Source organism: Lissotriton vulgaris, chromosome 5 (assembly GCF_964263255.1).
Source record: "Lissotriton vulgaris chromosome 5, aLisVul1.2, whole genome shotgun sequence".
Lineage (NCBI taxonomy): Eukaryota > Metazoa > Chordata > Amphibia > Caudata > Salamandridae > Lissotriton > Lissotriton vulgaris.
The window spans coordinates 1,280,299,122-1,280,443,300 of NC_141693.1; positions in this window are offsets into that span (position 1 = coordinate 1,280,299,122).

A 144,179-nucleotide genomic window follows, 5' to 3' on the forward strand; every position below is an offset into this window, starting at 1 on the left:
CAATAGACCAAACATATAGGATTCCCTGAGCACAAAAGTACACGTATCTGTGAGTTTTACAGATAATATCTATTCAAAAAAATCATTGTACATATCTGTGCATCCAAATTATGAAAAGTCCTTATTTTTATTTTCTCAGTCCAGATGATCACGAAGACTTGTGGATACAGCAGTACAGTCTTGGTACAGTACACAACAGCCAAACGCCAACACGTGTTTCGTCAAGGGACATCACCCAATGACTTCCTCAGGGCCTAAAACTGTTATCACTTTCAGTTCAAAACAGTCAGGTTGGTATCAAGGACCTTTGTTATGTAATTCACCTTCAAATGATCTTTCAACTATTTCAATAATTACTGTCTTCCTTAGTATAGTATTCTCGGTATGTAAGAACAGGCAATATCAGCCTTCGTTCTCTGGAACCATCAAGAGTATCTCGGGTTCCCGCAGCAAAACGTGTGTCAGATCCTATTGAAAACTATACTAAGGAAGACAGTAATTATTGAAATAGTTGAAAGATCATTTGAAGGTGAATTACATAACAAAGGTCCTTGATATCAACCTGACTGTTTTGATACTGAAAGTGATAACAGTTTTAGGCCCTGAGGAAGTCATTGGGTGATGTCCCTTGACGAAACACATGTTGGCGTTTGGCTGTTGTGTACTGTACCAAGACTGTACTGCTGTATCCACAAGTCTTCGTGATCATCTGGACTGAGAAAATAAAAATAAGGACTTTTCAAAATTTGGATGCACAGATATGGACAATGATTTTTTTGAATAGATATTATCTGTAAAACTCACAGATACGTGTACTTTTGTGCTCAGGGAATCCTATATGTTTGTTCTATTGCCATATTAAGAGTTATGTCCAACGAGCCACTACAAAACTGGTTACAAAAAAAACAACATTTGCAGGCACATAGAGAGATGGAAGTAGCAAAACAAAGGGGTGAAGTTATCAAGGACATTCTGTCGAATGATCTTCATCCAATAAACACATCATTTAAAGAAGATGCTGCAACCAAACCAGTGAAGCACAAACTTGTAGAAGAGCTCAAAAAAACCTTTCACCTGAAGAATTTCAATTTAAAAAGGTGTCCACATTGAAAACTGCTGTTGTTGTGGACTATATGTCACAATTGCTAATGGTCAAGACTTCATCCACGCAAAACTTTGGGGAGGTCGTTCAGACTGTTCTACACATATAAAAGTCAGTGTGCACCTTGCAAGATCTGAACATTATCTTTGACAGTTATCTTGAACTATCTGTCAAAGAATGTGAGAGAATCAGACAAACATATACACGTGGAAAAATTGACCTTGACTGCATCAAAAATTCAAAACCTAAACCTGTGCATATTGATAAATTCTGGTCATCAGCATCGGACAAGATGAACTTTGAGATATTAACTCACCAAAACATTTCTGATGCTTCAATGAACACTGAATTTCCAATTATTGCCAATGAATAGTTGGTGCCTGCAGAGATATATTCCAAAGGTATGGGCTATATTGTTCAAGAACTTAACAGTAAACTGGAGGAAGCTGACCTTTGTGTTGTGTCACATGTTGAGTGGGCTGTTCAAAATGTTTTTCCAATCGAGTCACTGTACATCAAATGACACAGATGTTATAATTGTGCTACTAAGATTTGTTGCAATGTTTATAAGTCAAGGATTGTCAGCGTTATGGATATGTTATGGAATAGGCGGGAAAAGCTACTTACTCCTTCTTCATATTCTGTACAAGAAACTTGACATGGGGCTGCCCAATGTTCTATCAAGGTACATATTCATACAATGATGACACAATGAGCAAAATTGGAACAAAGCTTGAAGCTTTAACTGCTGAACCTGTGACGTTTCTAAAAGTATTCCCTGAGACAGAAGAAGAATGTGACTTTAAAGACATAGAAAAATACCTTGTGCATGTGTGTAAAACGAGTGCTGACTGTCACACATTTGACGATCTTTGGTACTGTTGGTTCAAGAGGTCAATCACGCTGTGACCTTCCACCGAAGTCATATTCTGTGCATGGACACATTAAAAGTGAGTTCTACTTGCTCAGAAGATGTGTAAATATTTTGGATCATGTATTTGCATTGAAAGATCCATGTGAATTTGATTGGGAAGATATTGATGACGTGCTAAAACCTGCAAATTTCTAAAGCCTCAACCCACAGAGCTTACACCTACATGTACTTGCAAATTCTGTGCTACAAAAATATGTCCCTGTCTATATGCTCTTCTACAATGTTCAACATTCTGCAAATGTACCAAGAGCGATTGCCGAAACACATAAATAACACAAACTATGAAGATGTGTCTAAAACAGGTGTAAACATACTTTTTCTTCATATTTTGATCATAAACATTGTTGCATACATAAAAATAATAAAAACCATTATTATTTGTTTCATTTGTATATATGTCTACTCTTCCTATATTATAGTCACCATTTTGGAAAACGGCAGAAGGGTTTATCTGAGGAGTTATTTTCTGTCGCAATAAGACTACTTGACCCCCAAAACCCATGTTTTGACACAAAAATGAAGTATATAGGTCTCATGGTTCCTGAAATGTTACATCATCACTACAATACACTGCCAGATTTAAAAATGTCATTAAAAAATGTGGCCTGGATCACCAATGTCTACACAAGCGGAATTACTTCTCTAAGGATCCAAAAACACAAATCAAAAACGAAGATCTCTGGATAAGATTTTTTTTTACAGAGGTATATATCAGGTGCCCGGGATTATGTTGTTCAAGTGCGATAAGAGTGGGTGCTTAAGTTGGCACAAAGAGACTCCAAGCCCCAAAATGCGACCATCCTATGACATGTGTATTTTATAAAATTATGTGTAGGTAGCTGTAAGAAATGTATGACTGACAGGGAAATTAACTGTGCCTTGTGCAGAAATAAAGTAGTTGATTGATCCCTCTCTGCTTCTTTTCTATAACACATCCTTGATGTTCTATGCCCAGGTAGAGGAGGATTATTTGGGCATACCCCCCTTTTTTGTAGCATGAAATAAAAAAGTCTGTTAACATGTATATTAAAATGTTCCCCTCTCTTTCCCACAAGTATGAGGAATAGTTTCACGGTGGACCATCAATTTTGAATTTGTTAACTCTCTCAAAAGATTGCAAATATTAAGGACTTCATTGTGAGCTAGCTGCCACTGAGCCACATATTCACTTTTACATGTCTGACCAACAAATCCTTTAGAGATTTTCTGTGATCTCTGAATCGTCTGTTTCAGTTTCCCATCTAGACCCACAGCATTGAACCTTCACTCTCTGCCTTTTACCACAAAATGTCTTTGGATGAATTTTCTGTGGAGGTATGGTTTTCCACCTACCTCTTGCTTCTTCAATATTTACAAATACCAGGACCCATATCCCAGGTAGTTTATACAATTGAATTTGTGAAACACAGTAATCAGTGACTCCACATGGGCAGCTCACAATCACCTTCCCGATCAGGAAATGCCAAGTTTTTCACTAGAGCTATCATGTGTAAAACATTTCCCCAGTACTTGCAAAGTTCTGATTTGTCTTCACATTCATTGACAAACTCTACAAACTAGGGGGCATATTATTAAGGTGGGCGATATGAAATTTATTGCCGCTTTTGCGGCCGTTTTTGGCCGCAAAGCGGCGATAATTTTATTGCCCTATTAGCAAGCTGTCGCTAACAGCAGTTAGCGACAGCTTTAAGGCGATAGCGAGCGGTTTGGGGCCCGCTTTGCATGTCAGCGATATTTAGTGCTAATGACATGCAAAGTGGGCTTACCCAACCTGCTAGCGACTGAAAGCAGTCACTAACATCCCTATCGCCTATTATCAACGCAGGCCTAGCTACACGAAAATTCGCGCTAAGCGCGAATATCGCTGAAAACTAACGCCTGCTCAGACCAGTTCTTAGCCTGTATATCCAATGGGAGGTGGATATTCAGGCTAAGTCCCTATTAGCAATAATGCCTGAATATCACTGGATTTCCAGCGATATTCACGCATTTCACAGCTATCACCGGATATTTTATCACTTTGGAGATAAACGTTGCTAATAGCACATTATCTCTGCAATAAAATCCGGCGATGCGCGGCGATAAAAAAAAGTCTCTAAGCTTATTTAGCGATAAATATCGCTAGGTGTTGATAAAATGCCCCCAGGTTTTCTGATTTTGAACTAAGTGTATTGAACATTACCTAGCTTTGCATTATGTCTTTTAAATGAAGTGCACTTTGTGCCTTGTTCACTTCTGAGATAAGATATGCAAAACCTAATTTGTCATTCTTGTTCCAGTAAGCATTCCAACACAATGTTTTAATAGCCTCAGATAGGATGAGCATTCCTTCTAAGGAATGAACATAATGAGTTCTGCTCAATACAGACATGCCACATCCACTGAGATTACTTCCTGCACCCTATAGCTATACTATAGAAAACACCTTCATCTCAGAAAGTCGGCAGGATAGGTTGGTCTTTAGGCAGAGCACATACATTTTAAAATTTCTTTAGAGCTGTGCATACTGTTGTGTAGTTGGTGACTGGAGTTGGTACTACTAGTAATAGCCCAACCTTCTCCAGTGGGACAGTATTCTGGGAGATCAGAGCATGAATTCCAGCCCATGGAGGAACTGGCTTTTCTTCATCCTTCAGTCTGCACCAAATAAGCAATATGATAAATTGGGTTAAATCAGCTTTGCTGACTGCAGCATCAGGTAGAAGATCCATGGCCTCAGCCACTTTAAAATGTTCTGGTAGACTGTGATATGTTGATGGCTTGTAGTGATTTTGCACGCTTTGGCAAGGCTATTGGGTTATACATTTGCAGCTTTGTTTATGCCCACAGCCGACGCAGCTTGTTTTCCAGCAACTACTTTATTGGTACAGTCTTGAAAAAGCATCATGGCAGTATCATGTGTTCTCAATGTTCCAGACAAAGAAGAGCTGTCTTCAAAACCAACATGATCAAGAGCAGCTATTGCAAATCCTTTCCTGATAAAGTGACTTTGAAGTGGTGCACTTTTGGATTCACAAGGTTTTACAGCATGAGCTGCTATCAAGTTCATGCTCCGTACTGGGTCCTAACTTGTTCATACACCAATCCTAGTCATTGTCAAGTACTTTTGCACTTGACATAGATTGAGTGGGCAGTCATGTGTAGCAGAGTTTTCTTTTTGCATTGATGTAATTTGTAAAACATGATTTGTAAAAGACTATATATTAGCATTGCATAAGCCTGCCGGTTCATGGGATTGTCTTCCACTTCTTCGCTTGTTTCTTCAAAGCCATCAACAATGTTGTCAGCTTCTGTTCCAAAATCAAGAACTTGAGTTTGTAACAGTTTTGCTTTGCTGATATTAAACAATGATCTGAAAAATAGTAAGACAACATCAGGCATTCAAATCTAAATCTTTAAGAACATTTCTTAAAATGGTTCCTGCTGATTTTGCTGCATCCTGTGATCTTATTTTGTCAGCAAGAACTTCAGGAGTCAAATCAGCTGAGAATGCCATAAGTGCCTCATTATTTTTGTTAGACTGACAAAAACAAGTTCTGTCATTGCGCATTCTCATCAGAAAAATCTTAATTTGATTATTATGGATCAATACAGTTTCATCAATTTTGACCATTATTTCTCTGGTCTCGCTGGTTGTAAACCCATAGCCAGCACTTGAGAGTGGCTTTTAAAACTTGATTTGCTTTTTGAAATAGTGCAACTTAACTGAAGACTGGTAGTTACATTTGTGCTTGGAGCCTATTGTACATTCATATTTTCGAATGTATGCACGCATGCAGGTTGGATGGGCATACAAATCAGCTGCAAATACATTCATTTTCGCCGTTTAGATCAGCTACTTTGCTGAAAAGCTCATCTTGGGAAAAAAGCTGCAGATAAAAACATGTTCGCCCTTTGAGATTCACATACTTTGTACTGTGTTATTTTGCTATTGATATTCTAAGTAGATAGGTATTGTGTTTGGTTGCCGTTGCTTTCTTAGAATACTAGGATTCTTGTTATTAGTCACTGGTTTCTGCTGTTTTTTGGCAGTTTTTTCCAAGCTTTTTTCCATTGTATACGACTTGTAGCACTTGTTACATTGATAACATATTACCCATCTGTTTAAATCTTTTGTGAACTTCGTCTTGCCTTATTTCTGCTGCAGTATCTCACACTCTATTCTGCCTATTGTAGTTGATGGTAGCTTCTCTTTCAGATTAATTTGGCACATGACATCTTTATCTTTGTTGAAAGAGTCCTTCGATTTTGTAATTAGCAACATTCTGTCAGGAGATAAAGTTCCTCTGCTACCATCTACTTCGCTCATGTTTACAAATTTGAAGCAACAGAAAACTTGAAACAAAAACAATATTAAAATAAATTACAAATATGATGGCTAAAACACAACATTATATAGCCGCCATTTTGGAAACTGGCAGAAGGGTTGCTCTGAGGAGTTATTACTGTAATACCGTCCCTGATGTTATTACATGTGATGCAATATTATGTCCTATTAAACCAGATGTTTTTGCCTAGCATACTTTATGGCTGAATTCATTTGTGGTGCTTTCTATATGGTCGCTGAAGAAAAGTGAGGGACTGGGCAGCAAATAGTGTATGTAATCCATCTCACACTATGAACATAAAACGTTTCTAAACAAAAGTGCAATGTTAGATTTTAAAAAAAGCATGATACTTTGTATGTTACTATTGCTGACTTCCCCTGACTTAACTAGCACAGACCAATTTCAAGAGTGGCTCAGCATCTCAATGAAGGCAATTATATAGCAAAAGAAAGCGGAGCTAAAATATACCACAGAAAGGTATTTCAGTTACAGGTCGTCACAAGACACATGTGAAGAGCAGCTGGCATCAGGAGGTATCCATTGGAATGTTCTTTTAGATACATCAGGAAACAGATTTTTATATATTTGCTCAGCTGTCCTGTGTTTACCAGTTTTGGTATTTCAAAAACTGCACTAGGGAGTTAACGGGCAGTCATCTGGGGCAAGGGCCGCTCTTCAGCAGGATATCCAGTCTAAGCTCAAGCCCTGCTTGGCAGGTCCACCTCCAAGAGACTGCCGGCCAAGCGGAGATGCAGATTTTCACAGTAGCTCCAGGGTCAGGAGCTTTGTAACATTGTCTTTATGAGGCACTAAAGCACCAATTAAAACCGTTGGAATGATGGGGTTGAAGCGCCCAAATGCCCGCATGGGTGAACCACCATTTGGTATTTCCCAGGGTCTGAAACAGTTTGTTCCAGATAGCATTGTGACGCTCAACTGCACGAGCATCTCGAGGCAGCAGTGATTTCTTTTTGGCAGTTACTTTCACAAGCCCCTAGCTGAACTAATTTTCGTTATGTTTGCATAAAAATATAAAGTGTTCAGAAGGGGGCTTTATTATAAATACAAGCTCATTAACGAACGAGACTGATTACCAAATTGAGCGGGAAGGAAGACAGAGAATGCTTCGATTTAATATGCTGCAAATTATTCATGAAGTGTTGTGCAGAAACACAGCGGTAAACTGTGGCATCTGCGTAGTGCAACACAGCACCACAAATCGAGAGCCCCCCGTCCACCATAGTACAAATGTGTTATAGCGTATAGCATTTGAATACAGCAGACATGGTATCGGTCACATTTGTCACAGAGTATCCCATTCACCAAACTCTTGGTCAGGCCCTTAATTAATTTATCTCTGCAGTGACAGCCTCATATACTTCTTTAGGACTGGTGTATTTAATAACATGTGGTATGTTAGATGATTTCCTGCCTTCGGAGTTACCACTGGATATGTTCCTGTCAATTAAGTGGTTTTGTTATTTGGATAACTGTATAAGTTCCTTCCTCTCCTGTATAGATCGACAACAATGTTTGCCAAATATAATTGAATTCCCAATCATTAATACTTCTTTCACAGGAGGTCATTGTCACTGGGTTCCATTGTTTGTGGCAATCTGTGACATAGTGTCTCAGACATTTATGAAAACATGCATTATAATTTACCTCAGATACACACAGCATAATAAGATAGTTTAAAGCACACTCATTCTGTATACCTATACAAAGAGACACCATCAAAGTCTGCTAGTTTTCAAACTCTATTGGTAAGAAACATAGCTCTTTTTCCCACTTCAGACCTAACTAAGACGCTGCCTCCAGAGGCTAACTTCCTAAACACAGTCTTTGGCCAGAGAGAGCATGCAGAATGCATTCAGTGTCACAACAAACACCCTTGCATGGAGACAGTATTATGACAGAATAGCATAGAACAAGGAACTAACAAAAAAACCAAAAAAAAACACATTCACATATACTCACACTTACACGAACACTCATAAGTATAGATATCTACACAAAAACAGACTTACATTCCTAAACATACAAACACACATTTTCTTTATTGTACGTGCACCTTTTTATCCCACACTTCACGGATAATTCAACACCACCAAACTCTTCCTCTGACAAAAATGTAGTATTAGGCTGCAGATTGATAATACTAGGCCTGCACATACTCTGATACCAATCCTTCTGTGCAGCATGCCATAATAGTCATATGTCAAAACCCGGTATCTGTAAACCGTGCCAACATTCTAAACTTAATCAGAATAAAGATGACACCATACCTTCTTCTTTCATCAAAACTTTTTCCAGATAATGTCTTGCATCCCTAATCACTATTGTCGAAGCCTTCCTTACTAAAGGCATATTCCCCAGAGCTCTCAAGACAAACCAGATCCTCCCTCTCATGACAAAACCAACAGTAGACCCATATGGCTTCACCAACTACTGATGCTCAGTTACATATACCCTTCTTCAATACCATCATCGAAAAAGCTGAATAAGACCTACTTAAAGATCAGCTCAGCCTCAACTAACTCATGAACGACTGTCAATATGTCTTCAGCTCATGCTGTAGCATGGGGAAAGAATACACCATAGATGATGTCCTGCTGACCACAGATAAAAATGATTCTTCCATCTGAATATCGCTGTATTCCCAACTGCCTTGAATACTGCCAATCATCCTACCATCATCAACATACTCAAGTCCCAAATTGCAGTGGCAATGTACGTCACTGGTGGTTGCATGATGGACAAACGCATGCGATTATTTTGCATGCCTTAATAAGGTGGTCATAACCAAGACTGCGTCTTTACCAACCATGCTTTTACTATGCATGCCTTTACAGCAAATTTCATTGCAAATGCATTATTGGTAAAGGTAAATTATCCCAGCCTGAGCCCTAAAAAGCCCCAGCCTTTAAAACTACCCAAACCAAGCCCTTAAAATGTAAATGTATGTGTCTTGTAAAGCGCACTGCTGCCCTGAGGCGTCGTGGCGCTGTAGACCGATGGGGAACCGGTCCTGGCTATCCCAGTGAGATGGTCCCTACTGGGTATCTCCAAGGTGAAACCAGGCATCTCCGGCGAATGTAGGGGGCCGTTGTAGAGATGAGGCAAGCTAATGCCCAGAGTTGCCGAGTGTGATCCCTGGTTAGAGTAGGCACCGAGGTGAGAATTGTCGAGTCCGCTGACCCTGGTCCACGACCTTGCCGCATCGGGAATTGAACCCTGGTCCCGGGCCGTTCTCTGCTTCCGGGTCTGCCGCCTCTAACCAGTGAGCCACACCACTCCAACACCCCAAGACCCCCACCCAGAGCCCTACAACTGTCCCCCAGCCCTAAAAACAACCCACCCGTGCCCAAAAAACACAACAGCCCCCCAACCTGAGCCTTAAAAATGCCCCCAGGCCTAAAAACTATTTTGACTCTTGCCCTGAGCCCTAATTCCTAGCCCAAGCCCTAAAAGTTACCCTGATCCCATCCCTATAAACGACTCCAACCTCCTGTCCAGAGATTAAAACCCAGCCCCCAGCCCTGAAAAATGCCCCGACCTCAAGCCCTGAGCTCAAAAACCCATCCCCAGCCTGTAAAATATCCTGACCACAGTCCAACCTAAAAATCCTAAAAACTACTCCCCAAGCTGCCGTTCCTTCCATTTTTGCCAGCAGGAAGTCTCCAACACCTCCCACCCCCTCCCACTAGTTCCTATGCTAGAATGCTGACTGTCTTTACTACGTAGATGCATTCATAGCATTTACAATGGAAATGTTTGTAAAGGAATATGCATGGTAAAGGCATATGCATGGTAAAAGCATGTAGTTGGTAAAGGCAAGCATGGTAACACTTGCACTGAAACGGCACGTGTGGTTTATCTTGCGTTGTTAATGCAAGATAAACCACTTCACTGGTTATTCTCTTGCCAGTTGAATCAACATCAGTTCATTTATCAGGGCACCTCCAGATCCCACATGCACAGTTGTATCTTGTCTCACATCATCCTCAACTTGTATTTGGAGCCTCTTGGGCCTTGGGTTATCAGAATTCACCAAAACATTGATGACTCACAGTTCTACTTGAAAGACTGCTCCTCTCTGGACACCCCACTCCTCAATAACTGATTGCATCTCATTCAGACCTGCATTCCAAGAACCTATGTGAAGCTCTATCCCACTAAAAAAGAATTTGTGCTCCTGACCAAGAACGAAAATAAACAAGTCCAAAGCTGGCCAACAACATGAATTTGGAAAGATTTGAACCCGAACTTTTATCCAATGCTATTTCCATTGACTAATGACATCATCTGCAAGAAACAACATCACAAAGAAAACTAAGATGTTCTTGTACCAACTCTCTCCACTAAAATAAGTTAAACGGTTCCTCCCAGAAAGTGACTTTAGAACTGCTGTTCCATTTCTTGTGCTCTTGAATCGGGATTGTGGTTACACCATGCTCCAGGGACTCTTCTACTCCACACTATCCCCTCTTTAAGACACCAGGCAAGTTGCAGGATGCCTCACAAGGACGTGAAAAAATATGACCACATAACCTCCACCCTGATGAAACTCCACTGGCTCCCCTTGCCACCCTGCACCATCTTGAATATTAGCTAACTCACCAATAAATAAATCACAAGTAAATATGCTTATCTGGATGACCGGCATACCACATCTGGTGGCTCTTGACACATTCTCTGTCAGGACACCATCCGAATGCAGATGAAATGGTGTAAAATGTAAATATAGGGCAACATACCTCCTTCATCAATGCACACAGGATCTACAATTAGATCAGTATATCAAATTGGACTGCCCCAATTATGTACTATTTAAATAAAGACCTGAAGACATACCACTGTCAGAACCCAGCTTCCACTCCAATAGCTAGTTAGCTCTATTTTGCTATTGCCTTTGACTCTGTATAGTACTCAGCTGCCTTCAGACTAAGTTTGCATTATGCAAATACCACATACCAACATATGTATTCACACATACTCATGAACCTAGTCATACATTTACAAATGTACAGACCCTCACACAATCCTGCAAACACACTCTATCTCATACACACACAAAAAACACACAAATTAGATTGTCAAAACAAGACACACGCTTTGAAGCACACTTACATGCCTGCTCTTCAGAGGATACTTGGAGCTAGTGAAGAAACAACAATAACTTTTTTGCCACTGCCTACTCCTGTTCATCAAGAAGGGTGAGCAAACAGAAAGAACGTGTAGTAACAGAAGAGGGATGGTAGCACACTGAATCACATCACAGCACAGTTCAGCCCCTTAGCATTATGGTAAATGCAGTACAATGTTTGCTCTAACTTGAATATTAGCTGTAGTTTTTCACCAGAGTTGGTGCAGATAGTGCTGTAAATCTCTAGACACGTGTTTCTGGATTTTATCCCTCATCAGTAGAGATAAAAACATGAATTACATCAGGGGCTGCTGAGAATGCTGCCACAGCCCTCTCAGTACCTCTCACTGGTGCACAGGTGCATCACCAAAAGCTTGTAGGATCACTGGCTCAAGGGTAAATGTATTAATGAAGGACAAAAAGTGAATAGGAGAATAGGTTTATCAAGTTAAGTAATGCAGCACCTTAAGTATGACTGGCCCACTTGCAAGTTTCACTAACTGAACCATGGAATGTTCACTCTACAAAGTTCTAAAGGAGCATGCAAAGGAGGAGAAGAGGACTGGAGAACTACAGAGATGGAGAAGAATGCAAAAGGGCATCAAATAACAACTACACAATATGCTGTAATGAATATAACATACAGCAGCAGCCTGTTGTTAAGGGTTGAGGAACCTTGCCCCTTTACCTTTTTCCCAACACATGACGAATGCCTGTCAGGCTGAGCGAAGGTCATCCTGACAGACACTCTTTATCTTCGGGGCAGACATTCAGGCGCTGTACATGCCCTAAAGGAGCAGGGTCCTGGATACCTGCGCTAAAATTTGCCGGCTAATGATTTCATGAATCATGATGAGGGGGAGCATTACTGATAGACTTGGCCTGTGTGCTTCAGTTTTAAGCCCCGAAGTGCCGAGAGCCGAGTGCCCATCAGTGATGCTCACCAAAGAGTAGGGTAGGGTCAGCAACTCTTACTGATCATATCCCACTTTGTGACGAGTAAGGGGCCACTGGCATTGGCTGAAGGTCAGTCGATGAGATGAAGCAGCAGTTCCAATCTTCAAGGAACCACTGAGGTTTCCCTCCTACAAACCAAGATGCAGCCTCTTAAGTTTATTTTTTTTGTAATGTTGGGTGCATGCGTTTGTGTATGTATGAATGTTTGTGTTTATGTGCGTGGATGCTTTGAATGGATGTGTATGTGCTGCATATAATTATGTCGGTGAACAAGAGTGTACATGTATGTGTGTGTTGATAGAACTCTGGTTTAACACAGCCCCTAAACTATAGGCAATTCCACCTACAGTGAAAACACATGCTTTGCCACAGTTGTATGGCTTAAGGGTAAGAGTACTGGCAACTGCAACATTTAATGAATCAAAGTATTTTAGTTGTTGCTCTCCCTGTGTAAACTTGTGGCCCTTATACAGAAACTGTGCCAGAAGTGGCATAAATTCTGTAAAAATAAGCTTTTCGTTGGAATCGGGGGGTAGGGGGATGCACTCTTTAAGACTCATACAACATCTATCTTGGTTATAAGTCCCTCATTAAAGATCAAGGCCCAGATGTACGATGCCCAAAATAGCACCTCACAAATTGCGACTCTTTTGCGACTTGCAATTTGCGAGGCGCTATTTTGGATGTACAACAGTGTGTAACACACTGTTAGCGATTCCTCTCGCAATTTGCGACCCCATTGGGAATGGCAGGCCCTCCCAGGAATGGTGGCCTGCTGGGCTCAGCAGACCACCATGATTGGGACTGCTTTTAAACAAAGCAGTTTTTTTTGCAGCCCATTTTCTTTAAAGGAAAACGGGATGCATTTTCTTTTGAAAAATGAAACGTTTTTGATTAATTTTTGAAGGGCTGGTAGTGGTCCCTGGGACCGCTGCCTACCCTTAACAAATATTTTCCCCTGACGATTTGCAACCCCAAATCGGCATTACCACCAGCTTGAAAAGGGTGGTAATTTGTCAGTGTTTTACGACCGCAATTGTAGTCGCAAAGCATTTGTACATGGGGTTGCGCTCGCTATTATGAAGGGAAGGCCGCTTCCTAATAGCGACTCGCAATTCCAAAATAGTGAGTCACAAATAAATTGCGACTTACTATTTTGGTATGGTACATATATGGGTTCCCAAACCCTTTTGGGCATGCAAAAATCATCGTACATCTGGCCCTAATTGCCCTAAATATTTTGCTTTACTTTTGAACAAGAAACACTTGTCGACACTCAAATCCAAACCCTTACTTTGCAGTCTGAAGCATAGATCTTTAGGGACATCAAGATCTTCTTTGTTTTTAGAAAAGATCAGCATATCATCTTGAACAATCTTGAATACTAATCTTTAGAATTCTAGAACATTACCCTCTGAAAATGAACAGCGAAAGCCAGGTCAAAAGGCATCCCTCTCAAGCAGAAAAAGGCCAAAGTATGTTATGAGTAAAAGATGTTATGAGTAACTTTAGAAAAGTTCTCTTTTTTGACATGGTCACCCCCACTTTTTACCAGTATTTGATGCAATTTTGACTGGAAGTGCACTGGGCTCATGGTAACTAGGTCCCCAGTGCCAGATATCTTTACCAAAAATGTACAATTGTTTTCCCAAATGGCAATACCTTTAGCGTTCCCTGTAAGTCCCTAGTAAATGGTATCTGTGGTACCTAGGGCAAGGAAGCTAAAGAGGGTCCTTAATGGCTTCAGCATGAATTGTTCCATCCTAAGGGACCCCTCACCAAACTCATGAAAACTGCCATCGCAGGCTGGGTGTCCTGGTGCAGAGAAAAGTGATAACACAACATGGCACATCTCCTGTGTGTCATGCCAGGAGACACTGCATGCAGTATAGCTATGTCACCCCTACAGCAGGCCTTACAGCCCTAAGGCAGGGTGCACTATAATGCATGTGTGGACATATCTGCATAAGCAGATATCTCCTTGTGCTGGTCAATACAATTGCTGCCAGGACAAGTGATCAGGGAAGCCACTTTAAGTACATGTGCTGGGCACTGGTCAAACATGAGTTTCAAAGCTACCTGATAGCTTCAACGAAACCAAAGATGTTTGGTATAAAACACTGGGTAGTAATAAGCCCACACTGATTCCATGATGGATTTAATAATACATGCACCCAGAGGGCACCTTAGAGGTGCCCCCTGAAGACCTACCACCTTCTTGTGTGCTGCCTGACTTGTCCTAACCAGCCTGCCACCGCAGACATGTTTCTGACCCCCAAGAGTGAGGGCCTTTGCTTTCAGGACATCAGAAACAAAAATCTGCTCGAGCAGAGGGTGTTTCCACCCCCTTCCACAGAATGACCTGTGAATTAGCATTCCAAGGCAGGGGGCTTCAAAGAGCTTACCGCCTTTGGTATGCAAATCCGGCAACCCTCACAGGAGAGGATGCTTACCCTCCTGTTCAGGTCCCATTTGACACCTGGACAGGTGGGAACATTAAATTAGTAGTCAGAAAGGCATTTTCTCCTTCGGGATCACTCCACACCTAAGGTGGGCTACCTGAAGATAAATCTGAAATTTCAGATTCTGCCATTTTTGTGATGGGAAACTTTGGAGCTCTGTGGCAGGGTTATGCCCACTTCCCACAGGAAGCGGTCATATAGGAGGTGTAATGATCCCAGAGATAAGTAGCCCATTAGCTACTACCCTACACTCCCCTAATGCCCCTAGATCTGCATTTAGGGGAGCCTCTGGTGCCAGGAAATCAGATCCTGCCGACCCAAAAGAAGAAAAAGGAGGACTAAAGAGCAGAGAAAAGCACAAATTGAGAAAGAAGCAACTGACTTGGTGCTAATCCTGCTGGCCTGTTCGCCTAGTCTCAACAATTGCACCAACATCGACTTGCCTTGAAAGCTACTCTGCCTTCAAGAGCCTGGGAGGACTGCCAGCACATCTACAAAGACCCAGTAACTCCTGTAGAGCAGCACCAAGAAAAGAATTGTGAGGTATCCAGGACTGCGTAAACCTGACACAGGCCAGTAATACTGCATCAAGAATGAGTTGAAGTGGGCCAGCAGTGCCAGCGTGGTCTGCTAGCTCTCCAGAGAAGAAGCCCACCTGGGGTTTGCAGGAGGAAACTCCTTGACGCTGCCTGCAGCCCCCCGACCATGAGTGTCTAGAGTGCCGAAAATCATCAGACGCTGAAAAGCACCTCTGCACCCAGCCGCCTAGTGCCGTCCAAGGTGACTGGTTGGTGCTGCCTTGGTCTTTGACCCATAATTACCTGAAGTCCAGGAGATTGGTCCCATAAGTTTCTGTGAACTGCCTGTATGAAGTATGTCTTTCCTCCCTAGGATAACATTACCACTTCAGAAAATTGCACTGTGTCCATTTTTAAAAACTGTAACAATGCATTAATCATAACGTGCTGATTTTGATGATCTTGGTTCTGAAAGTTATATAAAGATATATTGGGGTGGATCTCCTTATTGAGTCATGTGCATCGTTTATTGACTGTGTGTGTATTGCATATGTCAAACATTCCTCTCTGATAACCTAAGGCGGCTCAACCACACTACCCCCTAAGGGAGCACCTTGGGATTGCTAGAGCAAGCCCCTGTCCACTCATGAGGGAATACCCGGACTCTTTGCACAGTATACCTATTTTTGGTATACTATTTAAAAATCGCAACAAATGCAAGGAGATGATGGATGGAGTGCTGAAACTTTTAAGACACTCACCCCCAGTCACAGATCTGGGTTGAAGCCATCATCGTTCTTTAGCACACTTCACCACCCCAGTTCATACCCAGACATACACAAATCAGTCTTGACCCTATTCCTTATGGGAACAGTCCAGCCTGAACTGCCAAGCCAGGTCTACCCTGGACCGGAAACAAACATCCTAGGGCCGATTTCAAGGTAACCCCATATCAGCCAGGCTAGCTTGAATCCAGAGGCAAAGTCAGCAAGGGACCTACGTCTGGGCATACCCTGCCAACTTAGGGCGAACAAAGCAAACACAAGGAGATGGGATGTCCAGCACACAGACGTGTGAAGGGGCATACTTATGAGGAGAAAAGGATGGGGAAATAAGAAAGACGGAGGCAGAGGATAACACAATACATATAATGAATAACAGCACACATTTGATTCTCATTCAAGGCTCGAATGTTGATGTCATGACAGCAAGGACACCAGTATTCCATGATGTTAGATGTTATCATCTTTACGACTACATGCAAATATTAGTGGAACTGACTAACAGAATAACATCTTTTTAGGTCTCGCTCTCGAGACCTATTGTCGTGGAGATGCCTCTCAAGACAGACCGGGGCACGCGCAGCGATTCTGGTCTGTGGACGCGCACGTCCAGCCCGCATCTCTGTCCCACATTCACATCGTCAGCCTCTCGCCTCTCTCAATCATGCGCGCACACACACAGCCACACTCACAAATGCACACACACACACACACGCATGCACACACATGCAGGCACACACACCCCTCCCCCCCAAGTACTTACCTGACGATACTTAGATCTTACCTATTCAGGACTGCAATGGAAGTCCAGAGTGCAATCCCTGAATGTAGCTTGTCGTTTTTTGTAGCCCCCTGTATCCAGAGTAGACTCCCTCTAGTCTCCTAGGGAACTCCGGGGTGAAATTTGGAGCTGCTTATTGGTTTAGGTCGAGCTAGCGTTGCAGCGCAAAGCGCTGCTAGCTGGCGATTCCTGTTGGGGTGGGGTGTAAAAAAGGCGACAGGAGCTGGCCGCGCGCCGACAAGCGCTGTGAGCGCGTACGGCGCCGGCGTCAGCTTCTCTCACGTTAGCACAGGACCTGTGCACTAGCCAGCAGACAAGCGCTGTGAACGCATGCGGCGGTGTGCGCTTGTTTAGAATTAAGTCAGACCCAGAAACTACATACAAATCTGTCAAAAACTCCACTAGGGGACTCTGGGTGTTGTTTAACCCTAGATCTGACACGGAGGTAAAGGTCAACCCCGTTTCGTTTTCGAGCAGGTATGGTGTGGTATCTTTTGTGTTTTGGGAGAGTGAAACATTCCTTTGGCAGCTCTACAATGGCTTGTCCATGTGATGGGTATTTCGGGCAATCTTTGTTGCATTTTAAGTTGTTTTGCAGTTATTTTCGATTGTTTTTTACCTTGTTGCTTTCTCCTGTTTAGTACGTCCTCCGCCTCTGTGTACGTTAAAGGGAAAAGTCAGGACCCAGTTTCTTTTTTCTAGACTTTCCTTTAATCTGTTTCCTAATGTTGGCTTTGTTTGATAGCTGTCTAGGAGTCCTTTGATGGCGGGCCAAGGTTATAAAGCTCTTGTGTAGTAGATGTCCTTTTGATGTGATTAACTGAGGAGACCTAGAATGATATATATAATTTATTTATAAAAATATAGTCCCGGGTGGAATTTAAATTAAGCCACCATCATTTTGGTAATTTTGTGTTACACTAACTGCGGGAATATCCCAAAATTACATAATTGCGAATTTTTTTATAAATAAGCGTTATTTGTGATAAAATTTACCCTGAACAAAAGAAATCGAGTGATTGTTTTCTGCTGTGCTTTTGCGGAGTGTGTCTTCATGCCAAAAATTGCCGCGAGGACGCATTTTGCATTCAAATATAGCGCAAAAGAAAGATTTGCATATCACATGTATTTTTTTTTTGTAAAACATGTATGTAATTACAACAAAGCGAATTATGAATATTTCGCTGACCCCTAACTGAGTGTAACATGAATGAATCATTTATAATGCTCCCTGAGCGAAGTCCCGAAGCGCTGCGTTATTTCTACCCGACTCAGGTGGGCGGGGTTTTCACCACGTGCTAGCGCTCGTGCACGCGCTTCGGGGACTTTATTGCCTTTTGTGAATAGCGCTCTTTCAGCACAGTTTCTGTTTTTCTATAGGGTCAAATGCAAAAACCACAGGTGATGGACAGAATGCAGAACAATGTCATACATTCACCCCAGTACAGAGATCTGGGCCTAAATCCATCGTTTTTTTGCACTACACACCACCCCAGTTCAGACATTCCCATGAGGCACAGGGTCAGACTAATTTGCATATGGCCATGTCTGAACTGGGGTGGCTGAGTGAGCTAAAGAATGGTGATGGATTAAACCCAGATCTGTTGACTGGGGGTGTGTGTTTGATTTGCTCAACCGCTCCGTCCATCATTTCCTTTTGTATTGCTTTCTGTAGGGTCAGGCTCTTTGTGTGAATTGGAAAAGCGCGTGAAGCTGGGCCTTTGTGCGCGCTGTCCTTTAGAAACTACAGTCGAAAACAAGAAAGAGAGTAAATAATCATTTGCCTTTCAGTGCATTATTATAAAACGTACGTCTTTTTTTTCCTTTTTCTAATCTTCCCCCAAAACAAGATTTCAGAGTGAAGACTCCACAGGCACAAATTCCCACAGCCACGCTAGTTTGGCCAGTCCAGGCTAGCGCTCAGAAGCCACTTCAGGGGTTGTTCTCTTGGGAAGGTGTCTTCCTCCTTTAAGCAACCTGCACACGAAGGTCACAGCTCCAGTTTACCTTACTCGGGGGTCTTCAAACTTGGGGCTGGTCCTCAAGTGATGGAGAGGAGGGGGGGCAGGGGGCTGAGACGGGGGGGGGAGTGCCAGGGTCTAGCCAAAATAAGCATTATGCTGATAGCGCTTTGTTTTCAGCTGAATAAAATGAGCAGAAGAAAGACGCTCTGTAATGGTCCATCACTAACATCTTTTATCATTTATTACCCGGAAAACGGTATCAAAAGGGAAAGGACTCCAAATATTCTTCAAAACACCCCACCCCCATTTCTATTGATCACACTGTGGATACTAGTACAGGTTAGTAAGGCCTGCATAACCAGAATACTATGTTTGGCAATCATGCATTTGTCTGCAGTTTTAAAATAGGTCTAGGCATATTAAAACATTGCCCGTTTAATCAAATGATTGTGATTTTTTTTTTAAGGGGAGCCCAAGATATATATATATTTTGGGCTCCCCTTCAAAAAGTGATGTCACTGACCATGTCATGAATGATGTAATATGTGACATCATCAGCAGTGGATTGCGGGTGCGCGAAATATAGTTAGTACAACTAACTATATAGGAGCAATTTCAATGGTTTTTAAAATGCTAATTCCTAACTATATAAGGCCTGAAACCTATGTTTTTTTCAGTGAATTTCAAAGGTTTTTTAAATGCTAACTCCTAACTATATATGACCTTAAACCTATGTTTTTTTAAGTGAATTTGCAAGGTTTTTTTAAATGCTAATTCTATTAGCGGATAACGTTTAAATATGTTAATATCCTTCTGGGACCACTTTTTAAATGCTAATTCCTAACTATATCAGGGGTGAAACCTATAGTTTTTTCAATAAATTTCAAAGGTTTTCTAAATGCTAATTCTATTAGCGGATAACGTTTAAATATGTAAATATCCTTCTGGGACCACCTGAGCAGCCCTAGGGGGTCAGGGTGTTTCTACCCTGCCCCCTTTTTGTGTTCTACACGTTTGTTTTTCTGCTTCTTTTGTGCCTCGGTCTACCTAGCACAAGATGAATGCCAACACTTCCTGGTTAGAAGTGTTGACAGCCAATGAGCATGCTGCTTTCCTGTGAAAGGCATGTTGATTGGCTGCCACTGCCTGTCAACACTCCAAACCAGGAAGTGTTGGCAGCCATCTTGTGACTCGGTAGAACCAAGGCACAAGAAAGCAGTGAAACAAAGGTGCAAAACACGCAAAGGGGGCAGGATAGAAGCACCATGACCCCCTAGGCCTGCTCAGGAGGTCCCACAAGGACCCCCCAGTCCCTCCCCCAAAAAATTTCCCTTCCATTTTGCCAAATCTGGTGTAATTCCGTTCAGCCGTTCGAGCTGTAGCCTTGTCAGAATGTCCCTATGGAAATTAACATGGGTAAAACACGTTTTGGAACCCCCCTTTTTTCTCGGCCCCCGCTTGGCGAATCCCCCCGAAACTTTCAGAGAAGGAGCGGAGCGCAGCAAGGCAAATTTAAGGATAATTACAGGCAGATCCCTCAATTGGTGCCAAAGTTATTCCCAATAGAATGTTCGGCATTTCCTATGGTAACTAGGTCCTAACTATATATACCTACTGGCTATCGCCATTAGGTAATATATATATATATATATATATATATATATATATATTTTTTTTTTTTTAAATTTGCACTAGAAGTGGCGCAGCATTAAAATAATTGAAGACCATTGCCTTGCTCTGAAGTAATCTGGATTCCGCTCCAAAGCTAATTTCGGAGCCTTCAGTAGAGATGCATTTTACCATTATATTGTAATCTTGTTTCTCCGTGCTTAGCCCACAGTAACTGGAATTCTAATTAAAAAAAAGTTTACAAGTTTTGGTACATTCCATCATGTGTTATTGGTGCATGCATGCCCATGCAAAGATCAGAGAAATTTGTTGTGTTTTTGACATTTCTAAAACAAGCGCTTTGTACAGCAAGGGCCAACCCTGAACCCGGAAGTGCTTTACTGAAGGCGGGTTATTCCCAAGCGCCCCAAAGCCTTTATTATTATTTTTCATAAATTTGAGATGATTTGCGGGTTAACATCTGTACTGAGCACGGCACCCTGCCCAAACCCCCTCAAAGGAGTTTAGTACAACGGATTTGCTGCGAATTTCACAAAAATTTCCCTTTGTACGAAATATTTCACAGACCTGTAGTTTCGGTCTGTTTCATGAATAATTTTGCTTTTCGTGGTTGTAGTTTGCATGGATTACCAATCACCATGCCATTTACGAAATTTCTTTTTTTACGACGTTACACTTTGCAACTTTTTAGGTCGAGCCTGGGCAGCGCATTCTCTGCGAGGCATGCTGTATTGAGGTTGGGACTTGAAGCTCCGCCCACTCGCCGCACACATTTTTCATTGGCTTGTGTCACTGTGCACTCTAAACTGTGGCTGTTCATTGGTCAAAAGGCTTAGTAGTTGCTCCTTGTCTCATTTTGTAACCTCCCATGGTGACACCCCATGTCACATGTATTGTTGTTCGGAAGGCTTTAATGACATCCCCAGAGCACTATTTTCTCTAATAGCGTTGTCCTGCCTGCTATTGTAGGCAGGACACCTCTCTTCTAACACTTTATTTCATTTCTATAGCACACTTTTGCAATGCAATAGGTATCGCATTTGCGAGAGTTTAAGCTATTGGCATTGTAAAGACTGATTTGCATATAGCTGGGACTGAACTGAGGTGGCGAAGTGAGCTAGAGAACAATGATGGATTCAACACAGATCTTTGACTGGGGGTGAATGTCTGAAAAGTTTTGGCGCTCCGTCCATCATCTCCTTGTGTTTGCATTATAAATGACAATGTTTTTTATTTATTTGTTAACGACACATAAATAGAAGGTATTGCCATTTACAATGCCAATAGCTCAAACTCTCATAAATGCGGGACCTATTGCATTGTAAATGCTTGTTTACATACTGGTGTGATCCAAAATGGGTGTGTAGTGTGTAAAATTGAAGGAAATAAGACACCACTAAAACTTCCTGAATAAGCAGTAGTAACTGCATGAATATATCTTGGGGGCTCATTGGCTGGGGTCCATTTAAAGGGTCTCTCAGGCCAGAGTGACCAATTGTCAAATCTCGAATATGGAATAGCACTATTATTATGTGAATAGAAGCACACGCATGTAATACACAATATAAGCTTCAGCATCTTTACACACAGCACGGAATATTAAATATACACTTGACATGGAGCAGACTATAGATATGCAAAGGATACATCATGGGGACTTCAAGGTTATGGATACATCTGCCTCTTCACAGATGCTCCTGTGCTGCCCATGATCTTGTGAGTAGCTAAAGATATCTAATGTTACACAGTAATATAATTCTATAAAGGTCATTAAATAGAGTTATTGTTACGGGGAGTGCTGACAAAAAAAAGAAGAGACTGAATGAGGCATCAAAGTCAAAAGGGCGGCAGCCTGGAGAAAGTAGGCATGCACCACATGAGAATAGGACCATGACCTGAAGAGGCATCAGCAGTTTCAGCTTTAAAAATACTACATAAAATTGATTAGGCAGCAGGTCATGTGAACTAAAACCTTCCAGTCTCACGGCCCTGTAGTTACAGCCTAGTTTCAGGTCTGCACAGCTCCACATAATTACATTACACCAGATTCAGAACTCCTTCTTTATAGAGCATATTTTCAGATAGTTTATAAAATGCATTTTCCTCATTTCTGAGTTGCTCCTACGATCACTCTCTTTATTACATCTGTCATGTAGACAGGTTTGACGAGTCCATCACTCACACGAAGAAACATCTTTGTGTGCTGTTGCTTAACAACAATCTTGCCTGTCAGGGCACTTGCTTATTTGCAAAGTTATGACGTCATTGGTTTGAGGGAGAAGATAAAGTAAAACATTTGAACAAAGGCTACATCTGTGCTGGGATCTGGAGCCAGATGTTCTGGAACAAGGCCACAGATAATAGGACACACTGTGGAGCACATTTGAATTCTCTTGCGATTCTTATGATTGAAGGTATGCATAAGATGCTGAGTCTTCATCAATATACAAGCATATGTTCAGTCTGGTTAGCGATGGAGTAACAGGAGCCGTCGGTGAGGCCCTAATTCATTCATAGTGATATATGCAAACAGGATCAAAGAATCCATGGAGATACGGATATTAAGCGCTAGATTCACTTAACGCTCTCTGTGTGTAAGTCAAGCGTATACCTTGAAAGAGTGTGATACTAGAGAATCACAAAACCAGTATTGTATCAGGAGGAGTCACAAACTATGCAGATGTGTCTGCATGCATAAGTGTTCCATCAATAAGGAATAGCGGACCCTCCCTAAGAAGTGATCAACACAACCTTTGCGTATTCACCAACATTCTCAATTAGTTTCTCACTCTATCCACACCTTTAAACATACACGTACATTTCACAGATTTTGTAATGCATAAATTATGTAGCAACTACATTAAAATAAAAAAAATTCAGGGGTTGCCTTTGAAAGGCAGGAGTTAGCAAGGAAGCATTCTTTCCATGTATTTAAATGAGACAAAATACCCAACGCTACACATGCAAATCATTTGCAATTCAGTGACTTTGCACAGGCAAAGCTGAAGGAAAAATACAGGTACTCTGATATTTACATCTGTTGCATGTTTCTTCATGTTAACAATTTGCTAGTTTTAATATTAAAAAATGTCTTCAATGGACAGGTCTACTGCTATACATCTAACAATCAATAACTGTCAGTCATCACACCCACCTGGACACACAGATCCTGATTCACAAGGGTAAATACATTTTTAGGATTGAAAATGGCCGGATTTTTGCCAGAAAGTAATTCAGAGATGGTGATGTTTAAGTCTTAGATCCATTTACTGTCACAGTTAAGGGTGGGCAGAGATCTCTGCTCCGCCAGCGGAGTGTGCGGAGATTTGCCCACTCGTCGCTCCCCTGAGAACGCAGAGTATAGGGCAAAACTCTGACTCCGCAGCGGAGCGGAGTTAGCCAGCCCCCCCTGCTAAATAGGCTCCCGCCTCCACCCCCTAATAAAAAATATTTAACAAATAATTTAAAAAGAAATAAATACCCTTCCCTGTACTGCGGTGTCCCCGGGCTGCCCTCCTCCTCGCCGTCTCTCTCTTTCAAGCCCCCTAAGTCGGACAAACATCTTGCGAGAACTGCGCATGCGCACACGCATGCACATTTCGTTTTGTGAGTAAAATATTTTTTATTAGGGGGGTGGAGGCGGGTGGGGGAGCGGAGCGGAGTTCCACAGAGTTTTTTCCCAACTCGGTGGACCTCCACGGAGTGGCACTACGCCAGCTCTGCCCGGGGTTAGTCATAGTATACTCCATTTATTACTCCACCATTTGGGTGTGGGGCAAAGCTAAACAAGCGAGAAATCAAACAGTCCCTATTACTAACTCAAAAAGAGTTATCCTATCTATAGTGTACCACCATAACTCAAGAGATCCTTACATGTAAAACCACATTCTAAAAATATGTGCACAATGATAAAACAATTTTTTATAAAATATGAACAATTTATTTCATACAATATACAGTATCAAATATTAATTACAGTGCCACAATGTGAAATAGTTAAAAAGAGTGTAAGCACACTTCCATTGGTTCAGTGGTGCAAATGTTTTAAACACACAAGAACAGAATTAAAAAGCAGATGGCTGTTAAAAACAAGTTGTCGACGCAGCGTTTCGGTTTTTATGATGACACCTTCATCAGGACAGGGTTCTATACGGTAAAGAAACATAATATTAAAAAACATTTTCTTTAATAAAGAACAACATTCTCATCACTCTTTTGTGTCTATTTAGCATTATTCCCATTGCTCTTTATATATATATTCAACATACTAAGTTCCTTCTCAGGTAGAACAAGGAAAAACATTTTTTAGGAATACATGCTATGCTGGGGCACAGTGGGCAGTGGTTTCTGGATTTCTTGAGTTATGTTAGGTCTCTCTAGAAGGTAGTTACTGATAGGAGCTTGAGATATATTAAATCTCAAATGGCAATTAGCATATAGAAACACCCAAAGACTATTCCTACAGGGGTGTCTGTATGAAATTGTGGATTTATATTACTTACTTTAAAAAGAACTCTCATTACATTAGAGATGTATTCCTCTGTAGTCAATTCGAGGAAAAATTCCATCAATCGTCACGAAACACCATTTGGTGATATTGGTGTAAAAGGTCCACACAAGTCTTTTTGTCTGAAATCAAAAAGCCTAGCTTGAAACTCATATATTTAAATATCTAGAGTCTGTATATATAGTAATACTCTAAGGGTACTTCAATTACCTTCACTTTTTCGTGGAGTTCTCTTTATTAGAAGGAAAAAGGAGCCACCGTTATAAGGGACTTTTTGGAGTCATCTATATAAGAAATCATAGGATGTTACAATTTTACTCCTCTTCAATAGTATATGTCAAGTTGTAAATGATTACATTTCTACATCATCATCGCACACTTACCCTTGACTGGATGGTGTCAAACTATTTTTTTGCGTGCTGCCTTTTTGCGTAGTCTATTCGGGTGGTCTGTATTCAATTTACCGCCCTGAAAGAAACATATATTTATATGGATTTATATATTCCATCTATTTCCCATTCTATTCAATTTGGGACGTATGTAATTTAAGAAGAACGTACTGTGTTCGTGTTTAAAAGCATAGTATATCTTTTAGACTGGTGATTCTTCGTGCATCAAGACACCTATTTCTAAGCGTCAGTTTATTAATCCAAAAATGGTGATTAATTTGGACATGGGATGTTGTTTATACATATCATGTATTACTATACATGTTCGGCAGTTATCGTTCTGCATTTAAGATCTCGAATCTTGTATTATCCTCATTACAAACAGGTAGAGATCAAATCCTATTTTAATACCCCACAGGGACCTACACATTTAATTGCCATTTACCTAGGAGTAGGGGACAAACAATACCATTACTAACAACATAACGCGGTATCAATTCGCGGTTGTACGGCACACTCAAAAAGGATGCCCTAAGCCCGGCCGTTCCACATTAATTAAACAAGAGCGACTCAGGCAGTTTAATTAATGTGGAACGGCCGGGCTTAGGGCATCCTTTTCGAGTGTGCCATACAACCGCGAATTAATACCGCGTTATGTTGTTAGTAATGGTATTGTTTGTCCCCTACTCCTAGGTAAACGGCAATTAAATGTGTAGGTCCCTGTGGGGTATTAAAATAGGATTTGATCTCTACCTGTTTGTAATGAGGATAATACAAGATTCGAGATCTTAAATGCAGAACGATAACTGCCGAACATGTATAGTAATACATGATATGTATAAACAACATCCCATGTCCAAATTAATCACCATGTTTGGATTAATAAACTGACGCTTAGAAATAGGTGTCTTGATGCACGAAGAATCACCAGTCTAAAAGATATACTATGCTTTTAAACACGAACACAGTACTTTCTTCTTAAATTACATACGTCCCAAATTGAATAGAATGGGAAATAGATGGAATATATAAATCCATATAAATATATGTTTCTTTCAGGGCGGTAAATTGAATACAGACCACCCGAATAGACTACGCAAAAAGGCAGCACGCAAAAAAATAGTTTGACACCATCCAGTCAAGGGTAAGTGTGCGATGATGATGTAGAAATGTAATCATTTACGACTTGACATATACTATTGAAGAGGAGTAAAATTGTAACATCCTATGATTTCTTATATAGATGACTCCAAAAAGTCCCTTATAACGGTGGCTCCTTTTTCCTTCTAATAAAGAGAACTCCACGAAAAAGTGAAGGTAATTGAAGTACCCTTAGAGTATTACTATATATACAGACTCTAGATATTTAAATATATGAGTTTCAAGCTAGGCTTTTTGATTTCAGACAAAAAGACTTGTGTGGACCTTTTACACCAATATCACCAAATGGTGTTTCGTGACGATTGATGGAATTTTTCCTCGAATTGACTACAGAGGAATACATCTCTAATGTAATGAGAGTTCTTTTTAAAGTAAGTAATATAAATCCACAATTTCATACAGACACCCCTGTAGGAATAGTCTTTGGGTGTTTCTATATGCTAATTGCTATTCGAGATTTAATATATCTCAAGCTCCTATCAGTAACTACCTTCTAGAGAGACCTAACATAACTCAAGAAATCCAGAAACCACTGCCCACTGTGCCCCAGCATAGCATGTATTCCTAAAAAATGTTTTTCCTTGTTCTACCTGAGAAGGAACTTAGTATGTTGAATATATATATAAAGAGCAATGGGAATAATGCTAAATAGACACAAAAGAGTGATGAGAATGTTGTTCTTTATTAAAGAAAATGTTTTTTAATATTATGTTTCTTTACCGTATAGAACCCTGTCCTGATGAAGGTGTCATCATAAAAACCGAAACGCTGCGTCGACAACTTGTTTTTAACAGCCATCTGCTTTTTAATTCTGTTCTTGTGTGTTTAAAACATTTGCACCACTGAACCAATGGAAGTGTGCTTACACTCTTTTTAACTATTTCACATTGTGGCACTGTAATTAATATTTGATACTGTATATTGTATGAAATAAATTGTTCAAATTTTATAAAAAATTGTTTTATCATTGTGCACATATTTTTAGAATGTGGTTTTACATGTAAGGATCTCTTGAGTTATGGTGGTACACTATAGATAGGATAACTCTTTTTGAGTTAGTAATAGGGACTGTTTGATTTCTCGCTTGTCTTTCACTCCTCGTCCCGTCACTGGAATCGTGAGGAGACCTCCCTTCCCTTTTTTTTTATTGCAAAGCTAAACAAAACATTATTGGAGTCCATTACCCAAACATTGTACTTTGTTGCCCAAAGCTTCCTCTGAAATGGACTCAATCAGACAAATCGCAGCAAACTCACGTCAGAGGTTCAGATAAGTATGCATGGTCATAGATTTAAATAAAGGGGGTTTCTTAGAGGATCCAAAAGGACTAACTGATCACTCTACCAGCAAGTTAGAGTTTGCCCTCCACTCATAATTGCAGAAAGGGGTTCAATGGGTATTATTCCCTATACACTATGCTCCAAAGATAAAAATAGATACCTTTGTGTGTGTTCCATGATTTTTGGAAAATATTTGTACAATCTTAAATTCATAACTGAGCAGTATCATAAGTATAGCATAATCTTGGAAATCCATTTTTTTTTAAAATAATCTTATTTGTGCGGGGGGGTTTACTGCAAATATTCAGTTTTACATCCGAGTCTTTCTAATGCAATTGTGAGATTTACCATAAAAGTGTAATCCTTCTTTGATGCTGCAAATCTTTCGCGCTTTCGTATTTCTCTCATAGCACCATTAGGTGTATGGATTAGGCTGTAGGCCCATCAATCTATTTTTGGCAGAGGCTGAGCCAAAGAGCTAGCCAAACCACATTCCAAGCACAATGCCTGTAGAAGGTCTCCTGAGCTGGCTGTAGATCATTTTCAAAGAATCCTCCCTTCATATAGATTTAGAAATTACTATTTCTCAAAAGGGATATACTCAAGAGCGTAGGTGAGGGTGGGAGAAATTTTTACTTCATAAATTTCCAATAAATACTTTAAATGTCTCCTCCCCAAAGAGCTGCACGATGTATTTAGTGTAGTTGCATACGCTAAAGTCTAATTCCCTAGATGCAAACCATTTGGTTTGTTATCAAGATTCTGCGAGAACACTCTGCCTAGAAAAGTGTATGCCTTAGCCAGTTCTAGTCTAACTCTACCAAGATTCCAAGTAAGTAGACAACAGTGTTTTCTGGTCTTAAAGGCAACCACCTTGGCATTGGAGATGTTAATTTTCAGGAAATTATTTTCAGCATACTCATTCAGTGCATTTAAGTTGTGTTGCAAACCAATCAGACTAAGATCAAAAATATATATTAACCTATATAATATCATATGTAGACTATTCTTTCAGATCACCTACAAAAAAAGTTATTCATAACTATCTATAGAACCCCCTCTATAGTGTCAAGGACAATTAATTCAATTCCTGGATAGGAAAAGGACCTGAACTAATCATATCTAATATTCCATAATTCCCCCCGCTCCCATAATTAAGATGTTGAAGGGTAGGGCCTAGCCTTATTTCACAGGTGTATGAGCTCCTCGTATCTTAGTGATTATAGCAATGAAAGAAGTGTGAATATATACAATATGTATTGTAAATGCTTGTTTACATACTGGTGTGATCCAAAATGGGTGTGTAGTGTGTAAAATTGAAGGAAATAAGACACCACTAAAACTTCCTGAATAAGCAGTAGTAACTGCATGAATATATCTTGGGGGCTCATTGGCTGGGGTCCATTTAAAGGGTCTCTCAGGCCAGAGTGACCAATTGTCAAATCTCGAATATGGAATAGCACTATTATTATGTGAATAGAAGCACACGCATGTAATACACAATATAAGCTTCAGCATCTTTACACACAGCACGGAATATTAAATATACACTTGACATGGAGCAGACTATAGATATGCAAAGGATACATCATGGGGACTTCAAGGTTATGGATACATCTGCCTCTTCACAGATGCTCCTGTGCTGCCCATGATCTTGTGAGTAGCTAAAGATATCTAATGTTACACAGTAATATAATTCTATAAAGGTCATTAAATAGAGTTATTGTTACGGGGAGTGCTGACAAAAAAAAGAAGAGACTGAATGAGGCATCAAAGTCAAAAGGGCGGCAGCCTGGAGAAAGTAGGCATGCACCACATGAGAATAGGACCATGACCTGAAGAGGCATCAGCAGTTTCAGCTTTAAAAATACTACAAAAAATTGATTAGGCAGCAGGTCATGTGAACTAAAACCTTCCAGTCTCACGGCCCTGTAGTTACAGCCTAGTTTCAGGTCTGCACAGCTCCACATAATTACATTACACCAGATTCAGAACTCCTTCTTTATAGAGCATATTTTCAGATAGTTTATAAAATGCATTTTCCTCATTTCTGAGTTGCTCCTACGATCACTCTCTTTATTACATCTGTCATGTAGACAGGTTTGACGAGTCCATCACTCACACGAAGAAACATCTTTGTGTGCTGTTGCTTAACAACAATCTTGCCTGTCAGGGCACTTGCTTATTTGCAAAGTTATGACGTCATTGGTTTGAGGGAGAAGATAAAGTAAAACATTTGAACAAAGGCTACATCTGTGCTGGGATCTGGAGCCAGATGTTCTGGAACAAGGCCACAGATAATAGGACACACTGTGGAGCACATTTGAATTCTCTTGCGATTCTTATGATTGAAGGTATGCATAAGATGCTGAGTCTTCATCAATATACAAGCATATGTTCAGTCTGGTTAGCGATGGAGTAACAGGAGCCGTCGGTGAGGCCCTAATTCATTCATAGTGATATATGCAAACAGGATCAAAGAATCCATGGAGATACGGATATTAAGCGCTAGATTCACTTAACGCTCTCTGTGTGTAAGTCAAGCGTATACCTTGAAAGAGTGTGATACTAGAGAATCACAAAACCAGTATTGTATCAGGAGGAGTCACAAACTATGCAGATGTGTCTGCATGCATAAGTGTTCCATCAATAAGGAATAGCGGACCCTCCCTAAGAAGTGATCAACACAACCTTTGCGTATTCACCAACATTCTCAATTAGTTTCTCACTCTATCCACACCTTTAAACATACACGTACATTTCACAGATTTTGTAATGCATAAATTATGTAGCAACTACATTAAAATAAAAAAAATTCAGGGGTTGCCTTTGAAAGGCAGGAGTTAGCAAGGAAGCATTCTTTCCATGTATTTAAATGAGACAAAATACCCAACGCTACACATGCAAATCATTTGCAATTCAGTGACTTTGCACAGGCAAAGCTGAAGGAAAAATACAGGTACTCTGATATTTACATCTGTTGCATGTTTCTTCATGTTAACAATTTGCTAGTTTTAATATTAAAAAATGTCTTCAATGGACAGGTCTACTGCTATACATCTAACAATCAATAACTGTCAGTCATCACACCCACCTGGACACACAGATCCTGATTCACAAGGGTAAATACATTTTTAGGATTGAAAATGGCCGGATTTTTGCCAGAAAGTAATTCAGAGATGGTGACGTTTATGTCTTAGATCCATTTACTGTCACAGTTAAGGGTGGGCAGAGATCTCTGCTCCGCCAGCGGAGTGTGCGGAGATTTGCCCACTCGTCGCTCCCCTGAGAACGCAGATGTAGTAAATAAAGAGGAAATCCAAGAGTATTAAGATAAATCCAGGATTTAATGAGCTGCAGCACAGTACTTCCAACCTTCAAGTTGACAATCCCAGTATATCATTTCAGATCATAACAATTCTAAATGGAATGACATGGACAGTGTGCATGTGCACCTAAGAACAAAGATTCTATTAAAAGGGAAATATGTACAGGGATAGATTAAAAGGGAAATACCTAGTAAGTCAGAATATAACACATTTCCCCCCTTAAAGAAAAGAAAAGGACATTTAACTTAAATGCTGTATATGCAAACATCAGAATGCGTATATATGAAACAACTATGGTACACATTTCGAAACTCTTCTAACATTCCATCTTTTCCCATCTTGAGTAACAACACTATTATGATAAACTCGCATAACCTTCATTGGCTTACCAAATTTGTTTTCTCCTTTAGCAATGTACCCTGGTTTGCGAATCCTAACAACATCTCCAACCATGAATGCTGGTTGCTTAACATTCATCCTAGAATCATAATTGCATTTATATTTATTTTGTTTGAGTTCCACTTTTCCAGCCACATCCTTAATATTCACATCTGTAACTTGTTGACTACAACATTTCTTAAACCACCAAGGACATAAACCCGAAGCAGGATCTCTACCTTTTAGTAAACGGAAAGGAGAGACCTCAGTAGTGGCATGAGGTGTAATACGGTATAACCATAACTTTTCTCTCAATTTATCTTTCCACAAACCTCCAGATTTGCGAGCCCAAATTAAGTTTTCCTTGAGGACTCTATTATATCTCTCCACTAGTCCATTACCTTGTGGTTCATACAGAGCTGTGGTACAATGCTTAATTCCATACGTACTCAAAAATTCTGACATAAGTGAGGACTTGAACTGTACCCCATTATCTGATACAATACATTCAGGAGAACCTTCTCTGGAAAAGATCTCTTTTAAAAACAGAATAACACTTTCAGTATTTGGATGAGGTACTAGTTTGACCTCAGGCCACTTTGAGTGATAGTCCACAGCAACAATGGCAAATCTACATTCTTGTGGTAAGAAATTGAACGGACCAGCGATATCAATCCCTAACTTTTGCCATGGATGATCTGGCCACTTCACAGGAACTAAAGGTGCCGGATCACACTTACACGACTTATCACTCTCAATGCATTCAGGACACTCCCTGACAAACTTATCCACTACTCTGTCAACCCCTGGCCACCAGAAACTAGACCTAATCAGTCTTTTCATAGAAGACATTCCCATATGACATTCATGACTCATTTGTAGAATAACATCCCTTACAGCCAACGGTGGAATACATTTCCCAGCTCTGAACAAAAGATCTCCCTCAATGGCCAATTCATCAGCAACGTTGTAGAATGGTGTAATCTCAGCGGGAATATGTTCTTTGGAAGGCCATCCCAACCTTACATAGTCTCTGACCTTACACAGCAAATCATCCTCATTCATACCTTTCATCCACATGTCCTCTGATATAACTTTGTATTTTTCTGAAAACATTTCAGAAATACTGGTTACCACCTCTGTATCCTCTTCAACCCCAGGACTTGTACATGGCAATCTAGACAAACAGTCTGCAGTAACATTTAGCTTCCCAGGTACGTATTCAATGTCAAAACTATATTCTTGCAAACGTGACATCAATCTTGCAATGCGAGCTGTGGCATTTAACCCTCCACCAGGTGAGAGAATGCCCACCAATGGTTTGTGATCAGTGCGTATTAGAAATCTTGCACCCCAAATGTAATTCCGGAAATGCTCAACGCCCCATACACATCCTAACAATTCCTTTTCTATAACAGCATACCGTCTTTCAGTTTGATTCAAAGATCTGGATGCAAACGCAACGTTCCAATCTTCCTTTCCAGAACGTTGTGAAAGTACACAACCTAAACCATAAAGGCTGGCATCTACTGTCAAAATGCAAAGTTTATTTAAACAAAACGGCCTTAAAGTAGGTGTTGACACCATATCGAGTTTAACACTTTCGAAAGCATCCTGCTGTTTAGATCCCCACACAAACTCTACCTCCTTCCTTGTCAACTCCCTTAACGGCTCCATCTTGGTCGCAAAGTTTGCAATAAACTTACTGTAATATTCGCACAGTCCTAGGAACGACAACAACTTGTCCTTACAATCCGGTGCGGGAGCCTTTAAGATAGCATCTACCAAAGATCTTTTTGGAGCAACACCATTACCAGAGATTGTGTGTCCCAAATATTCTATAGTTTTTTGAAATAACTTACACTTCTTACTCTTAATAGTAAGTCCAAACTTATCTAACATCTTGCACACATTCCTCAAATGCTCCATGTGTGTTTCATCATTTTTGGAGAAAACCAAGATATCGTCCTGGAAACACTTCACGTACTCACTCATATCCTTAAATATATGGTACATAGATCTCTGAAAAACAGAGGCTGCTGACGCCAAACCGAACGGCATCCGTTTAAACTGGAACAAACCTTGGGGTGTGATAAAAGCAGTGAGATGGCGTGACTCTTCTGCTAACACAACCTGATGATACGCCGATCTCAAGTCCAGCGTGGAAAATATCATACCACCTCCCAGCATACTCACGACTTCGTTGATATTGGGCAGGGGATGACAGTCTACCACTATGTTTGCATTGAGTGCTCTCAAATCTATGCACAACCTCAAAGATTTGTCAGGTTTGCGTGCCAAAACCATTGGCGAAACCCATTCGGATGACTCTATTTCTTCTATGACATCATTTTTTAACATGTCATTTAGTGCGTCACTTAATTCTTCTCTAACATTTAGTGGTACTGGCCTAAGTTTTTGTACAACCGGCATAGCTCGTTGTTTAAGCTTAATGACATGAGTAAAACCACTTAATTTACCTAATTTGTCTGAAAACACACTAGGAAACTCATCCGACAGAGTCTTCCAAACGTTACTCTCTTCTACTGATCTGATACTATCTTCCGCCATATCACAATCATATGACACCATGACAGGATCTTTGTTGCGTGGATTCAACGTAATGTGAAGTCTGAATTGATCCCGCCACCCCAAAACATTCACTCCTTTCACAACCACATACAGTTTGATATATGCAGATTGATCTTTAAAATAAATCATGGAGGCAATATATCCTATAAAATCAATACTAGAACCATTAAAACCTTTTGCCATGACATCGGGGGGACACAAATCACTTTTAGAAATTATGTTCTTATACATTTCATCAAAATACCTTTCAGTTATGATGGTCCAAGGAGACCCAGAGTCAGCCATCAACTCTAACTCTACTCCTTTAAACCTAACAATACATTTTGGGGACTCCAAATAATCCTCCTCAAGCAGACTTATACTTATAATAGACACAATCATCCCACTTACTCTGTTAGGTTCATCAGACACAACATGTTCGTATCTAACTAAACTTGAATCATAGTCTGTTTCATCTCTCACACAAGAAACTTCCTTTTTCTTGAAATAACTTCCTTTATCCCCACTTTTCTTTTTGTCTTCTCTACATGAGTTGGAAAAATGACCCACCTTTCCACACTTGTTGCACTCCTTGCCTAAAGCAGGACAAAATTTAAACGTAGCAACATGATTGTAACTCCCACATCTAAAACACACGATGCGGTTACGTGGTCCAAACTTATGACTTTGGGGACCTCTTGCAACATTGTTCATTGCACATACTTCTTCAGTCAACTTATCACTCTTACTACCCTTATTGCTTGTTTCCTCTATGGTTTTCATCCATTTGTTAGACTGTTCAAAAGCCTTAGCAGTAGAGATACACTCCAACAAAGTTGGGTTGCCTACAATCCACAACTGTTCTTGTGTTTTCTTGCATTTAACATTCACAATAATGTTATCTCTAAGCATCTCATCTGTCATGTTACCAAAATTGCATGGCATAACTAAAGCTCTTAAACCTGTTAAAAAATCATCAAATGATTCACTTTCCTTTTGTGTTCTGGTATAGAACTTGTAACGATTTAAAGCTAGACTAGTGGTGGGTTTAAAACGCGTTTCCACACGAAGCATAGCTTCATCAAAAACCCCATTATCACCAGGAACTGATGGTAAATTTCTGAAAATAGCTTGCCCTTCGGAACCCAGACAATGTAAAAAAATATTTTTCTTCCTTTCATTTCCCATCCTTTCCCCATCAATAGCTTTTAAATAAGTCATAAACTCCTCCTTCCATCTGTTCCACGGAATGGGAGGGTCACCTTTGCTTTGCAGAAATTTTGAAGGAGGATCAAACTGCATAGTACCCAGTGAACACAAATGTACCAGCAATGAACAAAATAAATGAAATGTAAAAGAAATAAAATAAATACAATATGCAATAAAATGAAATACCATACACCAAAACGCTATAAATAAATGAAATTTAAGTTAATGAGTACACTAGTTGTGTACATCAGCGAAAATTCCAGTGAAGACGGCACAGGATTCCAAGTAAATCTTCTTGATTAAACCGATGTCTTGAAAAACCTTTTCAAACCTTTTAGTATAAAAGTACCTTCAATTCGTTTCCGTTGTTTAAATGTTAAGTTCCGTTGTCTTAAATGTTGATACACGCGACACACACAGTTTCACCGAGACGCGCAATGCTCGGCGGCAGCGCTGGTATGCTTCCAAAAGTAAACAAATATGGCCGCCGGTTACGCGTTACGCATTACGTCATGCGTTGCGTGTGGCTTCATTTGTTGCCATGACTACAGCTTGCTCTAACACGGCGGCGCAAGGAAGCTGAAACTGAAGACTTCGTTCGCGTGCTGTTTTCAAAGGTAAACACCGATGAAAACGATGAATTTGTTGAAAATTGCAGGTTTTCGAAGGAAAGTTTTAAAACGATCGTAATTTCCACAGAATGCAAATATTTAAAACGATCGTAATTTCCACAGACAGACAGCAAAGACTCACAGCAGTTGTAGCAGTTGTAGTTTCAGTGTAGTCCAGCAGAATATACAAGTATAACCGGAGGTAAAATGAGATTGTAACCTCCAATCCAGGTCACACTCCACAATCCAATAGTTTCTGGAAGAAAATCCTTAGTGAGACTTTGAAAATTTAAAACAGTAAAATATTCCAAAAGTTCTTGAAAATAGTAGTACCACGCCTGTGCTGCTGATGTAGAAGTAGTAGGTACTGGTCACCCTCGTCGCCAATTTTGTAGTAAATAAAGAGGAAATCCAAGAGTATTAAGATAAATCCAGGATTTAATGAGCTGCAGCACAGTACTTCCAACCTTCAAGTTGACAATCCCAGTATATCATTTCAGATCATAACAATTCTAAATGGAATGACATGGACAGTGTGCATGTGCACCTAAGAACAAAGATTCTATTAAAAGGGAAATATGTACAGGGATAGATTAAAAGGGAAATACCTAGTAAGTCAGAATATAACAGCAGAGTATAGGGCAAAACTCTGACTCCGCAGCGGAGCGGAGTTAGCCAGCCCCCCCTGCTAAATAGGCTCCCGCCTCCACCCCCTAATAAAAAATATTTAACAAATAATTTAAAAAGAAATAAATACCCTTCCCTGTACTGCGGTGTCCCCGGGCTGCCCTCCTCCTCGCCGTCTCTCTCTTTCAAGCCCCCTAAGTCGGACAAACATCTTGCGAGAACTGCGCATGCGCACACGCATGCACATTTCGTTTTGTGAGTAAAATATTTTTTATTAGGGGGGTGGAGGCGGGTGGGGGAGCGGAGCGGAGTTCCACAGAGTTTTTTCCCAACTCGGTGGACCTCCACGGAGTGGCACTACGCCAGCTCTGCCCGGGGTTAGTCATAGTATACTCCATTTATTACTCCCATGTCCAAATTAATCACCATTTTTGGATTAATAAACCGACGCTTAGAAATAGGTGTCTTGATGCACGAAGAATCACCAGTCTAAAAGATATACTATGCTTTTAAACACAAACACAGTACGTTCTTCTTAAATTACATACGTCCCAAATTGAATAGAATGGGAAATAGATGGAATAGATAAATCCATATAAATATATGTTTCTTTCAGGGTGGTAAATTGAATACAGACCACCCGAATAGACTACGCAAAAAGGCAGCACGCAAAAAAATAGTTTGACACCATCCAGTCACGTGCTACACCTTAGGCTGATCCCCTGTACTCAAGGGTAAGTGTGCGATGATGATGTAGAAATGTAATCATTTACGACTTGACATATACTATTGAAGAGGAGTAAAATTGTAACATCCTATGATTTCTTATATAGATGACTCCAAAAAGTCCCTTATAACGGTGGCTCCTTTTTCCTTCTAATAAAGAGAACTCCACGAAAAAGTGAAGGTAATTGAAGTACCCTTAGAGTATTACTATATATACAGACTCTAGATATTTAAATATATGAGTTTCAAGCTAGGCTTTTTGATTTCAGACAAAAAGACTTGTGTGGACCTTTTACACCAATATCACCAAATGGTGTTTCGTGACGATTGATGGAATTTTTCCTCGAATTGACTACAGAGGAATACATCTCTAATGTAATGAGAGTTCTTTTTAAAGTAAGTAATATAAATCCACAATTTCATACAGACACCCCTGTAGGAATAGTCTTTGGGTGTTTCTATATGCTAATTGCTATTCGAGATTTAATATATCTCAAGCTCCTATCAGTAACTACCTTCTAGAGAGACCTAACATAACTCAAGAAATCCAGAAACCACTGCCCACTGTGCCCCAGCATAGCATGTATTCCTAAAAAATGTTTTTCCTTGTTCTACCTGAGAAGGAACTTAGTATGTTGAATATATATATAAAGAGCAATGGGAATAATGCTAAATAGACACAAAAGAGTGATGAGAATGTTGTTCTTTATTAAAGAAAATGTTTTTTAATATTATGTTTCTTTACCGTATAGAACCCTGTCCTGATGAAGGTGTCATCATAAAAACCGAAACGCTGCGTCGACAACTTGTTTTTAACAGCCATCTGCTTTTTAATTCTGTTCTTGTGTGTTTAAAACATTTGCACCACTGAACCAATGGAAGTGTGCTTACACTCTTTTTAACTATTTCACATTGTGGCACTGTAATTAATATTTGATACTGTATATTGTATGAAATAAATTGTTCAAATTTTATAAAAAATTGTTTTATCATTGTGCACATATTTTTAGAATGTGGTTTTACATGTAAGGATCTCTTGAGTTATGGTGGTACACTATAGATAGGATAACTCTTTTTGAGTTAGTAATAGGGACTGTTTGATTTCTCGCTTGTCTTTCACTCCTCATCCCGTCACTGGAATCGTGAGGAGACCTCCCTTCCCTTTTTTTTTATTGCAAAGCTAAACAAAACATTATTGGAGTCCATTACCCAAACATTGTACTTTGTTGCACAAAGCTTCCTCTGAAATGGACTCAATCAGACAAATCGCAGCAAACTCACGTCAGAGGTTCAGATAAGTATGCATGGTCATAGATTTAAATAAAGGGGGTTTCTTAGAGGATCCAAAAGGACTAACTGATCACTCTACCAGCAAGTTAGAGTTTGCCCTCCACACATAATTGCAGAAAGGGGTTCAATGGGTATTATTCCCTATACACTATGCTCCAAAGATAAAAATAGATACCTTTGTGTGTGTTCCATGATTTTTGGAAAATATTTGTACAATCTTAAATTCATAACTGAGCAGTATCATAAGTATAGCATAATCTTGGAAATCCATTTTTTTTAAAATAATCTTATTTGTGCGGGGGGGTTTACTGCAAATATTCAGTTTTACATCCGAGTCTTTCTAATGCAATTGTGAGATTTACCATAAAAGTGTAATCCTTCTTTGATGCTGCAAATCTTTCGCGCTTTCGTATTTCTCTCATAGCACCATTAGGTGTATGGATTAGGCTGTAGGCCCATCAATCTATTTTTGGCAGAGGCTGAGCCAAAGAGCTAGCCAAACCACATTCCAAGCACAATGCCTGTAGAAGGTCTCCTGAGCTGGCTGTAGATAATTTTCAAAGAATCCTCCCTTCATATAGATTTAGAAATTACTATTTCTCAAAAGGGATATACTCAAGAGCGTAGGTGAGGGTGGGAGAAATTTTTACTTCATAAATTTCCAATAAATACTTTAAATGTCTCCTCCCCAAAGAGCTGCACGATGTATTTAGTGTAGTTGCATACGCTAAAGTCTAATTCCCTAGATGCAAACCATTTGGTTTGTTATCAAGATTCTGCGAGAACACTCTGCCTAGAAAAGTGTATGCCTTAGCCAGTTCTAGTCTAACTCTACCAAGATTCCAAGTAAGTAGACAACAGCGTTTTCTGCTCTTAAAGGCAACCACCTTGGCATTGGAGATGTTAATTTTCAGGAAATTATTTTCAGCATACTCATTCAGTGCATTTAAGTTGTGTTGCAAACCAATCAGACTAAGATCAAAAATATATATTAACCTATATAATATCATATGTAGACTATTCTTTCAGATCACCTACAAAAAAAGTTATTCATAACTATCTATAGAACCCCCTCTATAGTGTCAAGGACAATTAATTCAATTCCTGGATAGGAAAAGGACCTGAACTAATCATATCTAATATTCCATAATTCCCCCCGCTCCCATAATTAAGATGTTGAAGGGTAGGGCCTAGCCTTATTTCACAGGTGTATGAGCTCCTCATATCTTAGTGATTATAGCAATGAAAGAAGTGTGAATATATACAATATGTGGGCAGAATATTCCGTTCTGTACATGGAATTGGCCGAATCATGCCAACACCGCATTTCAAATGTAATGCAGCGTTGCCAAGATTCTGCCAATCCCGGGCAAATACTGCCAAATTCACCACGTGGCAGATTTTTTTCTCACACGTGGCTCCAGAATATTAAGCTGGAGAGTGACATTTAGCACCTTGTAGCATGATTTTCAGTTGCGAGAAGGACACCAGGCAAGATTGTTCTAACGCGGGCAGTCGCAGGGCTGCCGCTCGAGTAGAAACTCTACTAGAGCGGCGCAAAATCAACTTGAGTAGCTGCGCCCTCTGGCACACCATGTGGTGATGTTTGCACTGATTTTTCAGTGTGGAATACACTACCGGCACTAAATCACAGCACAAGGAATTTTTTATGTAACTCCATGGAATTCCACTGAGTCAAATTCATCGAGTTCCACCCACTCCTAATATATACCATAGTATCTACAAAATCAATGATCTAATTATAAATTTCATGACGAAATGAAAAGAACAGATCAAAACTATCTTGACAGAATTCTAGTGAAAAGCTATCCAAACCCTGAGACTTGCCTGCCTTCCGCCGCCATATTTGTGGTTTACCTAATTTTGACAATCACTAAGAAGACCATACTGTTATTTTCACTAGGTCTGCCATAGGTGTTTCTACATTAAAATAGTAGTTAAAACATTCTTGACATGCTTTGACCTATCCTTTTATATGGCAAGTTGTATTTATCGACTTCTGCGTCACTTCCTGCACTACTGCTAACAATTTGCCCCAACCCTTGTATCAGATTATGGTTTAATATAATGGATACCCTCTTATTCTAAAAAATACTGTACTGTAGCTAAAATTGTATTTTATTAAAATGTAGCCATTACAAGTGTCTAAAAAATGACGTGCATCTTGGAGTGATAATACACCTGAATCCACTTAAATGGATAGGGTATATGCTTTTTCCTTTCACAGGGGCTATTTTAGTCCCTTTGTATTTCAACTAGTAACACTGAGGATTATTCATTGAGATGGTGACAATACCTTTTATCATGAAATTTCAGAGTAACACTGTAATATTGTGATGCAGTCTAGTAGTTGGGAGTGGGCGGAGCTAAGGGGCCAGAGGAAGAGGAGGAGCGGAGACAGGAAAGGGGCGGTTAGAGTAGGGACAGGGACGAGATAGGAAGCCGATAATAAAGCTCCTTGATGAATATATATATTGTGTTTGTCGTTATTGGGATAAGGACACGACAACTGGCGACGAGGGTGGGATGGTGCAGTTTGCCACCCACAGAACCCCTGAAGAAGCATCCCGTCCCCTGCAGCGTGAAAAGAGAAAAACGCTGGTGAGACACGAGGCCGCCGCCCAGATCAAGAGGCCAGCGGTAGTTGCCCCTGCTCAGTGACCCGTTAGTCGCGTAGAGCACAGAGGAAGAAAACGCCATTGAGCGCTGGGGCATTTTGAAGCAGTGCGCCGGTTCGCGCCAAAACGCGGCTCACCCCTGATGCGTGCAAGTCGGCACGCACTTCATGAGGAGAAGTCGGGAGCCCACCCCGATTCTGCCTACTGCTCCGGTGACCAAGGAGCGTCTGCGGTGCTGCCCAGGACTCGTGGAAGTGTCCTAAACGACGAGCGCCGTCGAGCGCCAAAGATGACTGACTTCGAGCGCTACTCGGCGCCAAAATTGGGATCTCACCCGGATGCATGAGATTTGGCACGCGGCGGCCATGATAGACCGCGACTGAAGAAAGTAAGTCGGGAGCTCACCCTGATCTTACCTGGATGCTGCAGCAACGCAGGAAAGTGAAGAAGCCTCACAGCCTCTAAGACCGGCTGCCGGTGAGTCCTGGGGAAAGAATCAGCTTCAAGAGAATGAATGGAGATAAAGTCTCGTGTGAGCTGAGAGTTCAGTAACGGCGGCCATCTTGAAGTCAGGCAGCTATCAGGACATCCCCTATCTGTGGATTGCAAGCGGCCATTTTGAGGTCAGGCAGTGTCCGACATTAAGAAAAACACATTGGTACATGTAAAACAAGCATTGATACATGCAAAACAAGCACTGGCAAATGCAATCAGCATGCAAACAAGCATTGGTAAATGCACCACAAGCAGTGGTGAAGACCAAACAAGCATTGGCGAAGACCAAACAAGCATTGGTGAAGACAGGAGACAAGCAAACAAGCATTGGTAAATGCAAAACAAGCATTGGCAAAGACCAAGCAAGCATTGGCTAAGACAAGAGGCAAGCAAACAAGCATTGGTAAAGGCAAAACAAGCATTGGCGAAGACCAAACAAGCATTGGCGAAGATAGAAGACAAGCAAACAGGCATTGGTAGATGCAAACCAAGCATTGGCAAAAACAAGAAGCAAGCGAACAAGCATTGGCAAGGACCAAACAAGCATTGGTGAAGGAAAGAGACAAGCAATCAAGCATTGGTAAATGCAGGGCAAGCATTGGCAAAAGCAAGAAACAAACAAACAAGCATTGGCAACAACAAGAAATAAGCAAACAAGCAGTAGCAAAGACAAAACAAGTATCAAGCAAGCAAGCCTTGGTAAAGGAAGCAAAACAAGCATTAGCAAGGGAAATGAAACAAGCATTGGTACCTGAAATAAAACAAGCATTGATAACTGCAAGTGAACAATAAGGAACCAGCCTTGTCAAGTTTAGAGGAACGAGCATTGGCAAATGTAAATGAAAAAATGTTAGCAAACGTGAAGGAGCAAGCATTGATAAACGCAAGCGAACAAGCAGTGGAAACGTAATGAAAGAAAACGCATCAGCCAAATGAAATAAGCACAAGCAAATGCCAGAGACAGATAAAGACAACTTTGAGCACAAACTGAAGAGTGCAGAATAACAGAGGACTTGAAGAGGACAGTCCTGCAGAAGACCCCGAAGAGGGCAGAACTGCAGAAGACCCAGAAGAGGGCAGTCCTGCAGAAGACCCCGACGAGGCAGAACTGCAGAAGGCCGTACCAGAAACAAGTGAGGATCGCACTGAATGTAAACGAACATGAATACAAGCAACATGAAGTGAAAGGAACAAAGGGCCAATGAACACAAGCAAAGGCAAGTGCCAAAGTAAACGTTCAGCACTATGTGAAGACAAACAATTCAAAAGTAACAGAGGTTAATAAAATAAATGATCCAGAAGCATGAGCAGATGAATGTCGAGGAAGCTTTCTCTCATCAACGAAGCGATTGGAGGACCTGCACTAGTCCAGAAGAGACGCATGAATGAACAAGATGTCAATGTGCCAGTCATCATCGCTGAAGAGCCATTCAACCACCTGCAGCTAGCATGCGACCCTAAGGAAAGGGAGCCACGAGTTACGCATAGTGTAGCTGAGTGGTGGCCATTCTGAAATCAAGAAATCCAAGTTTCACTCACTGGCGCATACCGAGATAGTTGCAAAGCTTACCAACCTCAAAGCAAACGACCAGACCAAGGATCTCGGCTGAAGAGAGTCAGCAAAGAAGACGGGAAACAAAGTGAACAGTCCTGTGCCTGTAACAGATCAGAATCTTCCTCTCTCATGGCGGTGGGAGAAGTAACCCAACGGTCCAATCCCTGCATTGAAGTGCCGCCCCCAGTGACACAGACTGACACTCGGAACCGGTGGCTGGAATCACTGGATGACTTTCTTGAAGCAACTGGTGAGCGAAGAGATAGAAAATGTCTGATACTACTCCTCCAGCTGGAAGGTCATGAGGGCCGACGCTTAGTCAGAACATTTCCTGAAAAGGACACAGAGACCTATAAAAGACTCCAAAAGAAACTACGTGCCCATTTCCACACACAGGCAGACGTGGATCATGATCGCATCGCTTTCATCACAGCACGGCAGGAACCAGGAGAACCATTGCCAAAATTCATCACCCAGTTGCAAAGTCTGGTACAATGCTGCAAGTTCAACACATTTACAAATGAGGAAGCAGTTCGGCTCCGGATAATCGAAGGCTGTTCAAATTGAAACACGAAGCGCAAGATCCTTCGAGGGCATTGGTCGCTAAAGGAAATCATCAGAAAGGCCGAAGTTGGAATGCGGGTCAAAGCAGGAGACACATCAAGAGAGTTGCACCCGAATGTGAGACACCAAGATATCAGGAAAGAGATATCCCTCATGTCTGGGAACAAAACCCAAGAAACAAACAAAACCAGAAAGAGGGAGGGTGAAGGCAGACCAGAGATAAGACAGAGGGAGAGACAAAGTGACATGGAATACTCAGAGTCAACTATACAAAAGACCAGGACAATCCAGGATTGTGACAGTCTCACTGACACAACCTCAAGGAATTATTCAACCTCAAGGAATCATTCAAAGTACGGCACAAACTATTCTGAAGAGGATGAAGCGTCAAGTGTGACAGATCGCACCCATGGACAAAGTAGCAGCCTGCCCAACGAGCGGGCAAGAAGAACAAACTATAGAAGATGGGACCAATCATGTCAACACTGGAAGACGGCACACAAATACCCCAGAGCATTCCGCTATTCGTCAAATTCTGTAGATGCGTCCGAGGAAGCATCAAGCAGTAGAACACCCATAGCACAGCTGTCAGTGCACAAAGCAAGCAGGAAGAAGAAGAAGCCAACCGCATAAGATGGACTGATTCACTCAGACACCGGAAAGGGGAAGACAAACACATCAATGACATCCGAGAGAACGAGGAAACTGAGAGGAGGTCATTACCATCATGTGAGAGAAGCAAATATAAATCACCATGGGAACAAACACAAGACATAAACATGTGGCTATCAAACAACCTCTCCAGTGAGATGACACCAAAGCCATTTCGAGAAAGGTACCGGGAGAAATGTCCCAAAAAAACTTCCGACTCTAGGAGCAGCCCGTCACGGCTTACCTATTTCAGAAATGTACCATTCAGGACACACTCAAAGGAACGTTCTCAAAGGAAAACAACCAAAGACTCTTCCGATTCAGAAAGCACGTCTGCTCGATCCCTCGAGTCGACCGAGTCATGGTCCCGACAACGGCCATGGCGTCAACCACCCGAACACACCAGAGAACCAAGGGACATCCTTCCCATCAAGAGCAACATGTCTCACACCAATGTCTCTGAATACTCAATCACTTCACAAGACAACCTGTCATGTCAGTCACAGGTATATCAAGACATAAATAATGCACCGTCACCCCTGATGGGGTCAGCGAGGCTGACTCAAAGGGCCTACAAAAGGAAAACAGATATAGTGGACATTACTCACTGGATGGAAAAGGACCAGCCAGTCAATCTGCAAGGAAAGCCAGACGTGTCAATAGAGACAGATCATCGTTGGATGAGAGAGAAACATACATATGCCCAGATGGTCCAAGGGTTCACCAGTCCCAAACGCGAGCTGGAGTGGATGAGACAACCAGAGGCAGCAATTGAGTCCCCAAACCAAACCAAGACGATCTCTTCAGATAGCGCCTTACCGTCTGGCCGACATGACTCTGAACAGGAGGGCAGTGTCAGGATCAGCACTCTGCAGGATTCGTTCGCAGCAATAAGCTCCACTTCCGGACCTCCCAAACACCCTGACTGTACATACACAGGGTATTTGAACGATACGGTGAGGGGAAAACCCCAAATGGGGAAAACCCAGGGAAGGAAAGGAGGGGACAGCAGGGAAAGGAAGCTGCAAAACAAAATGAAACAGATTAGTACACTTCCTATGTCTACTCTCAGTAAGGTCTCACTAAAACAGATTATCACCTGTATTAAGTATGAATCAGTCTCCGAACGACGGCACTCTTCCCTTTTCCTCCTATCCCTATACAACACAATAAGCACAGTTAGCATACATGGCTATGGCAACACCCTGCACTACATATATGTGATTCATAGCCTAAACATACCCCCAGAGTGAGATCACTCAAAGTAATGTAAACCATACTGCCAATTGAATCTTGCACAGTATTCTGCTTCCAGTACACAGCGGGTAAGGATAGTGCAAAAACAAAGCATAACGTGCAGGGGCTTATTCCAATTCCATTTACATAAATTGCTTCATTGATATCCATGAATTTCACATAAACCTCCACAGTCAATAACAACCAAATACGGAGAGGTGTAGCGCCAATGCCACTGCCACCCGCCTTGGTACTTGTAATCCACACCGATTAACAACTACTCGTCATTTGTTCATGATGGTAATGTGGAGGTTACCCCCTTCATTCCGCCACTTGCAGTTCATGCCCCTTCTAACCGGAGCCAACAAAACCACCAGTCCTTCCCTAGCCAGAGAAGGCATGAGAACAAACAAAGATCCGGAAATGAGTCAAGACCGACTCGAGCTGTTCCAAAACACGAGCGTGCAGCGCTCCTTTAAACAGAATGCAAAGGCAAAGTTAAATGTTTTCAAGTTACGATACCAAGGCTGAATCTCTAGCGCGGCAGCGATCCACAAAGCGCCCTTCTCCTTGGAAGAAGCAAGAGATCCGAGAGCAGCCGCTCCCACGGGAATCACTAAGAATCACTAGCGCCGAGTATCCAGCACACCTGCGCTAAATCCTGTCGAGAGCAAGGGCTCATGGGACTTGTAGTTCCCGGCCCATGTTACTTGTACATGTACATTATTCCATGGCTCCTAAGAATCATCCTCAATTGAATAACCTTTCCAAGAGATCAAATACCATAACACACCCCTGCGCATCTTGGAATCACGAATGGACCGAACTTCATACTCAGGTCCACCCTCTCGTTCCACAGTGACGTGAGAGCCTTCTTTAGCAACTGGACATGAAACACCGGATGAATTCTCAAAGTGCAAGGCAACCGCAGTTTGTAGGCCACAGGGTTGATTTGTTTCACCATCTGATAGAGACCAATAAAGCGGGGATGGAATACGCTTCTCAACTTAAAACAAATGTACTTAGTGGAGAGCCACACCTTGTCCCCCACCTTAAACTGAGGACCGGTAATCGTGTGCTTATCCTCCCATTGTTTGTACACCTCTTTGGCCTTCAACAAATGTTTCTGCGCTTCCTTATGCACTCTCCTCAATGTACGCATGCGAGCCAACACAGTGGGCTGATCGCCTACTTCAGAGGGGAAGGTAATAGGTAAGGTATAGGCATCATAACCGTAATTGGCCTTGAAAGGAGACATGCCAGTAGAGCTATGCCATGCGTTATTGTATGCCAATTCAGCCATCCATAACAAGTCCACCCATGATTCATGTGCTTCCTTGGAATAACACCGTAGGTATTTTTTCAGGGTTTGATTCAGCCTCTCCGTCTGCCCATCGGTCTGAGGGTGATAGCTTGTTGAGAGAGCTGAATCAATACCCAAAGCCTTACACGACATTCTCCAGAAACGAGCAACAAATTGAGGTCCCCTATCAGACACAATCACCCTGGGTAGGCCATGTAACCGTATGACCTGGGAAGCCAGTAACTGGGCTGTTTGCCCTGCTGTGGGGAGATTCTTACATGGTATAAAATGACCCATCTTAGTCAAATTATCGATTACTACCAGGATAGCTGAACACCCCTGATCACAGGGCAAACCCGTAATAAAATCCAGGCTTATGTTCTGCCACGGGCGAGCAGGTGTGGGCATGGGCATCAGTTGACCTTTCTTTCTCGTGTTTTCCCCTTTTGCTCTTGCCCACTCTTCTCAGCACTTTACCCAAGATGTAGCATCCTTAACCAATGAATCCCACCACAAATACCTTCGAAGGAGACTCAATGTTTTAGCAATGCCTGGGTGCCCAGCCATGGGTGCTATATGACACCATTCAAAAGCCTTCTTCTGTATCTCAACTGTGGGTAGGTACAAACAGTCACCCTGGAAAGGCAGACCTTTTCTTACAGTTCTCCCCGGTTTTTTACTAGCCCAAGTTTCCCAGGCCTGTAAAGACCGTGAGTTCTGAACCTCGTCCAGGAAACTCTCCACACGAACCACACACAATACCTTGGCTGCAGGGATAATGGCATGTTGGATCTCTTCCTGCTGTACATCTGGCATAACTTGTCCGGACAAAGCGTCTGCCTTCCTATTGTCTATGCCAGGTCTAAAGGTCACTACAAAGTTGTACTCAGCAAAGAAAAGCATCCAACGCATTTGTCTTTGTGTCAAATGACTGGCCGAAGTCATGTACTGGAGGTTTCTATGGTCTGTGTATACGGTCATAGCATGACAGGCCCCCCACAGATATTGCCTCCACTCTTGGAAAGCACGCTTTATGGCCAACTGTTCTTTTTCTGCAATAGTTTAATTATACTCAGCAGGGCTCAATTTCTTCGACAAGTATGCTACGGGATGGAGCTGGCCTGTGAGTGAATTTCTCTGAGACAACAATGCCCCACTCGCTTCCTCTGAAGCGTCAGCTTCCACCACAAAGGGATGTTCCAGTACAGGGTGTGCCAACACAGGAGCCGTAATGAACGCCTTCTTTAGTGTCTGGAAGGCCTCGTCAGTTCCTTTAGTCCATGCAAACTGCACCCCTTTTCTCAACAACCTGGTAATTGGGACAGCCTTTTGCGAGAACTGGCCAATAAAACGGCGATAGTAATTGGCAAAACCCAAAAAACTTTGCACCTCCCGCACGTTCTTAGGGATTGGCCATTCCTGCACCGCCTGGACTTTTCGATCTGACATCTGTAATCCTTGAGAGCTGAGGTTCACTCCCAAAAACTCCACCTCGTGAACCCCAAACTCGCACTTACTCAATTTCACATACAGGCAGTGTTCCCTCAACTTCTCCAAAACTGCTCCCGCTTGTTCGGCATGACAGGATTCCTCCTGAGAGTATATCAGTATATCATCGATATACACTACCACAAAGTGATCCAAATAGTCCTTCAGCACATCGTTAATGAAAAATTGGAAAGCCGCTGGGGCATTACAAAGCCCAAAGGGCATCACCAGATACTCATAGAGTCCAAATCGCGTCTTGAACGCTGTCTTCCATTCATCTCCCTCGCGTACCCTGACAAGATGATAAGCCCCCCGTAAGTCCAAATGGGTATAGATTTTTGCTTCCCTCACCTGGCCAAGCACGACAGAAATGAGGGGGAGAGGATAACGGTTACGGACGGTGTTTTTATTCAAGACGCGATAGCCCACACAAGCCCTTAGGTCCCCGTTGGCTTTCGCAATGAAGAACAGAGGAGAGGCTGCAGGGGAGCGGGAAGGCCGAATGAACCCCAAGCGGAGGTAGTGGTCAATGTATTCCTTCAAGTGGGCAGTCTCAGGGACTGACAAAGCATATACCCTGCAAGTAGGAATAGAAGCCCCTTCAACTAGGTCAATGCGACAATCGTACTCCCTGTGTAGAGGAAGGGTTTCTGCTTTAACGTCACTGAACACATCTCTATAGGGACGACATACTTCAGGGAGCTGTACGTCTTTTTCCGCTGCCGTAGCTGCCAAATAAGGTGTGGATAGAACAGCCACATGAGCAGAAGGTCCAGACACCATATGATCCTGACAAAACTCAGGCAAGAACTCAAATGTCTTGTTTTTCCAATTAACAACAGGATTATGCCGACATAACCAGGGCATTCCTAAAATTACCTCATACTGAGGAGCTGCAATGATATTCAGAGTTAGAAGCTTGGAGTGAATGTTTCCTCGCAGAACAACAGACAGCCCTACTTCACTAATTTAGTAAAATGACCTGATTTTAACGGCTTACCATCTACCGCTAGAACCTCCTCCGGATTCTCTCTCTGGATACGTGGTAAGGCTAGACGAGACACCAGGCCATCATCAATGAAATTACATGTTGCCCCAGAGTCCAACATAACCAACACTTGATGACACTTATGCTCACATTCTAGCGTCATTCCTATGACCAAATGGGACTCGGTTTCCCCTACCCCAACAGTCGATAGCGAGGTTAATTTCCATTCTGTTCCCCCTTCTGACCCTGGTTTAGTGGGTTCCCCCTGTTCTTCTCCAGGTACAGTGGCAGAAACCGCCACTCTCTTAAATCTACTGTTACTATATGACTTGGGTTTGGATGGACAGTCGCTCACATAATGCCCCTTCTTCCCACAGTACATACACAGGCCCTGTGTTCTCCTGGCTTCCCTCTCTGCCTTTGACAACAGGGCTCTGAGTGCTCCAATCTCCATAGGTTCGGCACTACTTTCTGTCCCTCCAGATGATTTTTGAGTGGGGGGATCAAAATGGAACATTTCTCTATCCCATCTTCGCCTATTCCCCCCTCTTTCTGTCATGCGACCATCTAACCTTAATGCTAGATTAATCATGTCCACACATGTTTTGGGTTGAGGGTCAACTTGAGCCACAAAGTCTTTCAAATCCTCTTTTAACCCTTGATAAAAGAGGGACATTCTTTTTTCCTCAGGCAATTCAGCCTCAGCCACTAATCTATTGAACGTGGTCAAATAAGTGATCAACTCATTTTTACCTTGCTTCAACTCCAAGAGTTCTTTATCCGCACTAAAAGTAGTAGGCCTGCGATCATACACTTTCTGAAATTCGGCTCTAAAGGCGGCCCAATCTGACAAAATGGGATCATTGTTTTTAACTAGCGGGACCGCCAATTGACTGCATCCCCCACTAGATAGGAGATGGAGAAAGCCACCCTAGAATGTTTATTAGGGAACGAAGCGGGTTTACATGAGAAGTGGAGCAATACCTGGGTTAGAAAGACCTGAGTTTTACGTGGGTCTCCTGAGTACCCTTCAGGCATGGCCAAAGGAATGGGAGAGGGCACTGTCACCTGCACTGAAGATGCAAGAGAGGAGGCATTGAAGGGATTCCTAGACAACTGCTCGACCTTATCTCGTAAGGCGGTTGTCTCTGCCTTTGACGAGGCCAGCTCCTGCTGGACCAACACCAAAGCATGCAACACATCCTCAATGGTGGCCATTATTACTACAAACGAACCGGGCAGAGTGTAATTCTTGGGCTAGTGATTCTGTCAGGATCAGCACTCTGCAGGATTCGTTCGCAGCAATAAGCTCCACCTCCGGACCTCCCAAACACCCTGACTGTATATACACAGGGTATTCGAGCGATATGGTGAGGGAAAAACCCCAAATGGGGAAAACCCAGGGAAGGAAAGGAGGGGACAGCAGGGAAAGGAAGCTGCAAAACAAAATGAAACAGATTAGTATACTTCCTATGTCTACTCTCAGTAAGGTCTCACTAAAACAGATTATCACCTGTATTAAGTGTGAATCAGTCTCCGAACGACGGCACTCTTCCCTTTTCCTCCTATCCCTATACAACACAATAACCACAGTTAGCATACATGGCTATGGCAACACCCTGTACTACATATATGTGCATCATAGCCTAAACATACCCCCAGAGTGAGATCACTCAATGTAATGTAAACCATACTGCCAATTAAATCTTGCACAGTATTCTGCTTCCAGTAAACAGCGGGTAAGGATAGTGCAAAAACAAAGCAAAACGTGCAGCGGCTTATTCCAATTCCATTGACATAAATTGCTTCATTGATATCCATGAATTTCACATAAACCTCCACGGTCAATAACAACTAAATACGGAGAGGTGTAGCGCCAATGCCAACTGCCACCCGCCAAGGTACTTGTAATCCACACCGATTAACAACTACTCGTCATTTGTTCATGACGGTAATGTGGAGGTTACCCCATTCATTCCGCCACTTGCAGTTCATGACCCTTCTAACCGGAGCCAACAAAACCACCAGTCCTTCCCTAGCCAGGGAAGGCATGAGAACAAACAAAGATCCAGAAATGAGTCAAGACCGACTCGAGCTGTTCCAAAACACGAGCGCGCGGCGCTCCTTTAAACAGAATGCAAAGGCAAAGTTAAATGTTTTCAAGTTACGATACCAAGGCTGAATCTCCAGCGCGGCAGCGATCCACAAAGCGCCCTTCTCCTTGGAAGAAGCAGGAATCACCAAGAGTCACTAGCGCCGAGTATCCAGCACACCTGCGCTAAATCCTGTCGAGAGCAAGGGCTCATGGGACTTGTAGTTCCCGGCCCATGTTACTTGGAAACTGTAGCCTTTGGCAGGCGCAAGGGCTAATTCCTGACAGGCAGTGTTGCCCTTAACCGGACAAGACAAAAAGAAGTAAAAGTACATGCGGGTGTTCAGAAAAGAACGAGAACAACATCCCCTCAGAAAGGAGACCGAGCATCAATCGAACATGAGTCACAAAGGAAGACAGAGTGCCGATATCAGGCTGAGCCCTTCACAGTCACCTCAGACCCTGACGGTGAGTGGATCACCCAGAAGCTGATTGAAGATCACCACAAATCTGAGCATACGCAGATCACGCGAGACGTCGTGCAATTGCAAAGATGCACTCTTGTAGTAAAGGATGCTCTCATCAAGGCGACAGAAAGCCACAAAACGGAAACGGAGATGCGTCTCCATAGCTCAAACGAACGGCCCGCGAACTCGTGTGGCTGATCGAGGAACTTTAAATATGTTGGACGCTAAGGAACTACAACTATGTTGAACGCTGAGTTCATTTCGTTAACAAGGGGGGAGATGTAATATTGTGATGGAGTCTAGTAGTTGTGAGCGGGCGGAGCTAAGGGGCCATTGGAAGAGAAGGAGCGGAGACAGGAAAGGGGCGGTTAGAGTAGGGACAGGGACGAGATAGGAAGCCGATAATAAAGCTCCTTGATGAATATATATATCGTGTTTGTCGTTATTGGAATAAGGACACGACAAACACCAGGGTTCACTAATAAATAACTATTAAGAAAAGTATATACACATTGTGAAAAACCTGATATACATACGTATATACCACATACAATGTTCGCAAAAACAATAGCACATGTCAAAGAAGAGATATCAACACAACAAGACCAACTACTCGTACTCAATATAAATATCAATAATATATGCACTACAAAGCACACAAATTAACTAGAATGTTACCTGGCAGTAGATGCTAACTTCTCCATGTAAGACCCTACACAATAACCAATGTAATCAAAGCTAACCCTAAGGTCCTACCGACTAAGAAACAGTATACTCTGCCTTCGGTTGAAGGAATGAAGGAAGAAAAGAATGGAAAGCATAATTTAAGAAAGGCATGGAATGCATAAATTAAAAATCTATATCATTATTGAGTAGCTAAGCAGAATTAACATTGTTGAATAGTCACAACCTAAGGGGATACAAATGTCAGTTACTAACATAGCAGCTTTAGTAATGGAAAAACTTTATAAATACCAATAAAAATACGACTCACTACAAATATTAAGCCAATGTACGATATGCAAAACTTAAAGGACTCCAGAAAGGATAAAAGTAATTCAAGAAAACTCACATGTTCCGTGGTCATGGAATTACAAATATGGAATCTCACCTGAACATTAATGAAGGTTTCCCCTTAATAATAAATATACCTGCCACTTCTCTGACAAATACCTGTGCTCTTAGATTTTTATGTTGTGAATATCAGAAATCTAATGCAGAACTTTGTCGAAATACCAAAATATGAGGGTGGAGAGGGTTTCAAGCTCCAGGCTGCTGATGGAACAAAAGTTGCAACTTTTCACCCTATGATTTGGACTCCAGCTCCTCCTTTCCACTTCCTGAGTCGCCATGTCAGTGCTGCCTTCCTCTACATACTTCTCTTTCGGCACATCTAATTACAAACTGGCTGCATTCAGGAACAGATCCAACTCAGGCAGCCAATGGATGTTATCCCGAGGTCGGAGTTCGAGCACCAACCTGGATCTTACAACGTCCCCCCAAGTTCTAGTGGTAATGTTTAGTAAAACAATTAAAACAAGCATTTGCAATGCAATAGGTCTCGCAGCATTAAAGTTTGAGTTATTGGCATTGTGTATGACAATGCGTTGCATACATTTTTTAGCATACTTTGAATTGGTGAGCAGTTTGAGTGTGTGCAAGAGTGCTGTTGCTCACAGCTGTTATTGTTCACGCAGCTCTAATGATGCACCTCACGCACGGGGCTGACGCAGTTATTATTCACAAAGCTCTGATGATGCACATCATGCACGGGCTCACAGCTGTTATTATTCACGCAGCTGTAATGATGCACCTCACCACGGGGCTGACGCAGTTATTATGCACCTCACCACGGTGCTGACGCAGTTATTATTCACAAAGCTCTGATGATGCACCTCAGGCACGGGCTTACAGCTGTTATTATTCACACAGCTCACAAAAAAGTGTCACTCCAAGTGTCACACGTGAGGCATTGAAATGTCATACATAAACACAATGCAAATATGGGAATGTCACACATACATACACAAACCAAAAACTTGGTAGCTATGCATAAGCAAACTGACAATTTGGCAGCTATGTGCAGCCTGCCCTCTGCTGAGAACTGCAGTCAGGCAGTCTGTCTCCAGTTAGTGCCCTTCCATTTCAGGTATTTTGCAGCAGTGTTGAGATCTTCTTAGAGTTGTTCCTTGCTCAAATGGGTGTAATGTCTGAGGTTTATGTTTGGCTTGATTTTGCTCGGGAGAAAGTGGTACTCATAGTTATAATCGTTGAAATGTCACTCATAATTACAATGAAATTATGAAAATGTAACGCATAGCATTCTGAAACTTTGGCCACTATGAACACAGTATTGAACGCACTTGTAGGCCCTCGAGAGAACGCCCTAGGACCCCCTGTATCACGTGCTCCCGTTCAGAATTATTCTTTTTTTTTTTTTTTTTTTTTGGAGATTAAAATCTGAAGGGTCCTTTATTAGACATATTATTCGAAAAGGATGATTTGTGATCAAATACTTCTAATGCAAAAAAAATAATTTGAGCGTTTAGACAAAATACAAAATATTTTTTTTTTTAATGAATTCTGTGCATGACTAATTAAGGTTCACCATTAATGAGATTACTTCAAAGCTTGAATTTATGTCTGCACGTAAAAAGAATAGCAATGCAGTTAACATGTTTTGCAGGACCACACCTTTTCAAGGCGATGAATAACATTGCATACATATATCTAGAAAAAACCCCACAAAGAACGTTATATAGATAGATGTTCGATGCTAGTAATGGCTACCCCATTTAAAGTGTAAATTGATATCCACCTACAAAATCTAACAGCACAAAAAATTATCATGATGGATATAATGAACAAGATGTATTACTTATGGCTAATAATACTAAAAGTCAGCACACACCATCAAGTTTTAAGCTCCAGTTTTTGCATCTCGGAAATCTAACCAGTTACTCAAGGTATGGCAGGATTATATAAATAGTTTTATTATTTGACTTTACAAAATCCTCTAACTTTGCAGTCCGAGAAATAAAAGTAAACACCAGTCTACAAAGTTAACAGAATAAGCAGCAATTCACCATAAGACATAGCCTGGCATTTTTCCTCGTCTTTGAACACATAGCACAAGATGTGACAAAATTCAAAGAAGTCTTATTGCTCACTCACCATCGGACCTCCAACATGTTATATCACTGCTGCAGCCCCCTAACTTCCCTTCCCCCGCGCGCACCCATACTTCCAGCGCCCATGCATCGCTTCACTGGCCTGAACAGTGCGCCCTCGTGGTTCAGTAGAGAGAAGTACACCACGAGCCCAAACATGGCGCCGGTGGACAGTGAGTTGCACACGCTGGAGGGGTAGATGGAAGGGACAGGCACAGTAGCATGGAGCAGACACTACTGGGGACTTTCAATAGGTGGCACTAGTGAGCAATGTAGCTCACATTGGTGAATTGTGCGAGGAGCTAGCAGTTGAGGTAGTGTGAGGTGAGGACAGTGGTTGTCAGTGCAAGAAGCTCACATTAGCGGGCTGTGTACGGAGCGGGCAGTAGGGGGCAGGGTGAGGAGTTGGCCTTGGTGGGCGTTGCCAGGAGCTGGCTCTGTTCTACGCAGGAGTCGCTGCCACTTGCAGACACCACCATTGTACTACACAATATGATTGGTGGCAAGAAACGCATCTCCCCATTTTACCACACTATCTGCGTTCGCGCGCACGTGGCCTGCGCCGATCGCCTTTTGCGAGATGCGCGCGGCCAGGTGCTGTCTCCTGGGAAGCAGAGTCAGTAACAAAAGATCTCTGGCGAGACACAGCGCTTACGCGCTGTTTTCGCTTCGAGACCTAAAAACACAAGAAGAACACTTTGCAATGCAGACTTCAGGTCCAGGTTTCCAGAAGAGAATTGTGCTTCTCAGATAGGATTGCCAGCCACAAAATCACATTCCGCCCCCTGACTATCTCAGCAGTCCTCAGAAACATCTAAACCATGCAACAGCTGTACCAGGAAGGGATGCGTCCACTTCATCCTATACTGAAAACATATCTTTACAACCAAATAAAAACGGATTAAGCAAAATGTCCTAAACATGTTTTAGGTGCACCATCATCTCAAGGCATTGATCTGGTAACCTTTACCACCTGGGATCCGACACCAAGTGAGCCAAAAACTGATTTGCCTTACAAGGATTAGTAAAACTAAAGTATTCCTGCTATTCATGATTATAAGCACTGCACTAGCTTTTCCTTTAACCAGAATGAACTGTTTTCATTTAACCATTACATTTTTACGTAGCTCACAATGACGCGTGACGTTGGCCCTCAATAGAAGGGACCCAGGAATATTGACTGAAAAGCAAACACGGTTGCGCCGAATACAGCACTACTACAAATTGTGGGAAATTAAACCATATCAAAAGAAAACATGTCAGAAACAGGCAAAATCTGCAGTAACGGCATGCACAAACTCCGATACCACAGGCCATACCTCATTCACTGCTCAATCACTTGGAAACGTGCAGTGATATGACACAGGAACAAAACAAAACCTGTGACACTGGTGTTTCCAGGTTGGTTTTAATGCACGAGACCACCAGGGCATAGGTGTGAGGGACCTTTATGGCTTTACAAGGAGAGATCTTTAAAACCGCTCGCACTATTTAAGATAATTTCCCAAACTGTCAACCCTAAATGTAGGACAACAAATTGTCGATCGACTATGACACAAAGCATATGCGGGCTCTCTTACTCCTGAAACTGTTTAAAGTAACAGCTGATCCAAATGTACTAAATTCTTTCACCTTTCAGTACAAATATTATTCCTTGAAGAGCTATTTTATTGTACAGATCTTTTTTATTCTAGATTGCTCCAGTTGCTGTGAAGTAGTTCCATTACTTTGCCTATAAAATGCAGAAGTTGCCCCTTGGAGACTCTATTCTCCAATAGCAGTAACCCCCCAGATGACCCTGTCTGGCCTTCTGATATATCGCCCCCCTGGAAACACCAACTCATGGACGACCTCCTTTTCTGACGTCATTGCCCTCTTCTGTTAAAGGCTGCTAATTTTACCATCCTTCGTGACCTTAATTTGTATTTAGATGACCCGCAGTGTAACATTAGTAAAACTTTTCTATCTGACTTAGAGGCCCTTAATATTCTTTTGTGCAACTCAGGACCTACCCACACTGCAGGGCACCTATTGGACCCTATTCTTTCTAATCTCCCATTTAATTGTGAACCCTCTGCTCGCCCCTTGGAGTGGTCTGACCATTTTGCAGTCCAATTTCTTTTGACATCTCCTGAGATTGTTGTCAATGGCGGTGGAGACACGGATGATAGCTTTCGACGCTGGGGCAAACTTGACATCAAAGATCTTAATACGCTACCGTCTAAAAATCTGCCGGACGCTCGTCTTCCTCTACCTATGCTTGACTCAGCTGTCTCTGAATGGCTGAATGTCGCTGTTGACAAACTTCTCCCTTTGGTGCCTAAACACTCTTTGCCTCACCATTCCCCTGCGTCGTGGTTTTCAGAAAACTTAAAGGTTATGAAGTCTCAATGTAAGGCACTTGAGAGAAAATGGAGGCGCTCTTATTCGCCGTCCTGTAAATTGGGCTACAAAGAGGCCCTTAGAGAATACCATAAACAGTGTAAATTGGCAAGAGCCACCTATATTGCCAATACTGTGATACATGCTCAAAACTGCTCCCGCACGCTTTTTTCAGTAGTGAAGAAGCTGACAGGCTCCGATACGGTCCCTGCTCCTCCTGTTTTAGATGAGGAACAATACAACTCAATCGCGGAATTCTGTATAGCAAAAGTTGAGCTTATATATGATTCCTTAGGCCCCCCAGCGCCCATTGGAGAATCTATTTTGATTCCAGTACCTGTTCATAATAGCATGCCTTGCCCGGTAACCAAACTTGCTGCTTGGCTACCTTTTGATGATACTTCCTTTGCTCACTGTCTGGAAAGCATTAAATCAGGCTCTCCACGTGACCCTTTACCTGTTAAGATCTTGAAACAACTCGACCTGGATTCCCGCTGTGTTTTGAAGGAGCTTCTTAACTCCTCATTGAAAGAGTCCCATGTCCCACAGGAGTGGAAACATGCAATGATTGTTCCTCTCTTAAAGAAAGCCGGAGCTGATCCCTCTAATCTATCTAACTTCAGGCCGATCTCGCTGTTGCCTATCTTCTCTAAGATCTTAGAAAGGCATATTAATACACAGCTTACTCATTTTGTGGAAAGCTCTGGCTTTTTGCATCCATCCCAATCAGGCTTCAGGTCGAATCACTCCACTGAAACAACACTTTTAGGAGTTACCGAGAGGCTGCGTCACTGTATCGATCGCGGAGAAACATCTGCACTCATTCTTCTTGATTTGAGTGCGGCCTTCGATACGGTGTCGCATTCCATCCTTCTCGCATCTCTTCGGTCTCTAGGAGTTAAGGGTCCTGCTCTCGCTTGGATGGCCTCCTTTTTAAGTAGCCGCACTTTCCAGGTCTTTTCTGCAAAAGCCTCTTCCAAAATTTGCACTTCGGCGTACGGCGTTCCTCAGGGGTCTATCCTGAGCCCTTTATTGTTCAATATCTACGTTAGACCCCTGGCCACCATAGTGGAGGAAGCTGGTCTCACTTTATTCTCTTACCCCGACGACACGCAAATTATCTTTTCTCTCCCTAATGTGGAAGGTGGCAAAATCTCTGTTCTGAAACACGGATTGACTCGGGTCTCTGAGTGGATGCGGAGTAACTTCCTTAAACTTAACGGAGATAAGACCGAGGTTGTTATCCTAGGCAAGGGGAGAGATTCATGGGGTCCTCAACATTGGCCCAATGAAATGGGCCTTACTCCTCAACCTGTTGCCCAGGTCCGCAACCTTGGATTCCTCATCGATGAAAAGCTCACGATGCGCCAGCAGGTAGTAAAGGTGGCTTCCATCTGTTTCGTCACTCTAAGATGGCTCCAAAAAATCCTCTGGATGCTTCCTATCCCCACACAGAGGACTGTAGTCCAGGCATTGGTTGTTTCCCGCCTGCACTATGGAAATGTCCTTTACCTTGGAGCTGATCTAGCAACGTTAAACAAACTTCAAGATGTACAGAATGCTGCTGCACGGCTTTTACACCATGTCCCTCGGAGAGCCTCCGTCTCCGAAGCACTCTATGATCTTCACTGGCTTAGGATTGCCAGTCGAATTAAGTTCAAGGCTCTTTGTTACATTTTTAAGATTAAACAAGGCTCAGCCCCTGCGTATTTACAAGACCTCATCCAAGGCTATCATCCCAGTCGCTCCTTGAGATCCTCTGGGAAAGGTGATTTTGTGATTCCGAGATTTAGGCTGGTAAAGATGGGCGGCCGCTCTTTTTCCCACCTGGGTCCGAAATGTTGGAATGCTTTGCCCGCTGTCTTAAAAACAGAAACCAATCTTTTTCGTTTCCGTAGGCCTAGAGGCCCATAGGAATGAATGGGAAGACATTCTCAATTTGCGATTAGCAAATAGAGAATCGCAAATTGAGAATGCAATTTCAAGGTTGAAAGGGTGTAAAAAGAACACCCTGTTGCACCCGTGAAATAAGCATGGGTGCACATGTGGCGCACATACATGCCCTAAGAGCATGTGTGTGCGCCACATTGCACTTTGAAAAATGAAAAAAAAAATGCATTTTTCAAAGAAATTGCAAATTACCACCAACTTGAAGTTGTTGATAATTTGCGATTTCTTAAGGCCAAATTACACTTTTTCGGTGCTTCTTACATTGCATTTAAGGAATCGCAATTTGCGATTCCATAAATGCAATTGCAAAATAGGGAATCACAAATTTTGCGCTTCCTTATTTTGTGAGGCAGTTTTTCATTCATAGATACCACTGAGCCCAATTGCGATCGTAAATGCCGAAATTCGCAGAATTTCGGTGTTTGCGATCGCAATTTGGAATGATACATATGGCCCCATATCTTCCATCTATGCGGCCAGGGTGGGCACAGTTGTGTTAGACCTAGCATCGTTGGTGTCTCTGGAATCACAATTTAAAATCCAAACTTATGGCAAAGTCGGATTTTAATTGCAACCATGAAAATGCCACTTTTTGTAAAGTTTGCATTTTCTTGGCATTATCAATTTGGTGCCTGTAGCTTATCACATGACTGGGTTTAGCTGGCAGTTGGGCTTTGTGTATTCCTTCTAGACAGCCACACACAATGGGAGCGTAGGTGTGTCTTAATGGCCCATTTCTGAAATGATGGCAGGGAGGAGCTGGGCACAGCCTTACTTACGCATGAATAGGCTGTGTCCTGCCTACCCACAAAGGACTTCATAGCCCCCTGATGTGGAGCCAGGGCAGGAAGGGAGAACATCTGTGCCCTTCAAAGGCATGTCTTTGTAGTCTTCCCTACTCCAAAGGAAACACAGGGTATACGTTCTGTACTCAGACACCACCACTTCAGTACACCTGTGGATACTCTGCCAGGAAGATGATTGCTGTGCTGTTGAAAGGACTCTCACTCTGCTGGACAGCTACTCTGCTGGACTCTTGCTTTGCTGTGTTGACCTGCTCCGCTCTTGCTGAGAGGAGAAGGACTGGACCGGAGAAGGACTGGACCTGATTCTGTTAAACCCAGAACCCACAGGGACTCCATGGGCTAGTTGACTGGCCTCCTGGTCTGAAGCTTCAGGGACATAACAGGCTTCCAACCACCCTGCACCTGCACCTAGACTCTTCCATCTGTGAGTCTACCCTACCAAGTTGTGCCACTTCCCGACAAGGACCCTTGGAAGTGGGCCTAAGGTGCTTACCAGCGGAAGCGATGCATCTTCGCTGCTGAGTGGTGCATCCCGATCAGAAGCAATGCATCTCCTGAGCTCAGCTGCACATCCTCAAGCAGATTCAATGCATTGTCATTACTGCATGGATTGGACCCGACACAGAAGGGTTGCATCACCCTTGCAGTCCTCTGAACAGATGCTTTGCCGCTGGTGCGGTACATCTCTGGTCCAGGTCCTTGCATCTCTTGTGGATGGCAGACTTGATGACAACGCCAGACTTCATACTGCTATATAGATAAACAGTGGTCCAAGAATATTTCTTTTCTGGAAACCTGATTCAATTTATTTATTTATTTATTTTTAACATTTCTCAAGCGCGAACAAATGCCCGCAGGCGTCTCGGCGCTGTACTATTGAGAACTCTCCTATGCTTGGCGTCAGGCTCTTAGAGGTTGAACAACCATGTTTTCAGTTTCTTTCTGAATGACAGGAGATTTGGACTGGATCTAATGGATTGAGGAAGTGTGTTCCATAGTTTTGGGGCGGCAACCAGGAATCGTCTGTCTCCCCAGTTGACTAACTTAGTCCGTGGAACAATCAGATCGTTCAGCTTAGCTGAACGTAGTGGCCGAGAAGGAATATATGGAACCAGGTGGTCTCTCAGGAATTGAGGTGCTTGTTGGTGTAACGATTTGTAAACAATACACAGTGTTTTAAATTTGATTCTGTTCCTGATAGGGAGCCAGTGAAAGCTTCTCAAGGTCTCGGTTATAGGTTTGAATTTGGGGATGTCTGAGAGAAGTCTCGCTGCTGCGTTCTGAACTGTCTGCATTTTCTTGATGACTCTAATTTGGGCATTGGCGAACAGGCCATTGCAATAATCTAATGCTGACAGGACAAGGGCGCTAACTAATGTCTTGCCTACATTTTTGGGGAGAAAAGGAAGGATTTTCTTAACCAAGCGTAGTTTGTAAAACGCTGTGGCGGCCGTTTGGTTGGCATGAGCCATAAAGTTCAGATTGTCGTCAAACATGACGCCCAAGTTTCTCACCTTCATGGTTGGTTTAGGCAAGGTTCCAAAGGATGGCGGCCACCATGCCAGGGACCAGTTAGGGCTGAGGTGGCCAAAGGTTACTATCTCGGTTTTATCGGAGTTCAGTTTTAAACAGTTTGCTGACATCCACTGTCCGATAGCCAACATACCTGCTTTAAAATTCTCCGCTACTGTTTCCCCATCATCTCTGACGGCCAGAATCAACTGGGTGTCATCCGCATATGAGGTAAGGTTCATCCCATGTGCTTTGATTGTTTTAGCAAGGTCCGACACATAGATGTTAAATAGTGTCGGACTAAGGGATGAACCTTGAGGTACCCCACAGGGCAAGGACAATTCGGCTGATTCGAATTGTCCTAAGGTGACTGCCTGGGATCTTTCCGTCAGAAACGATGCCAGTAGTTTTTTAGCCAGGCCTTGCACGCCCATTTTTTCAACACGGTTGACCAAGATCTTGTGGTCAACCGTGTCGAAGGCGGCCGATAGATCTAGGAGCACCAACAGTGCTGCACCTCCTTGGTCCCGGATTAATCGGATGTCATCCGCCGCTTTGATGAGCGCCGTTTCTGTTCCATGAAACTTGCGGAATCCAAATTGGGTTTCATCGAGCAGGTGGTGTTGCTCGATAAATTCCGCAAGTTGAGTGTTCATGGCTTTCTCAGCTATTTCAGCCAGAAGCGGGAGGTTGGCTATAGGCCTGTAGTTTTTCAACTCCGTTTTATCTAATCCAGGTTTTTTCAGAAGAGGCTTCTTCAGTAAGGTCTTTTTTAAAGGGCTGGGGAAAATTCCTGTGCGAAACATTAGATTACAGATTTGCGATGACAGGAATCACAGTGTCCATTAATGGACGGAGAGTTTGCAGGGGACAAGGATCCAATGCTGAGCCAGATTTAATGGATTTGATAATGTCCTGGGTTTGATTATCTGTAATTTCCGCAAACTGGGGAAAAATCTTGTCAGTAAGTGGCATTGTTATATCCTCGGTGCTTTGATTATCAGCGGAATTAAATGCTGAGAAGATGTCATTCACTTTAGTGAAAAAGAAGGATGCTAGTGAGTCACAGAAGTTTTGTGAACAAGGAGGGTTCAAGTCGGGGACATCTCCTGCAAGCTGTTTAGTTATGTCAAAGAGCTTTTTAGAGTTTTTTGCACTTTCGATTTGCTCGCTGTAATACTTTTTTAGCCTCTATGATCAGGAGTTTATATTGAGTCTGAAGCTCCTTATACGTATTTGTACTTTCATCGTCATAGTTTTTCCTCCAGTGTCTTTCTTTATTTCTACATATCTGTTTATGTTTTCTGAGTTCTTCTGTATACCAGGGTGCTGATGGGGAACTTCTATTCCTGGACATTCTTTTAACTGGTACTAATTTATTAGTGGCCTGGTTCAGCCAGGTTTGGTATTGTTTTGTGGCTGTTTCTGGGTCATTAGACAAGGTGGGTTTGGAAATGTCTAGTGCTGCCTTAAGGTTGGGAATATTGATGTCTTTCCACACCTTAAAAGATTCCTGCTTGGGGGTAGGTGTTTTAACAGTGGGGGTTTCGCTAATTTTTATCGTACCTAGTACCAAGTAATGGTCAGTCCAAGTCATTGGCAGGACGTCAGTAACTAGCAGATTATCTAGATTAGTAAATATTCCGTCTAGTGTATGTCCTGCATTGTGGGTGGGACCCATCACCAGCTGTGATAGACCGAAGACCTCCATTTCTGACTGTAGAGACATGGTGTCTTTATCTTGGTTACATTCCAGATGGAAATTGAAGTCTCCTAACAATGTTATGGACTTCTCAGTTGCGAATGCTTCTAAGATAGTGGCGATTTCTGTAAGAAATCCCGACCGAATTTCAGGTCGTCTATATAATAGTACGCCTCTAAAGTTATAAGAAGGAGACAAGTAGATATCAAATTGGAACGCCTCACATGCTGTGGAGGGTATTGCCTTAGTGCGGATTTTAAGAGTGTCGCGGGCGATTATAGCTATCCCGCCTCCTCTTTTGCCTGTTCTGTCCAGCCTGTAGGCTTTGAATCCTTTTGGCACGGCTATCACAAGATCTGGATCTGATGCTTTATCCATCCAGGTCTCTGTCAGGAACATTATATCGATGTTCCTGTCTATAAGTAGATCGGCGATTTCTTGCCTGTGTTTAGCCAGGGAACGGACATTAATGAGAGCCGTGATACATTTTTGTGTTGTCTGATTTTGATTATTGCTTCCCACAGATTTGTTTAATAGAGGGATGGCGGCCTAACAGTGCTTACATTTTAAAATAGTGGTAGAAGATATGGAGTCCGGACTATATCTAGTACACCCTTCCCTAGATTGTGGACGTAGATCAGTAAGCATGGAGTGAGAGTAAGATGGGAGGCGGGTGCAATCTGTAGAGCCAGGGGTGGTGGCCCTAGGCCCGTGTCCGGCACGGACGGGCGCAGACGGGCTTGCCTTTGGCGCGCCCGCTGCGCCCGCCCGCTGCGCCCGCCCGCTGCGCGGACGAAATGGCCTCATCATTTGATACTCTGCAGAGGAGGGTGGGAGGCGTCCTGCCACTGGACCGCCAACCCTTTCTCCCTCCAAGATGGCGCCTTTACCCCGCGTCGTCAGCCCCTAATCGGCCACGCCGGGAAGGAAAGGTGAGAGTAGCGTGCCTCGGTGCAAAGCAATTCTTGCACTCGAGAAGCGCGGTTATGCAGTGAGGTTAAAAGCGCAACAATTAAAATATTTACACGTTTTTAAAAGTTACCGCAATTACACCGCAAAAGGGATAGAAAGTAGAGCCCCCGGCTTCCGCCTCAGGGGAGAGTAAACAAGTACATAGAGTGATGGGCAGTCCTGTTTAAATATCCGGGAGGGCGGGAGGCGACCTGCCACTGGACCGCCAACCCTTTCTCCCTCCAAGATGGCGCCTTTACCCCGCGTCGTCAGCCCCTAATCGGCCACGCCGGGAAGGAAAGGTGAGAGTAGCGTGCCTCGGTGCAAAGCAATTCTTGCACTCGAGAAGCGCGGTTATGCAGTGAGGTTGAGTTCAATCAGTATAGAGTCATTAATTCATATACCATTTTTGGAGCATGTCCCTTAGATCTGCTAAAAGCAATAAATGTACTATGTTTTCAAGAGAATAAACTGCAACAGCATCAATACAAGAACAGATAACAATTTTAATTAATTGTCTCTAGATTACATATAAACCAATCCACAACTGTACATTGCTTAAGAGTCTATGGGTTTTCCCAAGAAGGCGTGCAAAAAGAAGTGATAGAAAGTTAAGGCTGGGCCATGCGAGTCTTCATCAGGACTAAAGAAACAGGGCAATCAAGGGTAGTAGATGACCATACAAAAAAGGGGGGGGGGAAAGGTAATTGTTTAGGATGTTGCAGTATTTTATGGTTTAGAATTAATCACCCAAAGGGGCAGTCAGCTTACCCTAGGGCAGAGAAAACGCAGGGTATATATCCTCAATTTTCCGAGTGTATTATTCACTCCTAAAAAACACAATCACAGCATGGTCTCATCAACTTACTTGCACCTCTGCTTTCCTTATGGGTGGAGGAAGCTGGCTCTCTGTACTGGGGTGAATGTATGACATTGTTCTGCATTCTGTCCATCAATTGTTCTTTTTGCTTTTCTCACCCCAAGTGGGACGGGTATGCCCAGACTTGAGTCGCGTGCTCTCCATGCCACTGAAGTGAAACTTTCCTGGCTGATGAGGGGTGAAACCCCGAAACGAGTTCTAGGATGCCTGTTTCCAGTCTAGGGAGGACCTGGCCTGGCAGTTCGGGTGGACTGCTCCCATTTGGAGAAAGGTGAAGAATGATTTGCATACGGCGGGGTCCAAACTGGAATGGCATTGTGAGCAGAAAATGATGGATTTAGGCCCAGATCTCTGTACTGGGGTGAATGTATGAATTGTTCTCATTCTGTCCATCAATTGTTCTTTTTGCATCCGTCACCCTAGTGGGACGGGTATGCCCAGACATGGGTCCCGTGCTCTTCATGCCACTGGAGTCAAGCTATCCTTGCAGATGAGGGGTGAAACCCCGAAACCGGTCCTAGGATGCCTGCTTCCAGTCCAGGCACGACCTGGCCTGGCAGTTTGGGCTGGACTGTTACCATTGGGAGCAGGCTCAAGACTGATTTGCATATGGCTGGGTCCAAATTAGAATGGCATGTGAGCAAAAAAAATGATGGATTTAGGCCCAGATCTCTTTACTGGGGTGAATGTATGACATTGTTCTGTATTCTGTCCATCAATTGTTCTTTTTGCATTTGTCACCACGAGTGGGACGGGTATGCCCAGACGTGGGTCCCGTGCTCTCCATGCCACTGGAGTTAAGCTATCCTGGCTGATGAGGGGTGAAACCCCAAAACCAGTCCTAGGATGCCTGTTTCCAGTCCAGGGAGGACCTCACCTTGCAGTTCGGGCTGGATCCAAACTGGAATGGCATGGTGAGCACAAAAACGATGGATTTAGGCCTAGATCTCTATATTTATTTATTTATTTATTTTTAACACTTATAGAGCGCGCTGTTACCAGTCGGCGTCCTGGCGCTGAAGTGATAATTCCCGAGTAATGGAAGATATGGGTACTTAATGGGAGAAGAGCCATGTTTTTAGATCTTTCCTGAATGTCATAAGATTCTTATTATGTTTGAGGGAGAGAGGGAGGGAATTCCACGCCATCGCAGCTCCCCTAACAAAACTCCTTCCACCCCAGCGTGCCTTCTTGATCCGAGCAGTTTTAACAAGCCCTAGACTGGCCGACCTCAATTGTCTGCCTGGTCTGTACCATTGAAAAAGATCCTGAAGGAACACTGGACCAAGACCATGTAGTGCCTTAAAGACAATACAGAGGGCCTTGAACATACTGGGGTGAATGTATGACATTGTTCCTCATTCTGTTCATCAATTGTTCTTTTTGCATTTGTCAGCCTGAGCGGGACGCTTATGCTCTCTATATAGTGCACTAAAATGAATTACACTGTGGAGAGAGTTCAAAATTACCCAGATTGGCATACAGAAGCAAAAGTAGATATTAATAACGCTCTATTTGTGGTAGTGTGGGAGAGCAATTACTATTATCGGAGGGTAGTGCTAAGTATTTGTTGTACTCACAGAGGCAATAAATGATACACACACTCAAGAATAAATCCGAGACCACTTTGCAAAAAGAACACAGAATTTGATACTATTTTTCAGACCAAGTACTTCATTCTATTGTAAGTTTTTTCAAGATAAGATTTTTCAAGTTTGCTAAATAAATTACTCTTGTACACAATTACCTTTGAAGTCAATGGGAGAAAATAGAAAAATGCATACAAAATCATGTAGTTGGATATTAATGTTCACCTTCTGGATTTAGATAAGTAGCAAGGTCAGCTCCAATGTTCCTCCAGCAGATTCTGAGCAGCATCCCTAATTTGTACAAGAGCAGAGTGCTGAGGTCATTGCTAGCTGATGCGCTATGAAGAAGGTCCGCCTGAAAACACACTGCAATGGGACTTAAAGGTAAGTCCGAGGGGTACCACTTGAGGGAGCAGGTTACAATGGCCTCAGGACCATGGGAGTATGGCTGGTTTGTCTGTACCCAGGTTGGATGGGCTGGGTACAGAGCAAATCCAACACTGGTCTCAATGAGGACTTATTAAGATGAGATGTTTGGAACCAAACATTTTAGGATACAGTGAAGCCATGATGGAGCTAGGAAACTCGTGATGACAAGTATCCAGCTCAGGAACTCTTGCAGCTTCCCTGTGCACTTACAATATGCATGAATGGCCTTAGATATTGTAGGGACATACCAAGTTTGTACTGCAACATGTCTTAAAACTCTTGCCAGGTACCCTCCTTTGTACAGCACTCTGATACCCTTTTTTGGGTCATGTTTGCGCTTTATAAAACTTTTCAAATAAATAAATCTTTTCATGCAGATATGTCCACACATGGGATACAGTGCACCCAGCCTGAGGGCTGTAAGGCCTGCAGTAGGGGTGACTTACGTATACCTCATACAGTGTATGGGAGCATCCACACAGGGCTGTGTGCCATGTCAACTCTTCAGTTTTCTCAGCACCAAGGCATGCAGCCTGCAATGACAGTTTGTAAAGCCTTAGTCAGGAGTCTCTGGGGTGGCACAATTTGTGCTGCAGCCATAGTGGACCCTTTTCAGTCCCAGTGACCATTTTCTAGGGACTTACAGAGGTTGCAGAAGTTGTGCCACTCATGGTACAGTTTTAGGAAAGAGATCTGGCACTGGGAACCTGTTTTTTTCCTAGCAACCTGGTCCTGAAGAAAGCCATTGTGACCCAGCAAGCACGTATATTGGCTGAAACATGTCCTAGGATGTGGGCGACCATTATAATTTCAAATAACATCCACTATCACCAATTTTAAACCTATCCAAGGTATCCATGATTAAAATATACTTAAGGGATGGATCACCTTGAGGATGTTTTAACTCACAAATTCCCAAAAGAACCCGCTCTGCTGTAATTCAGGCATCACAGAACACATGAGATGGAGTAGGCATCTTGGGTGGGAAGAAGCAAGCCACTGACTAGGTTAGTGGGTGAGGGTTCTTTGGAAAAACTAGTTTTTTTTCTCATGAGACAGGAGTGAAAGGTAATCTTGATGCCATATTTGAGTGGCAGCAAGCTTGTTTTTAACAGATAAGAATGTCATTCTAGCACTTCAAGTAAGGGTCAAGGAGAAGAACTTTGTCTCTGCTTGGTCTGAGATGGAGGAGAACAAGAGAACGAGCAGTGCACAGCACCACACACAGAAATGCACCTAGCAGCCAGTGCAGTCCACCTAAGCATTAGTCTTAAAAGAATTAGCTGGACAAGGCCACTACTTATCTGATTCAAGGGAGGCGAGAAAGATCATTTACCTTTAATTGTATTTAATGCCTTAGCTATTCAGTGAAAAGTTACTTTTCTGGGGTTGTATGTCGGAAACACGTAATCCCCAACCATGCATGACTTAACAACGCGGTCTCAACAATGACCGCTTCTTAACCACACATGCCTTTACCATGCACGCCTTTACAACTAATTTAGTTGTAATGGTATCAATGGTAAAGGTATATGCGTTGTTACAAATCTGTCCTAGCACCCACCTCGACCTCTAAAATACAGCCACCTGTCCAGAGTTCTACCCCGACCTCAGCCCTAAAAACTACCCAGCCCCCTGCCCTGACTCCTAAATGCAGACCCCAGCCCTAAAAACAAACCCCAACCCAGCCCTAAAAACAACCCAGCACCCCTGTGCCCTGAGCCCTAAAACAAGTCCCAACCCTTGAAAATCCAATCAGACTCCACTGGTCACTAAATCCTTGACTTCAGACCTAAAAACCACCCCAGTCCTCCACCCTAAAACGCTCCCCATTGCCTTCAAAATCGACTCAGACCCCCCCTTCCCTAAGCCATTAGGCCCCACCAGCACTAAGCCGTAAATCCTTGACTCCAGACCTAAAAAACACCCCAGTTACCCACCCTGAGCCCTAAAACCGTCACACCAACCTTTAAATCGACCCGACCCCCTGCCCTTAGCCCTAAAACATTGACCCCCAGACGTAAAAAACAATCCAGCCCCTCCAGCCTGAGCCCTAAAACCATACCCCAAGCCATAAAAAGTACCCTGACCAGTCGCCCTGAGCCCAAAAATACCAGATAAAATAAAATAAAATTAAAAAAAATAAAATAGAAAAATCGTACTCACCAAACCGTTCTTCAGTCAGGCAGGAAGTCACCTCGAACCCTCCGCCCAGTCTGCAGAGTATAGACTGCTAACAACCACTAACACTTAACCCACGCATCTGCGTGGTAAAGGCACCTACGCGTGGTTTAGACATGCATGGTTTAGCCATGAGTAGAATACTGCTCCTGTAATACCAATGCTGGTGAAGGGACTAGGCCTTGTTATGGTCTTTAAAACATAAGTGGTCAATGTAACGTTCTAGTGTTTCGCGGGTCTCGGGGGAGACCCGGAAGCACCCACATACTTTGTAGCACCTTTTGGCCAGGCGTGGCCAGAAGGCTATAAATAAAGGGACGGAGGTCGCTCGAGGCTTCCGGTCCAGAGTACCATTCATAGTGTGTGGTGTCCTTATTAATAACTGTGTATGCCCAGTTGTGCAGTGAACTCTTACTCCACTACACTCACGACGAGGGTGGGATCGTTCTTCGTAAGAACCCGAAGAGTGAGAGTGAAGAAGCCTTACCGGTGCTGCTGTAAAGCGTGGTTGCCGGTCTGTGCCTGGGCCGAGAACGGAAGTGAGCCGTCACCCGAAGACGCCGTGGGGCCAGCAATCCCGGTAAGCAGCGTGAGGAGGGCTGCGTGAGGGACCGGCGAGCAGAGCCCCAGGACGGAGGGAGACGCGGCGAAGAGCAGGCCGAGGGAAGCAGAGGCCCGGCCGGAAAGCCGCGTAGTGCGCGCATGCGCTGTGTGCGCGAGGCCAGCCCCAGCGTCGGAGACGCGTGGAGAGGCCTCACCGTGCAGCAGCGGCTCCTGCGAAGGAGCAGGGAGGTGCCCCGAGGCAGTGGGCAGAGAGCAGGCGGTGAGCCGGAGAAGTCAAGGTGGCCTAGAGGGCGTGCAAACAAGCATTGGTAAAAGTAAATGAATAATTTATGATGACGCTACAATAGACTAAAGAAAAAAAAAGGATAAAGAAGATAAGCATTGGCACATGCAATGAGAAGCACCAGCGTGGAAACACAGTGAGCAAGACATTGGGGGTGGAAATAGTGTGCCAGAACGCAGAGTGAGAAGTTCAACTAGAAGTGGAACTAGAAGTGGTGTTGGCAGGTGAGGTGTGGAAGAAAGGCTTCAACTAGCGACAGCAGCAATGTCAGTTGTCGTAGACAATGCAGCGCAAGGGGGGACGCAGCAGGCAGTGGCCCCAGCGCAGGTGGCAGGGCCGGCAGGACAGCAGGCAGTGGGACTATTAGTCCAGCAGTCACCACACAAATTAACCCGATACCGCCGTTTAGTGCGCTGATTGACCCAGGAACGGCAGCACCAAGATGGACTGTATGGGTGAGCCGATTGAACAACTATTTCACAGCAACAAGAGAAAAAGACAATGAGGTGAAAAGATCCCTGCTTTTGCACTTTGGAGGGGATGAGTTATATAAGTTATTCACACACTTGCCAAACACAGGAGTAGCGACTGACTATGATGCAGCAGTACAAGCGCTGAATGCACACTTTGACCCACAATTGAATCCCCATTATGAGCGTTTCAAGTTCAGACAGTCAAGGCAGCGCGAAGGAGAAACAATGGACGCCTTCCATGCGCGGTTGAGGGAACTAATAAGCACATTCCAGATGATGACCAAACAAAGGAGGTGACGGCGCAATTAATTCAAGGCTGCAGAAATAAACATCTCAGGACACTGATACTGAGACAACCCCAAATAACACTGGACAAAATATTAATGTTGGCCAGGTCACCTGAATTGTCCGATGCGCGAGCTGCCATAAACCCCACGGAAAACACTGAGGTCACTGTAAAAACAGAGAGAGTAGATGCAGTGCGGAACAGTGGCCGAGGAGGACGAGGAAGATGGCCGACCAGGACGCCGCGTCGCACGCCATGTGGCTTCTGTGGGTATGAAGAACACAACCAAGATGGCTGCCCAGAACGTGGCAAGGCGTGCGCCAAGTGCGGAGGACTAAACCATTTCGCCAGTGTCTGCAGGGGTGGTGCGAGAGGAAGTTTTCGAGGACAAGGGAACACAGGAAAAAAGACTCCAACCAAAGCTGTCAGACAACTTGCCCTGGAGGAGGCACACCACTCGAAAGGAACCAGAACACAGCCCCACTATCCACAGCGGTTGGATGATTCATCGACCGAGGATGAAGAAGAGTGCTACTATGTCTCGTTTGTGAATGAGCTCAAGAGAAGGAGGAGACCACAGCCGAAGTGTCAGATTCAAATTGATGGATTAACGGTCACTGGAGTCATAGACACGAGAGCCACGATTAATGTGATGGGTGTTCAGCACTATAAGGCACTAAAACCGAGACCACAGCTGGTACCGTCGAAGGCTCGGATCCTAACATATGGCAGCAAGACACTGCCACCAGTGCGAGGAAAGATGACCGTACGAGTAAGAGCAGAGGATCAGGAACTGACAACCACATTTCACGTGATTGACAAGGAAGCAGACTTGCTAGTAGGAAGTCACACAGCGGAAGATCTCAAGTTAATTGCGTCCTCTAATGCGGTCAAAACACTACACACAGAAGAAATCCTTCAGATGTTTCCATCGTCCTTTCAAGGTCTGGGAACTATTAAAAGACCACCAGTCAAGTTACACATCGACAAGGCGATACAACCCATAGCATTGAGACATCGGAGAGTCCCGTTCCATCTGCGAGCGGCAGTTGAGCAGGAGCTGAGGAAGCTGGAGGAGCAAGGAGTAATAGAGAAGGTAACAGGGCCGACGCCATGGGTGTTACCGATGGTGATTGCGGAGAGACCCCGACAGCCAGTCCAAATACGGATATGCATTGACATGAGGATGCCCAACAGGGCGATAAAAAGGGAGAGGCATCTCACACCCACGGTAGATGACATACTAACAGACCTGAATGGAGCCCAGTGGTTCTCCAAGTTCGATCTGAATGCGGGCTACCATCAGTTGAAGCTGGCTGAGGAAAGTCGATACATCATGACGTTCTCAACGCACTTAGGCCTAAGAAGGTATAAGAGACTAAATTTTGGTATAACCTCAGCCGCAGAAATCTTTCAAAACGCCATCAAGGAGATCTTGTCAGGGCTACCTGGAGTACTAAATGTCAGTGATGACATACTCATCCATGCCAAGACTAGCGAAGAACACTATCGGAGGTTGAAGGCCACGCTGCGGAGATTAGCGGAATTTGGAGTCACATTACACAAAGAGAAGTGCCAATTCTTTAAGCAATCAATAGAGTTCTTCGGATATGTCTTTAACTCAGAGGGAGTCCGGGTAGATCCCCGGAAGTCATCTGCCATAAAGTGTGCTCCAGCCACAACAACAGCGTCGGAGGTGAGAAGTTTCATGGGCATGGCACAGTATTGTGCCCATTTCATCCCCCAGCTAGCCACCACAGCGGAACCACTGAGGAACCTGACGAAAAAGGAAAATCCCTGGCGATGGTCTAAGTTGGAAGCCGAAGCATTTGACAAGGTGAAAGCAGCGCTACTGGACAGTACAACGATGGCGTATTTCGACACAGCTAGACAGACAGAGATACTAGTGGATGCCAGCCCGGTAGGTTTGGGCGCGCTCTGACACAGGAAGCAGAACCAGGAGTGTGGGTTCCACTAGCGTTTGCAAGCAAGGCTCTTACAGCAACGGAGGCCAGGTATTCACAAATTGAGAGAGAGGCGTTGGCAGTGAAATTGGCCTGCAATCATTTCCACTTGTACATAACAGGTCATCCATTTTGGATGATCACAGATCATCAACCGCTGATACCGTTGTTTAAAGGGACAGCCCCACACCCCCCACCTCGGATTGAGAGATGGGCCATCCAGGTCCAACACTATCAAATGGACTTAGTCTACAGACCGGGGGCAAAGAACCCCGCAGATTTCCTTTCAAGGCACCCCCCCCCGTAGATGCAAACGTGGCAGTAGATCAAGAAATGCTGACTGAGGAATTTGTGGATATGGTTTCTCAACTGTCATGCCCCCAGGTACTGGAGGCCGATGTCATCGTAGCCCAGTACAACAATGACGCAGTACTGACAAGAGTCAAGGAAGCGATAGAAGCTGGGTCATGGGAAAACTTTTTGCGCAATGTCAGTGGTTGGAATGAGACAGATCGCACACGTTTGTCACAGTTTTGGAAAGTGCACAATGAGCTCAGCAGAGCAAACAATGGACTCCTACTTTGAGGATCACGAGTAGTAATCCCCACCACTCTTCAGGACCAGGCGACTTTGCTAGCCCATGAAGGTCATCAAGGAACGCGAAGGATGAAGGCCCGAATGAGGGAAAAAGTGTGGTTTCCCAACATGGAGGAGAAAGTCAAAAATGTCGTACGAAACTGCAGAGCATGCCAGCTCACCAGCTTACCGGATACACCTGCGCCCGTTATCACATAGGAACCGTCTCTGGCACCATGGACCTGGCTTAGTTTGGATTTCGGCAGTTTTCCTGATGGCAGAGTGACAGTAGTGTTAATAGACAGTTATACCAAATACCCGGTGGTCGAGGTGACGTCGTCCCCCAGTTTCGCAAATGTACACCCGATACTCAGCAAGATCTTTGCAATGTTTGGAATTCCCCAAGTGATCAAAACAGACAATGGGCCGCCATTTCAAGGCAGTGAATTTAAAGGCTTTCTGCAGAACCTAGGGGTAAAACACCATTGAGTTACGCCTCAGTGGCCCCAGGCGAACGGCGAAGCGGAAAGGTTTATGAGGACTGTCAACAAGACCTTGAGGATAGCCGTTGTCGAAGGGACGGACCCGGAGAAAGCACTCCAGCACTTCCTGAGGGAGTACCGGAGCACTCCACACAGCACCACGCAAAGATCCCCGTGGTCGCTAATGTTCCCAGGACCACGACGAGACCTACTGCCGATAGTTGACGATTGGGCGCCCGAACCGTATGTGCCAGCGGCCACCCATGAGTGAAGGAGGAAGACCAACGAACGGGCAAGCCGAAGGAGGCGAGCAAGAGAAAGAGAACTAGTCCCCGGAGACGCTGTGTTAATACGAACACGTAGGCCTGGAGGAAAATTCCGTACCCCATATGAAGCAGAGCCGGGGACCATCAAAGCAACGAAAGGCACTGCTGTGACGGCACAGAGAGACGGGGAAGAGGTGACCAGAAATGTGTCATGGTTCAAACGCATCCCATCAATGCCTGAAACCACGGTGGCTGATTACAGGTCAACCCCTGAATTAGCTGGCCAGTCGGAGGATGCCGGTGATCCTAATGCAGATGGAGGAGCTGCCATCACCCCACAATCTCTGGGGATGAGATCACGTGACCCCCCAACAACCCGGGGTCAAATTCACCACAACCTCCGGCCAAATCCTAGGCCGAGCCAGAGACTGGCCAAGTTTGCATATTGACTGTGTCAAAGGTTCAGGACAAAATGCCAAGTTGGGAGGGGATGTAACGTTCTAGTGTTTTGGGTGTCTCAGGGGAGACCCGGAAGCACCCACATACTTTGTAGCTTCTTCTAGCCAGGCGTGGCCAGAAGGCTATAAATAAAGGGACGGAGGTCGCTCGAGGCTTCCGGTCCAGAGTACTATTCATAGTGTGTGGTGTCCTTTTTAATAACGGTGTATGCCCAGTTGTGCAGTGAACTCTTACTCCCCTACAGTCCATATACCCCACCCTCTCCAAATCATACAAAAACCCAATAGACTGCCACCTAAGGGGTACTCTTTCTAGGACCTGAGTTAGGTTACTCCGTTGAGGGCGGAAATGAATGAGGGCATAACTTCTGCATCTTTCTCCTGAGCAGCACTCCATGGCTGAGGTAGGGATCTATAAGTGTTAGTGACAACCAGTCAAAAAGTAAACCAGGTGACCTTCCACGGAAAAGATGAAACGTCCCGTGGGATATCTGTGTCCTACAGCTCTGTAGTTTACAGGAGGAATGAATATCTGAAGCTATATATCTCAGGTGCAAGAAGGAATATACTCATTCTCTGGGTCGCTCTCTGCCCGGAGCTCCTGCAGGCAGCTGCAGGTGATTTCTATATTTGTCTGGTTTTGCTCCCTTTCCTCAGGCTCCCTTTAGCTTCTCCCGCCATGGCACCTCCAGACGGGCCCCCTGGGAGTGGCAGACACAGCGGAACAAGGCAGCCTGTTCTCGCTGCGTCATTAAAGCTGCTCTAAATGGCTTCTGGGTTATGTCCCAGAAGAAAACAGCTTGGAGCATAATTAGATGAGAAAAGGCTTAGACATAATAAGAGGACAGAATTGCACAAAAGAAAATACCACTCCTGTAACGCAAAATGACTAGTATTGATCGTCCACTTTCATGTGATGTGAATTGTATCATTAAATATGACCCTGTACAGTACATTTCGATTCCTTTCTTCCTTACTCAGTTTCTTCCTTTTTTGCTTTTTTTAACCCGGATACCTTCTTTCTTTATTGTACATTATATGTGGAAAAGTGTCTATACGCATGGGGAGTTTCAAATCCACTTGTGCCCAGGTCTGTGCTCTTTCTAGATGCCTTGTAAAGGTACTGCCAGGCCACGCAGGTCCATGAAGCACTAGGAAGGAGGAGTGGGTATATACCCTCTGGGTATAACCTGCCGCCATGCTCAGCTCATACACAGTTTATAAGGGACATGGGCATGGTCAAAGGCCATGGCTTGTGCCTAGCACATGCTGGGCACAGGACATAGGCACAGAGTGCCCAATGATAATGGCCGAAGGCTTTTCCAATCAGCACTAATTACATACGTTCTGAACCTATAACCAGGCCATACCAAGCAGGCTATTGTGCCACTGGGCACAGGGGGTGCTTTCAAGTACACTGTTTGCCTAGTGCATGCTTGGCATGTTACTGTTCGGGCTCAGCAGATAAAGGTGGTCAAGGTCCTGGACAAAGAGTGTCGAGTCATCTGGCTCACTAACTGGTGGCATTTCTGCACTCATCAGATGTATACCGTGGGCCTCATTTATGAGGCCGTGCGTCATTTTTACGCCGCCGTTGCGCCACTTTTTGTGATGCACCAGTGGCGTAAAAAATGCGCCTTGTTGCGCCATATATTTACAAAGTGACGCATCTAGGCAGATGCGTCACTTTGTAAACCCCTGCACCACATTATACCTGCGCCAGGTATAATGTATGCAAGGGGGGCGTTTTGACGCAAGAAAGGGTCATGGAAGGGACACAGTGAAATCTATAAGATTTCACTGCGCCATTTCTTGGCCGCTAATGCGTCAAAATCGTACGTTTGTTTCATGGCAGGCGTAAGACTGACACAGGCACTAATGACATGGGACTTGCCCATGTGAAAGTACACGTTACTGGAGTTGCGTCACATTTGTGACACACTTCAGCAATGCTGAATTCTATTATTAAACTATATTTTCTTTAATTGGACATTCATAAAAAAACACATAATTAATATTTGACAAAATACATTGTGAAAACAAAATTACAGAAAATACATAATTTAATATACTCAATTAAAATCAAAAAGTGGCACTCAATAATATCGACGCGCGTTTCGGCGTTGGGAGAACGCCTTCTTCAGGAGCCACAAATTATTCTTCTATTGTATACAATCTAACCGCCGGAAGACGCCGACAGCTATCTTTTGTTTCGGCGTTCGTTTATCATGAAAGCGGCTGTGTTTTGACTCGCACATGCTGAGTTTATATCCATGGTATAGAACTAGAGAAAACTAAGTCGAATGTGAGCATATCAGCTGCCAAATGTTTCTGCTTGCCTTGTCGAAACAACCCGAATTACCGACAACTATATGAGTAACTATATTGAAACTGCCCCCGACATTTTACGTTAAAGAGTCCTCAGTCGATTGGTTTGAAATACGTGCTACCGGCTATCTTCCGAGTGTACGTTTACACAAGAGATAATCATTTGGTGACAATTCCAAAAATTGAGAAGAATAATTTGTGGCTCCTGAAGAAGGCGTTCTCCCAACGCCGAAACGCACGTCGATAATATTGAGTGCCACTTTGAATCCGAAGAAGCGTCCTCTTGTTCCTGTGCTCTGAAGGCTGCACCCACTCGTTGCTCGTGAGCCCTCGACGGAACAAGCAGCAATTTTGAGAACTTGTAATCTTGTTGTTTTTCTTTCAGTTACTTTAAGGCGAAGATTCCAGGACCTCGTTGCTCGTCTAAAGGAGCCGATAATCGAAACCATGGCTGGCAAGAAAGCAGGAAAGGGTTCTGAGACGGATAAGGTGCTACGCCTGTTGATCAACCGGATGGCTGGAATGGAGCGGAAACTCGGACAAGTCCCATCGATCGGCCGAGGTTTGGCGGACGTCAAAAAGCAACTGGCTGCACCGAGCAATCCTGGTAACCCTAAGAAGGTAATAGGCCCGGCCTTGCCAGGAATCGTCCCCGAGGGTAGAGGGAAGCGGGTCAAAAAGAGGGCGGTTTCAGGGGAGGTTCCGGTCCCTGAGGTGCCCCCGGCCTCCCCGGTCACACCAGCTGACGGCCCGGTACCAATCCCAGACGCGGGTCAACCGATCCCGGTTGTGATTACCCCCGCTAACGATGAGGATATGCCTCCCGAATTGGCCACCCAGTTGGCCGCATGGCTCAATAAAAAAGCAGGGGGTGCCAAGGCGCCCGGAGACACGGCCGAAGAGGTGGCACTACATAGAGAGGGCCGATCAGCAGCAACGGCCAATAGGCATAGAGCGGCCATTTCATTCATGGCGCAGGTGCATGGCATAAAAGACCCAACGGGTTCCTTTTTGGTGAAAAAAGCCCTTCGCGGCTGGCAGCGCCTCGAGGGTCGCAAGCAAGATGAGAGGCGCCCGATTGGCTTAGATAGGTTGTCCGTACTCATGGCGAAACTAGTCGAGACATGCTCTTCCCAGTACGAAGCAGTTCTGTTCCGCGCAGCTTTCGCATTAGCATTCCATGGGGCTATGCGGGTGAGCGAACTGGTCGCAAGGAATAAGAAAGACGTTGAGGGAGGCTTGTGCAGGGATCACGTCCTAATTAGGGGTGATTCGATGGTAATCACGATAGCCAGGTCCAAGACCGACCAGGGGGCTACGGGAAATAGTGTTGTTGTGCAGCGCGTGCGAGGGTCCCCCACGTGCCCGATAATGTGTATAGAGGAATACTTGGCACTAAGAGCAGCTACATGGGGGGGGGAGTTTGCTGAGGCACAATGATGGCACCCCACTGACGAGGTTTCAGTTCCAGAGGGTGTTAGCACTGACGATCGCTGCTGCGGGCATGGACCCGGGCGATTTTGGGACCCACTCATTTAGGATAGGGGCTGCTACTGAGGCTACAGCCAGGGGTCAGAGTGCGGATGAAGTGAAACAATTGGGACGATGGTCCTCGAATTGCTTCAGAAGGTATGTGCGATTGCACATGTTGTAAAGTCAATGACATGCACTCACGCTTCTTGTCTTTTGTTTGAATTACAGTTTCGCGAGCCTGTCACGCGGGGCGGAATTTGCAGTCGACCCAGTACCTGGAGACCAACGGTCATGGATCACCGTCTAGAGAGAGAGTGGTATGGGTCGTGGGCCACTCATACGTGAGGCGCGCCGCGGACGTATTCAAAGCAGGTGACGCGACTCGTGCAGCTGGGGAATACGGGTACAGAGTGGCCTTCCATAGGAAGCGTGGGCTCTGTATTGACCAATTCGAGTCATTCCTTGAGGGTCTCTTAGGGCGGCAAAGGTCACCGCCATCTGTGGTCATAGTACACCTGGGGGGCAATGACATGGTGACACTGGGTAGACGAGTGTTGTTTGAACAAGTTTTGGCTGCTGTTAGCTGGTTGTCGAAGAGAGTCCCGGGGTGCACGATTGCCTGGTCCCACATGATTCCCAGGAAGGTATGGCAGGGGGGCCTTTTGGTGTCAGCACTGAACCATTCGGTGAAAAGGGTAAACAATAAAATTGGTAAATTGTTTCGCTCCGCGCAGTTGCATAGCATTCCTCATGGGTGTATTCGGGGTGATCACATGTATCTCAAAGATGGGGTTCACCTGTCCCGGGAGGGGAATGATTTACTCATAGGAGACTTCATAGCATGGCTAAGGGGTTTGAGGAAGCATGACCTTTAGGAGGAGTTGGGGGGGCCGGATAGTCGGTCAACTATCCGGCCTGTGGCGGTAAGGTCATGATCGGTGAGCAGTAATTTCAAGGTCCCTAGAGGGGGGCGCCACCCAGAATGGATGGGAGCGCCCGGGGGGAGGCGGCCATTGGCCCCTCCCACGGGGAGGCGGCACCCACTAAGGATGGGTCGCCTAAGGGGAGACGGCCATAGGCCCCTCCCAGGGGAGGAGGCGGCTATATGCCCCTCCTACTAATTTCCCGGGGGCCGGATATCCACGACGGCGGATAGAGAGTGTGGGGATGGGGGGGAGTCCACGCTGTCCTTCCTACAAATACCTCACACGGGAACTCGGACGACCTTTAAGATGGCGTCGAGTGGAAAGGGGGCCCCCACCACGACAAGGGAAATTACAGTTGGCAATGAGGGTACAGTCCTCTGCGCATGCGCCACTCACACCGTGAGGGCGAGAGTTTGGTAGTAGGGATCTGACACCGGTTAAGACCTTGCCATTGGCCCTTAATGCTAGGATGTACAATTTTAATTTAGAATGTATGCATTTGCAGGATGTTAGACTCAGCTAGGAAACCTTTGTATTAGAGATCTGTTAAGGTTAGCCAAAGAACATGTCTTCATCGAAATGTAATAAATGTAAAATTGTACATGATTATGAAACTTTTATTTAATGTTTTAAATTTTGTTTCATATTTTAATAAATACGGCCGGGAGGGTGACTCCCTCCCGCCTTCCAAAAGTTCAAGCCTGCGTCTGACTACCCATCCTTGGGGATTGTGTTGGGAGGGGGTGACGGGCATCCCGGCCATATGGAAAGGGGCGACCACTCGGTCCCCCCGAACGTATGGTTGGGTGCCCCGATCCTCCCGGGAAACCATTTTGGGCGGGGGGCGTGTCCCGGCTGGTATGCCCGAAGCGGCGTAGCCGGGGCGCGCCTTTTCCCGCCCAAGAGGGGTTGTCCTAGACACCTACACCGATGACCACGCCCAGTAGGCGTACCGGAGGAGGGTACACGCCCTCCTGCAGAAGAATAAATAGAGCAGGAATCCGAAGAAGCGTCCTCTTGTTCCTGTGCTCTGAAGGCTGCACCCACTCGTTGCTCGTGAGCCCTCAACGGAACAAGCAGCAATTTTGACCCACCCACCAGCCCCTTATGGCAATGTTTGTTTTGTAATAAAGATTTGCTGAGTTAACCCCCTTTTTTCCTTTGTAGAAAAGTAAAGGAATGTTTTAGTTGAGGATATGACTTCTGTCTGTAGGATACTGTTTTTTCTTTTAGGAGTAAACAGTCTTGATACAATTTAGTATGCGGAATGTCTTCCTTCCTTAGTAGGTAAAACAACTGTCGTATTTATTTTTTGGTCGGGCGGTAAGGTCATGATCGGTGAGCAGTAATTTCAAGGTCCCTAGAGGGGGGCGCCACCCAGAATGGATGGGAGCGCCCGGGGGGAGGCGGCCATTGGCCCCTCCCATGGGGAGGCGGCACCCACTAAGGATGGGTCGCCTAAGGGGAGACGGCCATAGGCCCCTCCCAGGGGAGGAGGCGGCTATATGCCCCTCCTACTAATTTTCCGGGGGCCGGATATCCGCGACGGCGGATAGAGAGTGTGGGGATGGGGGGAGTCCACGCTGTCCTTCCTACAGATACCTCACACGGGAACTCGGACGACCTTTAAGATGGCGTCGAGTGGAAAGGGGGTCCCCACCACGACAAGGGAAATTACCGTTGGCAATGAGGGTACAGTCCTCTGCGCATGCGCCACTCACACCGTGAGGGCGAGAGTTTGGTAGTAGGGATCTGACACCGGTTAAGACCTTGCCGTTGGCCCTTAATGCTAGGATGTACAATTTTAATTTAGAATGTATGCATTTGCAGGATGTTAGACTCGGCTAGGAAACCTTTGTATTAGAGATCTGTTAAGGTTAGCCAAAGAACATGTCTTCATCGAAATGTAATAAATGTAAAATTGTACATGATTATGAAACTTTTATTTAATGTTTTAAATTTTGTTTCATATTTTAATAAATACGGCCGGGAGGGTGACTCCCTCCCGCCTTCCAAAAGTTCAAGCCTGCGTCTGACTACCCATCCTTGGGGATTGTGTTCGGAGGGGGTGACGGGCATCCCGGCCATATTACCGACAACTATATGAGTAACTATATTGAAACTGCCCCAGACATTTTACGTTAAAGAGTCCTCAGTCGATTGGTTTGAAATACTTGCTACCGGCTATCTTCGAGTGTACGTTTACACAAGAGATAATCATTTGGTGACAATTCCAAAAATTGAGAAGAATAATTTGTGGCTCCTGAAGAAGGCGTTCTCCCAACGCCGAAACGCGCGTCGATATTATTGAGTGCCACTTTTTGATTTTAATTGAGTATATTAAATTATATATTTTCTGTAATTTTGTTTTCACAATGTATTTTGTCAAATATTAATTATGTTTTTTTTATGAATGTCCAATTAAAGAAAATATAGTTTTATAATAGAATTTGTCTCACTTGTTTCCACTTGCAATCCTGTTTCCCTTAATGTTGTTATGATTGCCTAGGTTTGATATATACATACTGTTTTCCCTGTCCTAGGAATTATATTAATTTTCTACAGGGGGTCCTTGTTGTTCACGTAACACTCCAGCAATGCGTCACGTTTGCGCCTACAGATACGTCAGAAATACTGATGTATCTGTAACTCCTTGCGCCATGATGCATCATATTATAAATATGACATATCAATCATGATGCAAGGAGTGCGCACTGAGAAGTGACGCATTGCTGCTTTCACGCAGCGATGCGTCATTTCTCATAAATGAGGCCCCATGAATGTATCCCGTCATAAGAAAGGCTTTCACTCTTTCTCCTGTGCTTCTTGTTGTGTTGCAAGATAATGTCCTGAGTCTCTTCCATCCTCCAAAAATCTAACAATAACGTGTAGTAGTTAACAATCTAATTCCACTGTTGCAGTTTCAATTATAAAGACTCAATGCGTCTGTGGGTGTGATTCATAACGAATGTCCTTGTATTTGGAGCAAATTGCAGGCTGTTATGGAATTTCCCATGCATTTTAGAAGTACTCCTGGAAAACTAAGGCAGGCATGGTCTTTCAGGATTGTCCACATGATTTTATACACATGCAGGATTCCCAGCTTGAGGAGCATTCTGCAAATGTAAATGTGATGTCAATTTGTATTGGCATGTTTTTAGTTTCTCCTTGGGGATCTCCTCTCCGTACACCCTTGTTTAATTTCAGATGTCCCATGCCCAGCCCTCTTTAGAAACACTCTTACTGCTTCCTTTCACAGGAGTACATTTTTCAGTTATTTTCACAATGAAATTCTGCATACAAGGGTATATGAATTTAGGATTCTGTGGTTGTAGACATTCGCCTACTTTCGCTGGTGGCATTTCCTAAGAGAATTCACAAAGCCCCTAGGACCACATATCTGTGTAATCAGAGAGTCAACCACCTTAATAAAATGTCCATATTAAATTTCCCATACGCCACTTGCCAGGCTAGAATTCTGTGAATTCTGACTATGTGGAACAGGATTGAAAATATGGCCTTAATGTTGACCATTCGAGTGAGCTAATGCCTATAGTCACATGATGCTGAGCTGAGCTTCCGCAGGAGACTGAACTGTGAACCCTGCACTCCGGAGTCAACCGCCTTGGCTGCTGCACCACACTTGTCAACCTGTGTATGTTCACCTTCTGGGAAGGAATTTTGCAATGGCATATCTACTTAGTGGTGTAGCTACCATGTGGGGTTGTGGTTCATCTGGATCCCCAACTAGAAAGATACAAGGACATTTTAGGACCAGTAATTAATACTCCATCACATCCTCCCCGCCCTCAAGGTACTCATTGCTGCAACAGACTGCAGGCATTTTTACCCCCCTCCTTGTAAAGTAGTTTTATAGCTTACAAAATCCTACACATTGTTTAGGGAACTTCTGTAGCTATTTACACCCAAAACAAAGTCATTTAGATTGATCCTGAATACTAACCCAACCCTCAAGGAACACATTGCCAAGAAAACAGACGGCTTGGTATCAGCCCTCTACACTAAAGAAAGTGGATCTGTTCCTTTCAGAAAGAGACTTTGGTATTGCTGTCAAGTCCACCTACTCTTGCATCTGGATGGTGCAAACACTGCTCGATGGCCTCCCATGCTCCATATGGTCCTCCTGAGAGCACTCTACATGCAGCAGCATGTCTCACCCAGGGCATGGAGAAATATGACCACATCACCCCCATCCCAATGGAGGCTTGCCTTCTTTGAAAACCAGCACCACCATGTACAAAGCCATCACCTCAAGTACTGCCAAGTATCTGGCTGACAAGCTCACCATCTCCAATGACCCTCTGCATGCCCACAGTCAGTACATCAACAAAATCGAGACAAAAAAAGATAAAGCCAAGCAACAGGTCATTCTGTCTGTGCACCCAGGATCTGTAGCATCCCTGTGTCCATTAGGACCTCATCGACCTTGGGGCAGTTTGTGATCGAGTTGAAGAAGCATCTAACAGTGCATCACAATCCTGTATCATACACGTCTGCTCTCAGAACCCAGGAACCGCTCTCACCTCTTGTGTACTGTATGCTCGCCTTTGACCCTGTACAACTCTCTGCTGCCTTTTGGTTAGGTTTGCACTATATCTACACATACATACAACCAGCGGTGGCTCCTCCGCTATGGCATAGGAGCATTGCCCCCTTCCAGCAGCCCAAAGAAAAGAAAAAGAAAACGATAATAAACTGTGGTTTATTATTGTTTTATTTTGTGTACCAGAGTCTCGGGTGGAGCCAGGGGGACAACAGGCACCCACGGGAGTGGTCTGCACTGTTATCAGTGCACATGACAATTTGACCAGCCATCTCAGTCTGGTGAAACCGTCATTTTCCCTTTGCATGTTCTCCACGCAGGCTGCATTACTGCCTTGGAGGAGAACATTCCCAGACCTTCAGTACCTGTCTGAGCCCCAAACCAAGGCGCTCAGACCGATCACAACACTGCATTGCAGCATTGTTGTGGTTCTGTGAAAACGGGCCTTGTTACGTAAGGCCATGGTTCCGTCACGATTTTGGTGATGTCGGACCGTATTTAGCGAATGCGGCTAATGTGGAGTGAATTTGTCATGTTAGCTAGCGAGTTCACCATGTATTTGGAGATTTTGTCTCGGACATGGGTTCCATTTTGTTTAAGTCTCCATTTTGTATTGCCATTACGCAGGCCGACGAATATGGTCGAACGAATGAAGCGGCCTGGCCTTCATGTATTGGTATACATTAACAGGGTCTTTTTTTACTCCGAGGTGAATCGCAAGGATCTGATTCCTTCACCTGAAGCTGACCCTGCCGAGTCAATTTCCCTGGTTTGATCGTTGTCTGAGATTGCCAATCATTGTTCAGGACATCGTTAACTTTTAGTCTCCTTACACATGGCTTATCTTGCTCACTATCAGACATTGTTTCCTTTCCTATGTTCTTTACTACATGCATTGTGCTTTTCAATTATGGGTTTGTTCTACTTGTGGAGATTGGATTTGGGGCATTCCCAATGATTAACTTTGGGTTGGGATGTTGCAAACTGAGCTTTTCGTCATGTGATACTTTGTTTGAGAATGTACCTCATTGGTTAACTTTTTGCGCAGTGGGAGTGTATGTTTAAAATGTGAAAATTGTGTATAAAAGGAGATGTCTTGTCCTACGAATTTGAGCAGTCTCCTGAAATACTTCCATGCTGTATTTCGAGGATCACTGTTACTGGCTGCAGCTAATAAACTCGGTCTCTGACGCACCCAGAAGTATTCCGTGTCTCTGTAAACCAAGACAGGTGAATCCGAAGACTTTGGGCATGCCCCTGGCGCCGCTGGGTTCTAAAAACCCGGTTCTTCAGTTGGCGCCCAACGTGGGGCGACTTCAGCGGTACCGGTCCAAGCCCGAAGATTGTGAGGAGCTTCGTGAGGAAATTCTGGAAGAGGGCCCCCACTTCATCGACCCCGGCATGTCGAATGTGGACTGAAGGTTTTTGCTGCGAGGCTTCCCCTTTGCGATGGCTATGAAGGACTTCTGCCCTGACTGTCCCCCTGTCTTGGACCCTTTTGTGATGATTTGTAGAGCGAGACGATAGTCGGTCTTCTGGTGGCGTGACAAGACATTTTGGTTAAGTATAAGTGGGTCGCTCCCACAACTTGGTTTTGTTTCTTGGGTTCTTTGATTTGGTTTTTGCAAATACCAAAGCCAAGGGGCTCGTACATTTGTGAGTATATCGTGTTAGATAACCCCTTGAAGTTTGAAGCTAGATTAGTGAGCGAAGATGCCTGGCCTTAGCAAACTTAGGAATTTGTTTTGTTGTAGTTGCAACAAGGATTCCCGATTGGAGGACTCGTGTCCGATACCTCCGGTTGGAACTCCGACTTATGAGCTCTATTCAAAGCATGGAGTGGGTCCCATTACGTATAATGAAGTATGGGTCCGCTATACACGTAAAGATGGTGTCTTAAAATGGCCACAACATGGTAGTTTCAAATCAGATGTGTTAGATCATTTGGAAGATGTGCTATTCAGGAAGAAAGCCCGGCCGGCGTTGTTTGACTCTTTCCGCCTCTGGCGTAAGGAAGCCAAACAGAGAGAAATTAAGCAAGCTAAAAGAGGTAGGAAAGATAAGAATATATCGATAATGCAAGCTGCTAGGCAGTTTAAAGAAGATGAAGAAGATCGTGCGATTGAGGTGTCAGATAGACAACATTGCATGGCCATTGATAAGTGTTATCCGGCTTTGCCACCTCTCGTCCCGAATGTGACTAAGGACCCTGAAAAGGATCCTTTGATGTCGCATTTGTTGAGTTTACCACCCCCTTATGTGCAGAGTGCTACTGCACCTCCGCAACCCCAGTTGTGCAACCCCCAGTGTGCAACCTCCTGCTTTTGTTCAGCCACCCGTTCTTCCACAGTTGGTTCTCCCGCCTCTGGCGCAGCCTTCTCTAGGGCCGCCAGCTTTGCTTACAACTTTGCCTAAAACAACTTTGCTTTCTACTCCTTTGCCTTCTACTCCTTTGCCTTTAACTTCTTTTTCTACTGACCCTATGTCTTTGTCGTCTCAGAATACTTTGTCTCCTGTCCTTATGTCGACTTCTTCTCCTTCTACTCGACAACGAATGGCTGAGACTGTCACTAGCCTTTTGTCTCCTCATTTTGGGTCGTTTAATATGACCCCAGTTTCTGTACGGAAACAAACGCGTAGTCAGCTCCCTAGTTCCGAGGAGCGGGCACTGTTAGATCTTCTTGCTCGTAGATGGGTTTTGAATGCCTCCAGGTATGATCTGCAAGCGGTTATGGATGTTTTCCTGCAGTGGGAAGCGCCAAAGCAAAGGTATGTTTTTGATGTTATGTGTACTTTTCTTCGTGAAGAGTGGGACAATGCTAAATTGGGTTCGATTCCATCGGAATTGCTTAATGTTCAGTCCGAATTTGCTAAAGGGACGATAGTGGGCCCCGATGTTGAAGAAGCGGTAGAGACGCTTCTTGCGTTTAGGTGTAGACTTCATTCTCAGTTGTTGTTTGAACCTGATCCTTCTGTTCGGAGAAAAGTGAAGCAATATCCGATGAGAGAAGTTCCTCCGGTATGGAGAGAGGAAGCTTTGGCTGATGCCGCTCATGGTATTGCGGCTGCCCCGGCTCATTTTCAGTGTGTTTGGGTACATGTTCCTTGGAAGAGAGCTGAAGTTTTGGCTTTAAAGCAGACTCTACCTGACCCCCGTAAAAATCCTGCAGGTTATTATAACGAGTTGTCCCAGACAGTTGATGCGTGTGTGATGAATTTAGCTGATATAGATATGTTGTTGGGGAATGTAGTCCCTCAACCTTTGTGGGCAAAGATCCGTCACGAGGATCATGCAGTGGAGTTAGGAGATACATGGGTTAATATTACTGCTGCAAGGTGGGGGGGCTAAACCTGAGCCTTTAGTTATAGAACTTCCTGGTAGGATTATTGCTCTAATGAAGACTTTGATGCCTCCTATGCGAGTAAATTGGGATAGGTTAGCAGCATGTTAGCAGAAGAAAGACGAAAGTGTGTCTGATTTCTTCACTAGGTTTGAAGAGACATTCATCGATCATAGTGGTCAAGATATGAGTACAGAAGGTGGCCAAAGGTTGTTTGTGGATGAGTTTGTCTATAATTTGTTCCCCGAGCTGTGTAAGAAGTTGAAGGACTCTGAGTCCTTTGGCTGTTTCTTCTTCGGCCCAGATATTGGCTACTGCACAATATTACGAGAATAGAGATAAAGATGAGAAAGATAAAGCAGAGAAAAAGACTAAAGAATTAAAGACAAAGGTTCTTTTGCAACAGGCGTATCTGCCTCGCTTTAATCAGCGTGAGTTTCAGCAACCTTCACAGTTTCAGAGAGTGTTGCAGAAGCCCGAGTCTTTTCCGCAGCGAATTCCAGTAGACCCTAATCAGTGCGCTTATTGTAAGGAGGAGGGCCACTTCAAGCATAGTTGTCCGATTTTGTTACAACGTGCGAGTGGTGTGTTTGGTGTGAGAGGTCGAGGTGTCCAGCAAGTCCCTAGGGGTAGAGGACGTGGTGTGTTCCCCCAGAATGGACGTTCCTTTCCTCCACAGAAGTCTATGAATTGTTTTGATCAACAGAATGTTGCGTCTGGTCAGTCGGCTCAATATTATGCTGATGATTATTATGTTGAGAGTGAAAATGTTGATATGAATGATAGCTAGTACAGCCATAGACAAAGAGAGGGAGTAGTGTCAGTTCCAGTAGACCAGAGTGGACCTTACGTTGAAGTGATTACATCAGGTGTGTTAGAACCTTTTCTGTTGGATACTGGTGCGGCAAAGAGTTCTATCATGCACTCTAAACTCCCTGGCGCACCTTTGTCTGGCTTGACGAATGTTTCAGTAGGATTTTCTGGCGCCCCAGTTCGTAAAACGGTTTCTTGTCCTTTGTCTCTTTCTGTTGGACATTGTGAGTTGGAAGCATCGCTAATTCTAACGACCGGTTGTGGAGAAAATCTGTTGGGTTTGGACTTGTTGAAGAGATTGAATGCGACATTGTATTGTTCTCCTTCTGGAGTATATCTTACATTGGGTAAGAGAGTGATTTCTCCGATGTATTTGTCTAAAGATCGGCTTCCACTGGAAGTGCGTTCTCTCCCTGATACTCTTTGGGCTACGGGTCCAAATGATGTTGGCCTTTTGCAGATTCCACCATACGTTGTTACCCTCAAGGCAAATGCTAAGTTGTCTCGTATTCCGCAATATCAAATCTCTGGTGATGGTGAGAGAGCTCTTTTGGCGATTATCTATGATTTGGTTGAGAAAGATGTGATTGAAGAAACGAGAGGTAATGTGTGTAACAGTCCGGTTTTGCCTGTCCTCAAACGTACTGACTCTTCTCAGACACCTGTGTATCGGTTTGTGATCGACCTTCATGAAGTGAATAAGATTGTGGTTCTTCAGTTTCCTGTTGTCCCGGACATTACTGCTTTACTGACTATGATTCCAGCTTCAGCTGCCTGGTTTTCTGTGATAGATCTGGAGAATGCTTTCTTTAGTATTCCTATTGCTGAAGAGAGTAGAGATATTATTGGCTTCTCTTTAGGAGGCCGAAGCTTCCGGTTCAAGCGTGCTCCTTAAGGTTATTGTGAGAGTCCGTCCATCTATAGTCAAGCGCTAAAGACTCAGCTTGATTCTTTTGTTTTGCCTTCTGGTACGACTCTTATCCAATACGTGGATGATTTGTTGGTTGCTGCTGATGATGAAGAGCTTTGTAAAGAAGTTACGCTTTCTTTGTTGCGGCATTTGTCTGACCTCCATCATAAAATGTCCCTTTCGAAGTTGCAATATTGTTGCCAAGAAGTGACCTACTTAGGTCATCTCTTGTCGAAGGAGGGAAGACGATTGACCCCAGAGCGTATACAAGCGATTGCGCAAATGACTGTACCATCCACAGAGAGAGAAGTGCGTGCTTTCTTGGGTATCACTTCGTATTGTAGACAGTGGATTCCGAATTTTTCCCTATTGGCGAAACCTCCGTGGGCACTTACTCTTAAGGATACTCCGAATCCTCTTCCTTGGTCTGATGAATGTCAGAGAAGTTTTTCTGAATTGCACGATGCGTTGTGTTCGGCTCCGGTGTTGGGTACCCCTGATTACAGTAAGCCTTTTACGCTGTACGTGCACGAGAGAGAAGGATGTGCATTGCCAGTGTTGACACAACAGTTTAGAGACAAGCAGCGCCCATGTGCGTATTTCTCGGCTACGTTAGATCCGGTAGCTAAAGCATTGCCGAGTTGTTTGAGAGCTACAGCGGCAGCGGCTGTTTCTATCCGACAGTCTGCTGGTCTGGTATTGGATAATACGTTGATTGTGATGGTCCCACATGCAGTGGATACCTCATTGAATAAGACAAGCACTCAGCACCTTACTAGTGCACGTTTGTCAAGTTATGAGTTGATGCTTTTGCTAGTCATGTGCACATAAAACGATGCAACACGTTGAATCCAGCTACGTTGTTGCCGATTTCTGTAGAGACAGATGTTCAGGAACAGCGTGAATACTTCCTTCGGACAGAGGAAGAAATCAAGGGTAGAATTGATGTGAAAGATACTCCTCTTTTGAATTCTGATGGTACCTTATGGGTAGATGGTTCATGCTTTAAGCTTCCGAATGGCGATACGACTGCAGCGTATGCGGTTATGACTTTGCACGCGATTGTTGAAGCTGCACATATTCCACAGAATTCAGCTCAAGCAGCAGAGTTGATTGCACTGATGAGAGCATGCGTGTTGTCGAAAGGAAAGAGAGTGACTGTGTACACTGATAGCCAATAGGCGTTTGGTGTTGCTCATAGTTTTGGACGTTTGTGGAGAGAAAGGGGATTCCTTAATTCCCATGGTACGAAGATTCAGCATGGACAGTTGGTGAATGAACTTCTTGAGTCACTTACTTTGCCAACACAAGTTGCGATTGTGAAATGCAGTGCACATAAGAAGATTACGGATGATGTTGGTCGTGGTAATGCATTTGCGGATGAAGTAGCGAGAGAAACGGCGAAAGATGTGACGAGTCGAATGTATGTTGCAGGCCCTGCTAGATGGGTCCCTGAAAGAGGAATATGTGAGGATACAATAGAGAGTGTGAGATCGATTCAGACTGAAGCTACTGAGAAAGAATTGAGGGTGTGGAGAGAGACTACAGGAATGTTGGATTCGACTGGTTGTTGGATTGAGTTGTCAGAACACCAGCGATGGTTGTTGCCTGATGCGTATGTGCTTCCAGTGGTTACGATGGCACATGGAAAGGCTCACATCAGTGTGAAAGGTATATGTAAGTTGTTGGCTCCAGTATGGCAGAATTCTGGAATTCCAAAATGTGCTGAGAATCTGGTGAGAAATTGTATGGTTTGTTTGATGCACAGTCCTGGTAAGGGAACTCCAACTCCAGCAGCTCATTTTGCTCCTCCGACGTATCCGTTTGAGGTCCTACAGTTGGACTTTATTCATATGGAGAGATGCAACAACCTAAAGAATGTCCTTGTGATTGTTTGCGCCTTTTCAAGATGGATAGAGGCTTACCCTCTAAAGGATAATACTGCCTTATCTACAGCTAAGGTCTTATTAAAGGAGTTTTTCCCTAGGTATGGTTTGCCGAGAATGGTATGGAGTGACAACGGAAGTGAATTTGTGGGTCAGATTATGAAGAAAGTGTGTGCAGGTTTGGGAATAAGGCAGAAATTTCATGCTGCGAATCACCCCCAGTCAGCTGGTTTGGTTGAATGCTACAATGGCACCCTTAAGCTGAAATTGGCTAAGATACACGCGAGCTCTGGCCTAGCATGGCCCGATGCTTTGCCGTTGGCAGTTTTGTCAACAAGGACGACAGTGCATTCTCATATGGGACTTAGTCCGTATGAAGTTGTGTTTGGTCGCCCGGCGAATGTTTGGGGTGTGCCGCGGCCAAAGAAGTACAGTGACATCGAGTACCCTATGTTGGTTGACTATTTACATGATTTGACTGCTAAATTGCGTGTTCTTCACCAACAGGTGCATGATACCTTACCTTCAGCTTCTGTGGATGCAGGACCTTCCATCCAACTTGGTGATTGGGTATTGGTCCGGAATTTTCAAAGGACGAAGAATCTCGAGCCGAGGTGGACCGGTCCTTATCAGACTCTTTTAGCAACTCGAACAGCTGTCAAAGTTTCCGGGAAGAAAAATTGGGTGCATGCCACCCACACCAAGAAGCTTCCACTTCCCTTGCCGTATGACCAATGTATTGTTGATGGTGTTGCCGATTCAGAAAGGGAGAGAGTTGTGGAGTTTGTCCCCTTTAGTGATGCGCATCTGAAATGGACTCAGTCTGAACGTGAGGATGATGAAGTTTTGCAAGAAGCTGTGCCTCCGTCGTTGAGACTCGACACTACAAATCCAGAGACATTGTTCCAGGATCAGACTGTGTCTGGCAAAGAGCGCTATAATTTGCGAAGCACAAAGGACAAATAAAGAGTATGAGTTTTTTGGTGCTTCTGGTGAACTATACTCTATCAGACAAGAGACTTTTTTGCCTTTTTCTTTTTTGAACCACCATCCGGGTTCAGCTGTAGGGTCGCGGTATAAAGACTCAAGGTTGTGAGCCGTGTGGACGCAAGGTCAGTGGTTCTGGTTTGTTCTAGGGCGTTCCCTGGACTTACTGAAGCACACTTGAGTGAAGAGAAACAACTGCTGTGAACAGCACGGTTAGAGGATGGAGTCTTTTGTAATGGATAGAGTTGTTGAGAAAATGAATTTTAAGATGAGATTATGTACATTGTTTCGTAACAAATGTTTTATTATACTGTATTCTTTTGTGTTTTTGAGTATCACATTGGCTTTTGTGGGTTGGACTGTATATGCTATGTCACTGATTTCTGCACCCACTACTCAACCTATGCTTTCTTCTACTACTGTTTCTTTGCATAAATTCTATACGTTGCCTGAACATGAACAGACACGAAGATCGGAGTTTGTAAATGACTCATTTATACAGGTCCTGCATCAGCATCAGTTGGTAGTCAATACTACAAATTGTTGGGTATGTGGTCTTATGCCTCATACGACAGATAGAGGTATGCCATATCTGGTTTTGCCTTTTTCTTCTAATGGGTCTGTATGGGCTTTTCAGACAATGTTCATATATGCGAATGAGGTATACCCTATGTGTTCCATGAGAGATAACCCGAGCAATAGTGCTTTGATAAAGGGAATAGTAGATATGATCAGAGATATCAATGCATACAATGCTATCCCTAAGGATGAAGCACAGGCATATATTGGTTGGAATGTCACTGGGTATAGTGCTAGTTTGACAGAAAAGGAGAGACCGAAGTGTTCTCCCCCGATTTGGATCGTACCCCATCGAGGCCTTTTTTGTTTACGTGGTAATGGTTGAAATCCGAGAGCTCAGTTAGGTGAGAGTGTATGTGCTCAAACCTACGTTTTTGCATCCCAGACTTCTCCTCCGTTTGTGCCGGCTAAAGGTACATATTTTGTATGTTACGACAGAGCCTATACATGGTTGCCACCTGATTTTTCAGGCACATGTTATGTGGTGTTTTTGCTTCCCCCTACGTACACAGCTTCCATGGATTACCACAGGACAAGATATGTTAGAGGTGTCTTTGATCAGGAAGATACCAAAGCACAGGAAGTAGGATATTTCTTCAAGGGTTTCCTACCCTTTTGGGGTCCTATGGCCAATAGCAGACACATACGACAGCTTACGAGAGTGGTTGAGGCCACTATCAATGAAACTGCAGGTGCTCTCAGCAATATTACAGTGGAGCTACAGGCTGACCGTGGTATGACATTGCAGAATCGTGTTGCCTTGGATGTTATACTTGCAGATAGAGGAGAGGTATGCAAATTGATCCAATCTAGTTGCTGTGTTTACATACCAGATAATGCCCCGACAGTGTACCAAGCCATTTCCAGATTGCATAAGGTTTCTGAGTCTATTCATGTAGACGAAGGAAACTGGTCGTTGATTGGATGGTTTTGCGAATTGTTGTCTAAATGAAAGTTCTGATTTTCTTTGGTATTGCTCTAGCTATTCTCTTCTCTTGTTGTCTTTGCATCCAGTGTGCTCCCGCTGTTTGTGGTCTTTGTGCTACTACGTGTGTGCGGAGAACTGTCTCGAGAGAAGTAGAGAGTAATAGGATGATGCTCCAGCAACACCTTGATGGTCTGATGAAAATTGATATAGACCTAGATTCAGATTAACGTGAGTTTAGGTTATTGCCTAGGTAATGGCAAAAGGAGGGTCTGTGGTTCTGTGAAAACGGGCCTCGTTACGTAAGGCCATGGTTCGTCACGATTTTGGTGATGTCGGACCGTATTTAGAGAATGCGGCTAATGTGGAGTTAATTCGTCACGTTTGCTAGCGAGTTCACCATGTGAACGTGGCGTGGGGCGACTTCAGCGGTACCGGTCCAAGCCCGAAGATTGTGAGGAGCTTCGTGAGGAAATTCTGGAAGAGGGCCCCCACTTCATCGACCCCGGCATGTCGAATGTGGACTGAAGGTTTTTGCTGCGAGGCTTCCCCTTTCCGATGGCTATGAAGGACTGCTGCCCTGACTGTCCCCCTGTCTTGGACCCTTTTGTGATGATTTGTAGAGCGAGACGATAGACGGTCTTCTGGTGGCGTGACAAGACATTTTGGTTAAGTATAAGTGGGTCGCTCCCACAACTTGGTTTTGTTTCTTGGGTTCTTTGATTTGGTTTTTGCAAATACCAAAGCCAAGAGGCTCGTACATTTGTGAGTATATCGTGTTAGATAACCCCTTGAAGTTTGAAGCTAGATTAGTGAGCGAAGATGCCTGGCCTTAGTAAACTTAGGAATTTGTTTTGTTGTAGTTGCAACAAGGATTCCCGATTGGAGGACTCGTGTCCGATACCTCCGGTTGGAACTCCGACTTATGAGCTCTATTCAAAGCATGGAGTGGGTCCCATTACGTATAATGAAGTTTGGGTCCGCTATACACGTAAAGATGGTGTCTTAAAATGGCCACAACATGGTAGTTTCGAATAAGATGTATTAGATCATTTGGAAGTTGTGCTATTCAGGAAGAAAGCCCGGCCGGCGTTGTTTGACTCTTTCCGCCTCTGGCGTAAGGAAGCCAAACAGAGAGAAATTAAGCAAGCTAAAAGAGGTAGGAAAGATAAGAATATATTGATAATGCAAGCTGCTAGGCAGTTTAAAGAAGATGAAGAAGATCGTGCGATTGAGGTGTCAGATAGACAACGTTGCATGGCCATTGATAAGTGTTATCCGGCTTTGCCACCTCTCGTCCCGAATGTGACTAAGGACCCTGAAATGGATCCTTTGATGTCGCATTTGTTGAGTTTACCACCCCCTTATGTGCAGAGTGCTACTGCACCTCCGCAACCCCAGTTGTGCAACCCCCAGTTGTGCAACCTTCTGCTTTTGTTCAGCCACCCGTTCTTCCACAGTTGGTTCTCCCGCCTCTGGCGCAGCCTTCTCTAGGGCCGCCAGCTTTGCTTACAACTTTGCCTAAAACAACTTTGCTTTCTACTCCTTTGCCTTCTACTCCTTTGCCTTTAACTTCTTTTTCTACTGACCCTATGTCTTTGTCGTCTCAGAATACTGTGTCTCCTGTCCTTATGTCGACTTCTTCTCCTTCTACTCGACAACGAATGGCTGAGACTGTCACTAGCCTTTTGTCCCCTCATTTTGGGTCGTTTAATATGACCCCAGTTTCTGTACGGAAACAAACGCGTAGTCAGCTCCCTAGTTCCGAGGAGCGGGCACTGTTAGATCTTCTTGCTCGTAGATGGGTTTTGAATGCCTCCAGGTATGATCTGCAAGCGGTTATGGATGTTTTCCTGCAGTGGGAAGCGCCAAAGCAAAGGTATGTTTTTGATGTTATGTGTACTTTTCTTCGTGAAGAGTGGGACGATGCTAAATTGGGTTCGATTCCATCGGAATTGCTTAATGTTCAGTCCGAATTTGCTAAAGGGACGATAGTGGGCCCCGATGTTGAAGAAGCGGTAGAGACGCTTCTTGCGTTTAGGTGTAGACTTCATTCTCAGTTGTTGTTTGAACCTGATCCTTCTGTTCGGAGAAAAGTGAAGCAATATCCGATGAGAGAAGTTCCTCCGGTATGGAGAGAGGAAGCTTTGGCTGATGCCACTCATGGTATTGCGGCTGCACCGGCTCATTTTCAGCGTGTTTGGGTACATGTTCCTTGGAAGAGAGCTGAAGTTTTGGCTTTAAAGCAGACTCTACCTGACCCCCGTAAAAATCCTGCAGGTTATTATAAAGAGTTGTCCCAGACAGTTGATGCGTGTGTGATGAATTTAGCTGATATAGATATGTTGTTGGGAATGTAGTCCCTCAACCTTTGTGGGCGAAGATCCGTCACGAGGATCATGCAGTGGAGTTAGGAGATACATGGGTTAATATTACTGCTGCAAGGTGGGGGGGCTAAACCTGAGCCTTTAGTTATAGAACTTCCTGGTAGGATTATTGCTCTAATGAAGACTTTGATGCCTCCTATGCGAGTAAATTGGGATAGGTTAGCAGCATGTAAGCAGAAGAAAGACGAAAGTGTGTCTGATTTCTTCACTAGGTTTGAAGAGACATTCATCGATCATAGTGGTCAAGATATGAGTACAGAAGGTGGCCAAAGGTTGTTTGTGGATGAGTTTGTCTATAATTTGTTCCCCGAGCTGTGTAAGAAGTTGAAGGACTCTGAGTCCTTTGGCTGTTTCTTCTTCGGCCCAGATATTGGCTACTGCACAATATTATGAGAATAGAGATAAAGATGAGAAAGATAAAGCAGAGAAAAAGACTAAAGAATTAAAGACAAAGGTTCTTTTGCAACAGGCGTATCTGCCTCGCTTTAATCAGCGTGAGTTTCAGCAACCTTCACAGTTTCAGAGAGTGTTGCAGAAGCCCGAGTCTTTTCCGCAGCGAATTCCAGTAGACCCTAATCAGTGCGCTTATTGTAAGGAGGAGGGCCACTTCAAGCATAGTTGTCCGATTTTGTTACAACGTGCGAGTGGTGTGTTTGGTGTGAGAGGTCGAGGTGTCCAGCAAATCCCTAGGGGTAGAGGACGTGTTGTGTTCCCCCAGAATGAACGTTCCTTTCCTCCACAGAAGTCTATGAATTGTTTTGATCAACAGAATGTTGCGTCTGGTCAGTCGGCTCAATATTATGCTGATGATTATTATGTTGAGAGTGAAAATGTTGATATGAATGATAGCTAGTACAGCCATAGACAAAGAGAGGGAGTAGTGTCAGTTCCAGTAGACCAGAGTGGACCTTACGTTGAAGTGATTACATCAGGTGTGTTAGAACCTTTTCTGTTGGAAACTGGTGCGGCAAAGAGTTCTATCATGCACTCTAAACTCCCTGGTGCACCTTTGTCTGGCTTGACGAATGTTTCAGTAGGATTTTCTGGCACCCCAGTTCGTAAAATGGTTTCTTGTCCTTGGTCTCTTTCTGTTGGACATTGTGAGTTGGAAGCATCGCTAATTCTAACGACCGGTTGTGGAGAAAATCTGTTGGGTTTGGACTTGTTGAAGAGATTGAATGCGACATTGTATTGTTCTCCTTCTGGAGTATATCTTACATTGGGTAAGAGAGTGATTTCTCCGATGTATTTGTCTAAAGATCGGCTTCCACTGGAATTGCGTTCTCTCCATGATACTCTTTGGGCTACGGGTCCAAATGATGTTGGCCTTTTGCAGATTCCACCATACGTTGTTACCCTCAAGGCGAATGCTAAGTTGCCTCGTATTCCGCAATATCGAATCTCTAGTGATGGTGAGAGAGCTCTTTTGGCGATTATCTATGATTTGGTTGAGAAAGATTTGATTGAAGAAACGAGAGGTAATGTGTGTAACAGTCCGGTTTTGCCTGTCCTCAAACGTACTGACTCTTCTCAGACACCTGTGTATCGGTTTGTGATCGACCTTCATGAAGTGAATAAGATTGTGGTTCTGCAGTTTCCTGTTGTCCCGGACATTACTGCTTTACTGACTATGATTCCAGCTTCAGCTGCCTGATTTTCTGTGATAGATCTGGAGAATGCTTTCTTTAGTATTCCTAGTGCTGAAGAGAGTAGAAATATTTTTGGTTCTTCTTTAGGAGGCCGAAGCTTCTGGTTCAAGCGTGCTCCTTAAAGTTATTGTGAGAGTCCGTCCATCTATAGTCAAGCGCTAAAGACTCAGCTTGATTCTTTTGTTTTGCCTTCTGGTACGACTCTTATCCAATACGTGGAGGATTTGTTGGTTGCTGCTGATGATGAAGAGCTTTGTAAAGAAGTTACGCTTTCTTTGTTGCGGCATTTGTCTGACCTCCATCATAAAATGTCCCTTTCGAAGTTGTAATATTGTCGCCAAGAAGTGACCTACTTAGGTCATCTCTTGTCGAAGGAGGGAAGACGATTGACCCCAGAGCGTATACAAGCGATTGCGCAAATGACTGTACCATCCACAGAGAGAGAAGTGTGTGCTTTCTTGGGTATCACTTCGTATTGTAGACAGTGGATTCTGAATTTTTCCCTATTGGCGAAACCTCTGTGGGCACTTACTCTTAAGGATACTCCGAATCCTCTTCCTTGGTCTGATGAATGTCAGAGAAGTTTTTCTGAATTGCACGATGCATTGTGTTCGGCTCCGGTGTTGGGTACCCCTGATTACAGTAAGCCTTTTACGCTGTACGTGCACGAGAGAGAAGGATGTGCATTGTCAGTGTTGACACAACAGTTTGGAGACAAGCAACACCCATGTGCGTATTTCTCGGCTACGTTAGATCCGGTAGCTAAAGCATTGCCGAGTTGTTTGAAAGCTACAGCGGCAGCGGCTGTTTCTATCCGACAGTCTGCTGGTCTGGTATTGGATAATACGTTGATTGTGATGGTCCCACATGCAGTGGATACCTTATTGAATAAGACAAGCACTCAGCACCTTACTAGTGCACGTTTGTCAAGTTATGAGTTGATGCTTTTGCTAGTCATGTGCACATAAAACGATGCAACACGTTGAATCCAGCTACGTTGTTGCCGATTTCTGTAGAGACAGATGTTCAGGAACAGCATGAATGCTTCCTTCGGACAGAGGAAGAAATCAAGGGTAGAATTTTATGTGAAAGATACTCCTCTTTTGAATTCTGATGGTACCTTATGGGTAGATGGTTCATGCTTTAAGCTTCCGAATGGCGATACGAATGCAGCGTATGCGGTTACGACTTTGCACACGATTGTTGAAGCTGCACATATTCCACAGAATTCAGCTCAAGCAGCAGAGTTGATTGCACTGATGAGAGCATGCGTGTTGTCGAAAGGAAAGAGAGTGACTGTGTACACTGATAGCCAATAGGCGTTTGGTGTTGCTCATAGTTTTGGACGTTTGTGGAGAGAAAGGGGATTCCTTAATTCCCATGGTACGAAGATTCAGCATGGACAGTTGGTGAATGAACTTCTTGAGTAACTTACTTTGCCAACACTAGTTGCGATTGTGAAATGCAGTGCACATAAGAAGATTACGGATGAGGTTGGTCGTGGTAATGCATTTGCTGATGAAGTAGCGAGAGAAACGGAGAAAGATGTGACGAGTCGAATGTATGTTGCAGGCCCTGCTAGATGGGTTCCGGAAAGAGGAATATGTGAGGATACAATAGAGAGTGTGAGATCGATTCAGGCTGAAGCTACTGAGAAAGAATTGAGGGTGTGGAGAGAGACTACGGGAATGTTGGATTCGACTGGTTGTTGGATTGAGTTGTCAGAACACCAGCGATGGTTGTTGCCTGATGCGTATGTGCTTCCAGTGGTTACGATGGCACATGGAAAGGCTCACATCAGTGTGAAAGGTATATGTAAGTTGTTGGCTCCAGTATGGCAGAATTCTGGAATTCCAAAATGTGCTGAGAATCTGGTGAGAAATTGTATGGTTTGTTTGATGCACAGTCCTGGTAAGGGAACTCCAACTCCAGCAGGTCATTTTGCTCCTCCGACGTATCCGTTTGAGGTCCTACAGTTGGACTTTATTCATAAGGAGAGATGCAACAACCTAAAGTATGTCCTTGTGGTTGTTTGCGCCTTATCAAGATGGATAGAGGCTTACCCTCTAAAGGATAATACTGCCTTATCTACAGCTAAGGTCTTATTAAAGGAGTTTTTCGCTAGGTATGGTTTGCTGAGAATGGTATGGAGTGACAACGGAAGTGAATTTGTGGGTCAGATTATGAAGAAAGTGTGTGCAGGTTTGGGAATAAGGCAGCTGGTTTGGTTGAATGCTACAATGGCACCCTTAAGCTGAAGTTGGCTAAGATACACGCGAGCTCTGGCCTAGCATGGCCCGATGCTTTGCCGTTGGCAGTTTTGTCAACAAGGACGACAGTGCATTCTCATATGGGACTTAGTCCGTATGAAGTTGTGTTTGGTCGCCCGGCGAATGTTTGGGGTGTGCCGCGGCCAAAGAAGTACAGTGACATCGAGTACCCTATGTTGGTTGACTATTTACATGATTTGACTGCTAAATTGCGTGTTCTTCACCAACAGGTGCATGATACCTTACCTTCAGCTTCTGTGGATGCAGGACCCTCCATCCAACTTGGTGATTGGGTATTGGTCCGGAATTTTCAAAGGACGAAGAATCTCGAGCCGAGGTGGACCGGTCCTTATCAGACTCTTTTAGCAACTCGAACAGCTGTCAAAGTTTCCGGGAAGAAAAATTGGGTGCATGCCACCCACACCAAGAAGCTTCCACTTCCCTTGCCGTATGACCAATGTATTGTTGATGGTGTTGCCGATTCAGAAAGGGAGAGAGTTGTGGAGTTTGTCCAGTTTAGTGATGCGTATCTGAAATGGACTCAGTCTGACCGTGAGGATGATGAAGTTTTGCAAGAAGCTGTGCCACCGTCGTTGAGACTCGACACTACAAATCCAGAGACATTGTTCCAGGATCAGACTGTGTCTGGCAAAGAGCGCTATAATTTGCGAAGCACAAAGGACAAATAAAGAGTATGAGTTTTTTGGTGCTTCTGGTGAACTATACTTTATCAGACAAGAGACTTTTTTGCCTTTTTCTTTTTTGAACCACCATCCGGGTTCAGCTGTAGGGTCGCGGTATAAAGACTCAAGGTTGTGAGCCGTGTGGACGCAAGGTCAGGGGTTCTGGTCTGTTCTAGGGCGTTCCCTGGACTTACTGAAGCACACTTGAGTGAAGAGAAACAACTGCTGTGAACAGCATGGTTAGAGGATGGAGTCTTTTGTAATGGATAGAGTTGTTGAGAAAATTAATTTTAAGATGAGATTATGTTCATTGTTTCGTAACAAATGTTTTATTATACTGTATTATTTTGTGTTTTTAAGTATCACATTGGCTTGTGTGAGTTGGACTGTATATGCTATGTCACTGATTTCTGCACCCACTACTCAACCTATGCTTTCTTCTACTACTGTTTCTTTGCATAAATTCTATACGTTGCCTGAACATGAACAGACACGAAGATCGGAGTTTGTAAATGACTCATTTACACAGGTCCTGCATCAGCATCAGTTGGTAGTCAATACTACAAATTGTTGGGTATGTGGTCTTATGCCTCATACGACAGATAGAGGTATGCCATATCTGGTTTTGCCTTTTTCTTCTAATGGGTCTGTATGGGCTTTTCAGACAATGTTCATATATGCGAATGAGGTATACCCTATGCGTTCCATGAGAGACAACCCGAGCAATAGTGCTTTGATAAAGGGAATAATAGATATGATCAGAGATATCAATGCATACAATGCTATCCCTAAGGATGAAGCACAGGCATATATTGGTTGGAATTTCACTGGGTATAGTGCTAGTTTGACAGAAAAGGAGAGACGGAAGAGTTCTCCCCCGATTTGGATCGTACCCCATCGAGGCCACTTTTGTTTACGTGGTAATGGTTGAAATCCGAGAGCTCAGTTAGGTGAGAGTGTATGTGCTCAAACCTACGTTTTTGCATCCCAGACTTCTCCTCCGTTTGTGCCAGCTAAAGGTACATATTTTGTATGTTACGACAGAGCCTATACATGGTTGCCACCTGATTTTTCAGGCACATGTTATGTGGCGTTTTTGCTTCCCCCTACGTACACGGCTTCCATGGATTACCACAGGACAAGATATGTTAGAGGTGTCTTTGATCAGGAAGATACCGAAGCACAGGAAGTAGGATATTTCTTCAAGGGTTTCCTACCCTTTTGGGGTCCTATGGCCAATAGCAGACACATACGACAGCTTACGAGAGTGGTTGAGGCCACTATCAATGAAACTGCAGGTGCTCTCAGCAATATTACAGTGGAGCTACAGGCTGACCGTGGTATGACATTGCAGAATCGTGTTGCCTTGGATGTTATACTTGCAGATAGAGGAGAGGTATGCAAATTGATCCAATCTAGTTGCTGTGTTTACATACTAGATAATGCCCCGACAGTGTACCAAGCCATTTCCAGATTGCATAAGGTTTCTGAGTCTATTCATGTAGACGAAGGAAACTGGTCGTTGATTGGATGGTTTTGGGAATTGTTGTCTAAATGAAAGTTCTGATTTTCCTTGGTATTGCTCTAGCTATTCTCTTCTCTTGTTGTCTTTGCATCCAGTGTGCTCCCGCTGTTTGTGGTCTTTGTGCTACTACGTGTGTGCGGAGAACTGTCTTGAGAGAAGTAGAGAGTAATAGGATGATGCTCCAGCAACACCTTGATGGTCTGATGAAAATTGATATAGACCTAGATTCAGATTAACGTGAGTTTAGGTTATTGCCTACGTAATGGCAAAAGGAGGGCTGTGGTTCTGTGAAAACGGGCCTCGTTACGTAAGGCCATGGTTCCGTCACGATTTTGGTGATGTCGGACCGTATTTAGCGAATGCGGCTAATGTGGAGTTAATTCGTCACGTTTGCTAGCGAGTTCACCATGTATTTGGAGATTTTGTCTCGAACATGGGTTCCATTTTGTTTAAGTCTCCATTTTGTATTGCCATCACGCAGGCCGACAAATATGGTTGAACGAATGAAGCGGCCTGGCCTTCATGTATTGGTATACATTAACAGGGTCTTTCTTGACTCCGAGGTGAATCGCAAGGATCTGATTCCTTCACCTGAAGCTGACCCTGCCGAGTCAATTTCCCTGGTTTGATCGTTGTCTGAGATTGCCAATCATTGTTCAGGACATCGTTAACTTTTAGTCTTCTTACACATGGCTTATCTTGCTCACTATTAGACATTGTTTCCTTTCCTATGTTCTTTACTACATGCATTGTGCTTTTCAATTATGGGTTTGTTCTGCTTGTGGAGATTGGATTTGGGACATTCCCAATGATTAACTTTGGGTTGGGATGTTGCAAACTGAGCTTTTCGTCATGTGATACTTTGTTTGAGAATGTACCTCATTGGTTAACTTTTTGCGCAGTGGGAGTGTATGTTTGAAATGTGAATATTGTGTATAAAAGGAGATGTCTTGCTCTACGAATTTGAGCAGTCTCCTGAAATACTTCCATGCTGTATTTCGAGGATCACTGTTACTGGCTAGAGCTAATAAACTTGGGGGCATATTATCAAGGGGGTTTATCTCAACTTTTTTGGCTTTAAAAGCCAAGAAAGCGGAGATAAAATTATCTCCCTATTACCTAGCTGTCGCTAACACCAGTTAGCGACAGCTAGTAGGAGATAGCGACCATCTTGGGCCCCACTTTGCATGTCAGTGATATTTATCACTAATGGCATGCAAAGTGGGCGTGCCAAGATGTTAGCAACTGGAAACAGTCGCTAACATCGCTATCTCCTATTACCAACTTATGGAGATATTCGCGCTAAGCGCAAATATCTCCAAAAGCTAACACCTGCCCTGAGCAGTTCTTAGCCATGTTATCCAATGGGAGGTGGATAACATGGCTAAGAGCATTTGCTCGGTAATGCATGAATATTGCTGACTTTTCAGCGATATTCATGCATTTCGGCCGATTTTTATCGCTTAGGAGCTAAACCTTGATAATATCAAGGCTCCTAAGCGATAAAAATCGCCGCAGCTCGGCGATAAAAATATTGCCGCTAAGCCAACCGTTGGTAATATGCCCCTTGGTCTCTGACGCCACCCAGAAGTATTCCGTGTCTCTGTAAACCAAGACAGGTGAATCCGAAGTCTTCGGGCGTGCCCCTGGCGCCGCTGGGTTCTAAAAACCCGGTTCTTCATTGTGATTGACTCAAGTAGGCCTGGGTGCTTCCTGCTTCCGGCTGGAGCAGAGCGCGGACAGGAAGGACGACGAGATGAGACGTGGCGGCAAGGAGGTAAGATTAATTAATGTTTTTTTACTACCCCCTTCTCCCCACCCCCGAGCAGTGCCAGCATACAACAAAACATGATTAACAATGTGGAACAACATAATGAAAGTTTTTCATCTAATGTGTTTACAAATGTCTGATGCCATTAGATTACCTTCAATTGTATTATAATCATGCAAGCCAGGCCCATCCCTGGGCGAAGGGCACTAGAATATTAAAAAGGTTTTTCCCCTAAAACTCATTTTGAGCCTATTACATCCTTGTTCTCAATGGACGTTGATGAAGCAAGCGTTGTTACTGAGTTGACATTAAAATGACATTAAATGGTAAAACCTGAGCAGAAATGGCTCAGTGTGTGCAAGGAGATAAAATGCAGTGGCATGCTAAAGTGGGCAGAATGTTTGGATTAATATTAGGCGCTGGGAATTATTCTGAGCCCACGTAGGCAGGCCATTAGATTGTCAAGGCACATTGCCACAAGAACGTGTGGGTTCTGCGTTGTGCTATTAAAACCCATGTTAAGGGTTGCAGAGAGTCTATGATAAATGCCAGTGTGGGTTCTGTTATAGGCAAGTGATGCCATCTGAAGTCGTGGTCGACTGGTAGAAGGTGACCTGGCATCTGAAGGCAGCTTTACTACCAGGACCACCCACTCTACCTCTGACCTATCACTTCCCAGAGGCCCCGGCTTGTTGACAAATCTCTTGATACCTTAAAAGCCACCCACCTCAGTTCGAGAAAGGACCTATTTTGCCACGCAGGGCATCTGAGAAGCAGGCGAGACTGGGGCAGCGTTGGTAACACGTCAGGCTGCTTATTTATAAATTGTCCACAAGCTGAATTTAGATTTTCAAGAATGGATGAAGCAGCACCAGGGAGCACAGTAAACGGGCTCATCCCGTGTGCTGGGCTTCTGACAGGCAGGGCGGAGGACAATTAGTCACAGGCCTCAGCCACTGTGAAAAATCCATAAGGTCAAGGAGAGGTTAATTAAATACTTGTAAATGCGCTGGTAGGCTGCAGCCTCCACGTGCGGATCAGGCGGGGGTCACGAGACCTCTCCTCTTGCGCAGGTGCAGAGCCAGAGCGAGGCTAAACTGCATGAGGCCTGCCACCTTTAACGATAGAATGCAGTGGACAGAGCAAATGCTGGAGATTATTGACTCAGGGGCTAACATGGATAATTAGACATGTCCTAAAAGAACTTGGTGAACTTACTCCAGTAATTCAGAACCCAGAATATTCTGACCTGAGGACAGGCTAAGTGAAAAATACGCAAAATGATGAGAAACTCTTCAGAAAGGCAATGGCAAGGCCGGGATGTCAGGTTTAATGTGCTAATGCATGCAACTTTACTACATTAAATTGAGACACAAGGAAGGGAGTCAGATGGAGCACGCAGAGAGGGCTGTAGTTGTAAGTAGTTCCCCGTGCAGTTCAATGCAAGCACTCAATTGGAGGTGGGTAGATGCAACCAAAGGGCCAATAGCATGAATACTCCACTGGGCTGAGCCAAGGCATGATTCACATGGGCTGCAGGAGGCCGTTAAACAAAAAAAAAAACGAATGCCTGAGAGGGGCAGGCCCAAAGCCTACTCTATGGGGCAGATTTACAAGCCCCTTGCGCCACTTTAGCGTCACTTTTAACATGGGAAAAGTGACGCAAAAGTGGCGCAAGGGGCTTGTAAATAAGCCCCTATATATATTAGTAATAGATCTGTTTGACAACGGTGTCGTCAAAACACAGACCTAATACAACTAGCCAAAAGTAACAGGCAGGGCTAATGTGGAGACTGTGAAAGTGAGAAAGAACAGGAGGATGCAAAAGGTGACAGGTATGGTGCAAAGGTCTGCAAGGGTGGGTTAAAAAAATCCTCTGTATGAGGCACTGCACGTGAGGGAGACAGGCAGGAGCAGATATGACAAACATCTTTGAAACAGAGAAAGTTCAATTGCGTGGGTTGGAGAATATGTGCCCCTACCTGAAAGTCCATAAAGCAAGCTGTGTGTTTTGATTCTCACCTAGGGACACATGACTATAATGCATGCGCACAAAGGCCTTTTCATGATCTGGAGCGCGATGCAAAGCTGGGCTCCGGGTAGGTATATATAGGGGGCTATACCCAAATGAGTCACTGTGGACCTGGGTGCTATTTGATATACAAAAGGGGGGGTCCCAGTGAACCGTTATACGTTTATCAAAATTACTCACAGTACCAATATACACATAATTTGTCAAAGCACACTGCTATTTAATCACAATGAGCTGGCTTCACTATACATTGAAAACAATAATAACAAAAACATGTTCGTCATAGTGCCCTAGGGAGAGCAGGGAAATAGTAGCGTGATATAGTGAGAAGTAAAGGGGATGTGTAAAATAAATAGTTAGTGCAAACACAATATATTTCAAATTTACAATACAATAGTGAATTGGCTTCAGATCCCTGAGCCAAACAATGGAATAGTTAATATCCAGAATGTCAATCAAATATCATGTGTATGACGCTGGTACTCAATATCCAAAATAGGGTGGTGTCAACTGATGTAGAAGAGAGTAGCCGTCGACGTTTCGACCCCAAGACTACAACTGTAGGTGTAGTTGGCACCTTACACTGGGGTCTTCATCAGGACATAGAAGTGAAACCCAGGGGTACACTGATTGTTCTATAAAAGTGAATTGAATAATATATTAGTGCTCTCACAGCCAAATTCGAGAGCATATAAAGACATAACGTCAGTAATAAGGGACACAAAGGAATTTTACCATGGTGGGTGGAATAGATAATTGCCACAGGGCAGTGAACCAGAGCACAGGGTAGATCAATCAAATCGCTTTGTTGTCATACAGACGCTTCATGGATCGTCAAATATCTGAGAGAATAGAGTCCCAATCAGGACAATTAATTACAACATTTTCCACTGTCAAAGTAAGAGAGCCATGTAAATGAATCTTCAAAAGTAAATTAAAATATCTTTAAAAACAACCCAGGGCAGTCAGAAAACCAAACCTCTACCAACACAGTGAGATGGAAACACAATTCACATATCACTCCCAGCATTATGGTACAACGCAAAAGATAACGTACATTTGTCATTTCGGAGTCAATCGTGGCATGTGTAGCGTACAATTGTCATTAGAAGTCTGTTAATAGCATGTGTGAATATTGCTCACCTGCTCGACATCACAGCCCCAGACGTCGCCTTCCTCACGGAAACCTGAATGAACGCCTCCTCAGCGCCCGACATCGCCATCGCCATCCCAGACGGCTACAAAATCATCCGGAGGGACCGCGTAAACCAGACTGGAGGAGGCATCGCCATCGTCCACAAGAACACCATCCGCATCACGACCAACACCGCCTAGCACCTCCACTTCCAGATCCACACCGACCCAAAGACGACCCTCGAAAGAACAAGAAGGGATTAGTTTCTGACAACCACATAAACATGACAACTTTGTTTCCCCAAGATAAAACTGATCTTCAGAGTCGTGGAAACAATAGAAAGATATTTCACTCAGTCAATCGTGCATGCTTCGTTTCACCAGAGGTGCAGAGAAAATAGAGAGACAGGTGTTTTAAATAAAAGTATTTATTGAACAGTCTTCTTTCTCGTGCAGAAGAAATTAACTGCTACAATCGTAATACTGGCCGTAAAGTATAATGCGTACAGCAAGAAGAGTATTACAAAAATAATAATGTAAAAGCATGGTATGGTTCCTAAGCCATAAAATACATACATATATAACATAAATAACAAAGGCTAAAAAGTACTCAACTGGTGCTTCTAAAATACGCCTACCCCAATGTACCTAACCTAAGTCTAGTACGAGGGAAGAAGTAAGTGAGGTGTAGCATAAATCTAGTATTCTTTTGCCAAGAATCCATCCAAGATTTCTCTAGGGGTCTAATCAGACCTTGGTTTAGAATGAAGGAGGTCAGTCTCAGGACTCGATTTCCCAACAACCCGCAATGGTAGCTTGGAAACACTGGAGCTGGATTTCTCGACAAGAGAAAAGACAGCGTCTCTCTCAGTGCATCTGATGGAGGGTCGGCTTCCTTCGGCACTTGCTGCAGCAGGATGCATCAGTCAAGTAGATAGCCGAACTGCTCCAAACCACTGTGTGTTTGCTAGGGCAAGTGTGGGCATATTTATACCTTGAAGGTGCCGAGTTTGACGTACAGTTGGACATAATAACGTCATCAAAGAGTATCAGTTCTTTCAAAACTCCATGAGTTTTTGGATAAATCAATATTCAAGCGAGGAGAAGTCCCTAATTGCTGAAACCGAGTTTCCAAGAAATCGTTGTGGATTTTCAGAACTAGTGGAAGTAGCCATGCTGTATTTGGACTGCATGAGCTATGTCTAAATATGGTTGTGATTTCTATGCCTATATAAGGATATGGTGATTTATACCTATATAAGAGCATGAATCGGAAAAATTACACTAGGGTCCTAAAATGCTATACAACAGGAATAGGTCCCTGGAAACCAGCGATGAATGGCTGCTATTGCTTAACTGCCCAGGAACTCCCGTAAAAGTCCACAAACATGGACACTGTGAACAAGAAATTAAAATGCAAGTGTCTGTGGGTGACTGGAGAATAAATAATGGAAGTATGGGGAAAAGAAAGAGGCATGGTTATCCTACTTATAAAACAAAGGGATCCTCGTGTGGCAAAAATATCATTTTGAGGATGAGGTGAAATACACTTATTAGCATGGAATTTTCAACCTGATACATAAAAACGTTTGACGATGTTATGGATTTAGGTGCGATAGAAAAGGTTCCTCATAAATGATTACCGCAGGTTGGCTTTTGATGCAGCACACACATAACCTTAAATACATGTAGGCGTAAGCAGCTCAGGGCAGTGGCACATGGCTACATTACTTTACCTTGTAGAGTTATGAAGCTCGGGAGCCTAGCATAAAGAGCCTTTCACCCTAAAGTCGATATGACCCAGAGTCTGGAGCTTGTATATATTACCTACAGCGCTGCATGGCGCAGAGGACTGTCACAGTCGGGTACTGGAAGAGATCAGATCCTGGCAGGGTCATGGAAATTTGTGAAATATCTAGGTTATATAGTTGATGGGAAAGGCACAGAAATCAATCAGCTTTCACCACAAGCCTACATTGCTCAAAGCACTAGCACGATTGCTAGGATTCATCAATTTCCACGGCAAGGGCTCTGTGACCCTGTGGATTGACAGGGAATACAGAACCTTTCACTGCGAGGTTTGTAGGACTCATGACAAAGTCTTTCTCTACAATGACTTGTAGCTTCAGGGTTTGGCATAAAACTGCGCTCAGGGCTCTTTCCAAGGACTGTATGACATCCTGGACCAGGACAAGGCTGAGGAGCTCCACCTCAAAAGCTCTGTGGCTCAGAAGATTGGCACAGTGTGAGTGCCCATAGTTGTTTTGTCTTGTAGGCTCTGCACTTCCATCTTTTGGGAGGAGCCTGGCTCCCTCATTTTGCGTGGGGAATATTGGAAGGGTGATTCTCTTTCTTTTTAAATGTTTTATGTTTTTACTTTTTCCCACTTATTTTAATCTGTCTTAAGTTACCAGTAGAAACCAGTACTGCTGGGGAGCCTGCGACTGGTTGTAGGGGTTGCTGGACCCCGGTTTTTCGCTTTTACTTTTCCGCTCCATTCTAGTGCTTGACGTGCTGTTGCTCAGCAAATCAACCCCCCATCCCCCGCCATGCGCTCTTTTCATGGCACGTTATTTGAGAAACTCCAGAGTGCGTCCGCGCAGCAGGCACCCGCTGCTGGAGCGCCCCAACGCAAAGCCCGTCTGCACCTATCCCGGACCGTGTCAAGTGCCATTCCCCCTGGCGGTTTGGGGCCAGTTCCAAAAACAATCATCTACTGTAGAGACCAGCTGCGCACACTTGACCCAGGTACGGGTGCAAACTGCCACACTAATGACTGCCATCCCATATCTGCTGATGGCCTTCACACCTGCCAGAGTTGTGGAACCTATGTAGCTCTGTTGGAGTCCCACCCTCCTGCCAGCCGAGCAGGGTTCCAGAAGTTTGTCCTAAACCAAACAGGTTTCAAACCGATGCCAAAATGTTCAGTGAGTCATCGCTCTGTGCCTTGACCAATATTAGATCATTGATAAAGCACAGCGCCGAATTACAACTGTTCATGGAAACATACAGGGGCATATTACCAAGCAATAGCGTTAATTATCGCTATTGCTTGGTTAGCGTGAAAAAATTATCGCCGAGCTGCGGCGATTTTTATCGCAGATAAACCTTGGTATTACCAAATTATATCGCAAATGCGATAAAAATCGGCCGCAATGCATGAATATCGCTGAAAAGTCAGCGATATTCATGCATTAGCGAGCTAATGCTCTTAGCCATGTTATCCACCTCCCATTGGATAACATGGCTAAGGACTGCTCAGGGCAGGTGTTAGCTTTTGGAGATATTCGCGCTTACTGCGAATATCTCCAAAAGTTGGTAATAGGAGATAGCGATGTTAGCAACTGTTTCCAGTCGCTAACATCTTGGCACGCCCACTTTGCATGTCATTAGTGATAAATATCACTGACATGCAAAGTGGGGCCCAAGATGGTCGCTATCTCCTACTAGCTGTCGCTAACTGGTGTTAGCGACAGCTAGGTAATAGGGAGATAATTTTATCTCCGCTTTCTTGGCTTTTAAAGCCAAAAAAGCGGAGATAAACCCCCTTGATAATATGCCCCTCAGTCCTTCTCCAGGCTTTATCACATAAATCTCGGCTGACTCTGCTTGCCATCCTGACATGACGGCAGCCCTACCCGAGGGTTTTGCATGTACAGATCAGATAGGCTGCTGAAAAGAGGATGCTTTACATTGATAGTTCATAGTGCTGAACTAACAATAAGCTGGCCCTCTGCACTGCAAAGCAGTTTCCTTTATCACAAGGCTTTCAAAAACTCAGGGGGATATTATCAAGAAAGGTGATATAATTATCGCCGCTTTAGCGGCAGGAAACTGCCGCTAAAGCGGCGATAATGGACTTGATAATATGTCCTTCTGAATTCCCATAGCAGCCCAGGATCTGGTGTTAACCTGGGCTGCTATGGAAATTCACAAGGGCATATTATTAAGGCCATTAACGCCGCTTTAGCAGCAGTTTCCTGCCACTAAAGCGGCGATAATTTTATCGCCTTTCTTGATAATATGCCCCTCAGTCCTTCAAAGGCATGGATACTTACAGACCACCTGTTCCTAGACAGGTTTTTTCCAAGGAAATCAGCAGCCTTTTAGAGGGACACATTTTAACTACTGATTATACGGTTCTAGGCAACTTTAATTTCCACCTAGAAGCCTTTCAGGACAGACACTGCAACTCTTCTGCATACACTGTCTGGACTTGGTTTTCCTCAGTTTGTTGAAGTCTCCAAGCACCAGGCAGGACACACACTGGATGGAATCTTCACCAATAAACCCGCTCAAGGCAACGTCAGAGCTCTCCCTTTCGTCTGTTCAGACCATAGTGCCATCCATTTTGATGTTCGTATCTATCAGCACACCTCCCACCTCCTCAACCAAAGTCGGTCCAACTAGTTTATCGTCCTTGGCCTGGGATACCATTCAACCAGACCTCCTCTCCAAATGTTTAACTAACTCTCTCAGATAATGTAGACGTTGGTGTTTCTCAATATACCCAGTGGCTGGACACTGCTGCCAACTCCCTGGCACTAGTAAAAGGGATTAAATCCAAACGGTCTAATATTTCGGCCCCGTGCTTCACTGCTGTCCTCAGGGCCCTTAAAAAAAAGCTGCATGAGACAGGAAAAGAAATGGAGAGCTGCCTATAAGGATGCAGAAAAGGTTCAATACAAACTCTGCCTAGCAAAAAATACAAAAGTTTCATTACTAAAGAAAAGGTCTCCTATTATACTAACAAGATAGAAGAAGCCAAAAACTCAACTGAAGAATTGTTGAAGGCGGTTGTTAATTGACCACGAATATCAAAAGACATGGTGAAAACAGCCAATTATTCTGCAACCGGATATCCAACTTTTTTCTACATAAAGTAGAAGCAGTGTGCCATAGTTTCTCTACCGTAGCCCTTAGCACTCCTGGCGACTCGTCCTCCTTGCCACCACCATCAGAGAAAGATGCCTTCAGTGAGTTAGCCCCTCCCCTTTTGGAGGATGTTGTTAAAATACTCAATGCCTCCGCCACAGGTCCCCCTCACTATCGGAGTCCTCTAAGAGTGGACAAGTTATCAGCAGAGATCATTGCGTCAATGCTCACGCCATGTCCAGGTCTGGCTGTCACATTTCCATCCCTGTGGAAGAAAGCTTATGTACTCCCACTTCTAAGAAGATTCACGCTAGACCACCAAAGACCCAAACAATTACCGCCCCATTTCACGTTTACCCCTCATCGCCAAAATTACCGAAAAAAATAATGAACTCTCAGCTCATTGGGTCCATCCAAAGTAAAAATCTTCTAGACACCACTCAATTTGGCTTCTGTAGTAGCCATAGCACAGAGACGGCATTGATCAAAGCTACCATCGAGATTAGGAATGTGGTCATTCAGGGGAAAAGGGCAGTACTAATGCTGCTTGATCTCTCTGCAGCTTTTGATACCATTAATCACTGGCTGCTGGACTGCCTAACTAATATTCGGATTACTGGCTTAGCCAATGTGCTACTGAAATCCTTCCTCCAGGATAGTTAGAAGTCGATCAATATGGGCACTCTTACCTCACATCTTTTTTTTCCTCTGTGCGGGGTCCCACAGGGTTCCTCGCTCAGCCTGGCTATTTTTAATGTTTATGTTACCTCACTGGCTGACCTGATAAAAACCTTTGGCTTTGTCCTGACCTCTTATGCGGACGACACCCAGATTGTTATAGCCTTAGAAAGAGATGACAAAGACACAGTGCCCAGATACTGTAACTGCATGCAGGCCATCAATTCTTGCATGGATGCAAACTGCCTAAAACTTAACTCGGCAAAGACTGACGTCTTACTGTTCGGTGCTCAAAACTCCTTTTGGACCCCATCATGTTGGTCGCAGGATCTGGACTCCCCTCCGACTCCCTTGAAGAAGACTCGCATCCATGGATGATAAACTTACCTATTCAGACCATGTCAATGCAGTGTTCTCCTTAACTTTCTTTACTCCGAGGACCTTAAAAAAGATTCTACCTTTCACTCCAATGTACCTCCAAAAAACACTCGTCACATCCCTGGTGATGGCAAAGCTGGACTACTGCAATGGCCTACTTCTCACTGCCCATCAATACGTACTAAAAGAACTGCAAACTTTACAAAATGCAGCAGCCAGAGTCTATTTTAAGATTCCCAAATACCATTCGGCCTCCAATTCTATAAAAAAATTGCACTGAAATCCAAGAAAGACAAAGAATCACATTCAAAGCACCATTTCACTTGCTTTGATTTGAACTGAGCACGCGGAGCTTCCGTTGTTTTTCTTGAATGCGAGCACTGCTCGCTCGCTCTCTACACTTAACCAGAAGACCCATTCATTAATGGCATCGACCCCACTCTGGTCACGTGGCAGGCTGAGAGCTGAGTCGCTCGCGCTGTGTAATCCCCATAAGTGCCTCTCTGTTCCCTATAAAGAATCGATCAGTTTCTCGTGCAGTTATGAATAAAATATACCACTTGCTCTATTGTCTTTTCCATTCGACGTGCTCACCTCCTCTAAAGCGAGGGAGGTCGAGGTGCGTATATTTATATGGAGGGTGCCGACAGCTGCCCCAGTGGAAAGTAACACCCCCCACCCACTCGCCCAATCACAGCTGCGCCTTAGGCTCCCCTCCCCCTCTGCACACCCTGCATTGATCCGTCCTCACACAACAGCAAGGGCGGGAAGGCACATCAGACCCCACTGTACCTCTTCAATGAGAATAAGGAAACAGCTGTGCAGGCCTTCACCGAATTTGCTGAAGGCTCTATCACAGACCAGCTTGTTTCAATGGAGTGTCTACGTGCCGACATCAGCTCACTGCCTGCGAACCGTGATATATTCCCACCAATGGTCCACGCACCATGTCCCGCAGTGTCAGTGGGTAGGCATGGAGAACGCAGGGTCCACTCACACATTGCACTTGTCCCGTATTGATCATTTTCATTTGTCGCACATGGTTCTCACGCCCTGTTTGTGTGGTTCATGTTCCACTGCATGGGCCAGCCCACTGTGACCACGACTCACATAGAACGTGGTCTATTGCCAAGCAAAGGGGGGGGGGGCTTACGAGAGCATGCTGCCCATGGTCTCTCCTGTTCTTACTATGCAATAATGCACACCCTTTAACAATGTGCCCCGTATGTGTCTACTGGCTGTCACCCATTGTTTCTTGGCCCACCCACTGTTCTAATGCTGTTTCTGGCTCAACTCACTATCCTCGTGTGGGGGGTAAAGGCTGATTTGTACGGTGTGCGATCCTCGTGCCTTCTAAAGAAATAATATTTACATCACCCAATGAACGCCTCGAAACACTGACTGAAGCCGGATGCAGCGATCAGCACCATGGCCAGCTCCTCCGCCTGGAATTAGAGAAAAGCACCAGGACTACTTTGCTGACTTTTCTTGCTTCAAGACAAAGGTTGACAAATTGGTTAGAAGAATGTCACTTAGCGACTGGTCCCAATCATCTTCACGAACCCTCTCCTTGATATATAGATGTATCAGTAAATGGGAATAACGGCGATATGTTTCACCAATAGGTTCTAATTAGTATTCAATAGACAGCGAAAGTGGAGATGTCCATTTATCACTCAGTACATCGAGATGAAAACATCCCTTTATTCACTGGTTCCTATCTGCAATTTTCTATTATGCATAGTCCCCCAAACCCTTTTCTCCTGCTCACAGGAGAAGCACGGGGTAAAGGAGTCTTGGGGTGCTATACATAAGCAGGCATTCTGCCACACAACCCACACACAAATGCATTAGACATATCTCCCCCACTTAAATGTAAAACAGAACCTTGTGTCTGCCACCTTCCCCTCGTCTTGACATAAACAATCCCTTCCTGGTGTGTGCGTTGCGTGCACTCACCATTCTTCAAACTAAAAGTAAACTACCTGGTGCTCTGAAACCCTCTTCATATATCCTCTGTAATCTCCTCCTGCCACGCTAACTAAAAAGCAATCTGTGCCAGGGTCCTGCCACCCTCGAACACCAACTTCTTCACATTTCTTACCCCTCCCTGACCAAAGCCTGCTCAACACCGAGAGCAGTGCCAGCAGTGTGCTGACAGTGACTCTGTGAAAGTTGATGGTCAGAGCGGCATGCATATCTAGAACGGTCCAAACTGACAGGGAATGCGGTGGTTGGTGGGGGCAGAGCACCACACATGTGTTCTCACCTTCCACAGGTCTGCTGAGACCCTAGAGGGGCAGAAGAAGGTGTGAGATCACTAGTCACCAATCTGCTACACACATGGGTCTCTGGAGACCCCGGTGAGGCAGGTAAACAGGTGGAAGTGAGCGCTCTACTGATGATGTAATATCAATGAGAAGCAGCTTTTATTTCTGGGAAACAACTTTTGAGTTCACTATGGTGTTACATTATGTCTGGCACTAAGATTCAAAGCGTCTCACATGAGGTAGGTCCAGATCACAAGACCACAGGATGGTCATGCCAGCTGTGGAGACCTGTTTCACCACTTGCAGTCCATGCACCCAAGGTCAGCTTTGAACAAGCAGTATGACCTCTGGCGTGGTCATATGCTCCCTACAATGTGGCGATAATCCTGAAAACTTGGGCCGAATGCCACCACATGCTCTGTTTTTCTTCCTAGGAGACACCGAAGAGTGATGTCTGACTTGCTGCCAGAGGTTCCATTTCACTCCATCTGCAGCTGTCACTATGAGTGACAGCTCACGTGCTTAAGGAGAAGATGCCCTTTTTTCCTGGTTGAAAGACGTCCCATGAGACATATTCTACGGTTATAGATACAGACCAGCCTGGTTTCAGGTGCTCTCTTGATGCTCAGTCAGCCATAGTTGCAGTCGAGCTGCAAGAGATATCTTTATGGTTTTTGATGATATTCTTTGCCTGTGATCCAGGGTGCAATGAAGGATCTGTGGCACAGGGCAGGAGGCCATCAGGTTGCAGGTCAGAGCTGCTGTGACAATCTCGCTTTTAGCAGGATGTCAGCTGTCATCATGTTCAGGTTATAGTTGTGCATTGAGTGTAATCTCTCAGATATCACCACGTGAGATGTAATCGCACACTGATCTCAAAGGTCACTATAATAAATATTGCGTACACCGCAGCATGAGATGTGCATCATGTCCTGATTACGCGTGCTATGTGCAAACTTTAACTCTCACGCCACAATCGATCGTTACACTGCTTAGGGCTGACTCCCTAGACCCTTTTTCAGTGAGTAAATCTTTTTAGGTACTATTTCTACTAATGATTTAGCCCCTACCCTTTGCTTATTTTATTACTTACCATTTGACGATCAAGTGACCCAAGATGGTTACGCTGTGAGACGTCATTATGATGCGGTCATGGCCAGTGCTGTGTGTTCCTTTTCACGTGGCACAGCATGAAATGTCATCATGCACTGTTAATGAAGAGTGGCCTGAGCACTATCGTAATTGACATCGTGTGAGACATCATTGTGTGTACTTAATAACCTGTGCCATGGGCAAGTATTGCCATGGCCCAAAGTGAGATGCCATCATGCTCCTAGCAATGCACTAGCCACCGAGGATGTTACTGTAGCCACCACAAGAAGCAATGCAACAATCTCATCTCAACCCTCCCTTTTACTTCCGGGCAATTCAGCACCAACCAAAGTCAAGCTCATCACAGCTAAACCCATCATGGCAGAAGGCGGCCTTTGCTCCACCTGCGGCAACTGCCCAAACCCATCTACCATCGGAGCAGTCTGGATGGGTGGCCAAGCTTTACCTAGTGCACGATGACTCCGCGTGTTTCCTTCTGAGACCGCCTATTTCATTCTTATCCAGCAGGATTAAATCGTGGTCAACCCTTTGTTGTCACTGAGCAGGAAGTGCAGCCTAGTAGAAACAGGTCCTATTTGCCTTGATAAGTAGCTGAAATACCCGCCACAGTGATGACAAAGGGCGTCCTGAGCCAACCTCTCGTCCCGTCTCTTGGTTTATTGCCAGCTGTGCCCGTCTCGGGGTCCTATCCTGCAAGAATGCTCTACTGCTCCATGTCGAGAGGACATCATGATTCACCAGATCTTGCATCCCAAAGCGTTATCAGGTGGTTGTCCAGGTGGTTCGTCTGATGCAAACACAGGCTACAGGTCCCAGAATGCACTGGTTTGTTGAATGAAAGCCAAGGACTGAACACAGTCCTGACAGGGAGCGTCATGGCAACACTCGAGCCTCTCGTCGATCAATGACCTGGCGGCCCTATCTGTCATCTCAAAGAGGATCAGCTGCCCTCGCCTGGAAAACAAAGGGGATGGCTTGGGGGATGAGCTCTTTCACTTACTCTATTGATTTCACTCCAATCGAATGACTGTTTCATGAGTGCCCTTCAAAAGCCCTATGATTATGCCCCGCATGGGACCACCTCTAATTAACGTAAGCATAACAGAGGGCTCATTGCTCAATTCACTTTAATTTTAAAGTGTTCCTTTCCCTCCCCAGCAAGGTATTGATCACTTCCCTTCAGGTCCCTTCGCCGGTACCTGGTTTAGGCCTCAGGCGCACAGCACGGTTCTTGAACAGCCCCCTTGACTGGAAGCGCTTTACAAGACACACAGATTCCCAAAAATCAATCGCCTTGGCACGGTGGCCGTGCAGGCTTTCCAGCGAGCTCCACGTCGCTGTCTTGTAGCTTTTATGTGTTATGTCTGTGTGTGTTTGTGCCTGGAGGCTGGCTCTCCCTCTGCCAGTGCTGCTGCACAGAGGCGTGTGCAGCTGCTGTCCTCGCTGTGCACGTTTGGATGTCAGACAAGCCCATCTTGCGGCTTCTTGTGTGGTGCCTTGTGTGCCAGTGAAATGTGCACTGCTGGTGCCTGCCCACAGTCCGCTGGCCACAAAGAGTGCGATATTTATCACACCTCAAGTCTCAAGAATCGAGTTTTATTCGGTGCAACAAATACAACGGTATAACGATTAGTGCCTGAAAAATGGGTCACAACTTGGATTTTGATGCTTACCACACTGCCATCCCCAGGACGCGTTACTTACCAGGCATTTCCCAGGTTAACTTCAGGGGGTGTGACCTGAGGGAACTTGTGGGGGTGCGGTGCTTACCGTACAGCTCACAACTGTGAAATGTACTGTACAGCACCAAGAGCTATCACACATCTCCCACTGGGCACAAAATTGATGGGGCCCACCGGAATCAGAGCTACTGTGCTCTCTCAATCACAGAGGAATGCACTGTGTCAGTCCGTGCTGTGTCATGTTGACTCTGAGGCACGTGTACACTGTTGCCTCCTATGCTGCAGTTGTCGTCAGAGTTTGGGAGAGCTTGCACTGACATACATGTCCTCATATGTGGATGAAGCGGGCACTACTGCCATGTTTTACAGGCCTGTTCGGCTAATGAGGGGCATGTGTGCTGTCACTGTCTGCTTTTTGTTTGTTCTGTTTGTGAGAAACGTTTGTACTACTGATGAGGGTACTTTAACTGATTTCAATGTATGTGTGTGCGGCGTGCCTGTATGTGAAACGAGGCTTGCACTAATGCCTGTGTTTCACTGATTCTGTATGTTCACATGTGGGTGAGTGTGTGAGGTAAAGTTGCACTCTGCTGTCCGTGCCGTACCTTTTCTAAGTGTGAGGCAGCTTGCACTGCGGCCTGTGCACTACCTGTTCTGTATACAGGTGCATCCTTGTGTGTGAGAAAGTTTGCATCGCTGCCTGTGCTGCACCTGCTGGGTGAGTGAAGGAAGCTTGACCTATTGCTAGCTGTGATATAACTGTTATCGCTGTTCAGGATCACCGAAAGAGGGCGACTGCTGGGTCTGTGCTGCATCGAAAGGGGAAACCACCCCACGGAAGTGACTTCACTGAAGGGTTTAGCCCACCCTCTCCAGATGCAACCACTCCCGACCATCCAACGATAAGGAAAGGGCTGGACGGAAGGGTGTCCACTGTCCAGCATGGCAGCTGCTGTCTGCCCAAAGTGTCGCCCTGCGCACGAGGCAGGCAGCCACGCTTCCTTTCCTGCTGTGGTTTACAGTAAAGCTTTTGTGAGAGGGAAGCTTTCGCCACAGCAGAAGCCTGTGTTGTGCACATAGGACGTGAAGGCAAAACTTGCCATCCTCTTGCCCATTATATATATTTTCTTTTTATGAAATGAAAGTTTAAGAAGGCCTATTTTGTTTATTTCGGGGCAGGTCACTTCCTGTTTCCGGCTTCCTACTCCACCACGACGTTTTCTAGTTCGAATCCTCCGAAAATGAAGTAGGAGAGAGCACGCCCTTCCACATGACCTTTCACCCTCGGGCTGCCTCCGGATGTTAGCGTTCTCCTTCTCTCCGCGTGCCCCTCCCCGCCCCTCCTCATCAGCGCTGTTCAAACAGCTCTGAATAATTGAAGATTTTCGGGGGCCTGACAGTAATGTATGCGCTAATTTACGGGCAGAAAGATTGATTGAGCCGGTGGGCGCTGAAGGCCAGTGCGCGAAGGTAAGAGGAAATCGGCTGGAACCGCAGCGACGGCGCAGCCTCCGCCCTCCCGCCAGACAACAAAGAGAGCACAACACAAATGTGTGTGTAATGTTATGGTTTAGACTTACTGTATTAATCCCACCCATATGTATAACAGTTCGATTGTTGTTGCTATCGATTCGAAGGAAGAACGTTCATAAAATGTGCCTTTTGCAGTGGGTGATCCCGTGTGCACCTCTGCACCAGAGTGCCAAGATCGCCTTTTTTAAAGGGGGGGTGGGGGATCTCGAGATTTTGGAAGATGCTGAATTTGAAAAGGACGGGAATTCCACTGTACATTTTCTGAAAACATTTCAGCAAGACACCTCACCAAGTGTGGCGACTGCAATCCCATCTCTTTAGAACACAAAGCGAAATGTGATTTTAGACCTTGCTGCAAAATAAATAAAATATAAGGACACAATTCCCAGAATGCAAAGTATCCGAAATTGAAAACATGATCTTCAGTTCATTCTCCGGACTTCAATGAACACTGTTAGTCCGGAGCCTTTGTCAAATGGCGAAGAGTTCCGAGAATGCATCTGGTTGTTAAATGGAAGCCAAGGCCTGGAATCATGGTGTCCCGCCCCACTTACAGACATTCTTAATAAAGCCAGTGGTTAATGGGGAATAGTTAATGAAGCTCAGAGTGAACAAAACGAGGAGAGACATATTTCAAATCACTTACTGAAAAGGCAGTGTTACTAGTTACAGCTTCTATAACGCCCCCTTCACTTTTCACCGCTGGCATGGTATGTGTGTCTGAGACTCATAATAACAGAGGTCTCAAAGTTGGACCATGCCCAGTCCGTTATACGTCCAGCCCTTGTTCATTTTGTCATTCTTTAGTGTAGTTTTGCATTCCCATCATAAATTCTGCATGGCCTAAATAGTTGTGCGGGTAGTCCATAAACACAGAGGCAACTGATGCACACCTCCAGTGCCAGCCCAGCCTGGTTGTCTGGCATGCCGATTTCTTAACATGCTTTGCCCTGATTAGCAGTGGCAGCGACAAACTGAGGCAAAATCTTGAAACTCCAACTCGAGTGCATCAAAGAACACCTCCTTGTGTAGACATACATGAATCCACACGTTGGCTTCCTGGACATTGAAAGCTGCATAGTGCCCATTTGCCCTAGGCTGGCACAAAGCCTCACTCTCTAATAGAGGCCATACTAACCTTCCCTGTTAGCTGTGAGTATTGCCGATAAGGAGAACCCACAGTTAATTAAGGACAGTAGAGGGATATCCCCCAAAACCCAGGTCATCTCCAAATGCCCCCTGTAAGTGGAGAGCCAACACATCAGTGAGTCAAGGGCAGGTGGGCAAGGTTGAGCAGCCTTGTGATTTCACATCGCTACAGCTGCAAGTGACCCTCTTGTGAATGGGATGACCCCTTGTAACATCCTTGATGATGACGAGCGTCCACCAGGTGCGGAATCATCAGGGTGTATCATCAGGTTTTGGACTGCATGCTGGAGAGCATCTCGGAGGCCCAGTTGTGATCAACCTAGTGTGGACAGGCAGCACAGCAACCAATCCCCCTAATCCGGAGCATCTTTGTGAATAAAGCAAGGTGTCTTTGTGCACTTTTGCCCATCTAGTGTTGGATTACAATGTACCTTCTGCAGGGAGAAGCCACTCCTCAACCCCTAATGGGCAAAAGTTTCCTTCCAATTGTCTAGAGTTATTGAATCCACATTGCTCACCCCAATGCAGTTTAAATAATTTTTTCAAGAAAAATGTAGATCTATGATCCTCAGGTGCCCATTACCAGTTCCCGGAGTTGGATGTGCACCCAATGAATGACAATACTGCAGTGTGCATTACTTATCAAATATGATAACTTACACCTGTTCGAAAACGAGGCAGTATCTGTGAGGCCTGCACAAATAACATGACTACATTTGTCCTTCACTGGGAACCAAACACCCAATTGTAGCGCCTGACTCTCAGATGGCACCGTTGCAGAGCAGTCTGAGGCTTACTCAAGGGAGGTGGTGTGGGCTAGTAATTGCAATTACAGGTGTGCAGAAATGACACTCAATAATTGATTGTCCAGTCTGTACTTTGCTTTATAAAAGTAAGAGTACATTTATTAGAACATTGGAATGTTGGGTGCTCCATTGCAGACAATGGAGTGCTCCCTGCTTCTACGGGCCGGTAAAGGCCCGCAGAGCAACATTCCAATGTTCTACAAAGCCTTCTCGAAGCTCGAGGGGATTTATATCCCCTCGAGCTTCGAGAACCCTTTGTTTAATTTGTTAGAACATTCTGCCCTCTAGTGGCAGAATGTTCTAATAGCCTTATAGCCCTTCGTAGCAGGGCTATACCGGCTATTAAAGTCCCGCTGTCTCGTTAAAGTCCCTCGCCTTTAACGATTCAGCGGGCCTTTAATAGCCGGTATAGCCCGCTACGGCAGGCTATAAGGCTATAATAAACACCCACACTACTCAATTCTATGCACCAATTTACAAATACACATAAGCTGTTGGAATTACTTTGTGACATTGCATAACACTCCAGCAATGCGCTGCCTTTACGTCGGGGGATGCGACACGCATCTGCTCATCCGTGCGCCACGGCGCGCTGGATTGTAAATGCGGTGCATCAATGGTAGTGCACGGGTGGTTTTGCGTGTCACAAGTGTTCTGACGCATCCCTGCTGATTTGAAGAGATGCGCCAGACCTTGTAAATCTGCCCCTAAATATTCTAGCACTATTTAGCAACTCCAGAGGTATCCATGGAGCTGAAATCCAATAGGATCACAGTGTTTCTTACAAGATGTTTCAGCAAACCAACCATGGAGGCAGCCCAAACTGATCTATGGAATACGGATTCTTCGGAAAAGCCTGTTTGACAATAACGTTGGAACCATTAAGGCTAGTGGCTTAAGATTACCACAGTTTTTATTTTACGTCCAGTTTTGTATGTTCATTAAAGCCTTCTGTTTAGGTGTATAAAAGCGTTATCAGAGTAAATCAAAGCAGGGATTCTCAAAATGTGGATTTATAAACGTCAAAGGAATTGCTCACATCTAATCATGTGTGAGTAAAACTGTTTCCCGGAAATGTTTCCTCGAGCACTTGCCCTGGGAAGTTGGTAAACGCACACCCACACAAATGCATGTTTGAAGGAGTTCATACTCCTTTTCTTGGTCAGTTGCAGACCTGGAATCAGTTACATCTTTAATTTTGCAGAGGGGAGCAAACTCATATCCAGGATGGGAGTGAGGAGGAACCAACCAGAAAATAGGTAGGGGCGGAAGAGAAGGGGTCTCTCTATATCCCCGACTAGAAAAAAACAAGAAAAAAGTTAGCGAGTGTAATTAAATTGTATGCAGTTCTTGAAGGCGCACTCGGAACCAGAGATGCATGCGAATGCCATTTATATGGTTTCAGATATGATTAACATGTCGTTGAGTATGTGAAGAGCCGTTATCATCACATGGTGACTGCCAGGGAAGGCGAGTTGCACCCTCGGCACAGAGGGGGTTCCAGCTCCCTTTGCAGGCTCTGAACTGCCAGTGCCCATTAACGGGTGTGAAAACACCCCACCCACGACATTATCGCAGCCTCAGAAATTATATTTGGGGAGGGTGGAAGAGGTGCGGAGAGGAAGGGGCATAATTGCATCTGTTAAGAGGCCCTCCTCCTACAAGACACTGAAATGTATTCTTTTTACGTTGGCAGATCTGTATCTCATATTTGTGCAAATAATCGTGCCATATTTTTTTTACCCGTAAGCAACTGCTGCCTGCATTCATGATCATGTCACGCCTATTTATCTCTGTGAAAGGGAGAAGTACCACAGGCCACGTGTGTAATTCTTCTGCCCCTCGGGTCTGAGCTCTGAACACACTGGGATCACCCGTGACATCACAGAATTAACTCTTCCGTCCCCTGTTACTGCGGCTCCGCCTTCTCTGCGCACTGCCGCGCAGTCAGGTGGGTAATGAGAGCATTTAATTAGAAAAGCAGGAAAGTAATTGCTTCATATAAGTGAATTACTGCGCATTGACTTTATTCCTATTTTTCCCCCATGGTGCCAGCAGAATTTTGCAATTTGCCTAACTCCAGGGAGGCTCAGGCCTTAAAGCGAGTGCTGTCAGAAATAGTTCTGGAGAGCCGAGAGTTCGGCGGTGCCCTGGGGCCTCCAGATCTCATTTAAAACGATAGCGCCTCATAATGTTCTTTCGACGAGGTGGCAACAGTAAAATAAACATTTTGCAATTATACTGGAAAAAATAATCAGACGTGCGTTTTCAATTTCATTTCCTCACGCCCTCGCCTTCTTTTCCTCCAGAATGGCGTCAACAGTTTTGCTTCGCTCTCTTCTGCTCCTGTCACTCACAGGGGCACGTTAACCAGATCGCGTAAATGACACCGTGACTGCGGGCAACCTCGAAAAGACGGTGGGGCATATTATCAAAGGGGTTTATCTCCGCTTTTTTGGCTTTAAAAGCCAAGAAGGCGGAGATAAAATTATCTACCTATTACCAAGCTGTCGCTAACACCAGTTAGTGACTGCTAATAGGAGATAGCGACCATCTTGGGCCCCGCTTTGCATGTCAGTGATATTTATCACTAATGACATGCAAAGTGGGCGTGCCAAGATGTTAGCGACTGGAAACAGTCCCTAACCTCGCTATCTCCTATTACCAACTTTTGGAGATATTCGTGCTAAGCGCGAATATCTCCAAAAGCTAACACCTGCCCTGAGCAGTTCTTAGCCATGTTATCCAATGGGAGGTGGATAACATGGCTAAGAGCATTTGCTCGATAATGCATGAATATCGCTGACTTTTCAGCGATATTCATGCATTGCAGCCGTTTTTTATCGCATTTGCGATAAACCTTGCTAATAGCAAGGTTTATCTGCGATAAAAATCGCCGATGTGCGGCGATAATTTTTGTCTCTAAACAAGTTAGAGACAAAAATTATCGCTAGTTGTTGGTAATATGCCCCGGTGTTTTTTTTGCAGTAATCTTAATCGCGATGTATTTCCACCGCTAAATAGTTCAGTATCGCTAACAATGTAGGGGCATATTATCAAGGGGGGTTATCTCCGCTTTTTTGGCTTTAAAAGCCAAGAAAGCGGAGATAAAATTATCTCCCTATTACCTAGCTGTCGCTAACACCAGTTAGCGACAGCTAGTAGGAGATAGCGACCATCTTGGGCCCCGCTTTGCATGTCAGTGAAATTTATCACTAATGACATGCAAAGTGGGCGTGCTAAGATGTTAGCGACTGGAAACAGTCGCTAACATCGCTATCTCCTATTACCAACTTTTGGAGATATTCGCACTAAGCGCGAATATCTCCAAAAGCTAACACCTGCCCGTGAGCAGTTCTTAGCCATGTTATCCAATGGGAGGTGGATAACATGGCTAAGAGCATTAGCTCGGTAATGCATGAATATCGCTGACTTTTCAGCGATATTCATGCATTTCGGCCGATTTTTATCGCTTAGGAGATAAACCTTGATAATAGCAAGGTTCCTAAGCGATAAAAAACACTGCAGCACGGCGGTAAAAATATTGCCGCTAAGCCAACATAGCGATAATTATCGCTAGTTGTTGGTAATATGCCCCACAAAAACCTATTCAGTCCAAAATTGCAGCGCATCCTTTCTTAACCAGTAATTTCCATCACTCAGACGCTGTGTTTCTTTCCCCTCTTTCTTGCCCTCGCTCCCGCCTCCCTTTCTGCACGTTAGCTGCCTCTCCTTCTCGGTCAAAAGGATGCATTTCCAGCTTCAGTTTACTCCCTCTCTTCCTTCCTGCATTTCTCCCACTCCTCTGTCTGCCTTCTGCTCACCTTTCAACATCACACAGACTTCATTGTGTCTAACCAACTTCACTCTCCTTCTCACCCAGCCTTTCCCTCCTGTGGCAGGAGCCATTCTTCCTCAGACGGCTAGCCAGCTCTCCAGTGTGTGCACTCCCACCCTGGCACACACAGGAAAACAAATACAACCTTCTCGAGAAGAGGCTGCTTCCTAGCAGACCCTGGCAAGCAGGGCAGAGTAGAAACGCAAAGCTTGGGCGTTTCAGAATCCATGGGGTGTAGACTAAAATAACGAAAAAACAGCCAAAAAGCACAAATCCCACACACATTTTATCCTAAACACAGTAAACAATGTTGAAGCACAACAAAGCTATCACTCAGTGGAATTGGCTGACTCTTGACTGACTTGCATGCAAGACTTTTGCGCCTTTTCATGACGTGTTAAAGCAAGGCTAGCCTGAGACATTGGGAGTCGTAGAAGACCAGGCGTCCGCAGCTTTTTTAAAGTCCACAATATTTTGTTGAGATAACAGTTCTCCTAATGAAATCACGGATGACTAACGTCTGTGTGGCACTGAATCAAGTATAACAAAGCAGAACAGCCTAAGATTGCATTGTGATCCCAGCAGTAAGGGCTTGCAGACTAGGATCACTGCTTGATAAGAGGAAATTCTGATTTTGTTACAAGATAGGAGGCTACCATTATGCATTATTCCTTTAATGACACTTCACGCACCATTCGGAAGAACATTACATCATAAAACAAAAACAATCTAGAATAGAACATGCACTCAGTATAAATAATCTGTGCACTGAACAATCTTCCTCTTTTAAATGCAGCTCCTCGCTCAGACCAAACAGCCAATAGTGAAAAGTCTTTGGGTATACAAGCCCACCCTTAGGCCAATAGTAAGGAGACTCTGGGTATACACGCCCGCAGTCAGTCACACTTGCTTGTTGCCGTTGTTTTTAAGCTAAAGGGGGCGGGTGGGGCAGCCCCCCCCGACATCTTCAAAAGATACTCCTAGAGAATGGAGTGCATGTCCATCTCTTAGTTGGAGGGTAAGATAAACTAGCAGAATGTTGTGATGAAATGAGACTTTCAGCCTTTGATGAATTAGGAAGTGTTATCATTGTTGGAGGAGGAAGGCTATCTTAGTTTTGTTCAGGATAGACCTGGCAAAAGAGGTGGTGGCCTGGCGGTTATATAACATAACTCCATTAAGGGTAGTTTTCAACTAGTGGCATCAGATCTATGTGAAGCATTGGCTTTTAATCTTATTCTGTCCAACCATCAATCCTTTAGGGGCTTCTTACTTTACAGGGCCCCCGGCACCATGACGTCTTTCTTGGGCTCATTGGGAAATATCCTAGAGGAGGCCCTATGTACAAAGACCTTTACAGTCCTAGGGGATTTAAATTTTCATCTAGAGAATAGATTAGATCCGGACACATTAGCTCTCACAGAGGTGATGAACGGTGTCGACCTAAAACAGTTGGTGCTAGGCCCGACTCACACTGCAGGTCATACTCTGGATGGAATATTCTCAGAATATCCGGACCTAGAGGTCCCTACAATCTTTCCAGTTATCTGGTTGGACCACGCGGCAGTGCTTTTCAACATCTCCGCTGCTAAATCCCTCAGTGCCTTGCAGGTCAGAAAATCAACTAGGACCTGTAGGGCATGGAATAAGATAGAGGGAGCCTACCTGGAGGATCTTTTGGAATCATCCATGGTGGTGCTCCCCCTAGATGTGGACAAAGCGGCTGTCACTTATTCTAACTGGGTGGACCACGCCTGCACGATCTTAGCTCCACCCAAAAGTTGCCACCCCACTCGCATGACCCCTTCGGCCCCCTGGTTCTCAGTGGAGCTCAGAGAGCATAAGCTCATCAGCAAGAAACTCGAACGTGTGTGGCGAAAAAATTACTACGAGGCAGACAAAAGCAGACTCAAATTGAGTCTGGCAGTATATAAAGACATGATTGGGATGGCAAAACAAAGGTATTTTACTAACCGCATTAATGGTGCTAGGAGCTCATCGAAGGAGCTATTTCAAACGGTTTGTAGTCTGGCCACCCCAAAGCCGGCCACTACACCTCCCAGTCCGGAACTGTGCGAGGTTCTAGCTCAGTTCTTTTTAAACAAGATGGAGACTATTTTCAACTCCCTTGAAGTTCAAGTCAGGGCTAACTTGCCAGCGGCCAGGCCTGACATTTAAACTTCCATCTCAAATGAGGTCAAGTTTCGGAACTTCTCCCCGGTGAGTGTCTAGGAGATTAACCCTTTCGATGCTCATGACGAGCTCAGCTCGTCATGATGCACAGTTGAGCTGTGCTGATGACGAGCTGAGCTCGTCATAAATACAGTAATAAAGCAATTTCCAGCACAGGAGGGGGAAAACACCTAGCAGCCAAGGTGTTAAGAAACTGCTATTAGGTACCAAAGCAGGCTCTCCCCGAGACCCTTGCCCGGCCACAGTGGCAAAGCTAGCTGCGGCTCATATAGCAATAGCAACCACCTTAGCGGCTGTTTTTAACAACATGTTTGTGGTTGGTGAATTTTCATCTAGCTGGAAATTGGCTCGATTTTACCGCTGCTAAAAAAACCCAATCTGGACATTACTGACCACAACTGCTATCGTCCCTTCGCCAGACTTCCTTTACCGGCCAAACTAATTGAGAGAACCATGAATAGTCAGCTTAGTGCATTTTTAGGGACCACACAAGCCCTCGATCCATCGCAACATGGTTTTAGAGCAGGTCATAGTACCGAATCTGCCCTAATTAAATCATCTGAGGAGATCAGGAAAGTGATGGACATGGGCGGTAGAGCAGCCCTGATCCTGCTGGATTTGTCAGCGGCCTTCGATACGGTCCATCATACGATCTTGGTGGACCGTTTGGAGACCTGCGGGATACATGGGAAAGCCCTTAAGATCCTGAAAGCCTTTCTTACCAATAGGATCCAGGTGGTGGCTCTGGGGGAGTTCGAGTCTAAACCATTCGTGCTCCCCTGTGGGGTTCCCCAGGGATCCTCCCTAAGTCCCACCCTTTTCAATGTCTATGTCTCCTCATTGGCCCCAGTCATTCGATCCTATTAGTTCGAGCTTACATCATATGCAGATGATACACAGATTGTGGTCTCACTGCTACCAGGTAGAGAGGAAGGCATAGCCACTAAATTCCAAGAGTGCATGTCAGCAGTCAGCGACTGGATGGCTATGAACTCTTTAAAGCTAAACTTGGCTTAAACAAAAGTTTTACTTTTCGGCTCCAGAGATAATTTTTGAAGCCCTAACTGGTGGCCGGAAGGGTTGGGTGTACTCCCCGTTCCAGTTACCAAGGTCAAGAACCTGTGGGTTCTGATTGATGATAAACTTACCTTTAGGCCCCAAGTTAATGCCATGACGTCAGCCATTCATTTCACACTGAAAATAATCCGGAAAATACTCCCTATTTTACCCGACGAGTGCAGGAAAACAGTGGTGATGGCCTTGGTCCTATCTCACCTTGATTATTGCAACAGCCTACTGCTCAATGCCCAACAGGGGCTCCTCAACAAATTACAGGCCTTGCAAAATGCATCAGCTCGTCTTATCACAGGCGTACCAAAGTTTGCCTCCATCTCCCAGGAATTAGTGAAGCTGCACTGGCTCCCAGTGCGAAAACGAATCTCCTTTAAAGCCTTGTGCATAGTTTTCAAGGCCCTTCGGGGGCTTGGCCCGGCCTTTTTAACACAGTACTTTCAATGGTACCGGCCGGGTAAACATCTTAGGTCAGCCAATCTGGGGCTGATCGCTACCCCTCGGATAAGGAAAGCTCAATGGGGGGGCAGAAGCTTTATCTCGGGGGCTGCGAGGGCCTGGAATGCTCTGCCGTTGGCTCTTAGGCAGATTTCAGATTTAATGACCTTCCGCAAAAATTTGAAAACATGGCTCTTCATTCAGTAAGTTACAGGCCAGGCTAGAGGAGCTTTCATTCAGTGCCAGGACACCGACTGGTAACATTGCGCTCCATAAATGTTATAAATAAATACATGGTGTCCTATGTTGTCAATGCAAGGCCTTCACAAGGAGATATTTCTCCAGAATTGTGCAGTGGAAAGGCGTGGTTTGATCTGCACCTAAAAAAAAACAATTCCAGTCTGTGTTGAGGACAGTTTTCGGGCACAGCAGACAATTTTCAACTGAATGAGTTATTATGATTCTAAAGAGAGGCTTAGGCAGTGTTGAGATGCTCAGCTTGGCAGAGGCACCAGCCAACAAAGTATTCAGGTTCCAAAGTGTTGGCATTTTTTTTTGTACTTTGTTGAGTGTATTAAATGGGTGAGACTCGATATAAGAAGAGGGGATACACTATTAGTACAGACGAGTCTGATAAAGCGTAGTAAGGATACCATATGCCGGAACTCAAGCTAGGAAAATTATCCCACCACCACATGTCTGGGTAGTAAAAGATAGCCAGCAGCATTGGGACCCTCAAACTACATTTTCTCCCAGTTTAGTAGTAAAGATGTATAACGTGATCTTGGGTAGAATGAGGGCCAACGCTTCCTCAGATGCCTTTGCATCACAGGATGTTCTAGCCACATTTGAATCATTTTCTATATTTAGGCACTACTTGATTGGGTCCTGACCTCAATGACCATGAAGAAGTCAGCTCTTCCTCAAATCAGTAATCAACACATTAAGACGAAAGAATATAGGGCCAAATGTAGGTAGCCTAATACCGGTCGGTAACGGCCGAAATTACCGAATTTCGGCTGTTACCGACCGGTATTAGGCTTTTCAGATGTTGGGGCCTAAATTAAGAATTCAGTATTTTACCGAATCAGTAATTTAAGGAATCGGTAAGTTACCAAATTATTAAATACTGAATCCTAAATGTAGGGAGCACTCAAATGAGTGCTTTTCCCATTTTAGGATTCGTTATTTACCACCAACTACAAGTTGGTGGTAAATATCGAAAGCCCCTAAAGAAGCAATTTTTTGCAAATTATTACACTGCCATGTGGCAGACATACATGCCCTTAGGGCATGCATGTGTGCCACATGTGCACCCATACACTATTCAGGGGTGCAACAGGGTGTCAAAGTGACACCCTGCCACCCTTCAATGTGTTCCCCCTTTTACCGAATCGGTATTTACCGATTCGTTAATTCCCATTCATTCCTATGGGCCACCACTCCGTTCCTTGATCGACTGACAGCACTTCCTTTGAGTATGTCGATGGATGGACATGCAATACAATTGTGCAGTGTCTGTTCAGATTTCCAGTTGAATGTTGGAACAGCTTCCTCTATGTATCTAGTTTACATGCTAATCCTTGATTTTATACTGCAGATGTCACATATTGCATATCACTTGCCTGTAATCTATTAGGAGATTTCACAAGAAATAACTTTATGACATATTTATCCCGAAAACTGTGGGAAGCCATTATTTTTCCAAACAGAATTGCGCAATAGGGGCTGAAGTATAGAAAGTGCCCCAGAGGCATAACAAGTGTGTGCTCCAGATTTTTGCACTCCATCACAGAATGGGCTGCAAATGCATGTGTGGCCCTTTCTTTAATCCTTTCCATGCATCGTACGGCCCTCTCCCGTCCAACTTCACGGTGAGCATGTGCGTCGGACGGCCGGGGGCCGCCTGAATCGCGCACGCATGGAATTCGCACGCACTGCAGGGAAATTCCACGCGCGTTCTATGGGTTAATACAGAGTGCACCAGCGGAAGGTAAATCTAGGTTGATCTGAAAGGGGTGTGCCATCATTCTCCTGGGGTTGTGAGTCTGTGTCATATTCAAAGTCAGAGGCAAAGAGGCCACCAGTAGATGTACAGACTGTCTGTCACATAGATGTGGCGCACAGACAGTGAGTCCCACGAAGGGCACCCTTAAAAAGGAGAGTAAAAAGATTCAATTAACCCCCATGAGAGCTCTCTGTAGGCTGATGTAGTTACCCACTGCACACGACTGCAAAGCGATCTCACTTCCCTTTGTAATGCAGGCCTGCACAGTGAAACGTGTACCAATGGCTTCAAACTGTGTTGGAACTGGCACATTGTCATTGGCTGAAACGATGCCCTAGCCAGGCAGAACCTACCATTCCTGTCAGTAGTGGGTAATGCCCTTCTTGTATAACCTGCGATCACCCTATGGTAGCTTGGCACTGAGCAGCCAGCCTTATCACAGAGGCAATGTGTAAAGCATTGGCACATCACTCTCACACAATAGAAACACTGATCATCACAAAAGAAACTTCACATGTGGTGTATGTAAATAATATTTTTATTCAACACAAACATTAACTAACACAACATGAACATCATATATTTCTGGCCATAAATCACATTTGGAAATATCAATTGCAGTACTAGGCCCAACAGTGTTAAAATGACATCTGTAATATGCACACTTGGGAAAGATCCTACTTTTACCCCTGTAACTTTATGCAGTGCATAAAGTTGTCAGAGCACGGCCCACCCTGGCATTTATTATAATTCAATACCACACAATTATAGGGTGCACCCCAGATCACAGCAATATCAGAAATGTGTACACATAGATAATTACAACACTTTTATTTTAATTTTTATTTTAGTGGTTTAAAAAGCGCCCGAATCACCCCAGGTATCTCAGAGCTCGAAGTGCTATAGGGCTTCAGGAGAAACTAGATTAGAACAAGGTCACTTTAAGCATTTTTCAAAACTTCAGGTAGTCCGTGCATAGTCGTAGGTGGATGGGGAGTTTTAAATAACACAGTGGGCCAAGGCCGCATCTATAAAAACCAATGTCAAACATAGTATTCTGTTGCCAAGGACTCAATGTCTAAAGCAACACTGCCATGCAGTGTAATTAATAACAGGCAGTCACTCTCACACACACTCTGCACCGATACACAGTACCACGGATTTCAGACAAGTCATTATGGAGCACACTCACACACACTCATGCACACAGCATGGTAATGGGGAGCAACTGATATCCGGCTGGTCAGTTGATGATGCACATGCAGACCCTGTGACCCAAGCCCTTCTTCACAATTCAGCTAACCCCTAACACCCATGGGCTGGAGATAAATAAAACCTTCCCCTCTGATTTTAGGCTGATCAGGACTGGAGTCACACTTAATCAGGGTCCCAGGGAAGAACATGGAGGGTAGGTAACAGGACTAATTAGACAGCAGTCGACAAATGGAGGTTTCGACATTACTCAGGAAGTTCACCCATGGTATGCAGAGCAGAACCAGGCTGAAGGCGATAGCTGTTCAATCAAAGGATCCCACACTGTGCCTTCTGGTACTCGTGCACTACTGCGAAGCATGGGGGGGTCACGCAGTCTCTTGACCCACTTCTGATCACTCTCTGAAGCATTCCTTAGCTAAGTTATTTACTCTCATAACCCAGACCTGGTCTGGGCAGGCAATACTAACAGGTAACACAAAGTCATAGGGCCGGATAAGGAGAGGGCAGTTGGTCTGCTGCACTGAAGACACAAAAAGAACAATCGGTGAATGGGGGATGAAGCAGGGGAGCCTCTCTGAAGAATAATGCAGAAAAGGGGGTGGTGATGGACAGAGTATCTGAATTAAACAGAACACTCGTACCCAGTCAACAGATCAGGGCTTGATCCATCACCGTTTTTTAGCTCACTGCACCATCCCAGCTCAGAACCTGGCTACATGCAAATTAGTCTGTCCCTGGCCCAGTGCATCATGGGAACAGGGCAGACCAAACTACCAAGCCAATTCTTATACTTAAAAGGAAACAAGCTTCCGGGGACCGGTTTCTGGCATTACAGCCGTCTTCGGCCCGGCTTGCTTGAATCCTGATGGTGCAGTGAGCAAGGGACTCACATCTGAGTATACCCTTCCACGCTTATGGTGGACAAAACAATGCATAAAAGGGGGTGGTGATGGACAGAGTATCTGAATTAAACAGAACACTCGTACCCAGTCAACAGATCAGGGCTTGATCCATCACCGTTTTTTAGCTCACTGCACCATCCCAGCTCAGAACCTGGCTACATGCAAATTAGTCTGTCCCTGGCCCAGTGCATCATGGGAACAGGGCAGACCAAACTACCAAGCCAATTCTTATACTGGAAAGGAAACAAGCTTCCGGGGACCGGTTTCTGGCATTACAGCCGTCTTCGGCCCGGCTTGCTTGAATCCTGATGGTGCAGTGAGCAAGGGACTCACATCTGAGTATACCCTTCCACTCTTATGGTGGACAAAACGATGCAGAAAAGGGGGTGGTGATCTGTTGACTGGGTACGAGTGTTCTGTTTAATTCAGATACTCTGTCCATCACCACCCCCTTTTCTGAATCGTTTTGTCCACCATAAGCGTGGAAGGGTATACTCAGATGTGAGTCCCTTGCTCACTGCACCATCAGGATTCAAGCAAGCGGGCCGAAGACGGCTGTAATGCCAGAAACCGGTCCCCGGAAGCAAGTTTCCTTTCCAGTAAAAGAATTGGCTTGGTAGTTTGGTCTGCCCTGTTCCCATGATGCACTGGGCCAGGGACAGACTAATTTGCATGTAGCCAGGTTCTGAGCTGGGATGGTGCAGTGAGCTAAAAAACGGTGATGGATCAAGCCCTGATCTGTTGACTCTGTAGGAGTGTTCTGCTTAATTCAGATACTCTGTCCATCACCACCCCCTTTTCTGAATCGTTTTGTCCACCATAAGCGTGGAAGGGTATGCTCAGACATGAGTCCCTTGCTCACTGCACCATCAGGATTCAAGCAAGCCGGGCCGAAGACGGCTGTAATGCCAGAAACCGGTCCCCGGAAGCTTGTTTCCTTTCCAGTAAAAGAATTGGCTTGGTAGTTTGGTCTGCCCTGTTCCCATGATGCACTGGGCCAGGGACAGACGAATTTGCATGTAGCCAGGTTCTGAGTTGGGATGGTGCAGTGAGCTAAAAAACGGTGATGGATCAAGCCCTGATCTGTTGACTGGGTAGGAGTGTTCTGCTTAATTCAGATACTCTGTCCATCACCACCCCCTTTTCTGAATCTCTCTGAAGAATGAGGCACCCTGTCAGACACATGTCAATCAAAGTAGCAACCTAGCAATCCGATATCCATGTAATAAAAATCCGCTCCTCCGCACCTCCCTGGAAATGTGGCACAATGTCAGGTGCATGTTGATATGAGTCGTATCAGAGAGTACAGATCACACACAATGAAGAGTCGCAGCTCAGTACCTCCCTGAAGATGAGACACAATGTCTGGTGTGCTTTGATATGGTTCGCATCAGACAATTCCGGTCACACACAATGAAGAGTTACAAATTCCGACTACCCTGGAAATAAGGCACAACGTCTGGTGCATGTTGGTATGGGTCACACCATGCAATGCCGGTCACACACTCACAGGTGCAAGTTCAGCAGTTAAGAAACATACCTGTCATTTTTACAGAAGATGCCCTGTATAAAAAAGGATATAGTTTCATCGAAATTTTTTTCAGCAGAGACCTCATGGTCCTCACAGTTGAAACAGCCCAGAAACTTTTGATTCAACAACTAAAAGAAATAGAAGCCTTGTAAAGTGAAATTAAATCTAATCAGCTAATTACAGATTCAAAAGCGCTTTTGGAAAAAGTAGGAAAAGAACATTTTAGAATTCAAAGATTACACAATTAACCAGAAAGAGACTAAATTTGAAAAAGATAAGAAGAATTTCTCATTAGAGAAAGCGTATCCCTATCTCCAACTTAATTTTTTTTCAAGACAAGATTCTCGTCGGTTTCTCCCAGGAAATCAGGGAAGATCTAAAAATACTTTCATAAGTTTCTCGGATACTTCATCCTCATCAATTGGCAGTGAAGCGGAGAATAGTAATACTGAAACAGGATTCTCCAGAAGAGGCAATTTCCAACAAAATTTGCCACAACATCAACAGCCTTTTTTAGGGAGAGGTCAGCAAAGAACAAGAGGCAAAACCTGCTATAACGACCAGCCATGGGAAAAGTCAATGAGGAGACAGCATTACAAGAATTGAGTGAATCACCGATTTTGAACTTATCGGACAAAGTGCTGACAGATATAGAAATCAATGTGTTGGAAAAAGGATTGACTTTTGTGCCTACAAGACTCATACATTTTGTCCAAATGAAAGCGGAATTTGTTGAATTCAGCAGAAAAATTAGTTTAACTACTTTTTTTGCAGAGCAAACAGTTTCATGTAACTTAGAGACAGCAGGGCTCAAAAATCTGCATTCTGTCCACCTTCAAGTAAAATACCAAAGGAGGTTATCACGTTTGAGCGGACTGTACTTTCAGCTATAGCTGACAAAGAAAAACAAAGGCATAAGTTTATGAAACTGAACCTGACACAAGCACAGAAAAAGGCTTTGACAAATCTTAAGAACGATGACACTATAACAATCAAACAGGCCGATAAGGGAGGGTCGATCATTATATATACGGCCGAAGTTAATAGACAACTCACAGATGTAGATTGTTATAGAAAGATCACTAAAGACCCAACAGGGGACCTTCAAAAACTGCTGTTCAACATCTTGAAGTCTGGGTATGAACTAGGGGGCAATTTACCAATGTTTAGCGATATTTACCGCTAACGATGCTTAGCAACAAATTTTGTAACGCTAAGCATCGCCGGAAATTATCGCAGAGATAACTTGCTATTAGCAAGGTTTATCTCAGAAGTGATAAAAATCCTCACGCTAACTGCCAATTGAGAGATTATCGCTGGAAAACCAACGATAATCTCTCAAAGTTTGGCGTTAGCTTGATGATAGGGGCTCACAAACTTAGCCATGATATCCACCTTCCATAGGATATCATGGCTAAGTCAGGAAAATACCAGGTTTAAAAAAAGCAGTGCTAACCGCGGTTAGCGCTGCTTTTTTCAACACTAACAGGGTTAGCGAAATCCTTGATAATAGGAGAAATATCGCTTAACAACATTTCTCCTATTATTTCTCTCCGGAACGCCCCTTTGCATCTCATTAGAGATGCAAGGAGAAGCGTAGAGAAAAAGGGTGCTAACATGCAAATTTGCGTGTTAGCACCCTATTGCTGATAGGGAGATAATTTTATCTCCCCTTTCTAGGCTTTTAAAGCCAAAAAAGCGGAGATGAATCCCTTGATAATATGCCCCTAGGTTTCCTAGGGAAAAGAGAGTATGAATACCTCCAAAACAGACATCCACGAACACCTATTTTTTATGTACTACCAAAGGTGCAGAAAGATGAAAAACAACCACCAGGCAGGCCCATAGTTTCGGGCTGCCAGTCTCTATTTGAGCCTATCTCAAAATGTGTCGACTTCTTTTTAAAACCTTTTATGCCACAAGTGAAATCCTTTTACAGGACACAACAGATTTCATTAATAAACTGGATCTGATGACCTTTGAAGAAAATAAACATCTGCTAGTTAGTATGGACGTTGTCTCTCTATATACTCAAATTCCTCAAGACGAGGGGCTTGCAGTTTTACAAACATTTCTTGACAGTAGACCAAGACCAGTAAAGATCCCCACAGAGTTTATTTTGGAGCTAGCCAGTCTGGCATAGAAAAAGAACTATTTCAGCTTCAAAGAGGATTTTTATTTCCAGACAAAAGGAGTAGCCATGGGGTGTCCATTTGCCCCAGAGCTAGCGGTACTCTTCATGTCCAAATACGAAGTGAAATTCGTCTACAATAACAATCCTTATAAACAGTGGATAGGTAGGTGGGTCCGCTATATAGACAACGTTTTCATGACATGGACCGGTGAAGAAGAAGATCTTAAGGCATTTCATGATTAGCTAAACAACAGAACAGCTGATATAAAAATTTGTCTCAACCATTCAAAGCACAGGATGCCTTTTCTAGATGTGGAGGTCTATCCATCAGAACGACATTTGGCCACAACATTGTTAAAAAAAGTCAGACAGGAATAAAGCATTACATTTCACGAGTAACCACCCTCGCAGCTTGAAAGAGAATTTGCCGGTAGGGCAATTCTTACGAATTAAAAGAAATTGCTCTTTCAAAGATGAGTATATCTACCATGCCAACATCCTAAAAGAGAAACTCGCAACACACGGGTACCCTAAGAAGCTTTTAAAACGGGCAATGAAGAGAGCGTGGTGGACTCCTCGTGAGTCCCGGCTAGAGTAAAAAGAGAAAAAAACTTAAAGATCGAATAGTTTGCTTGTCAACATACTGTGCAATGACCAATTGGCTTAAAAAACATATCAACCTAAATTGGCACTTGATAAAGAATTTAGATTCGAAGCTGATTGAGGCACCATTATTCCATTTAAAAAAAGACAGAAGTATAGCGAATCAAATTGTGAGAGCAGCCCTACCGAAACAGAAAACCATGACTTTGCGAGACTATGTTGGCTTACCACCAATCAAAGGCCACCACAAATGTGGAATGTGCATTTGCTGTGACTCAACAATGGAAGGCGACTTGTTCATGTTCAATGGCATTAATTGGAAACACGAACATTTCACGAACTGCAAATCAAAATGTATAGTCTATGGAATTTTATGTCCCTGCCAAAAGTTATATATTGGCAAAACCAATCAAGAAATCCGACATCGGATAATGCAACACAATTCCAGAATCAGGAGGAACATACAAACAGCCCCCCTAGTCAACCATTGGCATAGTCATATGCATGCCGAAAAAGATCTGCGGTGGACTATTATTTCAAAAGTCGAACAGGATGTAAGAGGAGGCGACTTGGATGCCAAATTGACCCAAAGGGAAGCAACAGTAATAATCAAATTTAATACAGCCGTGGACGGTTTAAATGAACTATCTGAAATATACCATCTATGAGCTTAGTCACCTGAACAGTCTACTGACAGCGTCAACCTGCAAGATTTAACAAAAGGTCTGTCTTACGTAGAGACTTTGACGAACTTTGAAACATCTAGATATAAAACACTCCATATAAGATAAAAACCTCCAAGTGGCCTTTGAAAACACCTAAGTCATTCACATATGCAACACCGATTTAACTTGGACCGCCATTGAGTGTTTTTGCAAAACATTGTGAGCTATATGTTCTAACAAACTTAAAGCCTTTTATTAGCGTTGTTTTAAACGTCACCCATTGCTATTAAGCGTGCTTTTATATATGTATACTTCTATGAGTTTTTCTAAAAATAAGTGAAAAAGTCTGACGAAACAACATGTTCAATGTTTGTTCTCTGCAAGATAATCTATTGCTTCCAGTCAACAAAAAATTTACTTCTGATGTCTGCACTCCGGTGTATATTTGGAGACCCTTTGAGGATGTTCTGAAGCTTAAGCAGTCAAGAAATTAGTCATTTCTAAGAAAAAACGCCAACTACAATTTCCATAATCCTTGTGCGAGTTACGCACATAAAATGCTGCCTAAGAGATCGCGGGTTCATGCAATGACCTAACACCGACAGAGCTGTTCTGTCGTCTCACGGAAATGATCGAGTGAGCCCCACTCCCGCGGAAACACAAAAAAGGTAAGCGAAGCCCTTAAAGAGAATGGTGCAGATTTATGACGGACTTGCGCCACGTTTACTGCCCCAGCATTGCTGGGGCAGATTTATGAGTTCTGGCGCATCTCTGCAAATCAGCAGGGATGCGCCAGAACTGATGCGTCACGTAAATTCCCTCCTTGCGGCACCACAGATGCGCCGCATTTACAATGCGGCGCACCATGGTGCAAGGAAGGCCAGATGCGTGACGCATCTTGCGGTGTACGGGCGGCGCATTGCTGGAGTAGCGTCGCAAGTGCGACGCAACTCCTGCAATGTACAGAGGCCACCCATATATAACGTGGTGCGTCACTCCTTACGCCTGCTTCAAGCAGGCGCAAGGATTTGACGCAGCAGTCTCGTAAAACTGACTCAGTGAAATCTTGTAGATTTCACTGCGTCAGTTTTACAGGGCTTTCCTACGAGGGAACGCCCACCCTGCGACAAAACGCCCACATGGAACCTGACGCAGGTTTCATGTGGCGCAGGGCTTTACAACGCGACGCATCTGCCTAGATGCGTCACGTTGTAAATAGGTTGCAGGGATGCGCCACGTTTCCGCGCAGTTGCGTCACGCAACGGCAGCGTAAACGTGGCGCAAGTCCGTCATAAATCTGCCCCTAAGTTTTGAAATCCAAAAGAGGGCTTCATGAGTTCGGACATTTTTGCTGCTATACGGTTTAATTCAGGTACAATCGACTGAACATCGAGTTAACCGCATATGAGATATTAGCTTCTCCATCCGTTAATAATGACACATCAACAGTGCACAAGAGACATTAGAAGTTTGTGTATTTTTGATGACATACAGTTTAAAATTGACCGTACATAGAGTACTGTCCAGGCGATATCAGCTTTAGATTCTGTCAACAGGGACACATTATCAGCATTTCCATGGTACTTATAGGAGTCCTTTTTGGTTTTACAGCCTTTTAAGCCTTCAAACGAATTAGAGCACCAACGCATGTCTTCAAGTCAACCAAGAAGAATATTCACAGGTATAAAGACCCCACACTAGCGACATAGGTATTCAATCGCTAAACACACTTGGATGCTAAATATGTGTTCAACACTGTTGCAGGGAAGTATTGACACACTTGGAAAGAGTCAACCACAGGAGTCGTTTGACGAGGAGCTTTTATAACCCATTTCACAGACAGATACTGACGTTTTTCATTGACTGATTGAAGGTAAGATGTGATATGCTGCAGAGTATGTATGAGGCGATGGAGTTGCTTCAGAATGTGCCGATAGTAAGATGGGACTATATTTTGTATGTCTTTCAGAAACTGTTGGGTACTGAGGAGATCCCTACAAAGAAAGGGATTCGAAACGCGGAGACCACGATATTATGATTAGGCTGATCATAAAAATGAATGCTGTTTAGAATCAGAAATTGTTTGTTTGAATAAAGACTGATGGCCTTTTTCTTGTTAGTCATTGTTGTTTAAAAAGAAAGAAAATGTTGAGACCTTGCCAGAGAAAGCAATCTGTTTAGGTCCCCCAGGGTGAGTTGCCTTCTTTTTCTTTTTCTTTTGTTGCTTTAGGATGTGAGGTTGCAGTGGTGTATGAATGTGAAAACCAGTATAATTGACATGTGAATTAGATACAGTGTGTGTGACATGTGTGGGTCTGTCGACGAATGAGAGAGTGTAACTTTTTATTATAATTATAATATTTTTCAAACAGGTGTCCAGGGGTAATTTTGAGGAGTGGAAGGAGCTTTGTAATATAAGGAACTAGTTTGTACTTGGAAGATTAAAAAAAAAAAAAAAACATTGAAAATTAATTTAAATAAAGTTGTTTGATTCAACCAAACTGAAGAAGTGGTGCTGAGGGCAGATGTTTAATTCATCCCTTTTCAAAAAGCTTCAAGAAATAAAAGGTGCAGTACTGGCAGTCTTGAATTGTTAATTACTATAGTGGCGTGGCCTTGCTGCGCTTAAGCCAAACACTGTGTTGTTAACTCACTGAAGAATGAGGCACCCTGTCAGACACATGTCAATCAAAGTAGCAACCAAGCAATCTGATATCCATGGAATATAAATCCGCTCCTCCGCACCTCCCTGGAAATGTGGCACAATGTCTGGTGCACGTTGATATGAGTCGCATCAGAGAGTACCGATCACACACAATGAAGAGTCGCAGCTTAGTAACTCCCTGAAGATGAGACACAATGTCTGGTGTGCTTTGATACGGTTCACACCAGACAATTCCGGTCACACACAATGAAGAGTTACAAATTCCGACTACCCTGGAAATAAGGCACAATGTCTGGTGCATGTTGGTATGGGTCACACCATACAATGCCAGTCACACACCCACAGCTGCAAGTTCAGCAGTGCCGCACAAGGTAGGAAAAGGTCCTAGTACAGGTATGCCCTCACCTCCGAGGCTCGCTATCTGTGAGTCGCACACTGCACACAATGAGCCTGCAGTTGGCATGTTGTACATCAGAGATCAGTCACGATCTATTAAGTGGACCACATGAGGGCTCGCAACTGGTGAATCCGCTCACCACCAACAAGACGCTTTACACGCGTTGAGGCCCCACAATGCAGGGGCCACACTCCTTAGATGCGTGCAGTACATTTGGGGCTCTGCACACAGCAATCCAGTCTGCAGGCACAATTCTTAGTTCCACGCACATGCCACACTTCCGGTTGGGATCCAGCAGACGATGTGGGCACTTAAGAGTGCACTGATTTCCTGGTGTCACAAATAAACGTGTGGGTCCTTTGTAGGAGGTTTTTTATGTTCCTTAGACCTCCACAAGACAACAGGGGGCAAGCCAACAAGCCTTTGGAGAGAACACTTTATGGTGCCACACAGCAGCAGGTAGTCAGCCCAGGCCTGCCACTATTCACGTCCTTTCCAATGGCAGTAATCCCCCTTGTGCACAACAGATTCCTTTGGCAGTGTGCACCACATAGTTCGACAAGTATATCTCTGCCCTGCCGAAGTATGGGATCAGTAGTTATACTGCAGTATGCCTTTGAAGTCGGGGGTGATTCAGAGGGTTTCCCTTTGAACCACTGATGTTGCTGCTAAATTTCAGTCATTTCTGCCTTAAGACTGAGGAAGGTAGATCCTAGTCTTTAGTCCATGATCTGGCTCTAGGCCATAATCTGGCTCCCAGAGGCCAAGTGTCAAAACCTCTCACTCCTCTATCCAGCCAGGCCCTCAAATGGCAGAGGTCTGTTTCTTCCAGTTGCATGCCCAATGTTTATAGCTTCCTCTAGGGCACTTCCCCAGCCTCCACAGAATGGACTGGAGTCAAACTAAAAGGCACACAAAAGAGTTTGAGATCAGAGAAATGCAATCTTTCTAGAAGTGGCATTTCTAAGCTATTAATGACAAATCCCTCTTTATCACAGGAGAGGGATTGCCGTTGTGAATCCAATGATGGGAAATGTTTTAAGGCGGCTCCACTGTAAGCTACTATTGCAGCTTGAAGTACATTCAACCATTCCCCACGATAACCTATGGGAAGAGCAACCCTCATAGGTAGTTGAAACACCCCTGAGTATTCTCCACTACCTGGGCATGGAACACCTGTGTACCTGCCCTGCCTTTCACCTACCACTTGCCCCTTAAGACATGCCCAAATGTAGCCCTAGTAGTAGTAAAAGGTCCCCTCCGGATTGGTCAGTGGTTTAAAAAGGCCAACCTGAGCATAAGTGCAATTGTGCACACACAGGCCTGCAATGGCAGGCTTGATACACATTTAAAAACCTTATAGGTGCAAGTGCACATCCAAAAGGCTTGCAATGGCACTATTGAGGAATATTTAAAAACATCAGGTAAGCACCACTTCCTAAATTGTGTAAGAAGGAAAAACGCACGTTTTTTCTGCATTTACAGTGGGCAAGTGCCCAGAGCCCTTAGGCCACTGAAAGAGAATCAGCAACACCCCAAAGGAAAAAGAAAAACGTTAAGGAAACAATACCAAACGTGTATCAGGTCTAACAAACAGCCAGTCCGCCTTTTACTAGCAAACTGAACCCAGTGCATGCATACGTTTGTGACTATACAAGTGACAGTGCATTCATTGGTATAGGGTCCATTGACCCGTCCCGCGCTTGGTGCACCAAGGTAAAGGTGGACTGTGGTGCAGACGTGGGCATTTGCAAATAAATCAATTAATTGTCTTTACAGAGAGTCAAACTTAAAGTAGCAGCATACAATCCTGACTACATTCTGAGACCCAGAGTAAGCACCAAGCATAATATGAAGATCAATGTGTTCAATACATAGACTTAGTGATAGAAAGGCAAAGCAATCTCCCCAACCAGTGGCCTTGTCATTGTTCAAAATATAGTACCTCTCAGGCAGGGCACGGGTGTGGTCAGCGAGGAGGATTTAGATGTCATTGGATGTTTTTCAGCTGTCCATTTGTGCACTAGTTCACCCCACAATTTAGGGTCATTCCAGCGAGGTTGTTGAGAAATATGGAAAGTCTCTATGTAAGGAAGACACTGCTATAGGTTAAAATGCCATCGCTTATTGCAGTCCAACCTTTTTCAGTTTACATCCAAATGTCTTGTCAATCAAACAGACACATTCTAAAAGGAACAGAGATAAAGAACACAGAAAACAGAACTGTGTTGTATGGAGCAGCACCCCCACCCCCCATAGAGGAACATGACATAATTTTACAGGAAACTATACATGCAAAGGGAATATATATGCAGTCATATACATTTCAAATATCTGTGCAACAGAAATCACACATCATACACAAAATCTTGAAACATCTTGAAAAGCGTAAATCTCTTTCCCATTTTTACTACATTGTACTTAAACACAGATGAAGATTTTGAAATGCCGACCACATCAGACCTATTCAGCCAGGAAGACTTTTACATTTCATGCTCGCCACAAATAACATTGTCATGCTCACTGCACAACAGCGCTGTAGTCTCACTTGAAGAGAAACTGTCATGCCTAACACCTTCAACAATGAACACCTTTTGGAATGAAAGAGCCTAACACTCTCGGTCTTCGACATTACTTCCTTCATGTAAAAGAGGATTCCTCAACCACCTTAAGTCTTTCCTGTTGGAGGCTGCTTTTGGAAATTCACTCTTTTTACCAGTGTGTAGCATTTCCCTGTAGGCAAGGCATCTCACTTTTCCATCTCTCTGTTTGGAAGTATTAGTCAA